Source organism: Schistocerca gregaria, chromosome 3 (genome assembly GCF_023897955.1).
Source record: "Schistocerca gregaria isolate iqSchGreg1 chromosome 3, iqSchGreg1.2, whole genome shotgun sequence".
In the NCBI taxonomy this organism is placed as follows: domain Eukaryota; kingdom Metazoa; phylum Arthropoda; class Insecta; order Orthoptera; family Acrididae; genus Schistocerca; species Schistocerca gregaria.
Window position 1 is genome coordinate 523,860,606 of NC_064922.1, and position 144,179 is coordinate 524,004,784.

General features: G+C 39.3%; 2 protein-coding genes across 2 annotated transcripts; one reads left to right on the forward strand and one right to left on the reverse strand.

The window, feature by feature from the left end:
• The first annotated feature begins 21,411 nt into the window (after window positions 1-21,411).
• On the forward strand, window positions 21,412-78,267 carry LOC126354470 (IQ domain-containing protein K-like). The gene is made up of 6 exons (XM_050004172.1): window positions 21,412-21,586; window positions 31,728-31,805; window positions 45,405-45,502; window positions 61,620-61,756; window positions 70,422-70,551; window positions 78,018-78,267. Exons 1-6 carry the CDS (start codon window positions 21,532-21,534, stop codon window positions 78,201-78,203), a joined length of 684 nt encoding a protein of 227 aa, XP_049860129.1. The 5' UTR covers window positions 21,412-21,531; the 3' UTR covers window positions 78,204-78,267.
• Window positions 78,268-79,649: 1,382 nt separating this feature from the next.
• On the reverse strand, window positions 79,650-103,381 carry LOC126354471 (28S ribosomal protein S34, mitochondrial). The gene is made up of 3 exons (XM_050004173.1): window positions 103,092-103,381; window positions 102,805-103,017; window positions 79,650-79,924 (listed from the first exon to the last, which is right to left on the reverse strand). The coding sequence occupies exons 1-3, from the start codon at window positions 103,263-103,265 to the stop codon at window positions 79,733-79,735; spliced, it is 579 nt and encodes a 192-aa protein (XP_049860130.1). The 5' UTR covers window positions 103,266-103,381; the 3' UTR covers window positions 79,650-79,732.
• Window positions 103,382-144,179: the final 40,798 nt, after the last annotated feature.

The window sequence follows — 144,179 nt, forward strand, 5'->3', positions numbered from 1 at the left end:
TTCCTGTCGATCTCATTTTTGAGTCGTTTGTATTCCTTTTTGCCTGCTTCATTTACTGCATTTTTATATTTTCTCCTTTCATCAATTAGATTCAATATTTCTTCTGTTACCCAAGGATTTCTAGCAGCCCTCGTCTTTGTACCTACTTTATCCTCTGCTGCCTTCACTACTACATCCCTCAGAGCTCCCCATTCTTCTTCTACTGTTTTTCTTTCCTCCATTCCTGTCAATTGTTCCCTTATGCTCTCCCTGAAACTCTCTACAACCTCTGGTTCTTTCAGTTTATCCAGGTCCCATCTCCTTAATTTCCCACATTTTTGCAGTTTCTTCAGTTTTAATCTACAGGTCATAACCAATAGATTGTGGTCAGAGTCCACATCTGCCCCTGGAAATGTCTTACAACTTAAAACCTGGTTCCTAAATCTCTGTCTTACCATTATATAATCTATCTGATACCTTTTAGTATCTCCAGGGTTCTTCCACGTATACAACCTTCTTTCATGATTCTTAAACCAAGTGTTAGCTATGATTAAGTTGTGCTCTGTGCAAAATTCTACTAGGCGGCTTCCTCTTTCATTTCTTAGCCCCAATCCATATTCACCTACTATGTTTCCTTCTCTCCCTTTTCCTACACTCGAATTCCAGTCACCCATTACTATTAAATTTTCGTCTCCCTTCACTATCTGAATAACTTCTTTTATTTCATCGTACATTTCTTCAATTTCTTCATCATCTGCAGAGCTATTTGGCATATAAACTTGTACTACTGTAGTAGGTGTGGGCTTCGTATCTATCTTGGCCACAATAATGCGTTCACTATGCTGTTTGTAGTAGCTTACCCGCATTCCTATTTTCCTATTCATTATTAAACCTACTCCTGCATTACCCCTATTTGATTTTGTGTTTATAACCCTGTAGTCACCTGACCAGAAGTCTTGTTCCTCCTGCCACCGAACTTCACTAATTCCCACTATATCTAACTTTAACCTATCCATTTCCCTTTTTAAATTTTCTAACCTACCTGCCCGATTAAGGGATCTGACATTCCACGCTCCGATCCATAGAACGCCAGTTTTCTTTCTCCTGATAACGACATCCTCCTGAGTAGTCCCCGCCCGGAGATCCGAATGGGGGACTATTTTACCTCCGGAATATTTTACCCAAGAGGATGCCATCATCATTTAATCATACAGTAAAGCTGCATGTCCTCGGGAAAAATTACGGCTGTAGTTTCCCCTTGCTTTCAGCCGTTCGCAGTACCAGCACAGCAAGGCCGTTTTGGTTAATGTTGCAAGGCCAGATCAGTCAATCATCCAGACTGTTGCCCCTGCAACTACTGAAAAGGCTGCTACCCCTCTTCAGGAACCACACGTTTGTCTGGCCTCTCAACAGATACCCCTCCGTTGTGGTTGCACCTACGGTACGGCCATCTGTATCGCTGAGGCACGCAAGCCTCCCCACCAACGGCAAGGTCCATGGTTCATGGGGGGAGGATATATATATATATATATATATATATATATATATATATATATATATATATATATATATATATATATAACTTGTAATCATAAAACTGTTAGTCTTTTCTTACAGAATAAAATGATTTTTAATCGTGTGAATTTACTTTCATTCTCATGCAAGAATTCGCTTCAGGTCAAGCAGTCGGCGTTGGAAAGCAACGATCTTAGAGACGAAAACAGTGTTATCTTTCATCGATAGTACAAACAGCTAATTACGCCACAGTCCAACACACATACTCGTGACACTCACTGCTGTGAAAATTGTTACCTTCTGACAGTTGGAACGACACTAGCACATCCAGCGGCGAGAAAGCAGCCGCAAGATTAACGTTTTCAGTTATTTTTCTACTTGAGTAACAAAATATTTGTCATATTTTTGCGTTCTAAGCTTTAATTAATTATTGGGAGCTATGAATGATGGTGATACAAACGTAGAAACGTACGAATCTGATTCCGTGGCAAAAGCTACAACTTATTCATGAAGAAATACTTTTTAATATGTGTATTATTGGAGCTTATATCGCTGAAATCGAGAAACTATAAACACATATTTCATCCACGAGGAGCATATATTTCTGTTTTGCCTGTTCTTACTATGATTAACGCTTTCATTGTCACGTAACAATATTCTGGTTGGAGTCTAATGATTCGTAATTTCTTACACTTCACTTGACTTTTGCTTCAAAACCAAATGTGTTGAAGTTTCTTACCATTTGTGGCTCAGATATAGCAACAATAGCGGAATTGGTTTCTTCTGTGTTCAGAAGCAGTTTCGTTGCTTTTGACATTTTGCTGTCAGGTCCGTGTAATTTTCCCTTCATCTACACTTGTGGTGGCTTATTAGATACGTTAAGTAATGTAGGTACTGCAGTTCCATACAAGTTTTCCATGTTCCACATTCACTGACTTAGCTGGACGTGTAGTGAACAAAGCTTCACGTTGTTGAGTAGAAATCCCATCTTTCCGCAAAAGGTCAGTCTTATGTTGTTTACCACCTATTTTTTGTTCTGTTCTGTAATGTACCGTTTCATGCCTCCCAGGCTCCTTAGGAAACTAAATAAACCCAAATCTGATACCATTTTCAGTGATTGCCGATTTTAATGGCACTACATACACGCACCATTGTAAAAACTTCACTGAAGATCCAAAGAAACTGGTACACCTGCCTAGTATCGTGTAGGGCCCCTGCGAGCACGTAGAAGTGCCGCAACACGACGTAGCATGGACTCGACTAATGTCTGAAGTAGTGCTGGAGGGAAATGAGACCATCAATCCTGCAGGGCTGTCCACAAATCCGTAAGAGTACGAGGGGGTGGAGATCTCTTCTGAACAGCGCGTTGCAAGGCATCCCAGATATGCTCAATAATGTTCGTGTCTGGAGAGTTTGACGGCCAGCGGAAGTGCTTAAACTCAGCAGAGTGTTCCTTCAGCCACTCTGTAGCAGTCGTATCTAAACGTATCAGGGGTCCCGTATCATCCATGTTTCATGTTTGGGGAGTCTGGTGGTCAGCGGAAGTGTGTAAGCTCAGAAGAGTGTTCCTGGAGCCACTCTGTAGCAATTCTGGACGTGTGGGGTGTCGCACTATTCTGCTGGAATCGCCCAAGTCCGACAGAATGTACAAGGGACACGAATGGATGCAAGCGATCAGACAGGATTCTTACGTGCATGTCACCTGTCAGAGTCGTATCTAGACGTATCAGGGGTCCAATATCACTCCAACTGCACACGCCCCACAACATTACAGAGCCTCCACCAGCTTGAACAGCCCCCTGCTGTCATGCAGGGTCCATGGATTCATGAGGTTGTCTCCATACCTGTACACGTCCGTCCACTCGATGCAATTTGAAACGAGACTCGTCTGACCAGGCAACATGTTTCCAGTCATCAACAGTCCAGTGTCGGTGTTGACGGGCCCAGACGAGGCGTAAAGCTTTGTGTTGTGCAGTCATCAAGGGTCACGAGTGAGCGTTCGGCTCTGAAAGCCCATATCGATGATGTTTCGTTGATTGGTTCGCACACTGACACTTGTTCATGGCCCACCACTGAAATCTGCAGCAATTTGCGAAAGGGTTGCACTTCTGTCGCGTTGAACGATTCGCTTCATTCCCATTTTTGCAGGATCTTTTTCCGCCTGCAGCGAGGTCGGAGATTGCATTGTGGATCGGTATTTTGAGGTGATTTGTATTGTTCGTGTGAGGGTCTCGGGGCCGGGAGAGCGGTGGGGCAGGGGTCTTCATAATCCAGGGCTACAATCACAGAAGAGGGAACATTATCCTGTAAGGCATAGAGGAGGGAGGATTTATTTTCCTACCCTGCAAGGCAAAATTGTAATGCAGCAAAAGCAGAAACTCAGTTGGTCACTTGACTAGGTATATAGAAGCTCCGGTTTAAATGGCGCCCGTTAGTATTGGAGTAAGGCCCGTTGTGGAGCAAAATACAATTATCCAAGATGATGGCGATGAGTCATCCAAGATGGCGGCGATGATGTCATCCAAGATGGCGGCGATGACGTCATCCAATATGACGGCTTTTGGTGGGAAAGTGTCACACCCTCCTCCTCTCCCCAAGAAAAACGGCAGGAAGTTCAAATTCCAACAGGATAATGCATCATACTACGGTTATATCTGTTAACCTAAGAAAATCGCAGGAAGATAGGTCACTTGGGCTAGCTCCACTAACCTACGTCACCCGACCACCACCTCCTCCTAGGAACCAGTGCCGAGTTTTAATTTTGGCGGTAAAGAAAGGTCACTTGCGTTTCTCTACAAACCTTAAAAAAATGGTTCAAATGGCTCTGAGCTCTATGGTACTTAACATCTGAGGTCATCAGTCTCCTAGAACTTAGAACTACTTAAACCTAACTAACCTAAGGACATCACACACATCCATGACAGCAGCAGGATTTGAACCTGCAACTGTAGGAGTCGTGCGGTTCTGGACTGAAGCACCTAGAAATGCTCGGCCACCGCGCCCGGCAAAGGTCACCTCTACTAACCTAAGAACCTAAGTCACCCGGCCGCCACCTCTTCCTATGGATTGGTGGGAAAAGGACTAAGCCTGCACTGGGCTGGAGGAGAGAGAAAGGAGTGTGCTTTATTTATTTTGGGACAATTTATTTAGAGATGGAGTATATTTATCACAGTGATACAAAACACACAGTCTGACATGCCACACAGCATACAGACCTGCAAACTACTCCTATAATACTCATGCATAAATCTCTACACATGCACTTGCTAATTGTGAACTGTCAAAATAACGCATTGCACAGCCTACAGATTTGCAAACTACTCGTAAATAATACAATACATTTACATCCAAAGAGCCAAACAACTCGTAAATTGTCAAAATAATAATCTATCTAAAAGACTCTGCAAACATGGATGCTAATCGTCCACTGTCAAAATCATGCACCAGTGTTTATTTAAATAGTTAGAGGCAGCACCACCATCCAGTGTGTTCACCATGAGGTCCGCATTCCAACTGTCCTAGTACACAGTACCACCACCAGAGGGCACTGTTTTTCTTTTCGTGATGTAATCCAAGTTTGTGGGCGGAAATGGCGTGAAAACGATACTGCCTGTGCTGGAAATGAGTCTTTATTTTGCAGGCATTGACTCCACCATGAGATCTAGGCTCCAACTGACCTAGTACACAGTACTGCCACCAGAGGCTGCTCACATCCATCCTATGATGTAATACGAGACGGTGGTCTGGAGGGGGAAAATGGCACGAAAATGACTCAGCCAGTGCTGAGTTGCTAAGGAGAGTGAGGAAGGAGTGTACTCTATTTATTTTGGAACATTTTATTTAGGGGTGGAGTATATTTTTATCACACTCACGCAAAACACCCGCCCTGATGTGCTTGGGGTCACAATACACAATCTGCAGACCTGTAAACTACTTCTAAATAACGCTCTGCAGACACACAAAGTACTCCTAATTTACCAAAATAATTTCAGTACAGACCTGCAAACTGCTCCTAAATAAATCAGTACACAAATGTGCAGACATGAAATCAACTAATAAACTATCCAAATAGCGCACAGCACAGCCTACAGGCCCACTCGTGAAATAATACAACAGACATGCAATCAACGAGAGCAAGTACCACCCCCCCCCCCCCCCCCGCCCACCCCCTATCCAGTAGAGCACACAGGAGGCTAGTGACAATCCCCAGAAAGTGACACAACCATCAACTGTCAAACCACACACAGACTCCTGTTAGGATCCCGCATCCATGAGGCAGCGGCATCCCTTTCATACTTGTCACCTAAGAAATACGTGTTCACCTAGGCGCTGGTGCTGACATGACTGGGCGGGAGCACAGACGTGCCAGGGGCGCGCTGTCACAGCCGCAAGCCACCACCAGATGCAGGTGAAAATTGCCTCTATTTTCGAGTATAAAGTCACTTTTATACTGACACACAGAACTCCAAGGCGCGATCACGCAGACGCCATTCACAAGACGCCTCCGGGCAGCACGTGTCTTTAACGTTGATGAGAGAGTAGCACAAGGCACATTGTTCCTAGTGTGACATGACACATGCTTCTAACCCTGCTTAACCACCCAGCGTGACTGACGCAACGCTGCGAAGTGCATGAATGTAGCTACAAACCTTCGCAAGTGCATCTAACAACGATCTCAATCTTATACTGATGTCACATGACTATGTAAAAAATAAGAACCAAGTCGACCTCAAGGAAATTGTATAGTGTCCCAGAAATAGTTAACGGTCGCTTTCTTGGTGTCCCAGCTTGTATGCACGAAAATTCTATCCCTACCAGAAGCTGTTTACGAAGATAACGCAGAATAAGATCGAATGCAGTCTTCCTCGCAGACCTAAAGTGGTACCTAATCCATCACGTGTTACCCTTCCTGCTTTCAACACACACACAAACGTTCCCTCCGCTATGTAGGGGCTCCTGTTTCCCAGCACAAAGGATGTGAATGAATTGAGCATTATGATTGGCTCTTATCGAATTTAACCACCAAATTACTGATGCCAAAGGTATCAAAGCACCATCCACCTGCTCTTTCTTTCTGGAGATGGGACTTTCAGTGGTAAAATTATTTTGCACAGACCGCTAAATTGCATTGACAGTCAAACCCACAAAGTCATCTACAGATCATCAATATGAGACTCACAAGAGTATTCGAATACAGGAAGATATTTGCCACTGTAACTACAATTAAAAATTATGATTGCTGCTACAGTCTGACACTGATCGATGTACAGGTAATGTCTCCTCTTGACGACTGTGCTTCTGGAATGAATCTCAGTATCTATAGCAGACATAATTTTCCATGTAAAAAATCTCTCATACCCTCGCGGTTATCGATGTGCTGAATCTATATGTCCCTCATGATAGGACACACAGCCATCCTCTCTAGTCAGGCAACAATATAAACCATAGTAACTTTACAATGCAATATGCACACATTTTACACAACATAAGCCACAGTAACTTTACAATACAACATATACACATTTTACACAAACAGTGCAGTTATCTTTTATATCTGTACAGCAGCCAGAAAAATTATGGTAGCCAACACTCACACCGGCTAAGGGTCACGATGCTCCTCAGTCCTAGGGAAGCACCATCAGTCTTTTCTTTCTTTCTACAGACGAGACATTCAGTGGCAATAAACTATTTTACACAAATCACCATATTTCACGGACAACTAAACCTTGCAAAGTGCCGTACATATCGTCAAATATGAAAAGACTCTTACTCAGTAACAATGCTCTCCCACTGAGGACAAGAGCTTGAATATTAGAGCGTGAAACCAATCTCCAACCCAGCAGTATATCACTGCATACCATGTTGATGTAGTAAACATACAAATTATATCCTTTGCCTTAGAAAATCTTCCCTTTTACATCAGAGCGTCCTCAGTGGAGCAAAATCGCGCTCAGAACTGTTCTACAAATTCGGGATCGTTTCCCCTCGGCACAAACGCGTTACTGTTTCTGCTCCAAACCTGCTTCCTTGCTTGCTTGCTTGTTTTCTACACACATCCCCAGACTCAGGGATTACAAGAACACACGTATTTTTGCATGGTTCACCATAATATTATACCATTTTCGCGTTACTTCTCGATATCAAGCACTAGGCAGCATACTACTGGTTGCTAGCGCAACATAATTCCCAAGATATAGACTGGAAATTATTTCTCTACAAACCCCAAACTTTAGGGAGGTGCAGCCTGCTGTAAAGCACTGAGTAACTAGAAACAAATAGAGGAAACTGATATTTCCACTCTCAAATACCGACATCGGTGATGTAACAGATTCCAAATCATACCTATAATTTACAAGCCAACTAAGGTCTTTCCCATGTCTAGAGAACAGGTAACGTGTCTTCCACATGACAGATGCACACACCACAATCGATCTTCTCTCAACTAAATAAAGGCGCGAAATGTGCAGAAGCAGTCAATCTAACAATTTACATGGGAGGGAATAACGGTCCAGTGCAAACGCATCTCCATACACAATTTTCTCAAAATGCCACTTGATCATGAAAGCTGGCCAACATATACTAAGTATTAGTTCGCTATTCGGTCGTCTAGACGATGGCAAAGTTAACTCATATACATTCCTACACTCCATCAGGCCTCTGCATTCAGATGGCTGCTGCCGTTAAAAGGAAAAGTGAATCACTCCCACCACAGGCCATGCATACACGGAATAATCCTAGAAAACTGGTCACATATATGTTTTATCATTATACTTACAATTAAATGTTACGATCATGGTCTCAATTGAACAGCATTCGACAATCTGCGAAGTATCGGAAATACACGCTGCTGAAGGCTGTGGCTCTGGAAATGGAAATATCTGTACCCTCCTTACGACTTTCTTACTGGACATAGTCATCTCCTTTACACATGTAGGAACACAAACACATATATATATAAGCCGCGTGCTCAAATGCGAACATCACTACTAAGTATAGTACTTGACTAATAAATGATTCCACACGACGCAAAATAATACTGACCGAAAATCATCGATGGTTGGGCATGTCTCTTAGGTTTTTCTTGGGAGTTCTACCACTGTCTCTGAGAAAGAGAGATGTAATCGGCTAGATTTAAAAAAAAATCAGATCGCAACAACTACTGTTGTTACTGTCAAACTGTCTTGGTTCTACAGATGCACACAAGTATCCATGTTAAAAGCTATACCCGCTTTACAGATCGAGGTACGACATTACCTCTGAATGAGGTGGTTTTTTCAGGACAAATATCGTGACAGTGAGCGTAGGAATGTGTATTATCAGACCAACACGTAGCCCAGAATGCAACCTCATGATAAAATTACCACATTTTGAAAGTGCTTCGTCTAAGGAACATGGTATGTAAGCGGTGTTTGAGACTCCCTCACACCGCCCCAGCTAGATAATTCTATATTATTTGTAATGCATTCTGCCTCAATACCATATCGGAGGTTCCGCAATATATCCACTGAGTTATAGGTGATGACTGATTGAGAAGGAACACAAACAGTAGTAGCATATAATGTGCTGATTGAGGTTGTAAGAAAACGCACACTAGCTTCTCAGATCTCTAGGGTTACGCTATCCGCTACAAATGACGTCTGGGATTTGGAGACAGGTCATTCCATTCAAGCACACACCTGCATTGGATCCTATTGACAATTCCTTTAATGATTACAACCACTACTCAAACATATTTCTGGCACCCCCATATCTCGAAACGAACCACCTTTCCTGAACCTAGCTGCTACAGTAAAATTCCAAAGTGGTTTTAGTAATCCCCTATACATCTTGCAACTGATCACATTTGTGCAGTTTTCCGCATGTGATCGTTCCAATTTAAGTCGGAACTCAGCAAAAATCGGAGAAAAACATATCCATCACCTTCTGCATCCTGTGTAGAAACAGAATGACCTGAGTTAGTACAACAGGACCATGTTTTGACCATTTGGCAGAAATGCCAGCAAAGTGGTATGCATCCAAATTAGATACAGATACTACAACCTGAAGCAGATCCACGTCCATTCAAATCAATCAGCCCAACTTGCTATCATCGTTATTCTCTACCCCCCAACAGAGAAAATTACGAACTAAGAAAGGTCCACTAACTTGATCCGATATATAAATCACATAAACACTGATGCTGGCGCAATGACGCAAAGCTGCAGTGCAGTCCGCAATGCCTCCCAGAATAGCGCAGCGTGCAGCCCTCCATGCATTCCTACCGGTATACTCAGTCCCTCACCGAATTTACACATCAAACTGCTGCTGCTACTGCTGCCTGTGTGGCACGATCTTATTAAATATACAGGCACTGCAGAGGCCACTTTAAAGTTTGATCACCTATACTCTAGGCGAATGATCGTATCACACAGACTGTACTAAGCCACAAAAGACTCTCCCTCTGGTACTGTTTAGTTGTTTGAAACAATGTTTTCTAACACGCTTTTGTACAATGCCACAAATTTCGTTTTTCTGCCACAACTTCGAGGCCTGTGCCAGGTTATAATATGACATTAAGAAATTCTGATCCAAGGCCTTTCACAGGAAACTAGATGTTGCACGATGTAAATCATGTTCTTACGGCTGATAGCATAACATGCCACAATTCGGCTGATTTTAAATAAAAGACAGTCTCAACATAAGCAAACTGGAAGAGTTCTACAACATTGGCATAGGTCTCCAAGCTATAGTCCAAAGGTGATTCACGAGTTCTACATTTAGACTCGTCTCTCACACTGACGGAATAGCTGATGGCTCTGCGACCCAGTCGACTGATTCCTCATATTGCACTCATGTACACGATCAGTGTTTCAGTGCCATCCACCCCAGAAGGTGCTGTCCATCCACCAAAACTCTTTCACCAACTCAACCAAGCTATATCAGTCAATCATTATGTGGTAAACAACAGTGTGCCAGTGCGTAGATGGAATGGAAAAGACACCATTGATGTACTCTAATAATAAACATCACAGTTGATAGCGTGAACAATTTTAGCAATTTCATAGTAACTTAACACCAGCCAGTGATGTGACAGCATGTTTCCCCAGTTTTAGTATAATGGCTAAACCACCCCTTCTTCACTTTGCGAGTATCATTGCAAACATGGATAGATGACTGTGCAGTGCGTCCATGCACTGTTTATTCTGGAACACATGATTCGTCAAAGTATACCAGACATCACACCACATATTTCTGTCACCTCGAGCACAGTGTTCAATTTACGATCTATCTCTCCTTGTATGGGAGTCACAGAGTATTCTCGCGGTCTTAGAGTAAAATTAGAGAGTGAAAGACCTTCCTCACACTGTCACTGACCAACCCGCCCTGCAGGACCATTAGCTAATTAATCTGCAACCGACCAGAAGAAGACCGCTACACTCCACGTCTCGTGAATGAATGGAGCTCTCCGAGTCCTCACCCATCTAGAGATGCGCCCATGTCGAGGAGGTTAGCACTCCTTATCGGTGTCTGCTGTAGAAGAAAGAAATAAAGAAAAATACACTCTGAAGAAGCTCTCAACGTTCATTGACGTTATTGGATTCTGCTATTAGTTGCTAAAAGCATATTATTTAGAAATTTGGCTGAGAATCATAGGCTACATGAATACTTTAAGTGGGCCACACGCAGCCTGCGGGTCACAGTTTGTCGACCACTGCTCTAGGGCATCATACAAAATACTTCAGCCTCCCTGTTTTGCTGGTGTACACCCCCTACCCCCAGAAAATTCGCGGCTCTTTCGTGAGTTCGTACATGGCGCCCATTTTTCCTTACCAGGCTGCATTTCCTTCCCCATGCCACCCCTCCCTATCATGGCTCCTTCCCCTCTGCCCCCTCCTTCCCCTTTCTCGGTGTTCTTACTTATGTCGGCCTGGCTATCCACCTGGTTTCTTGTATCCCTTGCGGTTTTTGTTCCCCTTAACTTTTCTTTTTCACCTCTCCTTTTTCGCGTTTTTGGTCCCACTTTGGGCTTTAACCACCAATTCTAAATTTTCTCTCTATAGTGTGAGCCATATGGAGAAGAACTCCCTCCCTGCCGTCTATGGCGCGAATTCCTCGCACCTTCTTTCCCCTCTTCCTTCCCTGCTGTAGCTCCATCGCCTGTCCTGCTAGGTCACCAGCACATTTAGCCAGTCCATGTCGTTGGGCTGTTATATACCCTTATGGCTGAGCCCCCTAACAACACAAGGATTACACTTTTGATACCTGAGCTATTGCCTCCCCATGTATGCCTAGGAGTGGTTGCTTGTCATTCTGGGGCATCAGAACTTTCAACAACAGCCGCCATGCCGGATGGCTCTTGCTGTGACTGGATGGCCCTCACAGGGAGATCCCTTGATTGGAGTGGGTGCTTTCAGCTCCAAAGAGCTGGCCATTCTTCTGCAGCCGTCTCTTCGGTTGGTAATGGAACTAGTACGACCCTTCGGCCTTCACTTCCCTGGATACTCTCTGGGAGAAGGGTCAAGCACCGCAGATTGAGGTAAAACACTTTCCTCACAACCTGGTCTGGACTAGGACTGACGGTGACACTTTCACCGCCACAAGGTCGTTACTCTCAGTGGAAAATATCGAAGACAACGGCATGAGGATGCAGAAGGCAATGGAAACAGCTGCATTAAAGACACATATCGTGTATCCACAGGACATGTGGCCTGCAACTGAAAAAAGTGTCATCATGACATTTTCATTGACAAAAGATTCCGTAATAATGCCCCGTTTGGATCTCCAGGAGGGGATTGCCAAGGGGGAGGCGACTATGAGAAAAAGATTGATAATCAACATAAGGATAACGTTCTACGAGTCGGGCGTGGAATGTCAGAAGCTTGAACGTGGTAGGAAAGCTAGAAAATCTGAAAAGGGAAATGCAGTGGCTCAATCTAGATATATTAGGAGTCAGTGAGGTGAAATGGAAAGAAGATAAGGATTTCGGGTCAGATGGTTATAGTGTAACATCAATATCAGTAGAAAATGGTATAAGGGAGTAGAAATCGTTATGAATATGAAGGTAGGACAGAGAGTGCGTTACTGTGAAGAGTAACGATAGTTCAAGTATAAATGCCGACGTCGCAAGCTAAAGATTAAGAGCTAGAGAAAGTATATGAGGATATTGGCGGGGTAATACAGCACTGATGGGGAGATGAAACTCTATTAATCATGGAGGACTGCAATGCAATTGTGGGGGAAGGAGTAGAAGAAAATGTTACAGTAGAATATGGGCTTGGGTCAAGGAAAGAGATAGGAAAAAGAATAAGTGAGTTCTGTTACAAATTTCAGCTTGTAATAGCGATTACTCTGTTCAAGAATCACAAGATGAGGAGGTATACTTGGAAAAGGGCGGGTGATACAGAAATATTTCAGTTAGATTACATCATGGTCGGACAGAGTTTCCTAAATCAGATACTGGATTGTAAGGCGTAACCAGCAGCAGACATAGATTCAGATCACAATGTAGCAGTGATGAAGAGTAGGCTGAAGTTTAAGAGATTAGTCAGGAATAATCAATACGCAAAGAAGTGGGATACGGAAGTACTAAGGAATTACGAGATACGTTTCAAGTTCTCTAAGGCTATAGATACAGCAATAAGGAATAGCTCAGTAGGCAGTACAGCTGAAGAGGAATGGACATCTCTAAAAAGGACAATCACAGAAATTGGAAAGAAAAACATAGGTACAAAGAAGGTAACTGCGAAGAAACCACGATTAACAGAAGAAATACTTCAGTTGATCGATGAAAGAAGGTAGTACAAAAATATTCAGAGAAATTCAGGAATACATAAATACAAGTCACTAAGGAATGAAATAAATAGGAAGTGCAGGGAAGCTAAGATAAAATGGCTTCGTGAAAAATGTGAAGAAATCGAAAAGGATATGATTGTCGGAAGGAGTGACTCAACATACAGGAAAGTGAAAACAACCTTCGGTGGTATTATAAAGCAAGGGTGGTAACGCTAAGAGCGCAACGGGAATTCCGCTGTTAAATACAGAGGGGAGAGCGGATAGGTAGAAAAAGTACAATGATGGCCTCTATGAAGGGGAATAGTTGTCTGGTGTGAAGAAACAAGATTCGATTTAGAGGGGATAGGGGATCCGGTATTGGAATCAGAATTTAAGAGTGCTTTGGAGGACTTAAGATCAAATAAGGCAGAACGGATAGATAACATTCCAACAGAATTTCTGAAATCATTGGGGGAAGTGGCAACAAAACGACTATTCACGTTAGTGTATAGAATGTATGAGCCTTGCGACATAGCATCTGACTTTCTGCAAAATATCATCCACACAATTCCGAAGATTGCAAGAACTGCCATGTGCGATAATTATCTCACAATCAGCTTAACTGCTCATGCATCCAACTTGCTGACAAGAATAATATACAGAAGAATGGAAAAGAAAATTGAAAATGTGTTATATGACTATCGATTTGGCTTTAGGAAAGGCACTAGACAAGCAATTCTGACGTTGCGGTTAATAATGGAAGCAAGACTAAAGAAAAATCAAGACACGTTCATAGGATTTGTCGACCTGGAAAAAGCGTTCGACATTGTAAAATGATGCAAGATGTTCGAAATTCTGAAAAATATAGGGGTAACTTATAGGGAGAGATGGGTCATATACAATATGTATAACAGGCTAGAGGGAATAATAAGAGCTGACGACCAAAAACGAAGTACTCGGACTAAAAAGTGTGTAAGAAATGGATGTAGTCTTTCGCCCCTTCTGTTCAATCTGTACACCGAAAAAGCAATGATGAAAATAAAATAAAAATTCAGGAGTGGAATTACAATTCAAGGTGAAAGGATATCAATTATACAATTCGCTGATGACATTGCTATCCAGAGTGAAAGTGAAGAAGAATTACATGATCTGCTGAATGGAATGAACAGTCTAACGAGTACAGAATATGGTAGAATGCTGAAAATCAGGTGGACTGACAGGATAAGGAATGAGGGGGTTCTGTGCAGACTCAGAGTGGAAAAGAAATGTGGAAAACACTGACAAGGAGAAGGAAAAAGATCATAGGACATCTGTTAAGACATCAGAGAATGACTTTCATGGTAGGATGTAGGTTTCAAGTGCTACTCTGCTCTAGAATTCGTGGCGGGCCGCATCAAACAAGTCAGAAGACTGATGGCTTAAACAAAAAATCAAAAAAATATGAAGACAAGTTTGACGAAATGGAGTTTCTCAGTAAGGTGCGGTCAGGATCGCTGTTGATCAAAACTTCTTCTTTCCCCCAATCGGCAGCCCTTCGTGCTTGTGATCATCTTGGTGATCTCATCCTTCATACCAAGAAGGAACTCCAGGCCAATCTGGAATGACAGGGCCTTCATTTCTTTTTTTCTGGCATTTGAGGGACATATCCTCCCAGAGAAGGTCAAGGTTATGGTTTATCAGTGTGACGTGAATTCGTACATCCCGGCACCCATGCGGTACTGTCGGGATTTGCGTTTCAGGCACATGTCTTCCAATTGCACGGAGGACCCTCTATGCAATGAATATGGACACACACTCCATGGCGGGAGCCCCTCTATTCCACACCTCACATGTTTTAATTGCCAGGACCATCACTCTTCACACTCGCCATATTACCTTCTTTGTAATAAAGTAAAGAAGATGCGGGAGTATAAGTTCCTTGATCGTTTATCCTACAGTAAGGCTCATGAGAAATATGATTGTCTTCACCCTGTGTCAATGTTTCCTAATTTTGCCTCTATTCTGTCCTTTCCTCCTCCTCCCTCTTCCTTACCTCAGTCCTGCCCCTCTCTCCTCTCCCCTTCCCCTGCAGTTTCCAAGCCCTCAGTTCCAGGTGCCACTCCCCCCCCCCCCCCCGGCTAGAGAAGTGTTTCCCTTCTTTGGTGCCTGCCAGTGATGAGGCTCCCTCCTGAGACCCCTCCCCAGATGTATCCGAGGCTGGAGGGCTGCTGACATAACTCGTTCATGGTACCACATGCACCCCAAGGTCTTTTAGAAGATTGCTATTTCTCTGCCCCCTGCTTTCCCCAACTTATGAAAGAGAAGAGGAAGAAACGTGAGTTCGAGGACAAGGCACCTCTGGTGACCCTGCAACCTGAATCTGACCTCTTATTTATGTATTCACCTCATCCTCTCTGGTAACGGATGGTTACTCAGCACCATGATTGGCTCCGGCCTGTTCGCCTCCCATTTGAATCCCTGTTCCATGCTTTTTACTACCTGGAGTTGCAGTGTGTTATTTCCTTTTGCTTGTGGCGTTCTGCAGGATTCACATTTTACTGGTGCTTACTCATCAAGCGTAAGTGGGTTCTGTGTTTTCTGCTGGAACCAGGTCAGCACTTTGAGGGCTTCCTGTGAAGTCTGCATGTTGGTCTGTATGGATATTGTACATAGATCGCCCTCCACACCACATTGGAAGCAGTTGCCTCCAGGTCCACTTGAACTCTACAGCCACAGCTTGCAATCTTCATGTCTCTCCTGACAGACCACCCTTATGGCTGCCCAAACTGCCCTCCTTGAGCAACTCTCACCTCCCTTCCATCTCCTTGGGGATTTTAATGCCCTTCACCCCTTGTGTGGCAGTGTTTTTTCGTCTAGCTAGGGCTCTTCATTGACCAGTTTTTGCCAATCGCAACCTGTGCCTTCTTAATGATGAGTCCCTTACTCATTTTAGTGCCACCTGTGGCACTTTCCCTGCCACCGATCTTTCTCTCACTTACCCTCCCTTTCTTCCTTCCTTACACTTGTTGTCACACAGTGACCTCTGGGATAGTGACTTATTTTGATTCTCTCATTGTCTTCCCACCTCTCAATGGCCAGGTTACCCCACTGGGCTTTCCAGCTTTCCATCGTACTGATTGGCCTCTGTATACCTCCCATATCGTGTTTACACCTTCTTTGTCAGTCTATACTGATGAAATCGTTCTTAATGTGTCTGGTAAGATAATTCGCGCCACTAACATTGCTGTTCCCCATTCAACAAGTCCCATTCATCACCAGCCAGTTCCATGATGGAGCATGGCCACTGCCACTGCCATCCTTGATTGTCATCGCACCTTGAAACGTCTTACGAGGCACCCGTCCTCCGCTGGTCTTATTACCTTTAAATGTCCTCTCACCAAAGGCCATTATTTAAGCAAAGATAGCAATTGGGCACCCACTTGTTGGGAATGCTTTGTCCCCTCCCTAGGTTCTTCTGTCACTTTGTTATAGGTGCGTGATACCCTTTGCACCCTCAAAGGTTGTCAGTGACAGTCTTCCCTTCCAGGCCTTTGTACAGGTCCATCAGTCCTCACAGAATGCATCGTGACCCATTTTGCGAGAGTGTTAGCATCAGCCTCCTATCCAGCCATATTCTTCCTCCAGAGAGAGTGGGCTAAAGCTTCCCATTTATATTTTATCTCGTGTTAGGCAGAATCCTACAATGAACCTTTAACTGAATGTGAACTTCTTCTGGGCCTGTCTTATTCCCACAATTCAGCCCCTGTCCCTGATTCCATCCATAACCAACTACTTCAACATCTCAGTCCTCCGCAACAAGAATGTCTTCTCCAGGTGTGTAATCATATGTGGCTCCAACGCATTCTCCTGTACTTAAGATGACTAGGATCCATCATCCCTCAACATGTACCAACCAGGCAGTATGGCCAATGTCCCCTGTAAATTTCTTGAATAGATGGTGGCTCATCAGCTCAATTGGGTCCTCAAATCTCAGGACCTTTTATCTCCTTACCAAAGCAGATTTTGGGAAGAACGATCTCTGATCGATCAACTGCTTTAGTTGGAAACCACAGTTTGGCAGGACTTTTCTCAACACTGCTATCTTGTTGTAGTTTTCTTCAATCTGCATAAGGGCTACAACACATCTTAGCGTCATAAATCATGCCTATGCTCCATTAGTGCGGTCTTCAGGTCCCCACGACGAGATTTATTCGCCAGTCCCTGTCCCACCATTCATTCAGAGTTCGGGTTGGCACTGTTCTCAGCTCTCCGCCAATCCACGACAATGCAATTCCAAAGTGTTCCATATTAGATCTCTTTCTCATCCCTATTAATGGGCATGGGACCTCTGCTCGGCAATTGGTCACCCTGCTCTCTACGTGGATCATGTCTGTATTTGGGATAACTCTCCTTTGTGGCCTCTGCAGAGTGTCAGGTCTAGTCCGCCACCCAACCCACTTCAGCGAGGGCACTTTTGTATAGTTTCAATTCTCTTCCCTTAAGTCAAGTGTGGTACATCCCTGCCGTCATAATATGGTTCATTCTGATGGGGAGCTGTAACTTGACGACCAACACTCGACCATGGTCCCCCAGTTCCTTTTGGTCTTCTTTTTGACAGCAAGCTTACTTGGTTGGCCTACATATGCCTTCTGAAGACTGGTTGTCTTCATAAATTCAACATCCTTTGGTGTTTTTTGATGTCCTTAGGTTAGTTAGGTTTAAGTAGTTGTAAGTTCTAGGGGACTGATGACCATAGATGTTAAGTACCATAGTGCTCAGAGCCATTTGAACCAATCAACATCCTTTGTGTTCTTGTCCACACATCTTGGGGCATGGCTCATTCGAGTCTTCCCCACCTTTATCGGGCATTAGTTCTGTCTCATCAGGACTATGGTTGTCAAGGAACAGCAGCCCCTTCCACACTGCTCCTCTTGGTCTGCTTTACCATCATGGTATCCATATGGCCAATGGTGCCTTTCACACTACCCTTGTGGATAGTCTTCTTGTTGACACTGGGACTCTCCTTTTGGGTTGATGGTTCCAGCTACTGGTTTCCTATGTCATCACTATCCATCTGCTCACACTTCCTATTCATTTGTTTTTGTTGCTTTGGTATGTTGTCTGCCCGCTGCCTGCCCTCAGGCAGCGGGCGCCAACGTCCCAAAGCTCCACCTCACTTCTATTTGCAGCACCTCCCCTCCTTGTCCTCATCCTCTATCTACATCTACATCCATACTCCGCAAGCCATCTGACCAACCAGCTCCGCTTGGTTAGTTCCTCAGACCCAGATTTGGATGGATCTCGTCTGGAGTCCAAAAGTCTCTATTGCTTGAATGATGTTTCATTCTTTGTTCCACCCACTCTTATGGAAGTTTCAGGATGTAACTGTTTTTTACAACTGAGGCTCTAAATCTGCTGATCACATGGGATATGTCTTCACATCTTCTGTTTGCGTGGAACACCAACATGTACCTGCCATGTGTGGGGTGCTTACTGTGGAACTGAGTGCCATCTATTGGATCCTCTGAATTATAAAATGGTCCTCCCTCACCGAAGTTTTGTTATGTATGGCCTCCATGAGTGGCGTTCAGGTTATTGCTCAGTGTTTTTTTCTCCACCCATTGGTCTCTGCCATCTGCACCCTTCTCGTCAATCTTGGCTATACTACTTGTGTGACTGATTTTCTTTGGGTTCCCAGGCAAGTGGATATACCAGATAATGAATTTGCCAATCACTTGGCTAGTGGCACTGTTACCACCCCTCATTCTCTGTGACCCCTCCAGGTGTATATTCGTGACTTTACATCAAATCCATTTTTGCTCAGTCATGGGCCGACCCTTGGGAGCTAACTCCCTGTCTAATGAAGAGAGACTTCACCACGTGGCATTCTTCCCTCTGTCTCTCCTGGTGGGGATCGACCATCATTGTATCACTCATAATAAGTTTACCCATGGTTTTTTACTCCACAGTGAGCCACCCGCTTCACCCCCCCCCCCCTTTGTAGTTGCAGGGCTCCCCTCACAGTGATCCATATTTTGCTAGCCTGTCCCAACCTTTTGCCCCTTCACACTAAATATGCCCTCTCACCTTCCTTTTCCTGGGTGAACTTCACATGGTTACCTCTGTCCGTGGTTTTCTGTGCAAAAGTGGCAAAAGTGGTTTGTCCTCCCATGTTTAGGTACCTCTGGAGTTGGAGTCCCTCTGTTGGTTATGGGGGTCTTCACCTTGCCTCCACATCATCCAGGTTCTCCCCCCCCCCCCCTCCCCCATCCTCTCCCTACGTTTCATCTGGTCTTTTGTGGCGTTCTGTTTCCCCTTCTCCTGTGTCTTCTTCCCCCAGCATAGACCCCCTTGTATCGCGATTATCATGTGGTATCGGGAAGGGTAGACGGTGATGCTTGTGTGCCAATGCACGTAGCATCTCTGGAGCACCCCTGTCCCCCCTTCCCCCTCCCATTCTTTACCCTTCCTGCTGGCCCAACGTTCCTTTTATCTCTTTGCCTGTTTTCCTTTCCCCTTAACTGGACTGTAATGTTTGTGTTGTTCCTCCCTTGGTTTCTCCCAACTTAGATCATGTGGCCGACAACGTCACTGTTTGGTCCCCTTTCCCAAATCAACCAACCAACCATCCGGCGCGTAATAATGAAGGTTCAGTCTTATACCAGAATGTAAACAAACGGTGTCATACATACGTCTCGTGTAAATTTCAGTTTGATGTTGGTGAAAAACGTGATATTACAGTTTAACATTAGATCCTGATACTGCAGTCTAATACATGTATGAATTAGACTGTACGGATCCTGTTCAGAAGTACCATCGATTTTGTACCCGCGTCTCGTAGGCGTCTTAATAATCTGCAATCGCTATCTGGAATAAACTTGCGTTAAATAAAATGTAAATATCGTGTGACTAGCGTCTCCCGTCGGGTAGACCGTTCGCCGGGTGCAAGTCTTTCGATTTGACGCCACTTTGGCGACATGCGCGTCGATGGGGACGAAATGATGATTGGGACAACACAACACCCAGTCCCTAAGCGGAGAAAATCTCCAACCCAGCCGGGAATCGAACCCGGGCCCTTAGGATTGTCATTCTGTCGCGCTGACCACTCAGCTACCGGTGGCAGACTTGCGTTAAAGCTATAAGGAAATAAATGCAAGGGTACTCCGCTTGTTTGCGACCAGTGTCACAGCTCAGATGTCGGAACTTGATTTTAATAGGAAAACAGGAAACAGACACCACTATTTTTAACGTTTTACTGAAATTTATAGCACTGCCGAATCTCTGTTTTTAACATGGGAACTCGCTGCGGAGGCATTGTGAAATGGCTTCCTACGCACTAATTTGAAAGTGTCCCGAATATTTAGCAATGACGTGCAGAAAATTATAGTTTTTATCATGCTTTGGGATATTTTTAAGAACTAAATTCTTCCGTGTTTGCTTTCTGGTACAATCTTTTAAATCGTCCTTAGGAAAATTAAAACATTAATCGCATATAATCATCCACCACGTCGGAGCAACTTCATGCCTACTCTAAAATAAGTGCAGTGTTTGTCGGAAACTGAATAATCTGAAGAAAATGACTTAGATTACCATATATAAACATTATCTGCACATGAACATTGCTCGAAATGTTTATACATTCAGCGGACTGATTGGCAGTACAGTCTCAAACTAGTGAATTCATCTAGCACTTGTCTAGTAAATATATGGTCATACAAGCACATAAAATACCCCTACGGTATTAACTTTATATTACACTACACGTAAATATTTGCAACAAATAGCAGCTCTTTGTGGTAAGACATTTAGTATTAGATCTTTGTGGTATTTACCTATGAAAAGTAACTTTCCTCCTCTGATGTACTTTGATCAGCATCCGTAGCAGCAACAAGTATTCATAATTACTTTTGCTCATAAATGAAATAGTGCAAATAAATGTAATATTAAAGATTCTGTCTTACACCAGAATGAAAACAAAAGGTGCCATACATATGTCACATGGAAATTTCAGTTTCATGTTAGTAACAAGGGTACCACAGTGTAACATTAGACTGTGATATCGCTTCTAATACATGTATGAATTACACTGTGATAGTACGCGTAACTCACTTCATAGATGACGTTTCTCTGTGATTACAATGTGTCCGTTTACTCCGTGAAAATTGTTCGTTGTCGGGATACGTAGTTAAGTTGTTTGCTCTAGTACATATAGTATCTGATCATGCGTTCGTTACTGATATAGGCTGATACATTTCAAAGACGAAGAGCATCCAGCTTGAATAAAACACACGTGTACGAAGGAAAGCAATGTTCAGCCACAGCGAGTATCGCGAGACAGTGACGTGGAGGGAGATTATTCAAGGTATGGTATTCTATGTTCTACGGTATTATATCTTCTACAAATCTATACTAACGTAGGCTTGCAAATTCCTCATATATGTGTGTGTTTGTGTGTGTGTGTGTGTGTGTGTGTGTGTGTGTGTGTGTGTGTGTGTTACAGTACACTGAAGAGAGAAATATTATACCTACTGACGACGAGATTATTAGAGCTTATTAGAGTAGTACAAGCTCAGAATCGACAAATATTGAGAAGGAAATCGACCCATGTCCTTTTCTGAAAAGGAACCATACCTGCATTGTGTCCGATTCCACTCCTCGGCTCATAGTAGTGAAGAGAGTAACACCAAATGTAGAAATCCTGTAACACTTCCGCGCACGCACAAGTTCTTAAAACGGTCTAAATAACGGACTGTGGAAGGTTGGAAACGGTAACTAGAATTTACCTATACAGGTCAATTCTAGTTACCGATTCCAACATTTGTCATTTTTTCTGCAGAACTTCAGAGAGCAATTACAAATGCAGAAATCCTATTACACTTCAGTGCACACACCTGCTGGGAAAACCGTAATGTACCATGGGACGGTTCGTATCGGTAACCAGAAATCATCTGTATAGCTTAATTCTAGTTACCGATTCCAATTTTCTTTAGACCCTACTTTTTGTGAATTTTCGTCACTTGTGTATTAGTCCCGTTAGACTCAATAATTGTTATTACAAATTAACATTATTTCACAGTGTTACCACTTCATCATGCGTCATACTGTCATGGATTTAAAGGTTTTCTATGCTTATTCAGACATGTATCCTTCTCTTTTTCAGTTCTTATTAATTTTCGTTACCTTCAGTTCTCTTCGATGTAATTTGTGGATAAGTAACTAATCACGTGAACTGTTATTGAAACTTTATCGTATGCTACATTCGTTTGTTACACAAATGATCGGTTGCTTTCAAAGATAGCCTCTATGTATCGTCTCTGCGTTAGGTATGACGTCATTCCTCAAAGGTAACGGGTGGAACCAGACATTGGGATTGACCCAGAATTAGTAAGGGTTCCACACTGACGAACAGTAATCTAGAACATACTGAGCAAGTATTTTTAGGCAATCTCCTTCGTTAATGAATTATAGCGTACTTGCTTAAGATTCTTGCAATGTACCTCGGAGTGTTCTCTTCCTCACTCACTAGGTGTAGTAGTGACTGTTTGTAGTATTGATAGGTGATTCCCCCACGAAACAATAAGAAAATGTTGCCTATTTAGCCGTAAAACGTTTGTTCATTTTGATGTTCATCCCTAGGCTATCCTAAATTTTGTCGCTGTTCTCAGAGTACTGAATCCACCTGATAGCCTTAATCCTTCGTTTTCGGGATGATATGTGAGAAAAGAGCGAGTTAAGTGTCCACTGCCCAATGTTTCAAAAACGCATGCTGGCTGGCGTTGATGAAGTCATTCTTCTGCCAAGTGAGTCACACATGTGGTTACACTAGTAAATACTGCTATTCTAAGGAAAAATAGATAAGATCTTGATACTATTTTTTATCTAGATCAACATCCATATTCTCCAACCACTTGAGCAGGAAGAAATGATATACAAAAATATTCGTAAACAATTCCCTTTACTTACGTACAAATGCGACATTCGTTTGTTTACCAATATGATCGGCTGCTTTCAAAGATTGCCTCATGTAGCTTCCCTGCGTTAGGTATGACGTCATTCCTCAAAGCTAGAAAGGTAGACTATACCTTGCGGCACTAAACACTCACTTGCATCGGGTTACACAAGATAACAGAAGAATGCAACAGATAACACAGTGTTGCCAGTTCTACGTGAAACAATAATACCATCAAAGATTCTGATTACAGTATTACGCTTTTCCAACACTGCAGTACAAAGTTTCAGATTGTTATTGTTGTAGTCTTCAGTCTGAAGACTGACTTGATGCGGCTCACCATGCTGCTCTGTCATGTGCGAGCCTTTTCATCTCTAAATAACTACTACATCCTACATCATTCTGAATCTGCTTACTGTACTCATCTCTTGATCTCCGTTTACGGTTTTACCCCTCCCCGCCCCCCAACCCCCACACTTCCCTCCAATACTAAGCTGCTGATCCCTTGATGTTGCAGAATGTGTCCTGTCAACCAATCCCTTCTTTTGGTGAAGTTGTGACATAAATTTCTTGTCTCCCTAGTTCTCTTGAGTTTCTGCTCATTAGTTACGCGATCAATTCATCTAATCTTCAACATGTATCTGTATCACCACATTTCAAAAGCTTCTGTTCTCTTCTTATCCAAACTGTTTACCGTCCATGTTTCACTTCCACTCCTGGTTACACTCCAGACAAATACCTTCAGAAAAGAGCTCTAACAGTCAGATGTACATTTGATGTTAAAATTTTCTCTTCTTATGAAATACTTTCGTTGCCTTTGCCAGTCTGCATTTTATGTCTTCTCTGCTTCGGCCGTCATCAGTTATATTGCTGCTCAGACAGCAAAACTCATCTCGTATCCTAATGCAATTCCCTTAGCATCACTTGATCTAATTCGACTGCATTGCTTTACTTTTGTTGATGTTCATATTATATTCTCCTTTCAAGACCCTGTCCATTCCATTCAGTTGCTCTTCCAAGTCCTCCATGTTTCAGATTAGGCAAAAGAAAATTCTCTTTGCTACGTTAACAATATCTCCTGTACAATTAAGCTTTCTAGTTGTCCGCACAACGCCGTAAGTCAGGAATGCAACCATGAATCACACATGTATTCGACAGTCGATAATTCGAAACTCAAGGGACTACAGAAGAAGTTCAAATTATCGAGAGTTCAAATACAAGAGGACCGAAAGGAAAAAATCAGGTAAATGAGAGTCTGACTGAAAGTACATACATGTTACAAACAAATGTACTTTCCCCTTTATTTTTAAGAAGGTGCAAAATAATAACACATACATACATTTCACAAACATGTACAATACATGAAAAACATACTAATAAAAGTGTTACACGTTCTTTTGAATAACAGCCGATGATTTTATTTTGAAAGAGCGACTTCCGTCTGGTATTGTCCAGAGCATTTTCGATGGTGTTGAGAGCTGAGAAGAAATAATCGTATCCGTTTTGTGAACGTAGTAGCGTAGGATATGCCCCACTCAATGTGATTGGATTCGGTCGTTGCTCTTCACTATGTTCTCCGTCCTCGAACTAAAAGCATTTTTTTCAGCATCGCTTAGAACACCGAAGTATTCGCCAACATAAAAAAAATCCTCCAATGTTACATCACCACAGCTGGGTAGAATTTCGCATCCTGCATCTGGCGGGGTTGAATTCGTTAAATCTCGCGGCTGTTCCTTGTTTTTCTCTTTGCATTACAAACCAGCAACTTCTGTAGCAGTGATAGGGCTGACATTTTTTTCAGGCTTTATCAATCATGGTTTTAACAGCCAAAACAATTTCTATGCGGTAGTGTGTTTTAAAATTTTGTATTGTGCCCTGGTTCAGGGGTTGCAATTTTGATTTCGTGTTGGGCGGGAAAAAATCAATTTTACATAATCTAATGGCGATGGGTTGTTATGTACAGTGTGGTGCCCAAAAACACTAAACTTTTCCATTTCTCTTTTTTCAGCCAACTATTAACCGAGGTCAGCCCTTCATTAAACAAATCTATCGTCACCCATCACTTTATGTTTGGCGTCAAGTTGTGGGAAGCGATTTTATTTCCTTCAAACAGTGTGGGTTCCCAGATTTCCCTACTCTGAATGGTTTCAACTTCTGAGATCCGTCCATGTTACAGGGTAGAAGGATAGTTACTGTGCCCTTACTCAGTCTTCCGCCATGAAACTTTTCGTCTTTGTATGTTAGGGTCCGATCAGGAAGGCATTTATATAAAAATAAAGTTTCGTCTGTGTTGAATGTGTTGCATTGGTCGTAGCCGTTCAAATGTTGCTATAGTTCATCAATCCATTCACTACAAAGGCAATGGTCTTCGCTGGCATTTTCTCCGCAATTATTTTTAACGTTATGGCTTTTTTTTTCATTACAAACGTTTTCGAATGTCGCGCAGCGTCTTACTTCCACCTAAATATAGCAATGTTCATTAACGAAATGATGTGCACGGCTTAATCAGCCTAACATACACTACTGGCCATTAAAATTGCTACACTACGAAGATGACGTGCTACAGGCGCGGAATTTAACCGACAGGAAGAAGATGCTGTGATATGCAAATGATTAGCTTTTCAGAGCATTCACACAAGGTTGGTGCCGTTGGCGACACCCACGACGAGCTGACATGAGGAAAGCTTCCAACCGATTTCTCATACACAAACAGCAGTTGACCGGCGTTGCCTGGTGAAACTTTGCTGTGATGCCTCGTGTAAGGAGGAGAAATGCGTACCCTCAAGTTTCCGACTTTGATAAAGGTCGGATTGTAGCCTATCTCGATTGCGGTTTATCGTATCGCGACATTGCTGCTCAGGTTGGTCGAGATCCAATGACTGTTTGCAGAATCTGGAATCGGTGGGTTCAGGAGGGTAATACGGAACGCCGTTCTGGATCCCAACGGCCTCGTATGACTAGCAGTCGAGATGACAGGCATCTTATGCGCATGGCTGTAACGGATCGTGCAGCCACGTCTCGATCCCTGAGGCAACAGATGGGGATGCTTGCAAGACAACAACCATCTGCACGAACAGTTCGACGACATTTGCAGCAGCAGGGACTATCAGCTCAGAGACCATGACTGCGGTTACCCTTGACGCTGCATCACAGACAGGAGCGCCTGCGATGATGTACTCAACGATGAACCTGGGTGCAGGAATGGCAAAACGTCATTTTTTCGGATGAATCCAGGTTCTGTTTACAGCATCATGATGGTCGCATCCGTGTTTGGCGTTATCGTGGTGAACGCACATTGGAAGCGTGTACTCGTCATCGCCATACTGGCGTATCACCCAGCGTGATCAAATGGGGTGCCATTCCTTATACGTCTCGGTCACCTCCTGTTCGCATTTACGGCACTTTGAACAGTGGACGCTACATTTCAGATGTGTTACGACCCGTGGCTCTACCCTTCATTCGCTCCCTGCGAAACCCTACATTTCAGCAGGATAATGCATGACCGCTTGTTGCAGGTCCTGTACGGGCCTTTCTGGATACAGAAAATGTTCGACTGCTGCCCTGGCCAGCACATTCTGCAGATCTCTCACCAACTGAAAACGTCTGGTCAATGGTGTCCGAGCAACTGGCTCGCCACAATACGCCAGTCACTATTCTTGATGAACTGTGGTATCGTGTTGAAGCTGCATGGGCAGCTGTACCTGTACCCGCCATCCAAGCTCTGTTTGACTCAATGCCCAGGCGTATCATGGCTGTTATTACGGCCAGAGGTGGTTGTTTTGGGTATTGGTTTCTCAGGATCTATGCACCCAAATTGCGTGAAAATGTAATCACATGTCAGTTCTAGTATAATATATTTGTCCAATGAATACCCGTTTATCATCTTCTTGGTGTAGCAATTTTAATGGCCAGTAGTGTATAAAGATATAAGTAAAGCAAAAATTATTTCTTTTTTTTTACCTAACAGTTTCTGTAAAATCGTTTGAGGAAGATTGCAGGGCGTGCGCCTCATTTCTGCCATCGCCGACCGGCTGATAAGTTTCAGACACTGTCAGCCTCCCCTGCCGAACAAACGAATGAACTCGCCCAGCGCCTTGAACGGAAACTGGTCACTGCGCATGGGCCACAGTATCCTGCGCGAGCTTTACCGAGTGTTTCAAAAGGAATGTCAAAGGTTTTAAGGTTTTTTGCATTTATTATATTCAGTTTACAATCATGGATAACCAGGTGACTACCCAGCAGTGCCCTGTTAGGTATTTATTTCAGTCCTCAGTTAGTCCATATCCACATTCACCCTTTCTCTGGCCATCTCCTCCTTTCTCTCCTCTCTGTCCACCTGTACCTACCTCTCTCTCTGAGTATTTCCTCCTACCCTTCCCTCTATCCATCTGCTCCCCCCCCCCCCCCTCTGTCCATCTGCTGCTTCCCTTCTGTTCATTACCTCTTCCCCCTCTCTATGCCCATCTCTTCCTTCCCCTGTCTCTCTACGACTCATCCTCTTCCATTTGTCTTTCCATCTCCACATCCCCCACCTCTCTGCCGATCTCCTCCTCTTCGCTTTCACTGTACTTTTCCCCCTCCCCTTCTCTGTCCTCCTTCTCTTCCTATCTGTGTCCATCTCCACCTTCCCCCTCTCTGCCTATCCATCCATAGGTTTAGGAGGAGCCTTCTACACGTGGCATTGCCTATGTAAGCACGTGATTACCATATTTCACCAGTATCTTTATCGAAATTCGTCCTACAGATGCGTTTTTACCCAGCTCATTATTTATGACATAATATCTCCTGAACTATCTGTTGTTCAATGAGGTATTTGTTGGTACTGTTCGAAATCTGTTGCTAATAAAGTCAGCAGTAAAGAAGTCATAAATTAAAATCTCATGCATGATTTGGCAATTTTTCACGCATCTTGCTGTTTATTACTCCATATCTCTTGAACTCTTTGTTGTACAATGATATGTTTTTATAGGCACATACAGCGGCATAAGTGGGTACTGTTTGCGAAATGTGTTGTGGATAGTGTTAGCAGTAAAGAAGAATTATCTGGTGATTTTTCATCCATCTCAGTATTTGACGTTACATTGCCTAGGGTCATACAGTGATATATTTTTGTATGAGTAGTTACATTTAGTGGCCTATGTGGATACTGTCTGCTAAATGTGCGGCGAACAGAGTTATTAGCAAAGAAGTAATCGATTTCAACGTCATATATGATGCTGCAGTTTTTCACGCTTCTCAGTGTTTATGACTAAATATCTCCTGACGGCTGGTGTGACCGAGCGTTCTAGGCGCTTCATTCTGGAAACGCGCTACCGCCACGGTCGCAGGTTCGAATCCTGCCCCGAGCATGGATGTGTGTGATGTCCTTAGGTTAGTTAGGTTTAAGTAGATCTAAGTTCTAGGGGACTGATGACCTCAGATGTTAAGTCCTATAGTGCTGAGAGCCATTTGAACCATATCGCCTGAACTATACATCATACAATTGTATAATTTTGCTGATAAATTCAGCAGTATATGTGAATGCTGTCTGCAAAATACGTCACGAATACTGCTAGTAGTAAAGAAATAATAAATTAAAACGGCATGCCTGTTGCGGCAGTTTTAACAACAAATATGTAGTGGGCGATAAACTTTTTTGCTTTACTCTTTTTGTGGTGGCTGTCAATGAGAAAAATTTTCGTAAAGGTTTGAAATTATGTGTAAAGTTTGTTGCAAGATGCTAAGTGCCCTCATTCTAAACTACTGGATGGCAATAGACTGGCTATTTGTGCTTCTTGAGCTAAGCTACTTTTTCACCTCTACCCCCATCCCTTTCATAAGGAGGTCGTTCTTACCCCCACAGCGTTTCTTTCTGGACAGTAAGTGATATGCTTACCTGTGTACCAAGTTTGGTTGAAACGGTCTAAGGATTTAGGAGGAGATGTGGAATATACGAGGCATCGTACATACAGAAATTGCACATCCATTTTTGTGATATGTATGGATTTATCAGATGAAAGATCAGCTAAAACAGATTTGTTTGTATACCTGTGCACATGCACAGGTTAGAAAGCGCTACTAGGTAGATGGCGACTATTGAACAGAATGCTTCATGTGTTTTGCAGTTTGAAATCACTAAATCCGTTGTTAATGTGCAACTTGTGTTCGGTGTTAAGTTCCTTTGTAAACTTTCGAGTGATAAGAACATCCGTGGACGGTTTTCTTTTACATACAGTCCTAACAACTCCGTTCGGAAAGCTAGTCGTGAGTTAGCAACTCTAATGAGTTCTGGTGTAGACTTTTAAGGAGACGCTTACAACAATTTGACTATAGTTTGCAGTCGTTACAAGCTCTAAAGCCTACAGAGCATGTTTTACGTACCAACTTTGCAAACGTGTAACCTGCAGTGATAGATCGACGTTGCAGCTATGGGGAAATGCGAACACACATAGTGTGTGCATCTGCGGGTCAGAAACCCTCCTCAAGATGGTACAGTTACAACGAGACTCCCCTAAACTGAATGTTTTTTTGCCATATCCCAGTGGAAGGTTTCTGTGTCTTTCTTTTTTGGTGAAACAACTATAATTGGTGTGTCTTTTCTTGATGCGCTAGAACTATGGCTCTTTCCTCAACTGGAAGAAGACGAACCGGAGAACTTTATCTGGCAGCAAGATGGTGCGCCGCCCACTGGCATAACTCAGTACAGATTGGTTAAATAACGTTATACCCCGATCACTGAATTAGCTAGCCGCAAGGGGCTGAATGACCGAGCTTGCTTCGCATGGCCTCTACGTTCTTCCAATCTGACGCTATGCGATTTTTACCTTCATATAAGATCATCTGTATGTGCTCCCTCTAGCAGCTGATCTACCCGAATTAAGAAATAGGACTGAAGCGTTTATTGCGACAATTACTCCACACACATTGATCAAGATTTGGGAAGAACTCGCTTACTAACGCAATGTGTGCCATGTGACGAACGCTGCTCACACTGAACATTTGTAAGAAAAACTGTTTGAGTTGCACTTTCATTTGAAGTATAATTTGTAATAGTAAGTTGACTGTAATGAATGCAACAACGCCTTAAAACTCCAGTATTCGTATTGAAACGCTTGGTATATCGCTAGGTCTTCCACTTAATACTTGACATTTCTAATTTATTACTTTCGCAGGAAGTGGGCATCTATATCCAAGCGTCAGCCACTCAATTTATCAGCATTTCCGCGACTCTCTTCCATGGCTCAAACAAACTTGTGACCATTCCTGAAACCCACCTTTCTATATGACCAATATCCCCTGTTAGTCCTATTTGGTATGTAGTCCTGTTTGGTATGTTCACTATTCTAGGATTGTTCACCAAGTGTTTCGTAAGCCATCTTGTTTGGAAACAGGTTGCATTTCCCAAGTATTCTGCCAATGAACCGAAGTCTGCCATCAGCCTTTCCCATGACTGAGGCCTATGTGATCATTTCATTTTATATCCCCACAAATTTTAACACCCATGCACTTGTGTGACTGATTCATTAATATTGTGTAGATCACAGTTTTGCGTTTCTGAACATTTTAAGTAAGTTGTACCATTTTGAAATCTATCTGCCTATTTTGCATCTCGTTTAGCACTTCGATATAGATAACTGCATGATCTGTGGTTGCTATTAATATTGATTGCCAGTACATTAACATAGTTCACAAACATAACGACCCTTCCTGAAATTTGTTCTACATCTGTTGATGACTCTCCACCCAAGATATCATGTTGTTACCACGCTACAAAGAAATCCTCAATCCAGTCACAAATTTTATATGATACCTCATATGAACGCATTAACGTTAATAAGCTTTGGTGTGGTACTGAATCAATTGCTTCTTGGTAGTGAAGAAATACTGTATGTATAATATAGCCTTGATCCACGGCTTGAGGATGTCATGCTAGAAAAGCGTGAGTTGGGTTTCAAATGACCGATGTTTCCGGAATCCATGCTGGTTGCGGTTGAGGAGGTCATTCTGCTCAAGATGCTTCGTTATGTTTTACTTCAGAATATGCTCTAAGATTCTATAACAGCTGGATGCCAATGATATTGTATGATAGTTTGGTGGAATGATAGTTTGGTGGATCGCTTTTGTTACCCTTTTTCTTTAGATACGCATGATCTGTGCTTCCTGCCAATTACGTGCACAGGTATTTGTTAGAGTTATGAACAGAACTAGATAGGGGTGCCATCGGGCCTTGGAGCTATGTTCAGTTTTTGTGATTTTAGTTATTTGTGAGATTTCTGCTGTCACGATTTCAAGAAAACAACTTCTTATGTCTTTGGAATTATATGCAGAGTAAGTGTAAATCAAATCTAGCCGAATACGTCCATCAAAGCAATGTCTAAGCCTTTCAAGAAAAATTGACCCCGAATTTAGTAAAGGCACTTCCGTACAAATAGCTGTACAGTGTAAATTATAATATTCTTTTTATTCACGAATGTTTAGTTTCGCTAATGTAACGGCATTCATTTAACTGAATGAGAAAGTATTTCCAAAAATTAATGGTGTATGAAATAAACATTTTAACGTTGTTCTTTGACAGAATCGGAAGAGAAGCGCAGCCTTCTTCAACACATGAAACAGGAAAATAAGCCATTCGTTCCGAGGATCCCTGACGATGGTACGTATCGAATATTTACACAAAAACGCTACGTTTTCCGTTATTTTCAGTTATGATTAGTGGAAGATCTGGGTCGGTAGAGGCCCCAGGCTTAAAAAAAAGTAACGCCCCCCACAAAAAGCAAAGAAAATAAGAATACATGTTAATCATTCTCTAAGTGGACAAAAATATTATGTAGTTTAATGTTTCATCACGAATAAAAACTGAATGTGATATGTGGATAATTTATTTTAGTTTCGTTGTATACTGATTATATGGTAGGATGCACTTTGGCTTCCCTCTCGGGCGATCTTCGTCTTCATAAGTGATAATACCCATCGTGGACATGTCATTCCGTTGTATGTAAGGCCAGCGTTCTATTAATTAATATAATTAGTGATAGCATAATAATAATCACAAAGTTTTGAAGTAATAGTTGATTATAAATACATAATGCTCCAGAATTCGTCAAAACCTATTTTTAACGAAACTTGAATTCTTAACTCACAGGTATAGTTTACGTGGTATACCATATCGTGTAAGAAAAGAATTGTTTCTAAGCGCATTTTATCCCCGTGCAGATTTAGTACAAAATCAGAATAAGTTTCTAAAAGCCGCCGAATCCATAAGTATGTTTTCAAAATCTGACTTTCCTATAAGGTGATAAAAGTCATGGGGTTGCGACATGTACACATACAGATGGTAATAGTATCGCATACACAGGATCTAGTGAAGCGCCGAAGAAATTGGTACAGGCACGCATATTCAAATACAGAGAAATGTAAACAGGCAGAATAAGGCGCTGCAGTCAGAAACGCCATTATAAGACAAGCGACCTGGTGCAGTTGTTACATCGGTTACTGCTACTACAGCGTCAAGTTATCAAGAAATATGTGAGTTTTAGTGGTGTTATAGTCGGCGCACGAGCGTTGGAACACAGCATCTCCAAGGTAGCGATGAAGTGGGAATTTTCCCAAACGACCATTTCATGAGTGTACCGTGAATATCAGGAATCCGGTAAAGCATTAGATCTCCGACATCGATGCGGCCGGGAAAAGATCCTGCAAGAACGGGACCAACGACGACTTAAGATAATCGTTCAACGCTGCAGAAGTGCAACCCTTCCGCAAATTGCTGCAGATTTCAGTGCTGGGCCATCAACAGGTGTCAGTGTGCGAACCATTCAACGAAACATCATCGATATGGGCTTTCGGAGCCGATAGTCCACTCGTGTACTCTTGATGACTGCACGACACAGCTTTACGTCTTGCCTGGGCCTGTCAACACCAACATTGGACTATTGATGACCGGAAACATGTTGCCTGGTCGGACGAGTCTCGTTTCAAATTGTATCGAGCGTATGGACGTGTTCGGGTATGGAGACAACCTCATGAATCCATGGACCGTGCATGTCAGCAGGGGACTGTTCAAGCTGGTGGAGGCTCTGTATGTTGTGGGGCGTGTGCAGTTGGAGTGATATTGGACCCCTGATACGTCTAGATACGACTCTGACAGGTGACATGCACGTAAGAATCCTGTCTGATCGCTTGCATCCATTCGTGTCCCTTGTACATTCTGTCGGACTTGGGCGATTCCAGCAGAATAGTGCGACACCCCACACGTCCAGAATTGCTACAGAGTGGCTCCAGGAACAATCTTCTGAGCTTAAACACTTCCGCTGACCACCAGACTCCCCAAACATGAACATTATTGAGCATATCTGGGATGCCTTGCAATGTTCTGTTCAGAAGAGATTTCCACCCCCTCTTACTCTCAGAGCTTTGTGGACAGCCCTGCAGGATTCAAGGTGTCAGCTCCCTCCAGCACTACTTCAGACGTTAGTGAGTCAATGTCGTATCGTGTTGCGGCACTTCTGCGAGATTGAGGGGGCCCTACACAATATTAGGCAGGTGTACCAGTTTCTTTGACTCTTTAGTATAGAAGGGCAGTGCAATGGCGGAGCAGTTATTTGTACTAATGTGATTCATGTGAAAAGTTTTCCGACGTGATTATGGCCGCCTGACAGGAGTTAACAGGCTTTGAACGCCGTAGTTGGAGCTGGCTGCATGGGACATTCCATTTCGGAAATCGTTAGGGAATTCAAAATTACGAAATCTACAGTGTCAAGAGTGGACCGAGACTACCAAATTTCAGGCATTATTTCTCACCACACTCAACGCAGTGACCTAGGGCCTTCACTTAACGACCGAGCGTAGCCGCATTTGCGTAGAGTTGTGAGTGCTAACATACAAGCAACACTGGGTGAAATAACCGCAGAAATCGATGTGTGATGTTCGGACATGCAACGAACGTATCCAGTAGGATTGTGCGGCGAAATTTCGCGTTAATCCGCTAAGGCAGCAGACAACCGACACGATTACCTTTGCTAACAGCGTGACATCGCCTGTAGCGCTTCTCCTGGGCTCGTGACCATATCGCTTGGACCCCAGACGACTGAAAAGGAATGGTCTGGTCAGATTAGTCCCGATTTCATTTGGTAAGAGCTGATGGTAGGGTTAGAGCGTGGCGCAGATCCCCCGAAGCCATGAACCCAAGTTGTCAACAAAGCACTGTGTAAGTTGGCGTTGAAACTGTAATGGTGTGGGCTGCGCTTACGTGGAATGGACTCGGTCCTCTGGTCCAAGCCAACCGATCATTGGCTATAAACGTTTATGGTCGGCTACTTGGAGACCATTTGCAGCTATTTATGGACTCCATGTTCCCTAACAACGATTGAATTTTTATGGATGTCCATTCGCCATTTAACCAGGCCACAATTGTTCGCGATTGGTTTGAATTGCCATCTGGGCAGTTCGATCGAATGATCTGACCACGCAGATCACCTGAGATGAATCACATCGAATATTTATGGAACGTAATCGAGAGATCAGTTCGTGCAAAACATCCTGCACTGGAAACTCTTCCGTAATTCTGGAGGCAGCGTGGCTCATTACTTCCGCAGGGGACTTCAACCGACTTGTTGAATCCATGCCACGTCGAGTTGCTCCACTGAGCAAAAGGAGGCCCGGCACAATATTAGGAACTATCCCATGACTTGTCACATCGACGCGTCTAAGCTTGTTTTCTTTCAATTGGAAGAGTTGTCAAACAATATTTTATGAAGAGAATACAATGTTTATGAAATTCTAAATCTCCTGTGAAATCTTTGGAATTCGTGGTAATGTGGTAGTAGTCCAGTCGCAAATCAACAGTAGCTGTACTGTATTTACAGCTCTTAGTTGACGGTATTCTTGCGTGTTGACTAATTAAACTGTAACTGTCTAATTTATCCTCATTGAGCAACTATTACTATTTTTTTCTAACTGTTTGGGTGTTTTGTCAGCGACACTATAGTGTAGTTTCATACTCGCCACAGTCGCTTGAACGAATCTGAATTAGCGTCCGTTCCAAATAGTCTATGGTGCTACAGTCGTTGACGAGAGAGTAACAGCCAGGAGCAGCGTAACAATAGTACATAGATTGTCTCCAGCGACTGCTTGGATTGGTTGTATATTTCTCGTTGTATAGTTGGACACAGATAAAGATGAGTAGGAACTTCACCTATTATGTACGGATGCAGCGGGAGTTGTCCATTGTCAGGAAATTTTTGGGAGATGGTCGGCTACAATCGGCGGACTTCAGACTGTCGGCCTGGGCTGCGATGGGGTTGAGACAACTTTGCCGAAATCTGTGATACCTCTGGTGTGTCTTCTCATATGCCTGAGGTGGCCAGTTCACTCACGTGTGGGCGTTAGGGTGAATGGCAAAGAGTAATACGCTCACTAATATCTGGACAAAAGGCGAAAGTGGGTCCTGGTGACATGGCTGTTCACTTACGTTTAACAGCAGATTTAGCTCTTGCACACAGCTGGACAGTATTTCTGAGCCAGCACGGGACGCCTTGTGTCGGAAGTGGGACCGATCTGTTTGGTTGGTACAGAAAAATGCAACAGGTTGGTTTGCTGTTCATATGGTGCTCCATTGTTAGGCAACTGAGGGCTGTCTTGGCCAGAGGATCTCATTCCAGATGTCGAGGAGTTCCTCCCGGTAGTTATTGAGTGCACTCGCTGCAACAGGCTGAAAATGGTGGCCCATATTGATATGAATATATTCAAAAACCATCCTTGGTTCCTACAGATGGGTGAGTGAATTGGTGAAGACAGCTAGGGTTCCAACCAGGAGGGAAGCTGAGCTAGCGTTTTGCAGATTCGTTCCCAGAACTGATCGCGATCCTTTAGCTGACCAGTGAACAGCTTAAACCGGACGCTTAGATGATCGTGGAAAGATCTTGGATGCGGTTTCATCAGTCTCCGCTACCTGGAGAAGAATTGTAGGATTCCTTTTTACAGGTCGGTCGTACACTACACGCAGGGAGTGGCTGCTAGGGTATCAAGGTATGTATGGTGTCGACATGTGGGGTTTTTATAGATAGAGAAACCCCTCCACAGGTCCATTAAAATTGCGCACTTATTTTTGAGATAATAGATTATCACTCATTAATTACAGAGAATAGTATTCCTCTTTGCGTATCGAAGAAAGAAAATGTTAATAGACCTGTAGTATTAGTAAACCGCTGAAGATTCTACGGGAAGGCTCAAATTAGCCTCACTTATAAACGGTAAAAGTGCCCACTTAGTGCCGAAGACAGAAAGTTGGCTGAAACTAGAATTTTAAATTCCGATTGCAATGTGTGATGCGAAAAAATACGAAGGAAGTTGGCGGTGGAGATGTGTTCATAGCCGTTAGTACAGATGTAGAATGCGAATTAATTTACTTGAAGACACAGTGTTACAGGTGAATCAGGAGCTTTTACATCTTCATCTGTCTCAAGAACTGTTGTGGCAGAACATTCCAGAAGATAATTTGCAGTAGGCCTTAGTGTAAACGTCCTGATCATGTCATAATATTAGGGGCGAGATTTCAGTTCAAAAGCTGTAGATTGGGAGACTCAGTAGATCAGGTCAGATGGCAGGGAAAGCGATTCGTGCGACATTGTTCAAGATACCGAACCTGAAAATTACGGTTCAAATGGCTCTGAGCACCATGGGACTTAACTTCTGAGGTCATCAGTCCCCTAGAACTTAGAACTACATAAACCTAACTAACCTAAAGACATCACACACATCCATGCCCGAGGCAGGATTCGAACCTGAGACCGTAGCAGTCGCGTTGTTCCAGACTGTAGCGTCTAGAACCGCTCGGCCACCCCGGCCGGCGAACATGAAAATTACTTTGAGTAGTTTGAAAACTGAACTCCTAGTTACAAACAGCCGCCAAACTTTTATAGCATCACTGACAGTGTATGTTGTTGTGCCTCTTAATTCCAAATTCCGAGACCGACGTAGTCTGACCTGGTAGGCGACCCTATCCTCCTTACTCTAACCCAAAGAGACCCAGTCCAATAGACAACTGCCGACAGGAGTATCCTTTCCCCCACCACCACGTGCGAAAACGTACGCTTCTGCCAGATTTTCCGCTAGCTGGAAACGATGCCATTCTTGTGTGTGTGCACGTGTGCAGAGCAGTAGCAACAGTAGCTACACATTCAGTGAATGTGTAGTGTTTCGTAATGAGGATCCGGGTACTGTACGAAGACTTGATTGCTGTAATCCGATGGCTTCCCAACGGCAGTGCATGGACATGTCTCGATGAGGTGGCCTTGCATCGTATTTTGCAAATAACTTGCAGGTGCCCCGTTTATCAAACAGGACCAGTGGCGTACCCACCGGCATGTCTTGAACGTGTAGCTACCTGTTTTAATGCAAACAACCTTGCCATTGTAGGCCTCCTTTCAGATACTGGTACTGTAAATTCCATGTCAACAAGGACAAGGACATGAATAATAGTAAACAGAGGACCTGGCGACGACCAGTCAACCGAGCAGAAATTCCACCCACCTCCCTGCCTGTGGTTTGCTCCACTGAGGTGATCTTCATCGGATCTGGAATTACGAGCAACACAATGAAGTTCGCCCTTACCAAAGCTCATTTCGGACCCACAATCGCAGCAGAACCTCGTGACATTATCACTAACTCCCCTCCGTCCGGCAGCGACGATAAATTGAAAAAGCGCCTAATCACACGCTTAGCGTCGTCAGAAACGCAGTGCCCCGGACCTTGTTTTCATTGCATGGTGTACTGACATGAGACCCACCACAGCTCCTGTAGCATCTTCGCACCTTAGCCGAACCCCAAGTCTTTAGGACAAACTCCTCTTCCACAGCTGCAGTTCTCGCTTGTTGGTTGCCACACATACACTATGTGATCAAAAGTATGTGGACACCTGGCTGAGAATGACAAGTTCGTGGCGCCCTCCATAGGTAATGCTGGAATTCAGTATGTTGTTGGCCCAACCTTAGCCTTGACGACAGCTTCCACTCTCGCAGGCATACATTTAATCAGGTTTCTTGATGAATGGCAGCCCTTTCTTCACGGAGTGCTGCAATGAGGAGATGTATCGATGTCTGTAGGTGAGGCCTGACATTCGGGTCAGGACTCTGTGCAGGCCAGTCCATTACAGGGATGTTATTGTCGTGTAACCACTCCGCCACAGGCCGTGCATTATGAACAGGTTCTCGATCGTGTTGAAAGATGCAGTCGCCATCCCCTAATTGCTCTTCAACAGTGGGAGGCAAGAAGGTGCTGAAAACATCAATGTAGGCCTGTGTTGTGATAGTGTCACGCAAAACAACAAGGAGTGCAAGCCCCCTCCATGGAAAACATGACCACACCATAACATCACCGCCTCTGAATTTTACTGTTGGCAGTACACACGCTGGCAGATGACGTTCACTGGGCATTCGTCATTCTCACACCCTGCCATCGGATCGCCACATTGTGTGCCGTGATTCGTCACTCCACACAACGTTTTTCCACTGTTCGGCCGTCCAATGTTTACGCTCCTTAACACCAATTGAGGCGTCGTTTGGCATTTAGCGGCGTGATGTGTGGCTTATGAGAACCCACTCGACCATGAAATCCAAGTTTTCTCACCGCCCACCTAACTGTACTTGCATTGGATCCTGAAGCAGTTTGGAATTCCTTTGTGATGGTCTTAATAAATGTCTGCCTATTACACATTACGACTCTCTTCAAACGTCAGCAGTCTCTGTCAGTCAGCAGACGAGGTCGGCCTGTACGCTTTTGTGCTGTACGTATCCCTTCACACTGATATGGAGTACCTGGCAGTAGGTGCTAGTACAACGCACCTAATATGAAAAACGTATGTTTTTGGGGCTTTCCGGATACTTTTGATTACATAGTGTACCGCGCTCACCGTGCAGGATTATACAGACATTGATGCGGCCACCATAATAGCAGATGTGGTGTTCGAATTCCTCGACCTCTCACTGGCAGCAGGTGCCGCCCATTCTCCTTACCCACCTCCCCTCGCCAGACCTGCCCCACGACCGCGGCAACAAGTCTCCCATCTGCTCCGAAGAACAGCTGGAGAGTATACCACCACCTGTGCCTCCAGAAACGCAGTCCAATTTACACACATCTTGCTGCACTTGGACAGTGAGATGGCCAACTTAATCGCTGCACTCGCACACCCACAGCTGCCCTCCTCATAGACTTGAGCAGTACTCAAAGATCAGCTGCATGAGTGTTTTGTAAGCCATCTCCTTTGTAGACTAATTCCCTAGTAGCCTGTCAACGAATTGTCTGTAACGTGCTTTACCTATGTCTGAGCCTATGTGATCCTTCCATTTCATATTACTGGAAATTATTACTTCCAGGTTTTTGTACGAGTTACCAATTCTAACTATGACTCATTGATATTCCAGTCATAGGATACTAGGTATTTTCGTTTTTTGAAGTGCAAAATATTACATTCCTGAACATTTAAAGCAAGTTACCAACACTAAACGACTTTGAAACCTTACAGGATGTGATTCACATGGATGTTTCCAATAAATTTACAGAGAACTCCCTCTGCGAAAAGTCTGGGGTTACTATTAATATGGTCTTCAGTGTAATTAACATTCAACAGGAATGTCAAGAGTCCCAACATACTTCCCTGGGGCACACCCAAGCTTATTTCTTCTGCCTTGAGCCATGGTTTTCAGGATTTCATGAGAGAAAAGTGTGAGTTGGGGATTGCACCTTTTGTGTGTTCACAAACCACACTAGTTGGCAGGGAGAAGATCATTCTGTTTGAGATACATCATTATATTTGCACTCATAAGTTCTGAGATTCTACAAGAAATATATCTCAAGGACACTGGATGGTAGTTTCGCAGATCATCTGTGCTAGCATTCTTGTAGACGGGTTATATCTGTGCTTTCTTCCAACTACTAGGCATGACTGTTTGTTTGAGGGATCTGCAGCAGTTTACAGTTAAAAGAGGAGCTAACTCAGCTGCAATTTTAATGTAGAATCTGATAGGAATTCCATCAGGCCCCTGAGCTTTATTTAGTTTTAACAATGTAAGTTGTTTCTCAATGCCACTGACACTGGTGTCTGTTTCACTTATTTTGCAGTGGTAAGAGACTAAAATTATTCCTAGATTTTTCTTTGTAAAAAGACATTTTAAAATGAAGTTCAGCATTTTTACTATTGCTTTGCTACCCTCAATTTTGTTTCCTGTCTATCCATGAGTGCCTGGACACTAATTTAGGTGCCACTAAGGACCTGAATTTCTTCTGGTTTTGTGAGTGATTTTCCATAATATTCCGCTGTTGTAGTCATTAAAGGATTCACAGATTTCCCTATTAATGCCAAATTCATTTCATTAAGCATATCTTTGTCTAAAGCCCTATGTTTTGTTTTACATCTACTATCCAGTAGTGTCTGTTTCTTCAGAAGTTTATTTACGGAGACTTCCTTCCATCAAGGATTATTCTACAATCTATCCAGTACAGATCAAATAATTGTGCCTCTGTAATCAAGTGCTAGTGTTGTTTATGTGTCTGTGTGTGTCACATCATCATTTGATCCTTAGCATTAGTTGTGTGTGTCCATTGGTAGTGGTGTACTTTGCCCACAGTGTCATCCATGGGTTCCACAATCCACATACATCAAGAGAAAAGGTGTCAGCTTCAGTTTGAACAATTCCACACATTCTCTGCAGCCCAGATCTTTGGAGAGTCATGACTGGCTTGTTGATGCTATTCATATAACATTTGCTCAGATTCATACTGCTCATTTTGATTCTGATAACTACATCTTTTTTGATAAATTTTTGAATCCACTAAGTAGATGGGTTGCTTTCACAACATGGTTCTGAAGTTCCCTTTAATCATCATCATGGTTCCATAATATGGTGCTTCTAGCTAATGTGGAACTGGATTATATAAATTTCCAAGTATTCAATCTCCTGCTGGGTGTTGACGATAGATTGCTTAAGAATGATTTGATCCCTCATGGTGATGTGAGGCGTATACAACGCAAACGCTGCTCCACTCGACATTGATACAGCAAAATTTCTTTCCATACACAGGTCTGTGATTACCACATTCATATAGTGTATCATGGGCAAGTGGGGATGTGTTTTCTATGCAATGAAAGTGGCCACTTTAGATTTAATTCCCTGCAGAGCATATTTGTATTGAAGGCCTCATATTAACAGCATTAGAAACTGATGTTAGCTGATCTCAGTTCTACTGCTACTGAGGCTGGAAATGTCTTCCCCAGGTGCAATGGAACAACAGAGGGACTTGCAGCTTACTGTTCCTGACTTTCCACCTTTACCTCACAGTGTGGTCCTGAAAGTGTTGTTGCCAAGCTAGCACTGTCTCCATAGCAAAATAAGATATTACGTACACAGGTTGCTAAGGATCTGGATACATCTGTTCCTCACCCACACCTCTCTGAAATAACTTTATTGCTTGATGTATCACGTAGTGTCGAGTCCGGCATTGGTAATGGGGTTGATGGTGTGAAAACACCTGCTGAGGTCTCTAGTGTTTAACCTAGTATTCCTCCTGTAGTTGAGGTAGCTCCTCTAGAACCACTCAAGTTTGGGGAAGTCATTGAACCTTCTAGCATTCCAAAGATTCAACAGCAGCAAATTGATGTGCCCCTAAATTTACCTGTGTCCTTGACATCACCCATTCAGGTGATGTCAGAATGACCAACTACTGTAACTGCTGTGGAGGCAATTGGTACCAGGGAAGTGCCATCTGTCAACCAAGATGTTGCAATGCCTGATACCTCTCTTGTACATCAATCTGAATTGCAGGGATCCCATCCTGCAGAGTGGGCCACGGAGGTTATTTGTTTGCTACCTACTTCAGTTAATGTTCAAGAATTGCCTACATCCCTGACTGCAGATGACATGTTGCCTCTTAATTTGCTATAAACAATGCATCCAACATGAGCATGCAATGGCTTGTGAAAAGAAGAAACATAAAGATTCCAGAGGTTGGGGTACAAGCTCCCCCCTCCCACCCCATGGGCTTGAAAATGGACCAGGACACACACTGATGATGTAATTAAGTTGGTCAGAAGGCTGAATTTTATTTCTTGCTGTTAAAGTATGGAAGCTTATGTACTACTCTCTTTGAAAGTGAACAGGGTGAAATCGGACTTGCAACTAGCTTCATAGTGTCTGTTTATGTATGATTCCTGTGCAGATGTTGTATTCCTACAAGAAGTTCAATTTACTCAGTTCTGTCCCTGGTTTTTGCACTGTGGGGAAAAAAGTGGTCGGTGCAACAGACCCTCACACACACAGGTTCGATTCCTGGTACTGCCAGGGATTTTTTCTCAGTGAGACGACTGCACCCGGGTGCACTCAGCCTCATGACGGCAACTGACTGAGAGATAGCGGCTCCATGCTCAGAATGTCGACAATAGCTGAGAGTGTGGTGTACTGACCCCATGACCCTCCATATCACATCTGATCATGAATAGCTGATTGACTGATTGACTGATTGAGAGGGGTATGGGACCAAATGGCGAAGTCATCATCCCGTGATTCCAAAGTGAGTTACAGAAGAAAGAGGGTCTGCTAAAAGTGGATGGATTCTGTCAGGGGAGTCAAATTATAAAATAATGAACGATAAACACACTCAGTAAAAGCATAAAAGCTGAGATGAAATCTAAAAACTGGAAGAAAAGGGGGGAGGGGGGGGCCGTCATGGGGTACAGACCATGAAGACTGCGAAAGAAGTCCCAACCACAATCAACCTGCCCATGCTCCAAAACTAAAGGAGAACCTTATATCTGAAACTAAAAATCACTTTCATGGAGGAAACTGAAGACCAGGTCAACCATCCATGGATCATTCCCTATTATTAAATTTAAGGAAACAGGAAGATTATACTTAACACAAAGGGCCGAAAGAAGGGGACATATCACCAATATGTGAGATGTCGTCAGCCTGGCACCACAACCACATTGTGGGAGTGGTTTGTTACATAGAAGGAAACAATGGGTGAGCCAGGTATGACCAATGAGTAAACAGCATAAAACAGTGGACTCCTTCCAAGAGGAGTGGAAAGAAGGGTGCCAAACTGCAGTAGACTCTGCACAATCATGCAGAATTTATTACTATGAACAGTAGTGCTCCAGATGGTGTTTCACTGTTGAGGAAAGAGAGATTTGACATAGATTTGACCTGTAGCTGGAATCATGAAAGGAAAGAAGGGTGGGGATATGTACCTGCTTCTCTGGGCAAACAGTCAGCCAGTTCATTCCCTAGGATGCCCACATAACTTGGGACCCAGAGAGACACAGACAGCATGCTCAAGGGCAGAGAGAAGGTCATGGATATCAGAAACCAAAGGGTGACGAGAGTAGCATCAATCAATAGCCTGCAGGCTGCTCATGGAGTCGGACCAAATTAAAACACTGTGGAGGGAGGCCTGAGAAACAAAAAGAAGGGCCCTGTGGATGGTTCTGGTGAGCTAACAGGGTTCCCCTACACCAAGATGGTGATCAAAGTATGGGTCACATATAACCATTTATGAAATAATGTGAATATTGGTCCCCCACTTGCCTAAACTGTATTAGAAACATACTGGTAAAGAGCCAGTTATTTGGTCTAGAATTGTAGTTAATTACTCCAAAAGTATCCAGCATAAAATAGTTTTAATGCTTAGCATGTAATTGACATGTTTATGACATTCTTGAGTACCCTTCACAATCACTTCTTGGAAATTTATTTGTAATTACAAATTTGCTTTTGCCTTTCCTTTTCATTCCTTTTATGAATATATTTATAAATATAGTGTATTGAGCATTACTTTGATTTATTTGCTGTGTAATGTAAAAATTGAAAATAAAAAAAAGTATCTAAATTGGACTCAACCCAACAACCTTCAGTTCACCAGACTGTACTTTTTCCACTGCATCAACGATTGCCTCTGAACTTGCCTGATCCATGCCAAAAATGCTATTTTTTAAAATACTTGGCCATATGAACCTCCCACTTCTGTCACTATAATTTCTGTCCAAACTCTGCACATACCATAGATATGGATGAAACCAATGATGATGAATAGATGTTGTCCCCTTGTAAGATACGTTTAGGTGCTTGGTTTTCAGCAAATTCTGTTTCTCATCTCCAAGTTCTGTGACTTTTTACCAGTTATCTTTTCTTTTGAAGTGTGATTATATTGTCCACTGAAGAAATCCACAAACCTTACAGCAGGAATAAGACAGTCAGGGGAAGTATACTTCCACATCCTAGAGTCAGAAACAGAAACACATGTAAAACAGACTCCTTAGCCCGCATTTCATTTTGTGTTAGTCAACAGTGTTGGTTTTGTGCACTTTATATCACTGCTTTTTGTATTTAGATGGTTTAGAGAAAGTTTACCACTAGCATTTTATCTTACTTTTTATTTTATTTATTTATTTACTTATTTAGCTAGAGGCATTTTAAGTTCACTATTCACTTCCATAGTAGAGAGTCCTGTCCTAGGATGGCTATGTCATTTACTTAGGTGGCAACCATCACATCATTAATATAAATGTTAAATGGTATGGACCATAGGATGCTTCCTTAAGGTACTTCTGCCTATATTTTATGTGGTGAAATATGTGTATGATACATATGAACCCATTAGGGAATCCAGCATCAGTCAGTTTTTGGTTGAAGACATCATGTCAGATGTCATCAAAGTACGAAAGGCCATCACAGTACCCATGTAATGCCCCCATGGCTTTTATTTGTGTTGTAGTTATGATTATATTTTTTGCTGTACAGAAGACTTTTGTGACAATGGACATCAGGCCAACTCAACTATCATAAATGTTCTGGCTGTTATTTCAGGTTCTTTTTAACATTGAGAAAATAAACAGCAACGATTACAGTTTACAGATACATAAAAACAAATTTCGGAAGTTTGACGCAACTTTAATTGTAGTTTGGTATAATGCATTTTTGTTACTGCATCCAGTTTGATATTAATATGTAGTATCAGTTTACAAATCTTAAACAATGAAGAAGAAATAGAACTTTTCATGAGCATGTGTGTACATATACATAATAATTTATAAATCTATTTGCCTGAATTATTTTATGGTAAATATGTGGCTAGAACTTGTTTTTCACTAAATTGTAAACATTCAAATAATTGTACATGAAATGTTCATACTAGAATGAGGATATTATCCTGTCAGTATTTTGTATATCATACTTTCACAAATTTCTTTCTTCTGTTGGAACAGATCTGGCCACTGATTACATGGAGAGAGAAATTTTTCCTCTGCTGCTTCCAGCACTAAAGGATATGCTGCACGAAGCACGTAGATGGGACTGCCTCTATGTAAGATTCCTCCAGCTTATGTAGTTTGACTGGATGAATGTTTCTAGCCTACTTGCAAAAATGAATACAAGTTAAAACTACTTACAGTCATACAAACAAGAGATTTTTTTGTATATTAAGCAGTAATATTTCATCTTGAGTGTGAATCACATATCATCTTGACATTATTTGCTCTTCTAGGATGTGATTTACATGACAATCAAGTTTATTCTCCAATACTACAAGGGTAAGTAAAAAATTATCCACAATGTAGCTATATCTTTTATTGCAGTACAAATAGAACATGTACATTGACATCATTTTTCAATATAGTTTCCTTGCTTTTCAACGTACTTGGTGCATTATTGCACAACCTTCCTGACGCCCTCAGAAAGCAGGTTTTCAGCTGAGCAGGCAAGCCATGCATACACTGTCACCTTCACTTCTAGGTCCAAGGTGAAATCAACACCCCCTTAATGTTTGTTGGAGTGCACCAAACAAGATGTGATCACAAGTGGCATGATCAGGACTATACAGAGGATGAGCCATTACTTCAAACTTGAGTTTCTGGAGTATTTCAGCTCTGTGGACACTGGTACATTGAGAGGCATCACCATGCAACAACGCAACGCCTTTTGACAGTAGTCCTCCGCATTTGCTTTGAATCGGAGGCTTTAGCCTGCCAGTAAGCATCTCACTGTAAAGTGTGCTGTTTATTGTCATGCCACTCTCCTGATAATGTTCCAGTAACGCACTCAGTGCATCCCAAGAAATGGTAAGCATCAGTTTTCCTGTGGATGGTTGGATTTTGAACTTCTTCCTGCTGGAAAATTGATGTTTCTATTCTGTATTCTGCTGTTTACTCTCTTCCTTGTAATAGTGGATCCGTGTTTCATTGCCAGTGATGATCCTGTTGAGGAAGCAGTCATGATGGTTACCATAGTAAACCAAATCTTTTTAGCAGATCTCCAAGAGCTTTTGTTTATGCAACACTGTGAGTTGTTTTGGTACCCATCTTGTACACATTTTATGAAACCTAAGTCTGTCATGGGTGATTTTGTGGGCAGAACCATGGATAATTTGCAGATAATGTGCAACTTCATCAATAGTTATTCATCTGCCAAACAGAGCCCTGCCATATGCATGCTCAATGGAAGTAGATGAGTCCTACTGTGACCTACCCCACTTACCATATCCCTGATGATGCAATACCAGTCAGGCAGCTCAGTGTTTCAAATATTTTTTTTTTATTTTGAAACACTTCCTAGGTTTCAGTTAGGGCTCTACCAAACTCATTTGTGAGGTCTGAACTGAGTCACATAGGTCTTGTTGTCATCATATGTGGCCGTGGATGGTTGTTCGGCTCCTTCCTCAGGCACATTCCCAGATTGTGGCCCCTTCTGACCAAAAAACCTGAATCACCACTCATTGTTCTTCTTTGTTGCAAATTTCAAAGGGAGCAACAAAAGTAAGACAAATGGAGGAATTAATATCAAGAATTCATAACAGGACCACAACAACAAAACAATAAAATAAATGAGAACAGAGGCCAGCATGAACAGTGTGAGAAGATTTACGTCAACATTGCGGATAATTTTTTACTTACCTTCAAAAAATAACATTTTAATGAAATGAAAGCAGTTGCCTTAGTAGCTGATTCCAATAGCAACAGAAATTGACAAGGAATATGCTTCCAGCATAGTCACTTCGTTTTATCTTTTGAGTGTCATAGAATTTCAGTTTATAGTTTTCATTCATTCATGCTTAGACAAGTGTTGTTATAAATCTTGTATCTGTGATCTTCCTGTATCCATTTTTACAAAATTCCTAATGCTGTTCGACCATCACTACAAGCAAACCTCTTTTATCTTCATTTTTATTTATTTTTGCCCACTTTTTTAAATAAAAAATCTGCTTTCAGAAGCAGAATTGATCAATATTTCTTATTTGTCCTTAATAAATTGTCCATCATGGAATAGGAAACTTACATTTAAAGCCATGAAGTAACGTATCAGCCAACCCAACTCTTCTCTTATTTCTGTATTGATCTTAGATCAATTTGCCATGACAATTTCTTCTTCTTGAGTTCAGTTTTTCCTTATAATTTGTGAGATTAGAGTTATAAAACAAACACAGATTCACACAAGTCTTGATAACCTTCTGTTATATTCCCCCTCAGTGAAAACAGAGAAGATTCCTTCTGCATCAGTAGTTCAGTAAACTTTGCTAATCTTATATCTTAATGCATTTTTCATCTTGTTAATAAAAAGCAATCCCTACATTGCTTATAACAAATTTTGGGATAGTTCCTTTGAAAAGGTCATGCTCTGTTCCCTTTCACACCCTATTCCCTTCCAAGGTTGTTCTCCACCTCTAATGTGCTCATCATTGATGGAACCCAATTTTTTCCTTTTAAAATAAAGATTATTGTAAATGACAATTATTGCTGTTGTTATAATTGTAAATCAGTGTTTTACAAACTATAACATACAGGAGGCTAGTAAAGTAAATACGAAACATAACTCACAAAGACTCTCTTCAGAAATAGGCAACATTAACTTTCTTCACAGTGGTTGAAGTATGCATTGGACAGTGGAGTTGATATCCAAACAGTAGATGAGTCCTACTGTGACCTACCTCACTTACCATATCCCTGATGATGCAATACCAGTCAGGCAGCTCAGTGTTTCAAATAATTTTATTTTGAAACACTTCCTAGGTTTCAGTTAGGGCTCTAACAAACTCATTTGTGAGGTCTGAACTGAGTCACATAGGTCTTGCATTCTGTCACAAAAGCAAGATGTTGCTCTCTTAGCTCAGTTGAAAGCTGATAATTAGTTGTTGGGTGATTTTATTTTAAGTTAGCACATTTTGTCCAGTTTTAATGAAGTTTTCCTTGTAAATAAACCCCTATTGAAGGTGACTCCTAGATACTAAGGAGTAAAGGATTACTCCAATTGCTCCCCACTTTATACCACATACAGCTGAGAATCAACCTCTCAGCTCTGAAAATGGAATGCACATATATGAATCTTTTTTGTATTTTGTACTGGATGGTTCTTCTAGCAATACATTAATAATTGCTCAGCACATTTGTAAGTACCTTTCAAGTGACCTGAGACACAATGATACACCACATTGAATTGCTTAAGCCAATAACACAAATGAAGTTTCTATTATGAGATGTTTTTGTCTGGCCATTTATGTAGATATTAAATAATAGTGGGACAAAGCACACTAACCTTTGGCTGTCACTTCTGCTGTTCTGTTGTTCTTATACTTAAAACGTTATGCAGAATCAGCAATTCCCTAGGAAAATTTCAATAATTTTAGTAAAATCATAATCCCTTTAGATGTCTTAAGGCTTCATCAGTGTCATTTTACTTTGAGCTGTATTGTATCATGTGACAAGGTAGTAACACTCCTACCTCTTTACCTCCCTAAAAATTAAATATTAATTCAATAGTGGTGATCAAGATGGAGGTAGAGAGGAAATTACAATACAGTGCACATACAATGTATTAAATCTCACCCTGTGCCCTGTTGTTGGAGTATGCCTGTTTAACATAACAAGCAATAGAAATCATTTTAATTCTAATTGATTTAACAAATGGGATCTTGAAATGAAAGAGGTAATTGCACAATAACAATGTGATTCTTTTATTGATAAGTAACTATTTATAAATGTTTACAGATCATGTCTATTTCTGCACTTTTGCTTGGAGCAAACAAAGATAACTAACAGAGAGTTAGTTCAAAGAAGTTGTTATGGATTTGCTGTATTGTGAAAAGACAGAACATTAAAGACATTATTCACTGAAGCTAATAAAAGAAACACTCCACCTTACTTGTTTTTCTTCTTAATTCTACAAACAATTTAGGAGTCAGTAGGTTAGTCAGTATATCAGCAAGCAGATTTGAACCCTCAATATGTTTTAAATTAATAGCACTCATGGAAGCCTAGGGGATTAATTCCAGAGTGAATTTTCACTCTGCAGTGGTGTCCACTGATTTAAAACTTCCTGGGAGATTAAAACTTTCTTGCAGGAGTCCTAGTCCTGCTAAGCATTCAGGAGAGCTTGTGTACAGTTTGGAAGGTAGGAGAAGGGGAACTGGTGGAAGTAAACCTGTGAAGGCAGGGTGTGAGTCATGACTGGATAGTTCAGCCAGTAGAGCACTTGCCCATGAAAGGCAAAGGTCCTTGGTTTGAGCCATCTGGCACACAGTTTTACGTTGCCAGAAAGTTTCCAATGTGCTGTTGAATAAACTTCTTTTCAGGTTCAATATGTTTGTGAAATGACCAATCCAAAATAAAATCCAGTCAATATTAGTGACACAAACTTTATTAATTTACCAAAAGCATACAAGCAATGCACCACTAACAGCCTTGCTGCAGTGGTAACAACGATTTCCATCAGATCACTGAAGTTAAGCAATGTCAGGATTGGCTAGCACTTGGATGGGTGACCATCTGGTCTGCCTGTTGAATCCTGTCTAGTCATCAAATATGCGGTGTCTAGGTAGACCGCTTTCTTGGATTGCTAGTAAATATTCAAACAAATCATATTAATGAGTTTTATTATGAAAGGTAATGATTACAATATTTAACTCTGTATATACACAGATGTGTCGCAAGCAAAGGGTGAGAGACAAAATAATCGAGTTTATTCAGTATAAAAATTCCAAGTTTGAGCTACATAGAATGTACAAGCAAAGTAATGAGCTTTGATGCTTCTATTCAGCTTGCTGGTCTTGAAGCTTCTCATAGAATTGGGCCGTGACCAGTCAGGCGCAGTGCTTATGTGCTCTTCGCATAGAGGCCGCTGCTACCTCGTTGTCATCTTGGAGAGGTGTCGATCAGCGTACAGTTGGCTGACATCATCTTCACAGCCCTCTCTGCTCTTTCATTCCCAACTGGCATTCCGGCACTTGACTTTACACCTTAACACTGCCAATCGCTGTTGGCAAGGGTGGTGCACTCAGCCCTTGTGAGGCAAAACTGAGGAGCAACTTGATTGAGAAGTAGTGGCTCCAGTCTCGTAAACTGACATACGGCTGAGAGAGTGGTCTGCTGACCACATGCCCCGCAATATCTGCATCCATTGATGCCTGTGGCCGAGGATGACACGGCGGCCAGTTGGTGCCATTGGGCCTTTGTGGCCTGTTCAGGCAGAGTTTAGTTTTATACAAGCAACCCATAATGATGATACACATTAAATGGAAACATAAAACATGCTGGAGGTAGAGCGAGCACATAAAGAACTCATGAGCTCAAAAAAAGAGATATTCCACACTACCATTTTTGGTCTTTGTCTATGGTCTCATCACACAGTCCCCCACCTCTGCCAGCCTGTAAATTGGACCTCTTGGAATGAATGGCTATTTAGGCCATATGATACCACCAGGCCTCATGCAGACTGGGAAGAAAATGGGTGAGTGTCCTGTGGAGATCAGTCTGGCAACAGCATAGGCTCACTGGCCATTTCATCAGTCAAATGGGTGTGCAGATTCATCTGGCAATGGTGTAGGCTGTTCGGACGCAGTGTGTTGCAACACAGGTGTTGGATCTGACCCACAGCACTGTCCACCTGCAGTAGATAGGCTGATTTGACATGTTTGACAGGAACCTTGGTGGGTTTCCCATTAACTAATATTGTCACCATGTGAGTGCTGTGTTCCAGTACTGGTTATGGATTCATGTAACATGCCTGTACAGGAGCTTTGATGGAGTCTGTACATAGCATAAGGAGAGGGCAAGTACTGAGATCTTTGTGAAAGAAAATATGTCTGAATGCTGTGGCTGGATATAAGATGAAAATGCATTTCTTGACTCTTTGTAATCCAAAGAGGACCTCTGCGTGGATAGACCTATTGTTGGCTGAAGAATTTTGAAGGGAGCCTGATGATTTTGCCGTACACAAACTCTGCCACTGAAGCACCAGCACTGGGTCTGAATGCAACATGCAGACCCAACAACACTAGGGACATGGCCAACAACCAAGATGAACCACAACACATTAGGGATGACTTAACAGTTCGGTAACAGCACTCTGCCATATCATTAATGGATGGGTTATAACTGATAGTTTGATGATTTTCATCAGTTAACAGAAAAAATAGTGGTCATGATCCATCAGTGCCTCAGTTGGACAGCCAAATCCACGCGATGAGAAAGATTTGTGCAATGGTTTCTGCCTAAATGTGCATGATAGGCACTGCTACTAGCTAGGGGGTAGACCTATCAACTACCAAAAAAATATACTCAAAGCCTTGCACAGAAGTGGGAGGTCTGAACGGGCATTATGAATATGAGAAAAATGCTGTGTAGGCTCTTTGAAAGAATCAATACTTACTTGGACGTGGCATCCCGCCTTAGCTGTTTGGCAAATCAAGCAAGTCTTTACCCACAACCAGCAGTCATGCTTGGTACCTGGTCACACAGATCTTTGTCACCATTGGTATAATACATTTGTCTCCAGAATGAGTGATTCCATGTATGCCATCAAAAACTTGTTTCCAATAAAGCAGAAGAATGAAAGGGAGTGGTCTGCTTTGAGAAGTACCACACCACACAAGAAAATTGTCCATTGGCAGCTTCCGTAGATGCAGTTCTGTATTTGGGTTCTTGATAAACTCCTACAGTTCCATGTCAGTGCCTTTGTCACAGTCAGCTGCATAAGTCAACACTCACAGAAATCCCATTAATTATATTATTCACGCTGAGTAAACTAATGTATAATAAATTCTTGTCTTGGTGAGGAGTCATGTGAAGTGTTGAAAGTCAAGGAAACAGTTTTCTGATCAGTAAAACCTGTGAAGTGGTGTGCTTCCACATATGCTTTGAAATGCTTAATGATGTAGTAGACCACCAAAAGGTCTCAGTCATAGATGCTCTATTTCTTTAGTGGCTCTGAAATTTTGTGGGAAAAGAATCTGTGTAGTTGCCACATACCTCTTACATGCTGTTGTACAACCATGGCTATCACTGTCTGGCTAACATTTAACTACAACAGCGAGGGGCATGGCGGGAATAGGATATGCTAATAGCACTGCATCCCTTAACCTGGACTTAACCTGGTTGAACACCAATAACACCTGTGGAGTTTTGTGATTGCAGCTAGATGACATCAGCTTCTTGCCTTGATATTTCAGCAGGCAACCAGCTGAATGCTTGTTAGCTGAAATATCATGGCAAGAAGTCAACGTCATCCGACTGCAAAACCAAAACTCCACGGAATAATCTTCACACTGGGAAAATTTCAAGAATAGCATCTCTGGTGTCCAAGTAACAGGGCACTGTTCCCTCTAAGTTGAGCCTGAGGGCACAGCAGTGGACGGCACCCATAAGGCCACAGTGTGGAGGAGATGGCATCTATAGAAGTTCTCCATATTCAGATTATGGTGTAACTGTTGGAAGATTTCTGGAAGAGGCCAAAGTTTGTCATGATCTGTGTTAATGTGGTGCAGAATAAATGACTAAAAGAAATATCCACTGTGTGCCCCCTCGTATCTATGCGTGCAGATGGTGTGGACAACATATGAACACACAGTGGTAAAAACTCGCAACAATACACACAAAAAAAGTCATTTGCTGTGGATGATAAGTGGTGCTTTGACAGTACATATGGAAGATTTGGTGAACTCCTCAGAGCAAGAGGGCCACCAACATTGTCAAGGGCCAGAAAAAATGAAGACTGTCTTTGATCTGACTCACTCTGATGGTAGAATTTGCTTGAAATGCTTCAGTGTATGTTGAGTTATGTGATTGTCATTATTCATAACGTTATTGAAAAATGGATCTGCTGTTTATTTGACTTGAGTTGTTCGAATACAGAAGAATATTGAATAAAGGAGTAAACCGAGTTTTTGAGTCGCGCTAAGAAGTGAAGAATTTTATCACACATCTATCTCACTCCAAATAGTGGTCATTTCCTCTGAGTTACACAATGTCTGTCTTGATGAGGTGGTGTCCATGGTATCTAGTGGAGTATTTTCACATTTGATGTGTTTGTCGTCGGCCATGGCCTTTGTTGGCGTTACTACTTGTGGGAACATTGGTCCACGATGAAGCACAAATGAATTAGTGACGCACAATTTATTAATTTATGAAAAGCATACAAGCAACACACATTGAGGTGGAGGTGACCAAAATGTGAGTGCGTGGTAGTGTCAGAAGTTATAGGGGTGACGGAGAGGTCACAGGACAAGATTGCACCAGTGTCGATGCATGATCCAAGTGCAACAGAAAGACTGCCCGTCTGCATGCTCCTCCTCCCTCACAGTACAGAGCATTGTGAGGAAAGATGCATGGAGTGCAGGGGTGACGAGACAATGTGGAGACGGAGAGGTCATCCAGTTGCCATGTGAATGCAATGGGCCTATCATCAGATGCTGCAGGCTCCACGCTGGGGAGCGATATATGCCTCATGTCATGCAGATGGTAGTCATGAAGGGGCACTGGCACACAGTGGTGGTGGCCAAACTGTGAGTGCATGCTGGTGTCAGAATTTGGAGGGGTGGTATAGATGTCACCAGGGATGGATTCCACTGGTGATGATGCAGGATCTAGGTGGTACAGATGTGGGGCCATGATGGTGATGATAATCAGTGGAGAAGCAATAGGTGAGAATAGTGGTATTGACATCATACATTATCTTAACTGTTTTTGAATAGTGATGGACAACAGATTGTCTGCAGCCTGAATGCTGCCCCTCTATGAGGAGGTTGTTGTTGACCAAGGCCTTCAGGAAGGGAGTCATGAACATCAAGGTGCTACTTGATCATTGGGGGCATGTCACCAGTTAGAGGAGGGTAATCTGGCAAAATAATGAGGGGAGCTTGGCAGGGATTTCTTCCAGTAAAGCTTCTTGCAGGGTCCATGATGGCTTGAGACAATTAACAGACACTGTTGCAGATTTGCCAAGGAACAATATGTCAAAGACACAGTCATCCAGTCGGAGTACCCTGAGAGGATATGGGGGTTACAAGGCTGGTCATACTGTGTCATCATGTAAGATCACTAACTCACAGTCTTTTAAAGTCTTGTGAACAAAAACTTTAGGTGCCAAGTGCAGGGGAGGTGGAGATACATTTCTCTCCACAGATCACCACTCTGCTGTCAGACAACATGTCAAAAACTTGTTTGAGATGCATGTTACATGATTCATCAACAGTGAGGAAATTAGGTATAGTCAAGTTAAGCATAACAAAATGGAAACTTGACTAGAATGCCATCAACAAAGTACTACTATGTTTGAGCAGCATATAGCATTAGCATAAACATAAACAAGCCAAAAGGCATGCTCATAACAATTTTGCTGAGTGCACCAGGATTTACAGATATGCTCCACTAAATACACTCCTGGAAATGGAAAAAAGAACACATTGACGCCGGTGTGTCAGACCCACCATACTTGCTCCGGACACTGCGAGAGGGCTGTACAAGCAATGATCACACGCACGGCACAGCGGACACACCAGGAACCGCGGTGTTGGCCGTCGGATGGCGCTAGCTGCGCAGCATTTGTGCACCACCGCCGTCAGTGTCAGCCAGTTTGCCGTGGTATATGGAGCTCCATCGCAGTCTTTAACACTGGTAGCATGCTGCGACAGCGTGGACGTGAACCGTATGTGCAGTTGACGGACTTTGAGCGAGGGCGTACAGTGGGCATGCGGGAGGCCGGGTGGACGTACCGCCGAATAGCTCAACACGTGGGGCGTGAGGTCTCCACAGTACATCGATGTTGTCGCCAGTGGTTGGCAGAAGGTGCACGTGCCCGTCGACATGGGACCGGACCGCAGCGACGCACGGATGCACGCCAAGACTTTAGGATCCTACGCAGTGCCGTAGGGGACCGCACCGCCACTTCCCAGCAAATTAGGGACACTGTTGCTCCTGGGGTATCGGCGAGCACCATTCGCAACCGTCTCCATGAAGCTGGGCTACGGTCCCGCACACCGTTAGGCCGTCTTCCGCTCACGCCCCAACATCGTGCAGCCCGCCTCCAGTGATGTCGCGACAGGCGAGAATGGAGGGACGAATGGAGACGTGTCGTCTTCAGCGATGAGAGTAGCTTCTGCCTTGGTGCCAATGATGGTCGTATGCGTGTTTGGCGCGGTGCAGGTGAGCGCCACAATCAGGACTGCATACGACCGAGGCACACAGGGCCAACACCCGGCATCATGGGGTGGGGAGCGATCTCCTACACTGGCCGTACACCTCTGGTGATCGTCAAGGGGACACTGAATAGTGCACGGTACATCCAAACCGTCATCGAACCCATCGTTCTACCATTCCTAGACCGGCAAGGGAACTTGCTGTTCCAACAGGACAATGCACGCTCGCATGTATCCCGTGCCACCCAACGTGCTCTAGAAGGTGTAAGTCAACTACCCTGGCCAGCAAGATCTCCGGATCTGTCCCCCATTGAGCATGTTTGGGACTGGATGAAGCGTCGTCTCACGCGGTCTGCACGTCCAGCACGAACGCTGGTCCAACTGAGGCGCCAGGTGGAAATGGCATGGCAAGCCGTTCCACAGGACTACATCCAGCATCTCTACGATCGTCTCCATGGGAGAATAGCAGCCTGCATTGCTGCGAAAGGTGGATATACACTGTACTAGTGCCGACATTGTGCATGCTCTGTTGCCTGTGTCTATGTGCCTGTGGTTCTGTCAGTGTGATCATGTGATGTATCTGACCCCAGGAATGTGTCAATAAAGTTTCCCCTTCCTGGGACAATGAATTCACGGTGTTCTTATTTCAGTTTCCAGGAGTGTATTTTATAAAGTCCTGAATGTTCAGAACTACATAGCTATCCAGTATAGTACGAGCATTGAGAACTCCATAATTAGCAGATATTCTGACAGAGTCATCTTTTTTGGAAACCAATTTGGTGGATGAAACCCAGGAATTGTCAGAGGGCCATGCAATGACAGGTTGTAAAAATTCAGCTATAGTACCTTAGCAACCTGAAGTAAATACGGTGGTAGTCTATGCAGTCTCTGATGCACCGTAGGGCAGGATGTAGTGATAATTTTATGAAACATTCAATTTCTAATGGTTCACTGCACAAACTGATCTTTCAGCAAAGAGCATGGAGACACATTAGAGGAAGGGGGGGGGGGGGGAGGAAGGGGGAAAGCCTTTGTGCCAGAAAATTAAGACAGTGCTGTAGGTGAATCCATAGATGGCAGAAGAGCTTCAGAGTCAACTCAGAGCAGCAAGGCAGAAGACATCAGAATCAGGCAGAGGCAGTCGACATAGCAGGTCAAAATAGTGCCACGCCATGACCAGTTCTTGCTCGCCTTAATGAATTCTGCACTGGATACAGGGTGTATATGTAGAGAAGGAAAAAAAATCCCTGATTTTTCCCAGATGTCCCGGTTAAAAATACACTTTTTCCAGGGCCAAAATACACTTTTTCCGTGTTAAGTGACAGTATACATTGCCTTGGAACTGTAAAATTTATCAATCCTTTGAGTGGTTTATATTTTATACACCAGTGCAGAACTTCCTGGCACCTTAGAAAATGAAATCGAGAAAAAAAAGTTTTGGAAAGCACTTTGATGTGCAGCAACATGTAAGCTGCATATTTTCATACTACAAAAGTATATATTCAAATTTCATCAAATATAGCACACTAGTTTCTGAAGCATTCAAATAGAGATTGTGATGTACTTTTGTACGCCAATAATAGCTCATGTCACATGATCTCGACATCCGTTGACAGCAGATATTCAGAGCCAATAGCAACATCACAGTCAAGTAGTGAAAACACACAGATAGGAAAAGCTAATGGTTTAAATTAATATGCATAGGGCAGCTATAATAAAAGCTAAGCTTATGCATATAATATTGGTCTCAAAGATTTATAAGCTACAAAAGAAGCTAAACTTTCACATGTAATAGTGGTCTTTTTTGCATGTGTTGTGCTTTAAGATATATCACACGAAGGTGGCAGTAAAATTTAAAATAATTACATAAATGTCTGGTCTTCTCAGCTCTAAATTCTTCTAAGTGGCTGGTCCTCAAAGTGTTAAGTTTTAAACAAGAGTCAAACACCCTGTGATTTAAGAAATTCTCACACAAAACATAATTCATCTTGTGTAAAAGGTAATTTACTTTGAAAGTAACGCTTTTCAAACCATTCGCAATAATTCCCTGGTGCTGTTGAAAATAGGTTCATTTCAGCAGTTGCCAGGGAGGGCCAAAAAACAGGTGTTACTGTACACATGCAGCTATGACAATGTAGGCAGCACGTATGTTCATACGTGAGATCTTATATTTAAAAAAGAAGGGAACTAGGACATCAGACGATACTCCATGAATGTTGGAATTTTGTAAGCCATACTAAAATGCATAATTCAGTTTGAAGTGTGCATTTTTATATCCAGATTCACAATGAAGTAGGTCCCAACCTGATATTAAGCTCTTTAGTGTGGTGTTTAGGATGTAGATTTTCTTGGAGTACCAGTACTGTACTCTCTCATGTTTGGTTCTTTATTATGGCTTAATGTCATATGTGCCAGAAGATGAAAATATGTTACTTGAAATTCAGTGAACATTTCTAATTAGCCAATACTACAGAATGAAACAACTAATTTTAAATAAATTGACTGCATCAGGCCAAATTTCCTTAGCAAACTGACAAATATAACTTCATTGTTCTGAAAAGTGATCAATGTTTGACTGCCAAAAACATGGAAATAAAATAAACTCAGAAAACAAATTAATAACATATTTTAGCCTTCCATAATTATGTGAATGTATTTTAATTCACTTGATAGCTCCCAGCCACCGAAATCCGTTTTGTGTTTATTTGATGTGGGAGCTGTAAACAAAGAGGAAACAGCAAAATCATTGAAGGAAGATGGGTCATATGGAATCTACCACTCTCCCCACAAAATCTCTGACTGCTTTGCAAAAGCGCGAATCTGGCAGCTTGGGAGCACCAGAAACATTTTTCCAGTTAGCACCATCCTTCAAATAGCCAGAAGTGAGGGAGGGTACTGCTCATACGTGACTCAATTGCGCATGTGCGTGAGCTCGCTGGCAACTGCTCAAATGAAACAATTTGTTGTTACAAAGTACTGCACAGTTTTCGTCCTAAGGTCTTTGACACATTTTGCTGTTGGCAGATGCTTATGTGTGCAAGGTGTTTTGTTGTTGTAAATGGCACATTTCCTTTGCAACTAAAGTTTTGTTTTGGTTTTTTTTGTCCCATTTATGTTTTATCACTGCAGTATTATTCTGCAGTAATGGATACAGTAATAGTCTTTGTTAGAGTATCAATTCTTACCAGTCAAAATTACCAAAATTTAACTGAAAACTAAAGTATACCTGGGTTTTTCCCAGTTTCCTCCTGGATGAAAAAACTGCCGGGCTTTTCCCAGATTTCCCAGTTGCCCCGGGGTGTATACAATCTGTGGATAGTATTGTCGTCATGTTGCTGGTGGATGACCATTAGATGCATGTTGAAATAGAGCTTTTGTACTTCCTGAATACAACTGATGGTATGAAGTCAGTCCTGAATGACCAATGGCCATCAACCATTACTGTGAGTCATGGAAGCTGTGGCGTAAAGTTGACAGTACTGGGCTGCTGAGGGGATGTGGCTGATGATACCTGTGGCAGAGCAACTACTGGCAGTGTGAGTCTAAACACCACCAGACAGGTCAGGAACCAGATGGAAGTGTCAGAGGAAGTCTGCTCTGAGTACTGATGCATCTACACCCAATGTCCAAGTGAAAATGTCATCAAAACCATGGTCTAATGTGCACATCTGAGATCCACAGACTCAGATTATTGAGTCATTTGCTGCACGGAGTTGGACGGCTGAGCAGGCAAGTGTTGGGGATACAGAAGAGGTTGGAGGACTAGTGGGCTGGAATCGACACGAGAGCATTGGTCACTGATGGGGTCGAGGATTGAGAGTCTGTCGTCATGATGAGAGCGAAGCAAGAGGACACTGACATCATTGTCCTAGGTGTCTACTTAGCTATATGAAAACAAACTAAAGACTTCTGTGTACCAACAATTTAAGTAATTTCCTGTTGCAACCATCCTGCTTCAAACTTGGACCTTGAATTTACAAGCCTTGTCCTCAATCATTTAATTAATTCTCTTTCCTGTCACTGCAAGAATAATTATGAATACACATCTTAATGCCTAACCACAACTGCTATTTGAAATGAACCCCTGCATTCCAACATTATGTTCTCAAAACCCATACACTGGTAAGTGAGCAAGCTGCAACAATGGTAACCTTACAAATACTGATGTTAGTCACAGTTCCTCCACTAACACCAGATTCCAAGTAATTTAATTCTATTTTAACAGTTTGCTTAAAATGAATTTTATGATAGAGCTGTGATCTGCATCTTCCTTTACAATAAGGCTAATTTGGTAGCCCCAGGACATGCAGCATGTGTTTCATTTGCGGTTTGACTGTTGATCTGTTACTTTTAGGGTTTCAGTGGAATATGAAATATGGTTGGTCAACAATTATAATGCATCTGACTGCTAAAACTGGATTCCTGATGCTGCCAAGGGAATTTTTTTTTTCTTTCTAAAGATCTGGAATGAGGCTCACTCAGTCTTGTGAGAATAACTGGAGAGCTGCTCAAAGCAAAAGACAACATTAATGGCCAGAAATGGCATGTGCAGGCCACATACCTGTTCTACATCTACATTTATACTCCGCAAGCCACCCAATGGTATGTGGCGGAGGGCACTTTACGTGCCACTGTCATTACCTCCCTTTTCTGGTCGGGACGCGTATGGTTCGCAGGAATAACGACTGCCGGAAGCCTCCATGCGCACTCGAATCTCTCTAATTTTACATTCATGATCTCCATGGGAGATATAAGTAGGGGGAAGCAATATATTCGAAACCTCATCCAGAAACGCACCCTCTCGAAACCTGGACAGCAAGCTAATCACAATGCAGAGCACCTCTCTTGCAGAGTCTGCCACTTGAGTTTGCTAAACATCTCCGTAACACTATCACGCTTACCAAATAACCCTGTGATGAAATGCGCTGCTCTTCTTTCAATCTTCTCTATCTCCTCTGTTACCCAATCTGGTACGGATCCCATACTGATGAGCAATACTCAAGTACAGTGGTCAATTGCCATTACACAGTCCTCTTCATCTGACTCCATAGTTTTCCCAAGACTTGCAGTAGCATTTTCCATTGCATAACAAGTGCCTTCTGGAGGCTGGCAGTATTCCACGGTGACAGTCTTATGACCACAGTCATTTGGTACAGAGCATTCCATACATGTTTTGTAAAAGTCATATCCAAAGAGTAGCCTCACCACTTTGGCTGCATTATTTTTAATACTGCAGGTGCAATGGCTCAGAACAATGCCAGCCTGCACAGTGTTTGTGATGCCACATATAGTGTTTCCACTTTGGCAGTCAAGTACTGCAGAGCTCCCAACTACTGCCAGGATACCTTGGTACTAACTGTGTAGTGTCCTAGACACTTGTGGGATGGGGTTGCAATTCCTTTGCTCCTTTGCACTGACAGTTTCAGAAAAAGGACCAATATTTATTGCACTCTGCACTATTTTCAACAGTAATTTTTTTGTGTGATGTGGCCTAGGCCCTAGAGTGTGTAATTTACCAGACCCTTCACGGAACACTGATACATAAAGGAAACAGACTGTTACAGGCAAAGTAAGTGGACTTGTGCTGATGCATGATGTGTGTTACATGTTTCCATGTAGTCCTACTGCAACTAGTCTGACCAGTGGCACTAAGACATAATGTTCTTTTTCTTTTATCTTGAAGATTCCTTAAGTTAGGCACATGAAACATGAGTGTACTATTTCTCCCTATGCATGCCTCATAACTGGAACTATAAAAAGCCCTAATATATAGTACAATAAAAAATAATTTGCACCTTGTAGTCATTTGCATGGTACAGATGTAGAGGACTGCAGAGTATTCAGCATTCCATGTTACAGTATATGTGCTATATACCACGGTACACAAATGACTACCATACTTTATGAACCAATTGGCTTTTTTAAGCAAACAAAGACAGCAAATTTACTTAAGCTTACTAAAAAAAACTTGTGATTTTGTGTCATAATGCATAATTAAAATAAAATTATTTCTTTTTTTTAGATACAAAAATGCCGTTTCAATGGAATTGATTATCTTGCTGAACTTTTATGGAATCGGAATCGTCGTCATCCTTATAGGAGCAAACAGTGGAGAGAGATCTTCAGCATACCATTTGTCAAAAGATACCTCAAAAAACAGTTAAGATCCTTTTCTTCTTTTTTAATTAAACCATTTCTACTCTATGAACTGAAGTTAAGAAGAAAATATTTGTACATGTCACTTCTGAAAATGTACAAGTAACAGTAAAAAAAAAACTGACTCATAGTTCCCACCAACAAATGCCATGCAGCAAAAGTTTTAAATACCTGTATATATTGTATTGCAGCAGTTGCTTTACAAAATTGCTGGCCATCTACCACAACCCCGTCTCCATACCTCTTTATCTATACAAGTATCTTCTATCTTGCATTGCCACTATAGTATTTGCATTTCAGTCCACTTTCCTGCATCACCACTATGGCCACCATTTCTGAAGTATTCCATTTTTATTCATATGTTTCACATGGACATACCATTTCTTGCTGTCCATTTTATCTATGTAGAATCTATTTACATCATTTTTTAAAAACATATTTCCATTCTTCACCCTGTCCATTATTGTAGTTCAATACATCTTGTCCATTGTGTGGAGTCACTCCTTCATTCTCTTTGACAATATTCACAGTGCTGCTCCATATGAGACAGTGCTTTTCATATAATTATTGTATAGTTATTCACTTGTAACTTTAGAGACAGTGTCATTCCATAATATTGGATTTAGTTACGTAATCATAATCTTCGCTTTCCTTATTTTATTCCGTACATTTGTATATTTCTCCCACCTGCTGCTGGTGTCCCTCCTAAATACTTATAAGAAGATGTGTTTTTAACAATTCTCTTCTTCATTTTTAAGTCCTGACCTCCAAGTCATATACAAAAAGTAATCCATGCAATGGACAATGACTTACACATTAGTAAATGGCATACCTTTAACTATTAATTTACATAAGAGGTAATCAATAAATTACAGTTACTGCCTGATGGTGTGTTTTCAATATCCTACTATGAACACTGCTGCACCCCATATAATCATTGAAAAACAAAGCCTGTAGATAGAGAGATGTGCGGAATGAAACAGGTTTGGCTATCAAGAGAACAGTGTGTGGAACCTTCAAAAACTATCATAGCAGAAAACTGTTGAAAGATGTTTCACAAAGCCCAAAGATATTCTGGCCGTACATAAAGGCTGTTGAAGGCACCAAAATTAGTGTTCAGTCACTCACAGATGAGATGAAAACTGAAATTGAAAGTAGCAAAGAAAAAGTAGTAATGATTAACTCTGTTTTCAAACCATTCTCTGCAAAGGAAAACTCAGAATTGGCCCAAATTAATTCTCATACCACTGAAAAGACGAGTGAAATAGATATTAGTGTCAGTGGAGTTAAGAAACAAATTGTTACAACTGAACAAAGCTATGTGGTGTAATGGAATCCCTATCAGATTCTGATCTAAATTTGTGGCTGAGTTAGCCCCTCTTTTAAATATAATGTACTGTAGATTCACTACAAAAAAAAAAAAAAAAAAAAAAAAACCTAGCCAACAGTTGGAAGAATGAGCAGGTAAGACCCATCTATAAAAGGGCAGCAGAAAAGATCGGCAAAACTACCATACAATATCTGTGACATCCATTTCGTGTAGAATTTTACAACATGTTCTGAGATCAAATCAAATGTAATGAGGTATCTCAAACAGAATGATCTCCTTCATGCCAACTTCAAAAATACCAGCCAACAGAAATCACATGCACGCCATTATCAGATGACATCCTGAAAACCAAGGACCAACACAAGTGGATGCAGCATTTTTTAAAGAACTAACTTCAGGCATGCTCCCAAGGAAGTGTGTTTGGATCCTTGCTGTTCACACTTTATATTAGAGGCCTGTCAAACAATACTAATAATCATCTTAGAATGTTTGTAAGTGATAAAGTTACCTATAATGAAGTACTATCTGAATAAAATTTCAGAAATATCCAGCCAGGTCTTGATAAGATTTCAAAACGGTGCAAAGATTGACAACTTACTTTAAATTCTCACACATGTGCAACTGTGCTCTTTACCAAGTGCAAAAGTAGTGTAGCCAAAGATAAGAATATTGACAAGTCACGATTGGAAACAAGTCAGGTTGTACAAATACTTGGGTGTAACAATTCATGGGGAATATGAAATGGAATGAAGTTGGAATTTTCACAGCTGCATGCTTCAAATTTAATTGATTGGTTAAAGGATTGTTTCACTCACAGAAGAGTGTCATGGAAATGCTCAAAAGGTAAGCAAGCAGGCATTCGAAGATTTGGTTTTAAGTGAGGAATCTAAGAATATACTGCAGTAAAGACAAGATTAGACTGATTGCAGAAAACACACACATTTAAATAGTCATTATTTCTGCACTCTGTAGTCAAAATAAATAGGGGAAAACCCTAATAATGACCCCAACTGAGTTAAAAGCTATATGCAAAAATCATTCTGGTACTTCTGACAGTTAAATACATGTACCAGTACCATTGTCACTAAGATTTTAGAATTACTTTCAGAGACGGTAAAAGGGAGCAGGACAAGAAAAAAAGTTCAGTAAACATGGGCTCTAAAATATATAATTTAAGAGCTGTGAACACTTGTTCATCTTCGATATTGTGAAACCTGTATCTTCTATTACAAGCACCTGGGTTCCATATTTTTGAAGGAGATAGTATGGACCAACGCAACAAAAAAGGTCCAGTAAATATGGGCTCTAAAATGCATACCTTAAGAGGTATGGGCACTTGTTTAGCAAAAGATATGTGCTTCACAGTAGTGAAGATGAGCATGTGCTCTTAGCTCGTGACAAATGCATTTTAGTGCCTATGTTTACCAGGCATTTATTTTTTGTTTTTCTCCATGCTATCACTTCTGAAAGTTGCATACCCTTCAATCATAGCAACAACAGTATCGGTACTTGTAGTCCACTATCACAGGTATCAGAATGAATTTCACCTATAGCTTTCAACTTGCTCATTTCTGGACCAGAGTTCCTCACTTCAAATTTGTACATTTACTCTTCTCCATCATTCGTAAAAGTCTGTAACATCAATATGGAATCATTCTGTAGATTTAGAAGTATATGTTACAAACTTAACTTCCAAGATTTTTCCTTTAGCAGAACTGTTTATCTGTGAAGTTTTTTTTACAGACCTTGAGTAAATGTAACCACCAGTCTTCTTGAACAGATTTCAAAAAAATTGTTTCACAAGTCTTTCAACCAGTTGCACCCAGCAGTTTTAGTTACTTCATTAAACCTGTGCTGCAAACCTTTGTTTTCAGTGAAACTGAAATTTGAATGTCATTCATTTGATTGACATCAGACAAAAAAGTCATGATTCTAGCACTTTCAAATACTTACCCACTACATGCTCTATTCCCCTGGCATATTTTTTAAAAGAGCTACCATCACTCTTTGATATTCCCCTGATTGTGTTGCTAAAATTTTATGTTTTTTCTATAGAGCAGTTTGTACAATCCATGCACTTTTTAACTATTTTGTCATTATTTATATCACTCTCATTACATCACTGCCACTTTTCCATGTGGGTATTGGCTTTGGCATTATCTGCAATTTATGATACTTAATCCTGTCATGATACACTTGCACTGTGCTAAGGTATCACACAGGGAGCTATTGGTTAATGCTCATTGCGTTCCTCAATAGAATCTGACAGGCTAAGTATTTTCCAACTCTTGGAAATATGCCACTTTAGGCAAGGACTATATATACAAAAAGTTTTTCAAAGCTATCACCCTCACTACCTATATAAAGAACAGAGCTGGACCAAGGTGATTCTGCATCCCTGCCAGAGTTGCTAATGTCCCCCCCCCCCCCCCCCCCCACCACCACCACCCTACATAAAAGTATATTTATATGCAGATGTAGCAAATTTGAAAATTTTGGAAGTAGCTTTAATAAAAATTAAGCATTCTTAAAAATATTATTTAAATGAACTATCAGGATTGAAAATATTGCATGCAACAAATTAAATGCATCACTTAGAAAATAAATTACTAATTGTACAAACTTTCTAAAAGACAGAATTTAAGACAATTATCTATATTTTATTAATTATATGAGCTACTGTACATTAATGTGGTACAGTTCTAGATGCAGATGTGTAAGAATTTCATTCGTACTAGAATAACAAGAAAATAACCTAATGCATAAGTGTCACCTATTTCTAGTAGTCCTGAGCACCAGATGCCTAAGCAATACTGCTGATAATCAATGGCAGAACGTGTACAAGAAAGTTCAACTCAGATGAACAGAATACAGCTGTCCACAGGCACACTGAAGAACAAGTTCCACAATATTATTAATCAACCACAGAAGGCTTAATCTTGAATTTATAGTTTTTTTACACAATAGATCAGATGAGCTGAAACTTGGGAGCAAATACTGGCTGGAGGGGAAAGTACTTTATAAATCCCCTCCACATCTTTTTTGCTTTCCTCCTCCATCATCGTATTTTGCTCATACTCAGTCAGCATAAATCAGCAAAAATCAGAAGCCCTCACTCAAATAGCATATGTATTTTAGCACTTGTTTGCCAAACCTCTGGGACCCTACAGTCAAACAATAGCAGCATGAACTCTACAGTTGAATGTGAGTGAGCTGTCTAGGTGGCAGATGTATGAACCAAGTCACTTAAACCATCTGTTCAGTAATAGTCATTTCTTTATTATGTCACTTGAACAAAATGATACTGTATCAACAGTTTGCATTTACAGTACTAGGCCGAGGGGAAGGCTTTGTTTTTTAGGCAGAATATATTATCATGAGGGGTAGGACAACTCATGTACCACTCCCAATAATTCTCAAACCACCTTTCAACATTTCTTTTTCTTTTGGTCAGTTTTTTGTGACCCCTCTGTGCCTGCACCATAGTCAGAGACCTGACTGCAATCTTCTTAGTGTTCTCAAAACAGTTTCGTAGTAATTTGCAGTACAGATTCAAGAGATACCAAACCACATTCAATAAACAGACCTTGCTGGAAGCAGCTACACAACAACAATGGGAAGACAACGAGATGCCAATAACATCACTACCATTCTGGGGCATTATATATTCAGACAAAAACTTCTATGGAGTTTCCATGGACATCTTCCCATCTTTATATGGCCCTTTATCTTACTGCACTACTTTAATCGATGGTTAAGGCATGTCAGACTGGTTTGAGTAGAAGAACAGAGCCCTTAAGGAAGCATCGTAACTTGATGTTATAACCAATAGTATAATCTTCATGGCAAGGGGTCCAATAAAGTGCTCCTTATTTATGGATAATTTTGCTTCTTCTTTGGTCTAGGAATAGCTGATCTTCAGTTGCAAGTGAATATCAGAAATTTAGTTGGATTTATAATATGAACAAGCTTTAAACCCCTTTTGAAAGATAAACACACATTAATGTCCAGATGAAAGTCCATCTCTACTCCTTTATATGACCCTGAAATTGATAATTAGTGTAAGTCTGTTGGGTTTTTGATAATTAGTGTAAGTCTGTTGGGTTTTTGACAATTAGTGTAAGTCTGTTGGGTTAGTGAGAACTGTATGTCTAAAGACCACTGACACTATCTTGAGGGGATCAAATTAGGCTCAGGCATCTAGACAATTAGCCCCATAGACATTTTCTGGGCAGAGACTGGCAAGCCACTACCATCCATCAAGTGACAACTACTCACAATGCCTCAGGCATACTGGTTCTTGCCTGAGTCAAAATCATCAGCATTTCATTTGGTTGACCACCCACAAACGCTAACAGTTTTTGCAAACTACTTGAAGTAGCAAAGCCATATGGGTTATACATGAAGCAAGCCCCTGTTATCCTTTGTGTTGACCAAGTCTCAGTTTTAAACCATGACTGGATTTGTCTGCCATTGTGCTAAAGATTACCAGAATTTTTTTAGAATTTCTGCATTACAAGTAGAAGAGTCCAAATGCTAATAAAAAAGGTAGTATAGTTCTCCAGTTTAAATTTTTAATTAAATCTGTGAGTATCTGTACCAAATAAATTCACTGTCTATGAATTGGATGTACATACAACCTTTAAGGCACTAAATAGGTGAGACTGATTCAAGTTACAAACTTCCTTGTGTTCATATTCCCAGAGAACAATTCAAACCATGCAGATCATGTACCCAGCGAAGTGGTCGAGTACAGTCCATCCAAGACACCCTTCTGTGCTGCTGCACCTTTGGAGGGAGATGATATTTTTCTGCGCGCAAGAACATATGGAAATCTGAGGCAACAAACTAGGGATGCAGCACCCATGTGGGTCTGTAACATCCCTACTGTGACCATTGATTGACTCCCCTTACATGCAATTGCAATGATTTCACTGTTGAAGTTAAGAGCCATACATCATTGGCAGCAAGAATGGATGTAAGGATAAGAAACTGTAGTTGATTATGCTAATTAACATGCTATATAATGGCTCATTCCAGTCACCAAGGTGTCACGTCTTGATTGGAACTGTCTCCTGATGTATGAACACACAATTTTATTAAGAAGTAGCAATCCTTAACGCAGTTCTTGCTCTCTGTTGACAGTGATGATATTCAAAGTGTCACATGGCTAACATGTTTTGTGTTGTCTTCTTAACTTCCTTCGGCTGATGTAGTTTATTTGATAACAACTTCTGTTTATGTTTAGGTACAAATTATTGTGTTGTCATTGGTCCTCACAATACAACAACAAAAACAACATCAGGAGATGTACAGTAGCTTGCAAATCAGCTCTTGAACTTTTCCTCCAATGAAGGAAGCTGGGTGGTAAGAATGAAATTTACTTCATATATGTTTCCCTGATACCGTCATCAATATCACACATTATTGGTGGTAATTAATGGAATGATACTTCATATTCACAATGCTTCAAAACTGGCACATCCAATTTGTACATTTCAAATATGTTTGAAGCTTAAACATAAATTATTTGTCTGAATGTATGTTTTCTATAACCTATGTTACTCATTTTCAGTTGGAACACGTTAAAAACACAACTTTTGTATCATCATTATTTTCATGATTTTCCCCCCTTGGTTTATGTAAATGTGTGTGTGAATGACAAATAGAAAACAAACTATAATTAAAGGTGCACAAGGTGAAAAAGTCTGAAAAAACTATAACAGTTATTTAAGTAGTGTCATAGTCAAGTTAGTCATTAGCCATGGGGCATTAGCCATGACATTAATGGATCTCAACACACTCATCAACAAGAGGCTAAAATTGTGATCTATACTATGAAAATGTGTTGTACTGACAGGCTGTTTTCACTACAGACTTTCAGTACAAGTTAGGAAACAAAAATTAATTATAAATTAACCAATAGCCAAGTAAAAATAAATATTATGCAGTTATATTAGTATATACTGATGATCCAAAAATTATGACCATCAAATTAAATGCATGTTGGTCCTCTACTGGAATACAATTCAGCAGTGATTCTGCAAGCCATGGATATGACAAGTACTTGATAGGTTTCCAGAGGTTTGTGGCACCAGATGCCTACACACACTTCTCATAATTTTCAGGCAGTTGGACTGTGGGCACAGAGCTGCCGCCTGATAGTGTCCCAGTTGGGTTTAATCAGATTCAGCTAAGCCGCATGACCAAGACATCAACATGAGTTTACTATCATGCTCTTCAAACCATTGTAGCGCGATTCTGACCTTGTGGCACTGACAGTTATCCTGCTGAAATATGCCATCGCTGTCGAGGAAGAAATCGACCATAAGCAGTTGCAGGTGTTCCCTAATATTGTTCACATAGTCCACAGCTGTCATGGTGCCCATGGAAGCCCAAGAGAATGTCATGCCTGTGTCCATAGCGAGCTGCATGTTAAGAGCAGCCGTTCGCCTGGATGACGGTGTATCTGGACATGACCATTGACCTGTTTTAGCAATAAATGGAAATCATCTGACAAGGTAACATGATTCAATTGATCTGTGGTGCAATCTCAATGATCCCGTGCCCACTGTAATCATAATTGATGATGTTGGGTGAAGTTGGGAACATGTACGGGTCCTCTGCTGCAGAACACAATGTTCAGCACTGTGCACTGAATGGCGTGCTCCAAAACACTTGTGCCTGGGCCAGCAGTGTACTCTTTCATCAGATATGCCATAAATCGCTGCCTATCCTGCTTTACAGCGTGGTCAAGCCTCCGATACCTATGTTCTGCGATGACATATGGACTTCCAACTCCTTATCACTCCCTGCTTCCACATTCTTCAACCACTTTCCAAAGATGTTCAAGACAGTATCACGTGAACAGTCGAGCAGCTTCGACATTTCCACGATACGCCCTTCCAGGCTCTGGGCCACAACAATCTGGCTTTTTTCAAAGTCGCATAAGTTGGCGGATTTCCTCATTCATGCCTCTTACTGTCACTAGATGATTCCCCATTCATCTCTTCTGTACTCATATATTTCTCTTACTGCACTACATGCACTCATTTCCACCAGGCAGCATACAGCCTCGTGGTGGACTGTGATCATAATGTTTTGGCTCATCAGTGTATATTATTACCATGGCATTTATTACTGTAGTTTGGAGCTAACTACAACAAAGAAATAAAATTCATAACATTCAGTATCATTTATACTTGATAACATATAAGCTGCAAAAAAACTGTGTGACTTAAGATTCTGCATCAAAAAGCTCTCCACAGTTAAGACTCTGCTTCTACATTTCTAGATATGCCATAAATAAATGCATAGAAAACTCAATTGTCTTTGCAGCCCAAGACCATATTTTCCTTTATCCTGGCTGTGGACACCAGAAGAAGCAGCACTTAGAATACAGGCTCAATTCCGTGGTTTTCTGGTGCGCAAGCAACCAGAAGTACAGGAGATGAGACAGTTCTGGAAGGTAAAATGTTTTCTACAGAACAAGTTTTATAGCACCTACAACTAATTTCACTTTTATGTCTTGGGCAGTGGTGAAAACACTCAAGTTGTGTATTATTCTGTCCAACTGAAACAAGAGGATTTAAACTGATGGACAGGGATATTTTGACTACAGCAAATTATCACTGCCTGTCATTTTGACTGATAGAATACTGGCTCATTCCTACATGAGTGATCAGTCAGCCAAGTGCACCTGTTTCAACCATATAAACACTTTTTATTTTTGAAGCACTTTTAATATTTCATTTCTTGACTTTATTCCACCGTCTTTGACCATTTTTCCCCCACCACTGCCATCTTGGATTTTTAAATTTCCTGCAAATGTCATCTCGCATTTTTTAAATTTCCCTCCACCACCACCTTTGATTTTTTAAATGTTCCAACTTGGACTTTTTTTTGGTGAGTGCTGCATTGCCTAGTGGCAGATGCTTGAATTGTACACCAGAGAGACTCTCCTTCTATACCAAATATGCACAGCAACAAAAAATTTGTTATTTGTTTTCCTCCTGGGGTAGCAATTTTAATAGCCAGCTGTGTATATCTGCAGAGAAACAGCTGCTTTCAAGAGAGACATTGTTTCTCCATTTACATTATAGCCCAATCCATGGACAATGATGCTTCACACAAGTTAAGACAAGGATGGGAACCGCATTATTGAAGGTTCCAGGTGGCAGTTGCGGTATGCACAAACAAAGCTTTGCACTTGATGAATGCATGTATCACAAAAAATATGTCTCTCACTTGCTAATGTAGAATTTGTCACTTACAACCACCATCAGCCATAACAACTTGCAACAAATGGAATAAAAATTCGCTAAGTAACTCACTATGATCACGTTTAATGCTCGCATTGCATACTATGTTCACAGCAGAATGCTCAGAACATTTCTGAATGCTTATTGCCTGTCAAAGAATGAGTGACATAGGTGCGCAGAACAAGCTTAAACTTGACTGTCATCATTTGTGACTCCAACTATAGTCATCTATTACCTCATACTATGCATTTATGCAACATTAAGAATTTCAGACATGTAGTCAGCTGTTTACATACTAGACAGCTCAGGAAACTATTAACCAGAACTTAAATCCTCAAGTAAAAATATTCTGATAAAGTATAGAAGAACTATCTAACAAAGGCAAGCACCCCTCCCCCCCCCCCCTCCCCATCCCACACTCACACGGAATGGAAAAATGTAATGTAGATGTAGTCAGGTGCTTTTCTTTCAAGAAAGTGATTTAAGAGTCCATGTTACACAGGTTTTTAGCAGGTTCCAAACTAGAACTATTTTTTGGCTATTTACAAGTCGCCATTCATATTCAAAATATTCAGTCCCCCCTGGTCTAGCCCCCCCTTCCTCCCCAAACAAACTATTGTATTGGTGTCATTGTACTAAGGTACTCTTCTACTTTGTTCTTGAATATCTGATGATTTATAATCTCCTGTGAAATATCTACTGGCTCTTTGTGATAGATTTTTGCACCAGAATACAAAATCCCATTTTGAACACTAGACAAGGATACTTTGAGCTACATTTTTTGTGTGTGCTTGCATTTTCTTCAAAGGAAATTGACTTACCATTTGGTGAGGAGTGTTTATAATTTATCAAAATCTCTGGCATTCTGTTATTGGCCACTCTCCTCATTTTTTGCTGCCATAATGTCCTGTTGTTCCATGAATTGAACTTTTATTAATTTTATTGGTAACCTCCATTCTACATCTACAGTAGGGTGGCCTAATTTTTCAGCTTTCTAAAATTTATTCCAATACCTGTATCTTGTTCTAGTCAACCAATATCAATGTGTGCAATATTTTAGCTCAATCACACAACTGCAAGGGAGCCTACAGTGACCACGTCATTCGGAAATTTACAACCGGAAGGTAATTTTTTCGGATTTTTTTATCTACTTCTTTTGCAATCACTTGAAGACACTCTATAGGAATTTATGCAAGACTTCCTTTATTTAATTATCACATAAAATGTATATATCTCTCCCCCCCCCCCCCCACACACACACACACACTCACACACACACACTCACACACACACACTCACACATCCAAAAGTAACTCACACCCACATGACTGCAGCCTCAGGAAACTGAAGCCACAGTTTCAGTTGCCTGAGACTGCAGTCATGTGAGTGTGAGTTGCTTTTGCATGTGTGTGTGTGTGTGTGTGTGTGTGTGTGTGTGTGTGTGTGTGTGTGTCATCTGTTTTTGATGAAGGCCTTACTGGCTGAAAGCAATATTTGTGACAATCTTTTCGTTGTGCCTGTCTGCAACTGAGCATCTCCGCTATATGGTGAGTGGCAACTTTCCTTTTCATAATATTGTTACATTCCATCCTGGATTTTCCACTGTTTGATTTTATATATATTTATTAGGCACACTTATACAATTTCACGAACCATGGACCTTTGCCCGGGTGGAGTGGCTTATGTGCCTCACCAATGAAGACTGTCCTACAATAAGTGAAACCACAGTGGAGGGATATCTGTGGAGATGTCAGACTAACCTGTTGTTCCTGAAGCAGGGCAGCAGCCTTTTAGTTGGAGGGACAACAGTCCGCATGATTTTCATTTTGAGTTTTCTGTGTTAAAGTGTTCTAACAAGGCATCCTGCTGTTTTACAGACACCACACAGGGTAAGGACCATGACAGTAGTGCCATATCTAAGCTTCAGACCCCGCTCCTCTGAAAACCAGCCCTAGGGATAAGAAAAACTGACCAGTTAAAACCGGTTTTGGTACTTTAGTTCTGAATAACTGGTATTGGTCTCTGTTACAACAGGTGTTTTTATTTTTTACTAATAACTGAGTAAAGTAACTGAAATATCAATTAGCCAAAGCAGCAGTGTTGAATTTTTCATTTCCAAATAAACATCTTTTTGTAAAATTTGCAGTGGTTTGAAATATTGTGTTGTTCTAGAAAAAGGGAAAAGTAATCAGTGCTGTTTTAATAAAATGCCAACAGAAATGAGCAAGAAACACAGTGCATAAGACTTTGCACAGCACTGCTGAGATAATGATGTCCCTATCATCATGAATTGTAGCTTAAGGCATGCGTGTATGTGCAGTGTGCAACACTTACTCTCACCTGGTCTAAGGTAGTTTCTCACTGTCGTCGTTAGACACCTGTTGAACTGCAGAATGGCACCAACCCTAGTCTGGAAATACCTTTACAAACTGGTGTACCAATGAAGTATAATGCTCCATTTGTTTAAAGGATTAAACATTTATTTGTCATAATAAAAGAGGAAGGAAATTACGGTAAGAGTAATAAATTAAAAACTTAAAATTTACTCATAGCATGTAATAAAAATAGATACCTGATCTGCTGCTCATGTTTACATAATATGCCTTTATCTGCTTTCAGCCTTCAAAAACAGACAAATCAACACAAAAATTGAGTTCTTCAACCTTAGTTTTCACTCTATAGCACTAACTATTCAAATACAAGCATGATGATACCTGAGTGTAATATGATTTTTGAGCAAAGTTTTAAAAAATTAGAAACAGTAGAATACTGCTAATTTTTTGTAGTGTTTTATCACTTATTACTTTTCAAGAAAAGTTGAGAGTTGTGGATGGATTAAGTTTTCTTTTATTTGCCTATTTAATTTAATATTTTTATTAAGGGTCTTGAAACTGAGAGTCAAAATTTTTTCAGTCTTTGTTCGATTTCTGTGTTTATTACAGGCAAAAATAGGGATAAAAAACTGAAAATTGGTTCTTTCAGAAACCAGTTATTTTGAGCAGTTTTAAGAGTGAGGTCACTTTGGCATGGAAAGGAAGTGATATAATTGAAAATCAGGTGTTTCAATGATAACTTCCACCCCTAACCAGCCCTACGGGAGGCCTGCTGCTGCTGCTCTTTGAAATACACAGTTGTAATCGGCTGGTCCCGTGTCAGCTCAGACGTCAGCTCACTGACTATTACTCTTTTCAGCATACCTCTGGCAAGTGGACAATGATACTAACAGCCAGGCCAGCACGATCACAGTTTTGTACAGGGCTGTTGCTCCTTCATCATTCCCCCTTTGATCTCGTTTGTGACAAGCAGAGCCTGTGTCTATAGTTATACAGCAGTTCTGTCTTTTGGAAACATTTACCCTAAAAGAGGCCTAGTGGAAAACATGGAATTTTGACAAGACAGTTTCCTGTTTACACTAAATGCTTCTGGAAATTAGTTGTGTAACCTTTTGTTGACTACATTCAAGTGTCGGCCATGACTAATGTTGTGACACCCATATATGACTGTCCCTTTAAGTTGTGTGAATCCTGAAGCTTTATGTTAATACTTTCACCAACACGCTTCATCCTGGACTTATAATACAAGTCAAAGAGTGACACAATCTTCATGTTAGTGTGCAGGGAATTACCAGTGATGTCCCTGCTGTCATCCTTAATGGTGTAGTTGATAATACGTTCTATTCTGCCAATACTCACTACTGTATGTGATTACCTTTACCAAGATCTTCCCCAGTGAGCCTAAATTACAGGTGACACTGCTGAGGCCTGAATTGACCTTAAAAGTATTAATTTTTGGTATTCTCATCACAGAGAGTTTTGTTCAGGTCGTCTTCATGAAATTCTTGTTATAATGTGTCCGTTAAATAGGTCCTCATGCAGTGTGATTGTAAATAGGATATGCATTGCATTCATTCAATGAGCCACGCAAGATAGTGCCTCAGATATAGACAACAACAAATGAAGACACCAATGTAACAGGTACAGGTTGCATTACGTTTTAAGTATTGTGCAGTTCATTCCTTGTTAAATACTGTTTTCCCAAGAGCAATGAGTTTTCATTATTAAACAGCAATTTGCCTGTAACTCAAATGCACGCATTGTAAACACATTTCATATGAAATATGCAGATGCCACAGTGCAAGACAGTTCAAAAATATCGAGATAATCACCCAGTTCTGGAAATCCAAATCAATTGCAGACAAGAACACAACTGGGAGACTGGACATAAATTATATGAGGTGAAGAATGTGATGATGTATCATTCCCCTTCAAAATTTTTGAAGAGGGTGTCTGTCCAATAAGATATTTCACAAGGTGGTGCTCAGAAAGCAGTGCAGAAGATAAAATCATTCATGTCATGTGCAGTGTGCAGGAACTGAAAGCACAGAAAAAAAAAAATGTGTCTAGCGAACTGTATATGGTTTTGGCCGGAATCGCAAAACTTGGCCATGTTTTATTCTGTGATAAGGTACTGCTTTACGTTAGTGAATAGTCAAAACACAAAAATTTTGTAAATCCAAAATCCATATGTCTTTCATAAAAAAGCACTGGACTGTCAGAAAATTGTAGTGTGGTGTGATATATCATGTCATCAAATAGTAGGTCCCATTTTATCTGAAACTACAGTGAATATTGTTGTGCGCCAAGACATCATTACATAGTTTATTTCACTTATTGAAGCAGGGTAACACTATTGCACGTTGCAGTAGCACAATGTCACTCATCATGTATCTAATGAAATAATTCATTTCTTAAGCAAAGTTTTTGGTGATCACATCATCTCTAAAGGATTATTGCCCCCATATTCTTTCAATTCAATGTCTCCAGACTTCTTCCTGTGAGTTCATAAAAACAGGCTTCACAATGTCAGCATGCTGTTCAAAGTAGCCTCAAACATGGTAAATACACCCCCAATCCTACCGTTATCCCCAAAAACAAGTTACAAAGGAGCATCCCCTTCATCACTAAATACCACGCAAGACTGGAACAACTAAACCACATTCTTCATCAGGGCTTTGATTATCTATCATGCCCTGAAATGAAGGAAATCCTTATCACCATTCCCACAGTGGTGTTCCATTGCCCATCCAACCTCCACAACATCCTCGTCCATTACTATGCCATTCCGAATCCCAGTCCCTTGCTGCAGGGATCATATCTATAAGGAACACTTAGAAGAGAGACCTGGACAATCCACCCACTCAGCACTTCTTATTCCGGTGCTGCCACAGGCTTATCCTACCCCATAAGAGGCCAGGCCACCCGTGAAAGCACCTATGTCATGTACTAGCTTTGCTGCTGTCATTGCACAGACTTTTTATATTTGTATGACTACCAACCAGCTGTCCACCAGGATGAATGGCCACTGCCAAACTATGACCAAGAGTAAAGTGAACCATCCTGTTCCACAACATGCAGCTAAACATAACATGCTTGATTTCAGCAGCTGCTTCACAATCTGGATCATTTGTATCCTCTCCTCCATGACCAACTTTTCTAAACTGTGCAGTTATTCTTACAAAACTTACGAAACATTCTCCACTCCCAAAATTATCCTGGCATCAACCGACAGTAGTGTACTGTCCCCCCCCCCCCCCCCCCCCCCCCCACCCACTCACCCACCCACCCAAAAGTTTCAGTCCCATCTGCCCTATCAGCTCCTCCCAATACACACCCCTCAACCTCACTGTGCACCCTCTCTGCAAATTCACCCACCAGACTTTTCTCCTTTTCTGCTCCCCATCCTCCCCTCCCTCCCCCCCCCCCCCACACACACCTCCTCTCCTCTCTCCCCTACAGGTTCCCAAAACTGCGGCTGGTAGCCTTGTCCTGTCAGCATCTAGTTCCTGCATGCTCCACCAGACAGCAATATTCTCCCCCCGTCACATGTACCCTTCTATCTCTTCACCTTCCCCGCCCCACTCTGGATTGCTGCTTTCATTCATTCATTTCTGTAGAAGTGCTTGACCAAAAGCTCAATGTGTAACAGTATTTTTGTCGTGCTTGTCTGGAACTAAATGCATCATCTTTATGGTGAATAACAATCAGTCCTTTCCAGAATATTGTTGTAAATCGAGTTTGTGCATGCATTACTGAACAGGGCAATCATTTACACCCTAGCTAATAAATACTGTATGAAAGGGTATGAAATAAAATATGTACATGCCCATGCCCACACCCACACCCACACAAATTCCCCCCACCCCAATTTCCCTCTCGTTCTCTCTCGCCCTCCCCTTCTTGATTATTTTTTGATGATTTGTGAATTTGCACCTTCAATTCATGTGCTCTCTCTATCCCTCTTCCACAATCTCTCAACAGAAGAATTTCTCTCATACTTTGTTTGGCACACAATGTTCTGTTCCAAAAGCTGTAGAACAGCAAATAATAAGTTCATTAGATCAACTGTCCCTGAAGCATAAAATGGAGTTGGCATCTGCTGTAACACTTCCTACAAACTAAAAGTATCAAGAACTTGAAATTAAAAGTAACTGTTTAATTATTCTACTGCACTTAGTACTTCTTAGTTTATTTATATAATAACTTACTGCCTAGTCATCTATATTCTTAATTACTGTGAGAGGATATTGCCACCACTGTCTGCTATAGAGAATAAACAAACAAAAAACATTAAAAAGCTATGTTAGTGCTTCAAATTAAAATCATGTTTCTTACAGGCACTGCAGGCAGAAAAAGAAGAGCAAATGAGGCAAAGAAGTGAGGAACTACGACTTGAAGCTACAGAAGCTGCAGCAGTAGCAACTAAGGAGGTGTATGAACATATTGAGACAGTCCATCAACAAATGGAAGAAGCACGTACCATGATACATGAATCTGCTGATGCAGCAATAAATACTGATTGATTTAAAACACATTGAAAAAGGAGTTGAGCAACATATTTCCAATCTACACGATTCCAATACTTGCAATTCTTTCTTATAACCTTTTTTATTCTTAACTTGTCGATCATTTTCATTTAAGGCATGGTGCAGCTGTTGTTATTTCTGTGTTAATCCTTGATCAGTTCAGGCCAGCAGAATGTCGTTCTTTCAGATTTTATGTACTACCCCCATTTTCATCAAATATCAGGAATCTAAGTTGTTATTGATGCAATATAATCTCAGAGTGGACAAGAGTAAAGGCCTAAGGTTCAGTAACGATACCAGTGTTTACCTCAAGTCATTTGGGAACCACAGAAAAGCTGAATCAACATAACTGTAAATAGTAAACCTATATCAGCATGGCTGTATGAGGATCTTCCAAAAACTAGATCAGTTTGAAGAGTAGATGCTGTCCTCCAGCAGTATGCCCTTTCCTCCCAGGATATGTTGTTTTAAAACCAAACCGTATATTTTGACCCCACAGCAACTAAGAGCAATAGGTAACCAAGAAGAAAGCGCTCAGCACCAGCACATCTGGGCAAGTCTAATACAACTGGAGAGTGACAGATTCTACAGAGTTAGCTAAGAAAGAAGTGTATCCTTCAAGAACCTATCACTCAGAAACATGCTATAATTTCCAAATACGTCAGGTTTTGGCAATGATTACTTTTCTGCAGCTGTTAGATATTACTCATGTATTTGATTCAAAAGCTACCACTGAAATGTTTCAAATGAACACTATGACAGAAATTATGTCCACATATAAAGGAAGATATTGCTTGAAACTTCATGGCAGCACATAATTTTAATCTGCCAGGAAGTTTCGTCAGTGCAGACTCTGCTACATAGTGAAAAAATACTTTTTAAAATTGAATTAATGTGTGGTGTAGCATACATAACAGTCAATATACACTTCTAACTTGTCAAAATTGCTCTTTTCCTTATTGAAATACAGCACTACCAAGAGATTTGACTATAAAATGGCTGGGTTAACTAAAGATGAATTGTTCAGACAGTCCCGAAGTTGACTGAGATATCTTCATGATGCTCTGGTAACAAATACATCATTACACTCAGGATCAAACAATGAGAAAGGTTATGCCCATGAACATCACTATACAAACCTAAAAAATGATTTTGGTAAAGACATGACTTTAGGAGAACTGAAAACTTGGTATGACTTATGTCAGAAAGCTATACAACAAAGCCCCAATATAGTAGTTTTAGCAACACAACACTTTCATAGATGAAGTCGCTACTGCTCACCTACACAGTAGCATTTGTTCAAATCACATCAAGGTTATCTATATCCTGCACATTCAATTTCACAACTTACACATATGACTTAATCATCACAAAAATGAAAGCAGAGAGAGCAACAATATATTTATCAAATAAAAAGGGTGTAAATACATTCCAAACAATAAGTAACATACATTACCAATTCTTTTTATTAATAAAATACAATACCTACAGTGTAACAACAAAAAATTACACACTGCTCCAACATATCACTTTTCAATATTACTATACAATGTTTGGCTCTTAGTAACACCAAAGAGTCTATCTATAGAGACAGTTGGCTTTTCACTTTCTTTTGCAACTACTGAGACGTTATCAACACCTTGGTTACATACAAGTGGCATCCTCGGTTCCCCTGTCACTTTTTCTCCCCTGGCTAGGCAATCACGGATTATCAGCTCCTGTAACAAAAGAAAGTATGTAATCTGTGACACATTTTGATAAATATTTTAACCTTGTCAATACCTTTCAAACAGGAGCACAGTGAAAGCTTGAATCAAAAAGAACTAATGAAAACAGGGCTATACAGAGCCACTAGTCAAGAGAGAGACGATATGTCAGAACGTATGAGAAATCAACAATGAAATACTACCAACAAACTACAACTTAAGACAAAGAGATTTTTGAATAGGTAGACAGAGCAGTTAGATTGGACATAAGTCGAAATGATACTAAAAATCAAAGTATCAATAAGACAAAATAAGAAAATATCAGAGGAGAAAAGAAGAGAAAGTAAGTGCAAGTAGTGGAGGGAAAACAACAACAGAAATGACAGCAATACAAGTAACAAAGATAAAAAAGGAACAAAAAATGACAAAGTAGTAAAGTAAGAACAATGACAGTAGAAATAGAAAGGAGGCGGGGAAGTTCAAGGAGTGAGAGTGGAAATGTTATGGCTTTGTTATTTTTTAACATATTGATTAGTGATGGATGTTTCACCACCAGGTCAGGCCAAGCACACAGCATCAAGCATGAGGTTCTGCTGTTGCCACTGTCAGCCAGTCAGTCAGTGTGTTCCAAGTAAGTCAACATTTCCAGGTAAGATGGCACACAGCCTGCTTCACACGAAAACCAGTACACGTCCCTGGAAAATACCAGGCATCTTGTGACAGTGGGTGTTAGTTGATATTTCCCTTTATTGTCAAACAACCATAATTCATATTTCATCTGAATTTGTGCATCAGCACGACATACACATTCTGTATATTTCACATAATGTGGAAAAGACTATGTTTCAGGCAGCAGAGTACTTCAAACAAACAAGATGCAGGATATCTCAGAATAATATTTGTATTTACAACTAGGCCTGTTAATCATATAAAAGAAAAATTCATTTGAGGTATCTATAAAATGTCCTTAGCAAGCCCCTTTATCTAGAACATATCATTATAGCAGTAATTTTTTTCAAAGAATAGAAAAGAAAGAGAATAATGAACCATTCAATAAAACTACAATACACATAGCAAAGTGCTGTTGATTTTTCAAGTAATCATGTAAATTTCTGTGTTACTCCATAGCAGTCAATAGGCATCTCACTGCTGATGTCATAAGCATGCATTTCAAATACATTGCATGAAAACTGGTCAGTTCATTAATTTATTACTTTCTTGGGAGATATCTGTGCATTATGAGACATAAGGCATTAAGTGTATATAAGAAACATGGAAGCAGTAAATTGAAACACAAATTGACATATTAATATGCCACAGACAAAGAAGGTAGTTAAGCTAACTTCAAAAGATGAAACAGTTTCTTAAGCTGTGCCTTCCTCAAAGAGCTAAAAAAAAGGGGGGGGGGGAGGAATCAGTGTAGCAGCACTTACTCCAAGGAGCTGCTGGCAAAGAGGTGTAAGGGAGGAGTTAAATCAAAGTCTAATAAATGGAATTACTGCAATAATCAGTTAATAAAAACTCTGCACAAAATATAAAGCAACCATCTTGAGCAGAAACTTACAGCTTGCAGAACTAGTGTGGCAAACTAGTATAAGCTGGACAAATTGGTGCAGAGGTCAGCAAACTGCAGCTCAAGAGCCACATGCAGCTCTTTGACCCCTTGAGAGTGGCTCTTCTACAAAATATGATGTGCGGGTCCTCATACACAATTCCAGAAAGGTATCAAATCATATCTTTGCACTATGTTCCACAATGTGTTACTACTGAGCAACTGTCCCCACTTGAATTACTAGAACTATAGTTAATACCAGCACCCTTGCAGTTTGCATTTCTGCCTGCCTCTTTCCAAAGTGTTTTGCCCCTACTCCATGGTTCCACAAAAAACAAAATAACAAAAAAAAAAAAAGTGGCACATTCTCCTCCAATTACTGCCGTTCTGTGCATTTGGATGCCACAAAGTTTCAATCACCTGCACATAAGGAGGACACACATGAGATTCAAGCACAAATTGGGTAAGTGAGTCAGTCAGCAGTCTCAACTGTCTACAAATCAGGTGTGGCTGATAAAAAGTAGCTACTTGACACATGAAGTTACCTGTATTTTTCCAACCAGCTACAAATTCTACAGATACTTTTGTCATAAATTTAAGAACTGTAATTATTTGGTGTTGGTCACTTTATTATTGTAAAACAAAACCTTTTTTAGAGGACTCGTTTAACATGCCCACAAAGAAATACAAGATGAGAACTGCGAATTTCTATTTGAACAAACCAAGACTTCTACACTTATTCAAACTTTAGGGCTTCCAATCTGTCAAGATTTTGAATATGGCTGCACTTCAGCAACTTTCACTCTGCTCTCAATCGTGCCATAGTAACGCCCCTGTCTCCTAGTAATCTACAAAATGAAATAAACGTAATAAAATCCTTTTAGTAGATCATATCCTGAGTAACAAAACTACCAAAATCAATTAACTCTACAAGGTAACTCATCCGCTAACAGTAAAGAGAATAATAATAAGCCTTTTGCTGAATAAATATAAATGCAGGGTGACTTTTTCTACTAATAATAACCTAAAAAAACATCTTGTGCATACTATCAAAAATGCTGAGGATCTGTTCTAAAATTCTGGCATTTGCAAAATAATCTGCAGTAACTGTCCCAGTTACTACATTGGGCAGACTGGTAGAGCAATCAAGGTGAGACGTAAAGAACATCTATTAGGAAAGAAATGTAGTAATGTACACAATTCCACCTTCGCAGAACATTTATTTATTGTTGGTCATACTCAAAAGGATATCGTGTTCTTACACAAAGAAGTAAAAGAGCATAGACTAGATTTATGGACGAGCTTGAAATTTTCAAACACTTAGAGAAAAACAACAGCTATATTTTAAATGATCAGCTTTAACTTGCAAGCGGCCATTTCCTGGAAGCCTTTAAGCCTCTACTTCTGGCTGAGTAGCCAAGTTGACTGTTCGGTGCTGGCCTCTGTGCTGTGTTTGTTTTCCTCAAAATTCTATGTTCAGTAAGAATAATCTCTTGTTATTTTATAACATTCTTTGTCATCCACAGTTACATTACACACTGTTACTTTAGTAATGTACCATTTTAGACGTGTATCCCCCCTTTTATTTTTTAGTGTCTTTTTATTCTACCTGCAATACATGATTTCTAAGCATATACACTGGTTAGTTTGGCTTCATGTAGCATTTTTCTGGTTATTTTATAACATCCCCTCTTTGTATAGCATGCTTTATCAGTATGACCACTCCTCTTAACATGATACTTTTAAGGTTGTGTATTCACACACAAGTGTTTATCATAAGAATTGCACATTTTTAAGGAGTCTGCTATATTTACCTGAGCCTGCAGGCCTTTTATAAGTCATTTGACTTTAATAACACTCTTTTTACCCCCTCTCCTTTTCCTCTTTTCAAGTTTTTGGTTAATATGTTAACCCTGTTAATATCATGTACTAGCAGCATCACACACACTGCTCATTGCAGCCACATGCATACAGGATGCACAGGTGTGCCGCTCATCACAGATAACTTCAGGTTAGTGCCTCCACCTTTGTCAGTCACTAGTCAGTGGCATAATGCTGCTGTATAGGATCTGATGCCACATATTATATTTAAATATCAGTTTTATACAAATCTTTTAAGTGGGATACTATATACTGTTGTATCCTGTGTCGAATATGAGATTTTTTTAAGGCAAATCCATGCAACAGACAGGTACTATTTTCTATTTTCGTAGACAGCCAACAACTTGCACTTTGACTACAGATAATGTGATTTTATGTGAGTATGTTTCATTAAAAAAAAATTTGAAACAGTCCTGTAATTCTGCTTATTGTAATGTTACTATCTTTGTTCCATACACAGTGTCATAATCTTATTAATAAGTCCTACATCTTCTGAAGAAGATGGTTTTAAAACTGTGGAAATGATTGTCAAGGTTTAATAAACCTGCATTTTGCAACCGGTTATTTGTCAAGAAAAACCGATCCACAGCAAGAAATCAGACTTGGAGAGACATTTTACAACTCCAAACATGAGCCTTTTGTATACTCAATATCATGACAATAATGCAAGGAACGAAGCAATTGATAAATTTCAGAAGAATCAAGTTCTGTATTTAATTATAGGATGCATTCATCCAACAATGTTAATACTGCAAGTTTTGTGGTTAGTCAAAAGATTGCTAAGAGAGGAAGATATACAAGAGGACTTCAAAAGGTAAGTTACACTTGTCATCCCACACTGAGACCATTGTGCAACAACAGTGGCTCACAGCTGGGAGAGAGTGCAAGTGCTGGGTTTCCTGCAGAGACAGTTCTCCTGTGGTACAGATAATAGATGTATCACAGTGTGTGAGTGGAATGGCATGGCAACAAGAAATGTACTCCAAAGCTCAAGTACATGTGACATTACAATTATTGTGGGAAAGTCTAAACTGCACGCAGACTCAACATGAAATTCTAGCAACATATCAACCACATGCAATTTCACGTCATGCCGTAGTGAAATGGTGTCAACAATTTGACCAACACCATACAGATGTGGGTAATGCTGATCGTGAAAAAAGGTCATCAACATTGACCACAGACAATGCCCAGGAAATCAAGAAACTTATTCGCAACAATCGCACATTTTCCAACAATGAGGGCTTTCACACTGTGATTCTCAAATTGCTCCACGACCAAGGAGTGGATTTCTATCAGCAAGGGAACTGAACAATGGGCAGAACATTCCTACTGTTGATTACTGAGATTTTGCGACTATGTTGAAATAAAGTGTCATGTATCTGTGTACACACTCAACAAAAGCTACTTGGCCTGCTATAATAATATGTAAGCAACCATCAAGTCGAAATCTTAAATTGTTTTCAGATTTATCGATAGCTGTAGATGAGTCTTGGGACATAAACAATGCAACACAACTTTTTGTACAATTAATTTTTATCTACATGTCCTAAAGGAGAAATTTTAGAATTACTGTGATTCAAAAATCAAATATTTGGAGAGGATACAGCAATTGCTGTAACTGAGTGCACTGAAAGACAACATATTCCACTCAACCAAACTGTCTCTGTTTCGACAGATGGAGTGGACTGTATAACTGGTTAAGAAGCTCGTTTGTTGATACTTTGAAAAACACAATCATAAGATACCTACTTACCATTTCATCATTCATAAAGAAGCACTTTGTGCACAGACATTCCCAGAAAAAAATTGCAAAGCTTTGGATTTCACGGTTACAATTATCAACTCCATTATAACTAAAATTGTTAATCATCACCAATTTAAAGAAATTGTATTTGAAACGGAGAGTGAGTACACAGATTTTCCACTGCATTACAAAAATCACTGGTTATCACGAAGAGACATTTTGCTTCCTTATTAAGGGAGATTTTAGCATTTCTCCTTGAGAGAAATGTTCCCTGGGAACTCACAGATGATCAATGGGTCCAAAAATTTTATTTCATTACATTTAAATCACATTTAAATCAGCTTAATCGAAACTACAAGGGAAAGGGAACTTTTTTTTCAATACTAGAAGAAGTTATTTCACTTAAAAATAAATTTTCTCTTTTTCCTCAATATTTTGAAGGAGAAACTTTGATTTACTTAACCCAAGCCCATTGAAACATCATCGAGAAAATAATTCTGATACTGACATTTTCTATTTCGAAACAACATTTTTAAATATGAAGTACAGTTTTCTCAACAGGGTTTACGTATTCATAACTGCAAAGCTATAGTTTAAAAAACTCCTTATGTCACTTTAACAGAATTAAAGTTATCTGTTTTTAATACAGACACCAGCAGCTTTGAACTGCAAAAAAAAAAAAAAAAAAAAAAAAAGAGTAGCTCGAAATTTGAATGTCTTTGCGGGGATATACACTGAAGGGCCAAAGAAACTGGTACACCTACCTAACATCACGTAAGGTCCCTGGAAGCCCACAGAAGTGCTGCAACATGGCATGGCATGGACTCGACTAATGTCTGAAGTTGTGCTGGAGGGAACTGACACCATGAATCCTGCAAGGTTGTCAATAAATCCATAAGATTAGTAGGTGGTGGAGATCTCCTCTGGACAGCACATTGCAAGGCATCCCAGATATGCTCAATAATGTTCATGTCTGGGGAGTTTGGTGGCCAGCAGAAGTGTTTAAACTCAGAAGAGTATTCCTGGAGCCACTCTCTAGCAATTCTGGACATGTAAGTGTAGCATTGTCCTGTTGGTGGCATTGCATAAGTCCACCGGAATGCACAATGGACCCAAATGGATGCGAGTGACCAGACAAGATGCTTATGTATGTGTCATCTGTCAGAGCCATATCTAGGCGTATCAAAGGACCCATATCACTCCACTGCACATGCCCCATACCATTTCAGAGCTTCAACCAGCTTGAACAGTCCCCTGCTGAGATGCAGGATCCATGGACTCATGAGGTTGTCTCCATACTTGTACACGTTCATCCGCAAGATTAAATCTGAAGCAAGTTTCGTCCAAGCAGGCAACATGTTTCAGACATCAAGTCCAATGTCAGTGTTGACAGGCCCAGGTGAGGCGTAAAGCTTTGTGTTGTGCAGCCATCAAGGGCACACCAGTGAGCCTTCGGCTCCAAAAGCCCATACTGATGATGTGTCGAATAATGGTTTGCACACTGACACTTGCTGATGGCCCAGCATTGGAATCTGCAGCAATTTATGGAAGGGTTCTGTCATGCTGAACAATTCTCTTCAGTTGTCGTTGGTCCTGTTCTTGCAGGATCTTACTCCGGCCGCAGCGATATCGAAAATTTGTTTTACCGGACTCCTGATAATTCCACTTCATTGCTACCTCAGAGATGCTATGTCCCAGCGCTAGTGGGTCGACTGTAACAACACGTTCAAACTCACTTAAATCTTGATAACTTGCCATTGTAGCAGCAGTAACCGATCTAACAACTGAGACAAACACTTGTCTTATATAGAGACTTTGCCAACTGCAGTGCTGTATTCTCAGTGTTTACATATCTCTGTTTTTGAATATGCAGGCCTATACCCGTTTCTTTAGCACCTCAGTGTAGAAATACTGGAGGAAAATATATGAACTTAGTTCACAGCACAACTGGTCTGCTCTGAAAGACCTAGAGAGGGAATGTACCTGTATGTTGAGTTTTAACACCTGGAATAGAATTCCTGACTGTTATAGCCAGCTGAAAAACTTGTGTTTACCATTCTTTCCTTGCTCAGGCTTACATATTCATGTGTGAACCTAATCAAGAGTGAATTTAGAGATCTTATTGACGAGACCCTAGAATCATGCAAAAAATTAGTCAACAACATAGAAACTTTCCAAGAGATGCACAACCACTGTCCACATTAGCGATAGTTATTGCCATTATTTTATTTTAATGGATGTCTTACAATTTAATTTTATCAATAAATAATATCATTTATGCATAACATCAAGTTCTATGCAACATTCCTACAATTTAACTGAGGGTTAAAGTTTTAAATAAAGTTTACTGAGTCAATATTATGGAGCATTGTGGAGTAAATGGATATGGAGTGTGAAGAACTGAGAAAGATATGGTGAGGCTGTTTGGACATAACAGGATGAACAAAATGAGGTGGGCAAAACATTTATTCTTTATGACTGCTGCCTAACATGGGCCATACAATTTATATTTTTGTGCACAGTAAAAAATGTATTTATTATTCATTCCAGATACATCTAGAAAAAAACTAGTACACAAGCCAAGTGTGTGGGAGAGTTCAAAGGAGTTGGCCTCAATCAACAGAAGATGTTTTCACCATCAGCCAACTTAGTAGTACCATAACACATTTTAATAACAATATACCTACCTACACAGTTCAAGTTGAAAAAATTTGGCTCTCAAAAGAAAATTTAGCTATTGTACTGTTGATATTTGGCTCTTTTGACTAATGAGTTTACCAACCACTGCACTAGTGGATAGAAACAGATTAAAATAAAACTATACATTATAAAAACGGCAGTGCAAAGCTAATGAAAATAATAGTTACAAAGTTTTAAGTCCTTAGAATATACAGTCCATGAGCAGCCAACGAACAACTACCAACAAACAACGCACTAGACTAATACTAATCAGGCTTCTGTAAACATCACAGCACAACATCTGCCTTAATAAAGGTAACGCATGACCTGAAGCTTACCATGGATGCACAAGAGGTAACAATCATGTGCTACTTAAACTTCAGCAAAGCGTTTGACACTGTCAGCTATGACATTTTACCTGCCCAACTTAGCAGCCTAAATTTCTCATCAAGAGAAGTGCAATGGTTTCAAATATACCTGACATCTCACCAGCAAGCATCATGTCTGGCAAAAAAGTCACCATGGAAGCAGGTAGTATCAGACATTCCCCATGGTTTGTTATTAGGTCCTACAACATCTTCACTGTATATAAATGATGTTTCATCAGTTTTGTCCTATTAGAAATACCACATGTATGGTGATGACCTTCAGTTATATCTAAGTGCAAAGCCAATAAATGTGAAAACAACGAATCTAAATACCGACCTGTACGCACTTAGTAGTCACAGGATACAGGCTTAAAGCTCAACCCAACAAAAACACAAGCAGTACTGTTTGGTCATTGGTCATTCTAGATTCATTAGCCCAAAATATTGAGAATCCCTGCCATCTTTAACTCTAAATGAGGAATATCAACTTCTCTCCTACAGCAAAGAGTTCAGGAGTAATAATAAGTAAAAAGCTACATTGGACTGAGCATGTACCTGCATTGTGCAAAGCTCTTCCCTCTTTACCTAAAGAAGAAACTTTCAACTACTGATAACAGCGATGTTATCCTAAAAGGACCCTCAGGATAGCTCACCACACTTGGAAGTGGTTATGAACGCCTCTGTTTACTATATCTGTGATGTTTGACACTCTGATCATATTCCACCATCACATGCACAGCTATTGTGACTGTGTGCAGACAAGTGCAGCTATTTTCATACCCTGTGTCTTCTCTAATATCTTTTCAGTGAACACTGTCCTTCATATCTATCCTCAACCTTAATGCTCTTGTCTGCGTAGCATGACTGAAACACCTGTTCCCATCACAAAATTCTTTCTGTCACACTCCATTGTTCAGCCGCTTTCTCGAAGTCCTTCTTGGTAGCAGGAACCTGACTGGAATAACCTCCTGCGTTATATTATAGAATTGAAAAACAATTCCAGCTTCAGAAGACAGTTAATGGCATTTCTACTAAAACAACAATAATGACTGCCATTGTCCCTCCAAGCTCTAGTTACCTTTGTACATATTTCTTTCCAGCCAGCTCTTCCTCATTTCCCAGTGTTCTTAACTGACACAGTCTCCTGAAATTTCCTTTTCTCAGAACTCACTATATCAGTGCGCCTATTTAATACTATTATCATTATTAGTGGCAGCAGCTGCAGTAGTACAAGTATTGCCAGTATTAACTTTATTAGTTCACAGTCAGAATAATTTACTCACACTGCCAATTCAAACACTCAAATCATTTTACTACTATTTGTCATACTGAAATTGTTATTTCTTGGGTATCTATGATATAAAAAAGGTACTGAACAAGTGAAACCCTGGTCCAATGTAAGAGAGGGCCTGATGGCCCTAATTAGATCAGGTTAAATAACCTAACCTAACCTAACCTAAAGTACATAAAAATTACAAAATTAAGGAAAAGTAACACACATTGGAGAAAGAATACTGCATCTTCATCTACATACACACTTTGCAAGCCCCTACAGAGTGTGTGACGGAGGGTACCCTGTTCCATTACCAGTCTTTTGCTTTCCTGTTCCACTTAAAAACAGAGCAAGGGAAAAATAACTGTCTATGTCCCCACATGAGCTCTAATTTCTCGTACCTTTTCTGTGTGGTCCTTTTGCGAAACATGTGGGCAGCAGTAGAATTGTTCTGTGGTCAGCTTCAAATGTCAGGTCTCTAAATTTTCTCAACAGGGTTCCTAAAAATCACCTTCCCTCCAGGAATTCCTATTTGAGTTCCTGAATTTTAATATTTGTGTACTGTTTGAATATACCAGTAACAAATCTAGCAGCCTGCCTCTGAATTTCTTCAATGTTTTCCTTTAATCAGACCTCATGCAGATCCCAAGCACTCTAGCAGGACTCCAGAATAGGTCAGGTTAGCATTCTATATGCAGTCTCCTTTACAGATGAACCACATTTCCCTAAAATTCTAACAACAACATAAAGTCTACCATTCGCCTTCCCTGCCAAGCATGCTTGTTCCACTTCATATCACTTTGCAAAGTTATGCCCAAATATTTAAATGCTGTGTCAAGCAGTACACTAATAATGCTGTATTTGAAAATTATGGGTTTCTTTTTCCTTCTCTTCTGCATTAATTTACATTTTTCTACATTTAGAGCTAGATGCCACTGACTAGAAATTTTGTCCAAGTCATCTTTTATCCTCCTACAGTCACTCAACTTCAACACCTTATCATACATCACAGCGTCATTAGCAAACAACTGCAGATTGCTGCCCACCCTGCCTGCCAGATCATTTAAGTATATAGAAAATAATAGCGGTACTATTACACTTCCCTGAACCACTGCTGATGACACTCATGTCCCTGATGAACACCTACCACCAAGGACAACATACTGGGTTTGAGGCACTCACATATCTAGGAACCTATTCCATATTCTTGTATCTTCATTGACAATCTGCAGTGGGGCACCATGTCAAATGCTTTTAGGACATCTAGAAATACGGAATCTACCTGTTCCCCTTTATCCATAGTTTTCAGTATGTAATGTGAGAAAAGAGCAAGTGGAGTTTTGAAGGGTGGTGCTTTTTTTAAAACTGGGCTGGTTCATGGACAGAAGCTTTTTGGTCTCAAGGAAATAAGGATATGTTCAAGGATTCTGTAGCAAACCAGATATTGGTCTGTAATTTTATGGGTCCATTTGTTTACCCTTCTTATATACAATATTACCGAACTATCCGTTTAATAAGTCACGGCTACAAAATACTAACACGAATTCTTTACAGACAACGGAAAAACTGGTAGAAGCCAATCTTGGGGAAGATCAGTTTGGATTCCATAAAAATGTAGGAACATGTGGGGCAATACTGACCCTATGACTTATCTTAGAAGATAGATTACGGGAAGTCAAACCTACATTTCCAGCATTTGTAGACATAGAGAAAGCTTTTGACAGTGTTGACTAGAATACACTCTTTCAAATTCTGAAGGTGGCAGGGGTAATATACAGGGAGCAAAAGGCTTTCTTGTACAGAAACCAGATGGCAGTTATAAGAGTCGAAGGTCACAAAAGGGAAGTAGTGATTGGGAAAGGAGTGAGACAGGATTGTAGCCTATCCACAACGTTATTCAATCTGTATATTGAGCAAGCAGGAAAGGAAACAAAAGAAAAAGATGGCGTAGGAATTAAAATCCATGGAGAAGAAATAAAAACTTTGAGGTTTCCTGATGACATTGTAATTCTGTCCGAGACAGCAAAGGACCTGGAAGAGCAGTTGAACAGAATGGACAGTGTCTTAAAATGAGGGTGCAAGATGAACATCAACAAAAGCAAAACGAGGGTAAGGGAATGTAGTCTAACTAAATCAGGTGATGCTGAGGGCATTTCATTAGGAAATGAGACACTTAAAGTAGTAGATGAGTTTTGCTATTTGGGGAGCAAAATAACTGATGATGGTCGAAGTAAGAAGGATATAAAATGTAGACTGGCAATCCCAAGAAGAGTGTTTCTGAACAAGAGAAATTTGTTAACATCAAGTATAGATTTAAGTGTCAGGAAGACTTTTCTCAAAGTATTTGTGTGGAGTGTAGCCACGTATGGATGTAAAACGTGGACAATAAATAGTTCAGACAAGAAGAGAGTGGTTCATAGTGTGGGTTCCTGTAGTCATGTCCTAGTTCATGAACCACGGGCAATGTATGGGTGGCCACGTAAGTGGTCCCGACAGCCGGGATACCAGTTACTTTGGAATAAGGCTGGGCATCTTGGACATATTCTGAGTCGTGGTCACCTTTGTGCTCATACGGCAAAGACTACCAAATCCACCGGTTAGTCCCTCAGCCATTAGTGGTAAAACCCAATGGGACTCGGGACAAGTAAGGCTAGCAACCTGCTTCCCTGGTACTTTAAATATGATGCTGGCAACAATCAGAGCAAAATGCCTCGGACCTTTGGAGGTGACGGAGTCCCACCTCTAACTGACAAACCGGGGACTCCTAAGATACGACTTGGCAAGCAAATGGTAATGAGATGGGAAGCTATTAATATCAATGGGGGCTACTCTGGGAAGAAGGTAGAGCTGGCAGAGGCTGCAAGTAAGATGGGGCTGGACGTTTTAGCTGTTAGTGAAATTCGGGTAAGGGGTGAGAAAGAAGAGGAAGTGGGAGAATACAAAGTCTACCTGTCAGGAGTCAAAGCAGGAATAGCACAATGGGGTGTAGGGCTTTACATCAGGAAAGAAATGGAACCCAGTGTAGTTGCAATAAGGTATGTAAACAAACGACTGATGTGGATAGATTTGACAGTGTCTAACAAGAAAATTAGGATTGTGTCAGTATATTCGCATTGTGAAGGGACAGATCAAGATAAGATGGATAGTTTTTATGAGGCACTCAGTGATGTAGTTGTTAGAGTAAAGGACAAGGACAGTGTTCTGCTCATGGGTGATTTTAACGCCAGGATTGGAAATCGAACAGAAGGGTATGAAAAGGTTATGGGTAAATTTGGAGAGGATATGGAGGCCAACAGGAACGGGAAACAACTCTTGGATTTCTGTGCCAGTATGGGCTTAGTAATCACAAACTCCTTTTTTAAACATAAGAAAATTCACCGGTATACTTGGGAAAGCAGAGGAACCAGATCTGTCATTGACTATATACTAACAGATCAGGAATTCAGGACGACTGTGAGGGACACACGTGTATTCAGGGGTTTCTTTGATGACACTGATCATTATTTAATCTGCAGTGAAATTGTGATTGTGAGGACGAAAGTGCAGGTGGTCAGGTCCATATGTAGGAGGATAAGAGTGGAGAAACTTCAGGATAAGGAAATCAGGCACAGGTACATAACAGCGATCTCAGAAATGTACCAGTTAGTTGAATGTAGTCAATTACAGTCATTGGAAAAGGAATGGACAAGGCACAGGGACACAGTGCTAGAAGTGGCTAAAGAATGTCTTGGAACAGTAGTGTGTAAAAGTAGGATGAAGCAAACAGCTTGGTGGAATGACACAGTCAAGGCAGCCTGTAAAACGAAAAAGAAGGCGTATCAAAAATGGATACATACTAGAACTCAGGTAGACAGAGAAAGTTATGTTGAAGAAAGAAACAAAGCCAAACAGATAATTGCAGCATCCAAGAAGAAATCTTGGGAAGACTTTGGAAACAGGTTGTGGACATTGGGTCAAGCTGCTGGAAAACCATTCTGGAGTGTAATTAGCAGTCTTTGAAAGGGAGGTAAGAAGGAAATGACAAGTATTTTGGACAGGTCAGGAAAACTGCTGGTGAATCCTGTGGATGCCTTGGGCAGATGGAGAGAATATTTTGAAGAGTTGCTCAATGTAGGTGAAAATACGGTCAGATTTCGAGGTAGAATGGGATAGGAATGATGATGGAAATAGGATCACATTTGAGGAAGTGGAGAAAATGGTCAATAGATTGCATTGCAATAAAGCAGCTGGGGTGGATGAAATTAAGTCGGAACTCATCAAATACAGTGGAATGTCACGTCTTAAATGGCTACACAGGATAATTGACATGGCCTGGGAGTCGGGACAGGTTCCATAAGACTGGACAAAAGCAGTAATCACACCAATCTTTAACCATGGAAACAGAAAAGATTGTAGCAACTACAGAGGTATCTCTCTTTAATCAGCGTTGTGGGTAAAATCTTCTCAGGTATTGTTGAAAGGAAAGTGCGAGTATTAGTTGAGGACCAATTGGATGAAAATCAGTGTGGGTTTAGGCCTCTTAGAGGTTGTCAGGACCAGATCTTTAGCTTACGACAAATAATGGAGAAGTGTTATGGGTGGAACAGGGAATTGTATCTATGCTTTATAGATCTAGAAAAGGCATATGTTGAAAACAATAGACTGGCTGGGTGAGATTAAGATATGTGAACACAAAATAAGCAGTCTTGCATATGAGGATGACTTAGTTGTGATGGCAGATTCGATTGAAAGTTTGCAGAGTAACATTTCAGAGCTAGATCAGAAATGTAAGGACTGTGGTATGAAGATTAGCACCTCCAAAACGAAAGTAATGTCAGTGGGAAAGAAATATAAACGGATTGAGTGCCAAATAGGAGGAACAAAGTTAGAACAGATGGACGGTTTCAAGTACTTAGGATGCATATTCTCACAGGATGGCAACATAGTGAAAGAACTGGAAGCGAGGTGTAGCAAAGCTAATGCAGTGAGTGCTCAGCTACGATCTACTCTCTTCTGCAAGAAGGAAGTCAGTACCAAGACTAAGTTATCCGTGCACTGTTCAATCTTTCAACCAACTTTGTTGTATGGGAGCGAAAGCTGGGTGGATTCAGGTTACCTTATCAACAAGGTTGAGGTTACGGATATGAAAGTAGCTAGGATGATTGCAGGTACTAGTAGATGGGAACAATGACAGGAGGGTGTCCACAATGAGGAAATCAAAGAAAAGCTGGGAATGAACTCTGTAGATGTAGAAGTCAGAGCGAACAGGCTTAGATGGTGGGGTCATGTTACACGCATGGGAGAAGCAAGGTTACCCAAGAGACTCATGGGTTCAGCAGTAGAGGGTAGGAGGAGTCGGGGCAGACCAAGGAGAAGGTACCTGGATTCGGTTAAGAATGATTTTGAAGTAACAGGTTTAACATCAGAAGAGGCACCAATGTTAGCACTGAATAGGGGATCATGGAGGAATTTTATAAGGGGGGCTATGGTGGTGGTTGTTGGGATGTTTAAGGGGGACTAAACAGCTAAGGTCATCAGTCCCCCATAAGGGGGGGCTATGCTCCAGACTGAATGCTGAAAGGCATAATCAGTCTTAGATGATGATGATGATGAAGAGAATAGAAGCTTTCAAAATGTGATGCTACAGAAGAATGCTAAGAGTAAATGGGTAGCTAATGTAACGAATGAGGAAGTGTTGAACAGAATTGGGGAGAGGAGGAATTTGTGGCACAACTTGGCTAGAAGAAGGAATCGGTTGGTAGGACATGTTCTGAGGCATCAAGGGATCACCAATTTAGTACTGGAGGGCAGCGTGGAGGTTAAATATCATAGGGGGAAACGGACAGCTTGGAGGGTAAAAATCGTAGAGGGAGACCAAGAGATGAATACACTAAGCAGATTCAGAAAGATGTAGGTTGCAGTAGTTACTTGGAGATGAAGAAGCTTGCACAGGAAAGAGTAGCATGGAGAACTGCATCAAACTAGTATCTGAATTGAAGACCACAACACAACATATACAACATGTTTTTTTCCAATCACTTGTGACTTTTTGTGATAAGAGATTCACAGTAAATGTAAACTTAGTAATGGGCCAATTCCATAGAGTACTCTTTGTAAAACTGAACTGGGAGTTCATCTGGACCTGCCAACTTGTTTTCTTTCAACTATTTCAATTGTTTCTCTATGCCAGGGATGCTTATTATCATGTTGTCCATACGGGAATCTGAGTGATGATCAAACGACAGTATTTCTATAAGATTCTCTCGTGTCAAAGATTTCTTAAACATGAAATTTAGAACTTAAGCTTTCATTTTGGTAACTTCTACTGCCACACCAAACTGGTCAATGAGTGACTGGATGGAAGCCTTAAACCCACTCACTAATTTTAAAAGGGACTAGAATTTTCTCAGGCTCTCAGCCAGACCTTTCACTAAGGTATGACTGTGTTGGTAGTTGCATGCTTCACACAAAGATCTTTTCAAATATGCACAAATGTCTACTAAACTTTGTCTGTCTTCATTTGTTTGTTCTCCTTTGAACCAAGAGTGCAACAGCCTTTGCTTCCTCAGCATTTTCCGAATTTCATTGTTAAGCTACAATGGGTCTTTTCTGTCCTTAATACAACCTGTTTAAACTTTACCCATAATTCCCCTATGTCATCATACTAGAACTAAGTGATGTCCATTCACTGTCTAAGTGAGATGCTAACAACTGTTTACCTGCTGTTTGTTTCTAGCAGAAACACCCTCTTAGCTTTCTTGACTGATTTATTAACTTTCATAATCATAGTCGCTATGATGACACCATGATCACTAATCCCCATCTCTATACTGATGTCAGCCTGACTGTAGTTACAAGGCCTAAGGTAGTTCCAGTGTGTGTGTTGCCGAACTAGCTGCTCAAGACAAAGGCTTTCTGTCTGTACCCCCCGCAATAAATCCATAGACATTCCAGCCTACATTCGGTATGTTAAAGGCACCTCCAGCCAATATTGCATGATAGGGTATTTATGCACTGACTGTGTGAGGTAAATGGGACTATAGCACACAAAATGACGATAGCCTAAAATACAACATAAGACCATATAAGCCCCCTTGTACTCTTTGTTACATGAACACACATGGCTCCCCTAAACAGTGCAATGGAGCAAGCAAGTCAAGGCAGAACATTACAAACAATGACATCTGATCTGGACAGCCACTAAGAGGCAAGTCCAGAAAAGAAGATCAGCGGGTTATAAAAACAGCAATGGGACAAGCCAGTTGTTCTCCAACATACTAAAAGTGGCGACGAAAGAGCTTGGGTAGAAGTGAAGACCAAACACAAAATCGTAAAATATGTGCCACATTGAGGACTGGTCTGTTGGTAAACCAACTTGAAGCCTCTTGTCATTATATCAAATACAGTTGGTTAAAATGTGGCAAACCATAACCAGTACACCACATGCAGGTGGTTCTTCGTGTCTGAGAAGGAAGTCATGGGTCAGAGAGCTGTGTCCTAAACCGACTTCATCAATTCAAACTGACCAGAGGGATGCACCATGGCCTCACAGTTGTTTTTATTGCTCGCAACTTATTTCCCATCATGCCCAGCCAGTCTTCCTCCCAAAGACGCATGGCACACCTTCACAACAATGACAGCACAGTGTGCAGAGGGATAGGGCAGGCAGTTATGTCGGGAAGAGTTCATGCCTCCTTAGGTGCAGTATCTCCTAACTCATTCACACAGATACCCATATATCCTGGAACCCAACAAAATGAGACCTTTCCTTGTCATTGCAAGTGCAGGATGGCATCTTGTATGTTCTGGACAGTTCTATCTGCTGGGTACATAGACTGGATTGTCTGCAGCATGCTAAGTGAATGGTAAGAAATTTATGCTTAAAAACGTAGTCTGGAGTGAACAATTTGTTGCTCTCTATCAAATCTAAAATCATTCCAGGTTTCAATAACAACCAGGGTGGAGCTTTGCACCAACACTCCTGCTGAATGTTTAGCGGAGACACTCCCAGATTCAAGAACAGCTGCTTTGCCCATATACCAGTTTCGACCCTCATGGATGAGTGCGATAGTCTTTCTGAGGATGTGAAGATATTAATAACTGCAGGGAAAGCCAGCAAAGTCAGAAATGACGTGAGCTTGAGCACCTGCTTAGCCACAAGAAACCGCCTAGCAGCTCATGGTGGCTCCCCTGCCTCTGCACTCAAGCTCGGTATAGGGCTCATCCAATAGGCTCCAGTGGCCAATCCAATGCCTTCATGGTGTATGGTGTCCAGCATCTTTAAATATGTTGGTCATGCTCAGCCACAGACCATACAACCACGATCACGACGTGATCGCGCAAAACTCTTAAAGAAAGGCAGCAAGCAGGATCTATTGGCAACCCAGTTCTTCTCATTCAAGCACTTCATAATATCCAGTACTTTAAGGGCTTGTGTTTTGAGCACCATGGTATGTGGCAGCCAAGTAATTTTGCTACAAATATGAGACCTGAACACCACACTGTCTCCTTAAAATGTAAAACAGTATCCCACAGCCTTAGTTGCGGAGGTGTAAAAAGAGAATGATCACAATTAAAGTCAATACATACTGTTTTCTCTGTGGAGAAATTAAAACCTGTCCATGCAGACCATTCTTCCAGTTGCTTAAGCGTCAACTGTAACTGATGAGACCAGAAGTGGAACAGAAAATAGAAATATCATCCACAAACAAAGAGCACTCCACAGGACTCCTCACTGCAGACGATACGTCATTGATCACAGCTGCAAACAAAGTCATGCTTAAAATGCTCCCCTCTGGGATATCATGAACTTGAGGAAATCTATCAGGAGTATTCCTCACTCTGTAACGAAAATGACATTCAGCAAGAAAGGAGCACAGGAAAATGGGGAGCCACGAAGACACCATTCATTAGCTGATCAAGTATCTTGTGTCGTCTCCAGGTAGTGTCGTATGCCTTTTCAATGTCAAAAAAGATGGACATTAAATGCTGTTTCTGTAGGAGTGCCTTCTTTATAGCTGTCTCCAGTAGGATGAGGTTATCAAGAGAGGAATGATACCTACTAAATCCACACTGGAAATGACTGAGGAGATTTCGAGATTCCAGGGTCCAAAATACGTGGTAGTCGATCATCTGCTCTAGCGTCTTTCCTATGCAGCTGACAAGAGCAACACTCCGATAGCTGCCTAAGAGGGTGAGGTACTTCCCTGGTTTAAGAATGGGGACCATTATGGATTCCCTCCAAAGGACAGGATATTCCCCATCTCTCCATATATTATTAAAGAGAGCAAGTGAGATATCTTTAGATGCAGCATTAAGGTTCCGTAGCATACCCTAAAGTATAAAATCTGGCTGCAGCTAATGCTTTGTCTAATTCCCACATAGAGAACAGGAGATTATTGGTATTGTCATTGTTGGAGGTGAAAGCAAGATGTCTCCTCTCCCAAACTTCGTGATAGGTGTGGAAACCTGGAAGATATGAAGTTACATCATAAAAGTATCGTGCCGTGGTGTTAGCGATATCCACACGTATTGCTTTGAGGACTCCATTCTCCTTTATGGCAGCTAATGGACAGGACATAATTTTCACAGATTTCTTCCTTACAGAATCCCGTTCTGCAGTGGTAGAAGTTGACCAATTAATGAACTTCAAAAACTCGTACCATGATTGCTTCTTGCTCTCCTTCACTGTCCGTTGGGATTTGACTCTTGCTAACCCAAAGGATCAAAGTTCTCTGCAGTTGGAATAAGCTGGAACATGTGCAGCACTGCCCGCCAGTCCCATACAGTGCAATGACACTGATTGTTCCACCAAGGAACAGGTTGCCTACTGTGACGGCCTGACGATTTAGGTACAGATGCATCAACGGCAGTGTGGATTACTTCGGTGATGTGACCCACCCAGCCGTGGATGCTGTCCACGTGCTCAAGCACAGCCAACTGACCATTAAGTATCCAGTTCGCCTTGGATAACAGCCACTTGGGTGGTATCCCCTCAGGCTCCATTCGTTGTAATAGCCAGAGAGTAATATGAAAGTGGTCATTGGAGTGGAGGTCATCTGCCACCTCCCACTGGATAGAGTATGCGAGTGCAAGAGAGCAAACTGTCAAATCAATGGCAGAGGGTGTTCCTGTTGCTGTTGCACAAATTTGTCATGGAGCGCATCTTCAGGAGAGGACACATGGTGTCAGATCATAATACACCTTCAACCACTCACCCTGTTGGGCAGGATGAGAGACTACCCCACAGAATATTATGAGTATTAAAATCTCTTAAGAGCACAAACAGTGGCGGAAGCTGGTTGATCAGCTCGGAAAGTGCCTCGCCATCCATTGGCACCTGTGGCCAGAGGTAGAGGGAACAGAAGGTTACCTGGAAGGACACAAAATGCACATTGACAGCAACTGCCTGTAGTGTGGTGATTAGAGTTACAGGGGAGGAGTAAAGTATGTCATGAAGGAACACCGCCACTCCTCCCTGAGCTCTGTCGCTGTGAAGATCATCTTTGCAATGTAGACGAAAACCCCTACACAGGGGCATCAGATCCCTTGAAATGTGTTTCCTGAAGACACACACACACTGATCCAGTCTGAGTGAGGAAGTTTAGTTCATCCACGTGAACTCTGAAGCCACTTACAATCCACTGCAGGATGTCCATTATCTATTGGGAAAGTTTTCCTTCCCTTTCTCTTTGCACCTTGGTGAGGAACGCAAGGTGGTGGGTTAGTAGGACTGGGTGGGAAGCTGATTGGATTCACATCCATTGCCAAATCATCAATAGCAGCAGTGGCCTGTTTCACTGCCAGTGCTTTAGTAACTGTTCCACTGGACTTTGACTTGGCCTCTGTGGTGGCTTTCCCTTGTTGAGCTAAATGAGTGTATCAGTCGGCACCGGTGGGATAGTTGCTGTTGGCTCCGCGTTGTCAATCTGAGATGTTTGTGTAAATAAGTCTCTGCCCAGCACAGTGTTACCAGAGCCCGGCTGTTGGTATGTGCAGCAACAGGAACACACGTTCTTACTGGTAATCACCACTTTCATTTGTGTCGCCACATTAACTTTAACTATGGGTTGTTTCACAGTTGATGCAAATGAGGTACCGAATGATGGGGGCTGCAATGGTTTAAACATTTTCTTTGCTTCGGCATATGACACGTGATGTGTAACTTTAATTTCTTGTATTTTCTTTTGTTCCCTATAGATGGGGCACTCTCTACTCCAGACTGGATGTGAGTTACAGCAATTAACACACACTGATGGAGATGAACATTCCACACCTGGTTCATGAGCTGCTTGACCACAGTGTCACAGGTAACAAGACCATTACATGCAATGGCTGTATGATGAAATCGTTGACACTTGAAACATCACATGAGATTTGGAAAAAGAGGGCAAACTGGTAAGCATAAGAAACCTGCCTTAATGTGACTGGGCAAGTCTTGTGTATTGAAAGTTCTGCCCATTCACTCTCTTCTTCAAATGGACTTTTATAACACCGTCGTCTGCCCATTCTCGTTGTAAGACACTGATGTCCTCACCCAAGAGGTCTTCACGCATTATTGCCCCATGGCTGGAATTTAAGGTTGTATACAGTCCAACAGTAACTGGGTAATAACCCAATGCAGTTGCTTTTAGAAGTATCTGTACTTGCCCAGAAGTGGCCGTCTCAATCGACAATGTACTATTACAAAGCCATTTAAACGTCTTCAGACCACTTGTAATACCATCTAAACCTTTCTGAATGCAGAATGGGGACACCTTAGCAAAAGTTCCCTCAGCTCTTTTTTAATGTTTGGACACATCTGTGCCCTGTTACTATAACTGATTCCACATTTATGAGGAGTATGCTCAGAAGAGGTATCCTCACAGCTTCTCTTATTGGGATGGGTAACATTGCTCACCAGAGGCCCACCCCACCTACTGGGAGCAGTTTTTGAAGAATTAAGAGGCTCCATCATTGTTTCAAGAGTAGCTAGGGAACAGATTCATTCATTCAGAGCCCTGCTTGCCTGGGTAAGCCTTGTACAACTGAGGTGTGGCAGGTGGCCTAGGGGCTTACAACTGTTCTGCCTCAACAGCCATGCATCCCACAAGCATAACTTAGGGTTTTTTTTACAGAGGGTTTTACCATACTCCTGATCTGGGCGATCAAGCCAAGGTCCCTGTTCCTTGCGAACACAACATTCCACTGCTGAGCCGAACGGTGGTCGCTGAAGCATTCCCAGAGCTTATGGTGGCAGAGGACTAGGGGCACCTACCAGGCCCCAAGCTCAGGGTCGCCAAGCCAATACTCACCAAATGAATGCTGAGCCCCTGAGGGCACTTTCTTTGAATTAATCTAGAACAGTCACAGTGGAATTGTGTCGTCACTAAAATTGTCCAATAATTAACTTGGTTTCATCTAGACCTGTTATACGCGACCAGATAACTTCACTGTCACATTCAGTTTTGAACTCAATAGAGACAATATTTTTGTCAACTGCAATGAGACTGCCCCCTCCTATGGCAACTAATATGTCTTTCCGATACTTTCTACTTTGGGTTTCACCTAGAACTTCATCCTCCAAGCATAATTTCAGTGCAAGAACTGCAAAAATGGTAGGGAAGAATGAGGGAGAGACAATCATTTTCGGGTGCCATTTATTTTATAATATCTCTGTGACAACGTAGTATTGTAATGTGCACTTGAAACTGTATCCCATGTGTTCCCTGCTACCATGGCAAACATTACCAAATTTATTAGTTGCTTGGAAGTAACTTGTGAAGTGCTGCAGTCTTCCCCAATCTGACCTCTAATTTGACTGACTTTCTATATGCATCAATATGAATATGAAAGAAACTACAGTAAACTGAAACAAAAATTACACAAAAATATTTTTTCCTTATGAGGAAATGGTTTTTAAGTTGACTATAGAGCCATTAGTGGTGATGGGAATCACGAGAGTATGGTATGAAAGGAGGGGGACCAAGAAGCTTCTACATTTCTCGTCCCTTGTATTAGAAGATACGTAATAGAAAAATTTGTCTTTTGGTGTACTGTGCTGCTTGGAGAAAACAACGGACTAATTATGGTTGCACAGTGGTGGATAGTATCAACTGGATTTAAGATAGCTTATTTCGCCCTAAACCTGTTGGTACAATAGAAATACATGCTCTGTTATGTTCATAATATGCCTTACCTATGAAACTGTTGACACACATTTTTGCTCATGAGTGAATGATTTCGTTGCAAAGTACTAATGTTTCTCTTAGTAAGAGTTGTTGACCTTAATTTTAGTAATCTGCCTTTTTTCTGGGTTATATTTCATGAAATTACGGTGAATCAATAAAAATTAAGTTGTGAGGACTTAAAGTTTAGGATTATAAAATAGCAAATAATAATAATAATAATAATAATAATAATATGTAGACTTACTTTTAGTAGAGGTGGAAAAGGAGCTGTTCTTGGGAGCAGTCTCGCCGGTTTCTCACTGGATTCTGCATTCTGGGCATGGGTATATGCATATTCCTCGTGTTTATGGATAAGCCTGTAGTCCGCTTTGTATGTGACGCTACTTATTTTCACCAAGTAGGGATACTTCCTGCCCCTGAATATCTTTTCCGCCCAGACGCAAACCTTGCGAGTTTCCTGCAGTTTGGAATAAGAACACAGTTTCAATATCTCACAGCATACCATCTGACGGACATACTTCATTAAATTACCTCATTCGGCATCGCTTCAACTTTTCGTATGACAAAGTAACATGGTTCGTCGTATCTTTCGAACATACTTCTCACCACAATTCTGCCCACACCAAAATTTTTCAGGTTGCCCAATATTTCCCACAGGGGTTTCCCCCTAAAATCGGTTGTCCTGCCTATATACTTTATGGGCATTGTAATATTTTTCACTAGCGCTTACTTGTTTATTTGTAAACACTAGATGAAATCCAAGGAAGTACGGTGGACATACGAGCCACTTCACTCACACGACCTTTAACAAGTGAGATCCTCTGCCAGTATTCGCCACTGCGTAGGATTGAGATCTCAAAACACCACATTATAAGAAGTGCGGAAACTCTGTTGCGATACGGTAACAGTTGTATGGGTATGATGAAATATCAACAAAGTTAATTAAAAAATGTGATTCTGAGTTAAGTAACATATTAAGCTATATGTGTAACCAGTAGTTTATCAGTGGAATATTTCCTTAATGGTTGTAATATGCTGAAGTTAAGCCACTGTTTAAGAAGTGAGATAAAGAAATAGCATCAAATTTTCATCCAATTTCACTTTTACCAGTATTCTCAAAAATTTTAGAAAAGGTAATGTACAATCGACTTTATAACCATTATCACAAATAGCCAGTGATCTCTGCAAATAGCATACTATTGTCGCAGTTCGGATTTCTAAAGGGCTCTGATACTGAGAAGGCTATCTACACTTACAATGAAAATGTCCTTAATTCAATAGACAAAAAATTTCTGGCTACTGGAATTTTTTGTGATCTGTGAAAGGCATTTGACAGTGTAAATAGCCTTTTCCTTTTAAGTAAATTAGAATATTATGGTGTAACAGGAAATGCTGCAAAATGGTTCAAATCTTATAACTCTGGCAGGAAACAAAGGGTGGTATCAGGAGAGAGCTACCAGGCATCGTGCAACTGGGAACTAATTACATGTTGGAGCCCACAAGGTTCCATCTTAGGGCCCTCAGTTTTTCTTGTGTACGTCAATGACGTTCCATCAGTGACATTACCAGACGCCACGTTTGTTTTGTTTGCCTATTATACAAATATTGCAATAAATAGCAAATCAAGTGTAGTCTCAGAAAGATCGTCTAATAAAATATTTGTGGAAATTAATCATTGGTTCCTTGCCAATTCTTTGTCACTAAACTTTGAAAAAACACATCACATGCACTTCAGAACTTGTAAGGGGTGTTCCACGAGTATATGCCTAATTATGGTGACAGATAGATAGAAGAAATTGACAGTGTTAAATTCTTGGGATTATAGCTTGATAATAAATTCAACTGGGAGGAGCACACCACAAAACTGCTAAAGCGTCTAAACAAATCTCTACTTCCAATGTGAATTCTGTCAGACATAGGAGATTAAAAAAAAGCTGACATACTATGCTTACTTTCACTCCATAATGTCATTTTGGGTTAATTTATCAAGCCAAGCTAAAGTTTTCCGGGCACAAAAATGTGCTATAAGAGTTATTTGTGGTGTGAACTCAAGAACATCCTTCAGAGGCCTGTTTAGGGAACTAGGGGTATTAACTACCGTTTGCCAATATATTTATTCCTTAATTAAATTTGTTATTAAAAATATATCACTTTTTCAAACCAACTGCTCAGTTCATGGATTCGCCACTAGAAATAAGAATAATCTTCACAATGACTCAAAGTCACTTACTGTTGTACAAAAAGGTGTGTTTTATTCAAGAACACACATTTTCAATAACTTGCCAGCGGCAATAAAAAGCTTAACAACCAATGAAATTCAGTTTAAAAGACTGCTGAAGGATTTATTGGTGGCCAACTCCTTCTACTTCACTGATGAATTTCTCAGTGGAACAACTGATTGTGTGTGTGTGTGTGTGTGTGTGTGTGTGTGTGTGTGTGTGTGTGTGTGTGTGTGTTTTTGTGTGTAAAGAACAATTTAACTTTAGCATTATTTCAGTACAGTAATATGTTCATTGTAAATAAGTATTGTAGTAGTTCTATTATATGTTTATTACCTTATAAATAAAAAACATTTTTTTAAAATTTTTAGTTGAGTGGATTAATGTGATCTCAGTAAATGAGTGTTGTAAAATAATCCTTTCATATAGTGTTCATTAATAAAATGACGATCATTTCACTTGGTACCTGTGGAAGGTACATTAGCTTATTTGTTTTAGTTGCAAATATTTATTGTTTTCTCTGACATGTTCTACATCCTGGAGGACTTCCTCACTATGGATCAATTGTAATGAGTTAAATCTAGTCTAATCTGATCTCATAAAGACATTAGCGCTCATAGTGTCCTGGCAGTGAATTCTGAATACGTTAAGATGTGGCGAAAAATCCGTATTCTTGTTTTGCGAAATACTTAGTTAATTGACAATATCTTTCTTTTTTATTTTTGGGTGGGTCTCAAAGTCAGACAGTAAAGTGCGTACCTGGAAACGTATTTGTGACCTTATAAAGTAATATGTTCGATAAATCACAATAAAAAGAAAACTAAGATTAACTTCTCATAGCTGGGGTTTGAGCCATGTAAAATTCTGTGAATGATATAATGGTAGCCTTTGACTGTTAGTTAGTTAGTTACTTACTTGTTCTATGGATCATTTTGAACGAGAGGTCGTAATGAAGTGGAATGAGTCATTTTACAGTCACACTGCAAATAAATTTGTACATTTCTAACGGTTTATTTCATTTATTTATTTGTAAAACCCATTAGTACTATTTCCATTATGTGGCCATTATCAAATGGAAATAATTGCATTTCAGCAATTGTCAAAACCTAAACATCATCTCACATGACATGACACAAAGCATTGCATACTGTTTATAATTATGAACTTCTTATTTGTATTCCACTTGTGAATTGCATTGTAAATAAGCTGCTTATACTCTGCTTCATTTTAGATCGCATTATAATGTAGGATTGGGTAGGTAAATAATTCCATGCCTGTGTTCCTTTCATGTAAAACAGAAGATGATTTCATTGCAGGTAGTTTTTGGACTCATGTCTATTTGATACTGTTTACGAACCATGTGTGAACTGATCGATTTAAATACTTAACAAGTATATTGCTCATATTACATGTCATTTTTGTAAATGAATCCAGAGCTGCCACTCATTTCCAATGGAGGTTGGTTTTATTTAGCAGTTTACCATGGTTTCGACAGATGGAGTCCCATTTTCTTCAGGGAAACTTGCGACGAAATTCCTAAATGGAAAAGCAACAAATAATGAATCGAAATGACATTTGTCCAATAAAAATATGCTGTCAGCGTGCATCATTGAAAACTTCACAAAATTTGCTGGCACCTATGACAAGGACTAGTCAAGCAAGAATATTTAAAATAAAGAAATAAAATGGATTTTAAGTATTTGTACTTGAAAGGTCCTGATCATAGAGACCAGGACATTTTATAACATACTGCAATGATATGTGCTGAGGCAAATTTTCATTCGAAAAATGTCTGATCGTTTCATTTTGTGGTCTCCTTCAAAAATGAAATTTTGTTACATGTTTTTCTGAAGAAGCCAATTTTACATCTGTCAAAATCTTGATGAAAGGCTGAATAAACCACCTTTCTTTGCAACTAGTTAGCTACTTTGGATTCATCTACTGATCTCTAATTGTTGAATGGCTGACATGCTCAAAATGCTATTTTTGTCCACAGTCTTTCTTCATACATTCTCACATTTAATGAATGTCTCTGAAATTTTCACTGGAGTGAGGGGATGATTCCAGTACAGTGATTTATGCTACAATGCTGTGCCAGTGGGTGGTACTGTTGCAATGTTACACACCTTCAGATAATTTTACACTTCATATGTCCCTTTTATGTTTAGGAAACCTAATATATACCATGAAATATTTTACAATCAGCTATCTTTCGTCGTCCAACGCCCTATTGTCTCATGACAGACCCAAAAACAGTGCTGGGCTCTAAGCCAACTGTGGGAGGTTTGGATTCTTACTCCAACTCCGTAGTGGACTCTACCTCGAACAAGGACGATTAGAGGCCTGTATGTAGCACCAGGTTGCGTGGCATTGCAGGGAGTTGCAGTCGGCATGGAAACTCCCACACTAAGAACAATTCCAAATATCCTGGTAGGAAGCGTTACTCTTTGGAGAACATTCTCCAAGCTTTCTCTCATCTCACTACGTTAATTTGTTATACACACTGCTACGGTATGCCATTCTGCCACCCACAATATAATCAATGTCAATATTTTGACAGCAGTCCTAATAATTTTGTTTCATTCTCATATTTGCTTTGAGTGTAGAAATTTGGAGGAACTGTTTTCTCATCAACATAATTGCATGTAATATTTCTGACAATAGTAAATGAAGCTTAGATTTAATGCTAACATAGCGATATTTTGGAAAGTGGATGGAATATTGCGATTATTGGTGTTAATGCAACTGTAACACGTTTGTTTATCAAGTGTCTTGTGTATAGATTTCGTGGCGTTTCAAAGTGATTGAGTATTCTGGTTCTTGACACAGCAGTTTTTTATGCAGTACTATATCTGATACATCCTGCAGAGGGAGAACTAGGTTATCACATAGTTTCTGGTTTGTGTAGTGAGAATGAAAATGAAAAGCGTAAATAATTCTCAAGCTATAGACTTTCGCCACCTTTCTGATGAGGAGAAGCATGCTGTAAAGGGCTAGGCCAACTATCACCACCTTTAAATCCTGTGCGCAACACTGACACTGGAAACTGACAATTTAAAAGAGCATTTAAACTGGATATTTGCAAAATCAGTCATTGATTATGAGTCTGTGAGATTAAAATTTCATTATTCTACTTCCCATTTGGGTTGTTTTGGTTGGGAACCCTCATGTAGCTATGGACATACGTCATTTGAGCAGCAAAGTGAAGTAGCATGACAATTCAGCTGTTATTTCAGACTGTCATTTGTTGGAACTGAACAATAGTTTATCAGTTGGGTAGTGCGCGTAAATGGAAAATTGGGGAGTATATCAAAGAAGATAGGCATAATAAGTAGATGTTAAAAATTTTAATAAATTGCAATCGTTTCTGTGGTTCCTCTTAATTGGTATTAAGGGTTCATAATCAAACTGAATCGTCATCAAACACTTGTGTTTTCAGGGGACTGATTAATTTTTAGTGCTGAGCTGAATGCAGCACTAAAAGATCACTTTGATAGGCACTCATTTCAAAGGAACATCCAAAAGAATCAGGATTTTTGTCCGTTATAGGAGATGAAAGCTATCTAAAAAGATTCTCTGATAACAGAGTTATACAAACAAATAAATTAAGTAGAGTAAATCGTGTATTATCAATCACGGGGTAGGTTCCTCTGAATGGAATGAGATACCGCCAACTTCTTTGGGTTTAAAGACCTTAACTAATAGTACCCTGATAAATGTAATTAACATTTAAAATAATAGGGTATCTAACCCTAGTTTATTATTTAAATTGCACAGATTCATAAAAAGGGCTGCAAATAAATTTTAACATTTCACCTTAAAAATTTATATTTTAACCCAAATAATATAAACAACTGTCTTAACCAATAATATTCACTTGTATCAATCGTCTAACCGCGGATGCTGGCACGAATTATGCTGATACTAAATCAAATGCTATATATAAAATCACTTGATAATTAAATCATATTACTGCAATAAGAACATTTAGTTTAACAAAACTTACATATAATACAAAGAAAAAGTGAATAAACAAGCAAGAATAAAACTTTTAAGAACAAAAAATAAGAAATTTAAAAATTAATAAAATCAAGAAAAAACAAATAATTCAAATATTTAAATAATAAAAGAAAACAAACACAAGCACTAACCATAAAAACAAAGAAATTCACCCCCATATGACAACAAAAACTTCTCTATTGTATATAAATAATGATTAATATGAAATGTATATACCGATAAATATATTATATTCTTTCTTATTTAACCTTTCTTTTCACTAATAATAAAGAAAGATTAAACAATATAATAAATATGTTTCATACAATTATGTAAATTAATATATTATGTTATTAATATAAAATTAACTATATATTAAGTAAACTTAAATATTTAGTATTTAAATAATCTAATTATAGTTAATTAAATAATTATATTGTTATACTTAAAATAATTATTTACATTAATATAATATTTCATATTTAAAGTTATTAATATTATTTATTATATACAATTATAATAATATTTAATATTAGTTTACATATTATTTTATATATATTATAGAATAATATCCTATTTGAAGCTAAAAACATAAGTAGCAATAATCCTCAGTAAATAAATGTATTAAAGTAATCACTCAATAATAATAAAATAAACTTATAGGGATTTAAAAGTAATTAAATATAATATATATATGTAATATATATATATATATATATATATATATATATATATATAAATGTAATATATATATATATATATATATATAACCTAAAGGAGATAAATTAATTCGGAATACCCAAAATAATAAATAATAAAATTTCAGAAAAAACTTTTAATTTGTATATTAAATAAATGAAGTTCCTGAGTAAAGGGTTACCCTGATAGATTAAATTAAATAAATTACCTTCATGAAACAAATACTAATGTGCATCATACACCTTAATGTAAAAAGGTAAGCTAAACAAGCTAATTGATTCATACCCCATTTATAGATGTATCAATCCTGTCCTTTTTAATGACCAACAACTCTACAAAACTACTCCTCCTATCAACATTAATGATAGGAACGATCCTGTCCATTTCATCAAATTCCTGATTTGGAGTTTGAATAGGACTTGAGATCAACTTACTTTCTTTTATTCTGCCCCTAAAAGAAATAAGAATATAATAATAAATGAGTCGTCAATTAAATATTTTATTGTCCAAGCAATAGCATTGACAATACTATTATTTTCAATTTTGTTGATTCAAATAAAATATCCAATGGGATGAGAAACAGAATTTATTCTATCAATAATAATCAGATAAGATTATTATTAAAGATTGGAGCTGCAGCTTTTCATTTCTGATTTCCAGAAGTAATAGGAGCTTCGAGATGAAAGAACTGTTTAACATTAATAACATGAGAAAAATTGCCCAATAATGGTATTATCATATTGTATTCAATAAAGAACTTTCATTTCAACAATTATCATTTTAAGAATCATTATTGGAGCAATAGAAGGTTTAAATCAAACATCTCTATGTCAACTTCTAACATATTCTTCAATTAGACCTTTAGGGTGAATAATTAGATCCCTTACAGACAGAGAAAATATCTAAGAACTATATTTTATTATTTACTCACTACTAAGATTAATCATGGTTTTACTATTTAAGCAAATAAACCTATTTTTCATGAACCAAATTTATTCAGCCAGAAATATAAAAACTGAAATTAAATTCATAATATTCTTATCTCTAGGTTGCTTACCACCATTTCTTGGATTTCTACCAAAATGAATTGTAATACAATCATTAATAGAAAACAACATAACAACTATTATAACTATTATAGTTGTATTAATTACAATTACACTTTATTATTCATGATCCATAAAGATAAAGTCTCAAAAATCAAAAATTATTCTTCCTATAACGGTAATAATTTCAACCATGGGATTGATTTCAACATCAACTCTAATCTCATTATACTAAGGACTTAAGTTAATTATACTAATAACCTTCAAAGTTATAATTAAAAGAATGATCTTGTAGGCCTTAGTAAAATTTTACACCTGTAGAATTGCAGTCTAGAATCATAATTGAATATAAGACCAAAATATTGTAAGAGAGAAAATATCTCATAAGTAGATTTACAGTCTACCACTTAAAATTCAGCCATCTTACCCAAAAATGATTATTCTCAACAAACCATAAGGACATTGGTACTTTATAATTCCTATTTGGAGCATGAGCAGAAATAGTAGGAACATAAATAAGAATACTTATTCGTGATGAACTTGGTCAACCAGGACCTGTAATTGGAGATGCCCAGATTTATAATGTTATTATTACAGTCCACAGATTTGTCTAATTTTCTTTATAGTAATACCTATTATAATTGGTGGATTTGGTAATTGACTTGTACCATTAATAATTGGTGCACCAGATATAGCATTCTCACGAATAAATAATATGAGTTTTTGATTACTACCACCTTCATTAACCCTTCTTCTTACATCTTCTATAGTAGATAACGGTGCTGGCAAAGGATGAGCAGGTAACCCACCTCTAGCAGGAGCTATTGCACACAGGGGTGCATCTGTAGATCTAGCTGATTTCTCACTCCACTTAGCAGGTGTATCATCTATTCTTGGTGCAGTAAACTTCATTACAACAGCAATTAATATACGATCAGAAAGTGTAACTTTAAATCAAACAACTTTATTTGTTTGATCTGTAGCTATTACAGTCCTACATCTCCTTCTTTCACTTCCAGTTTTAGCAGGAGCTATTACCATACTATGAACAGATCTAAATTTAAATACATCATTCTTTGACCCTGCAGGAGGAGGAGACTCAAATTTATACCAACACCTATTGTAATTCTTTGGCCACCCAGAAGTTTATATTCCAATTCTACCCAGATTTGGTATTATTTCACACATTGTATGTCAAGAAAGAGGAAAAATTGAATCATTTGGAACATTAGGTATAATTTACGCCATGTTATCAATTGGATTAATACAATTTATTGTATGAAAACACATCATATATTTACAGTAGGAATGGACATTGACACACAGGCATACATCACACCAGCGACAATAATTATTGCCATACCTACAGGAATTAAGGTATTCAGATGACTAGCTACACTATATGGAACTAAATTCAAGTTCAATCCACCATAATTATGAGCTTTAGGATTTATTTTCCTATTCACAACCGGTGGATTAAGAGGTTTAGTATTAGCAAATTCATCACTTGATATTGTATTACATGATACATATTATGTAGTAGCCCACTTCCATTATGTATTATCTATAGGGGCAGTATTCGCAATTATAGGAGGTGTTATTCAATGATACCCACTATTCACAGGATTAACCATAAACAACGCATGATTAAAAATCCAATTTACAATTATATTTATTGGAGTAAACTTAACATTCTTCCCTCGACACTTCTTAGGGTTAGCAGGAATACCACTACGATATTCAGACTATCCAGACGCATATACATCATGAAATGTAGTATCAAGAATTGGATCTACAATTTCTATTGTACGAATTATTATATTCATTGTAATTATATGAGAAAGAATGGTAAGAAACCGAGCAAATTATATTTAGAGCTAATATAAGAAGATCAACAGAATGGCTACAAAATAACCCACCTGCAGAACACAGTAACTCAGAATTACCATTAATTTCTAGATTCTAATATGGAAGATTACTGCAGTACATTTAAGCTCTACAAATAAAGGTTTGAACTTTTATTAGAAAAATATTCAAATGGCAACATGATCAAATTTGTCCCTTCAAAATGGAGCTTCTCCATTAATAGAGCAACTATCATTCTTTCATGATCTTACTATGGTCGTATTATGATGGATTTCGACTTCTAGACATAGATAACCGAACAATTCTCCCAATAAATGCAGAAGTACGAGTATTAACAAGGGCATCAGATGTTCTCCACTCATGAGCAGTTCCTGCAGTAGGAGTTAAAATCGATGCAACACCAGGTCTACTAAATCAAGGAACATTTACAATAAATCGACTTGGAATATTTTTCGAACAATGCCCAGAAATCTGTGGAGCAAACCACAGATTTATACCAATTGTAATTGAATGAAGTTCAGTAAATTTATTTATCAAGAGATTATCTAAGACTATATAAGGAGTTAGTTAAATATTAGAGTGTCAATCTAAAATAACTAAACAATTAGTACACCTTGAAACATCAGATGACTGAAAGTAAGTAATGGTCTCTTACACCAAACAATAGTAAATTAACGACTACTTCTGATGGGGAAATTAAATCTAAATCCCTCAAACATCTCCTCTCATATGATTCTCCCTATTCATTATATTTTCAGCTACCTCAGTCCTATTTAATGAAATAAACGTTTCCTCATTCAAACCCAACCTTATTAAAAGAGCAGAAAAAAGAACAACTGAAATAAAAAACTAAAATTGAAAATGATAACGAACTTATTCTCAACATTTGACCCATCAACTAACATCTTCAATTTATCATTAAATTGAACTAGAACATTTTAGGACTATTATTAAGCCCATCAGTGTTTTGATTTACACCATCACGAATTAAAATTATCTGAAATAAACTAAACCTAACCTAACACAACGAATTCAAAATACTACTAGGAACAACATTCATCATTATCTCAATTTTTATAATAATACTATTTAATAATTTTATAAGATTATTCCCTTACATCTTTACTAGAACAAGACATTTAGCATTAACATTTGCAATCGCCCTACCTACATGATGAAGATTTATATTATTTGGATGAATCATACTAATCATATATTTACACACCTTATTCCACAAGGACACCACCTGCATTAATATCATTTGTAATATTAATTGAAACAATTAGAAATGTCATTCAACCAGGTACAATAGCAGTATGAGTAGCAGCAAATATAATTGTAGGACATTTACTATTAACCTTACTAGGAAACACAGGACCATCTATAGCAGTATACTTAATCTCACTACTAATTATTGGACAAATACTTCTACTAATTCTGGAATCTGCAGTGGCAATAATTCAAGCTTATATTTTCTGAATTTTAAGAACTTTATATTCTAGAGAAGTATATTAAACCTGTGTTAACAATGCACTCAAATCACCAATTTCCACTTAGTAGACTATAGACCTTGACCACTAACAGGAGAAATTAGAGCAATAGTCCTAGTATCAGGATTAGCAAAATGATTTCACCTATTTAACATTAACTTATTTATAATTGGATTCAGAATTACCTTACTAACTACAATTCAATGATGACAAGATGTAGTACGAGAAGGGACATATCAAGGATTAGATACAGGGTTTGTATCTATTGAATTACGATGAGGAATAATCCTATTTATTGCATCAGAAGTATTATTCTTCGTTTCATTCTTCTGAGCCTTCTTTAGAAGAAGACTAGCACCAACAATTGAACTAGGAATATTATGACTTCCAATAGGAATTCAAATTTTAATTCTATACAAATTCAATTACTTAATACAGCTATTCTTTTAGCCTCAGGATTAACCATAACATGATCACATCATAGTTTAATAGAATCTAACCATAGATTACAAGGATTATTTTTACAGTATTATTAGGACTATATTTCACAATACTTCAAGAATATAAATATTGAGAAGCACCTTTCACTATTGCAGATTCAGTTTATGGATCAACATTCTTTGTTGCAATAGGGTTCCATGGTCTCCACGTAATTATTGGAACAATCTTCTTAACAACATGTCTACTTCAACACTCAATAAATCAATTCTCACCAAGATACCACTTTGGATTTGAAGCAGCAGCATGATACTGACAGTTCGTAGACGTAGTATGATTATTCTTATACATCTCTATTTATTGATGAGGTCGATAATTGTTTTTCTAGTATAAATAGTACATTTGACTGCCAATCAGAAAGCATGATATAAATCAAGAAAAAAAATCCTAATTCTAACTACAAAAGTTTTTATTAGATTTATTATTCCAATCATTGCTATAATCCTTGCAACAACATTATCAAAGAAATTAATCAATGATCTAGTCCTATTAGGTGGACTATACCATGTATGAAATCAAGGAGCCTTACAATGAGCAGGATACAGGGCTGTAGTTAACTATTACATTTGGGTTGCATTCAAAAAGTATTGATATAATCAATCAACCATAAATAGAATAAGAAGCGAAATATTGCAGTCAGTTTCGACCTGGAAGACTGGCAAATAAAATAACCTTATTCTTATTAACTGAAGCCAAAAAGAGGCGTATCACTGTTAATAATATATTGGACTATAAAGTCCCAGTTAAGGAAATGTAAAGCCAATATTAAGGCTGCTAACTTTTTATATTAGCGCTTAAAAACGAGTAACATTTCTAAAATATATATAGTTTAAATAAAACATTACATTTTCACTGTAAAAATAATATATCTATATTTATAAATACCTAAAAGTAAAAATACTTCCTTAACTCCTTCGGTGTAATGCTCTAATTATAAGCTATTTAAGTACACGAAAATCACAAATAGAAATATTAAAAAAATAAAAGTTAAAAGATAAATCTTGAAATTAGAATCATATCAACCCTGAATATATCCAATTAAATAAAAAAACAATCTATATAAACCTTGGTGCCAAATAATTCACCTCAACCATAATCAAATGATTTCTACGAATAATAATCTAACTTTAAAGGAATATATCTAACAAACATAGTTCAAAGAAAAGGTATAAACCATAGAGAACCAGCAAATCTAACAAAAGAAACCATACTTAAAGAAAACAAATTAAAAGAAAAATAAAAAACTTAGAAATAACATAAACCAAATAAGCACCTAAAACAACAACTGTAATAGTTAAGAACTTTAAATAATAAGGTAAAGTAATCATACAAGGAAGAGGAAAAATTAACCAAGAAAACAGACTACCACCAAAAACAGCAACAAACAATAAACCAATTATACCAAACGAAATATAATAACCCTTATCATCAAAAGAAAATCTAGAATAAAAACTATTATCCTCAGATATTGAATAATAAAATAAACGAAAAGAATAAGAAGCAGTTAAACCAGCAGAAAAAAAGAAAAAAATTAAACTATTAATGCATCTTAAACAAACAATTTCAAGAATCAAGTCCTTTGAATAAAAACCTGCCAAAAAGAGATATGTCACACAAAGACAAATTAGAAACATTAAAATAAACAGAAGATAAAGGTATAATAGTAACAATTGAGCCTATAAAACGAATGACCTGAGAATCCTTTAAATTATGAATTATTGAACCTGCACACATAAATAACAATGCCTTAAATAAAACAAGGGCAAATAAGTTAAAAGAGAAATAATCTTCTTCAAATCAAATTCAAAATTAGCCCCCAATCCAGTCATAAATATAGTTATACAACCAATTAAAAGTAAAAATCTACCACAAGTATCTAATATTGGTCTGACACGATTTAATAAATAAACTCCAGCAGTAAAAAGAGTAGAAGTATGAACTAAAGCAGAAACAGGAGTAGGAGCAGCCATAGCAGCTGGAAGTCAAGAAGAAAAGGAAATCTGAGCTCTCTTAGTTATAGCTGCCAATACAATTAATATAGTAATAAGCTTTATTTCAAAAGATTTAGAAATAAAATCATAATAATAAATATAATTCCAACTACCAAAATTTTATATTCAAGCAATAGAAATTAAAATAGCAACATCATCAATACGAATAGAAAGTGCAGTTAATAAACCAGTACTATAAGATTTTACATGTTGATAATACATAACTAAACAATAAGAAACCAAACCTAAACCATCTCATCCCGCACAAAATTCAAATCAAATTAGGACTAATAAATAAAAAACCTATAGAAAAAATAAATATTAAAACAATATTAAATAACGATTTATATTCTTTTTGCCCAATATATAATCCTCTCTATAATAAATCACCAAAGAAGAAATATATATAACAAAACACATAAAACTAAGAGACATTAAATCCAAAATTAAAGTTAAAACAACCATAGAACCATTTAAATAAAAAAGTTCTCACTCAAAGAAAACTGTATAATCAATTATTAAATAATTAATACCTAAAAAAATATAGTTCTAGAAAAGATTAAAGAAAAAACTCAAAGAACGAATAGTAAATAAATTCATGGCATATGATGAAAAACTTCATATAATTAATTCCACAAAACAATATTTTAAATTAAAATACTTAAACAGCTTAAACAAATAGATATTCACCCTTTAAACAGAGGATATTTCAAGGCAATCAATGCAAAAGTAAAAGATGATATTCATGAAAATAACCAAGAGAACAAGCATAAACCCCAGACTAATAATTACCATGCTGAGAATAAGAATATATATATAAAGTATAAACAGCTCTAAAGAAAGATAAAAAATTAAACCAAAAAATCTAAAAGAAGATCAAGACATAATTCTAGTTAATAATCAAAGTTCACCTATGATGAAGGAGCAGCTATATTTAATGATGTAAAAAGAAACCACCATACAACCATTCTAGGTATCAAATTAATTATAACCTTGTTAATTAATAATCTTCATCTACCTAAACGTTCATAAATATTACTAGATAAACATAACAATCCAGAAGAACATAAACCATGACCAACCATTAAAGAAAGAGAACCCATACAACCAATTTATAGTTATCAATCCACCAATAACCATTCTTATATGAGCATCAGAAGAATATGCAATTAAAGACTTTAAATCAACCTGACGAAAACAAATAAATCTAACAACAGCCCCACCAGATAAACCTAATTATAATAAAAAAATTAAACTTTAAACCCAAATAAAAAATAAACTTTATAACACGAAAAATACCATAACCACCTAACTTCAATAAAACACCAGCAAGAATATTCTACCTGAAATAGTGGCCTCCACATGAGCCTTAGGAAGCCATAAATGAACCAAAAATATTGGCATCTTAACTAAAAAAGCCAAAATTATAAATACATAAAACATAAAATAATAAGAACCAAAGTCAACCAATAAACGGTAATATAAAGTGTTAGAAAAATTATTAACCTTAAATAAAACCAATAATAAAGGTAATCTAGCAACAAAAGTATAAAAAATTAAAAAAAACCAGCCTGTAAACGTTCAGGCTGGTAACCTCAACCCAAAATCAAAAGTAAAGTAGGAACTATTCTAGCCTCAAAAAAAATATAAAAAGAAAGAAGACTTAATCTAGCAAATGAACATTAAAGCATAATCATTAAAATTAAAACCATAAAGACAAAAAATTAGAATGATAAGAACTTAACTAAACTGAACCTCTAGCAGTAATTATTAAAGAATCAATTCAGAAACTCAGCTAAATCAAACTAAAAGAAAAATAATCAATACAAAACTAATATCTAATTATATTCAAATCTGCATATGAATAAACACAAATTATAAAAACAAAACTTGACAGAAACATTAAAGAATGAACCACCATGAACAATTATTCAGCAATCAAAGAGGGATCAAAAAATAGTTATAAATACTTTAATATAAAGATAAACCAAAAGAATTAAAAAATCATTACTATGAGGACGAATTATTGAAACTAAAATAGAAAGACGTAAAGCACCTTCACATATAGAAAAAATTAAAAAAATAACAGGAAAGAAATAATTATAATCAAACTCAATCAGAAAAACAATAATTAATTTAAACAAAGAAAGAACAATATACTCTAATGTCTGAAGAACCATCAACAAATGTTTACATTTAGAAGAAAAAACATAAACACCAGCAAAATAATCCAACAAAAAAGTACAAACAGAGGATATAAACATTAGTTTTAATAGTTTAAAAAACACTAGTCTTGTAAACTGGAAATAAGTCTAGCCCCCACTTTAAAACTACAGAGGTGGAAAAGCTTCCATCATCAGTCCCGAAACCGATATTTTAAATAAACTAACCCCTGAAATGATTAAAATAATAACTATATCACCATCAAACGCAATGAATATTAATTTTATTAAATTAAGACATCTAATATCAATAATGCTTTTCATTATCCTACAAACTTTTTTATTTGGTTTAATAACAGGAACAATAATGGAAAGATATTGATTATCATATATTTTATTTTTAACGTTTCTTGGTGGTATATTAGTTCTATTTATTTATATTACAAGAATTGCAACAAACGAAATATTTCAACCTAAATCAATTACCATAATTATTACCTTAACAATATGGATATTCATTGTATTGGCATTAAGTATCCTAGATATAACAATATTTATAGACTTTTTCAAAAATACTGAAACTATAAATATTGATAATTCAATCAATTACCAAGAAATAACAATATCTTTAGATAAATTATGTAACAGACCAACATTCATTTGTAAGGTGTCAGGCAAATCCAACACCTTACATGAAAACCCTGACATGATAAGCAAATCCAGTAGTATGTCACATAGCTCCGAATAAATCGTGACATTAAATTAACCAAAGTAATACGAGTAACGAGTGAGCAAATGGAATACCACAGACTAACACAAGAATGCCTAAATGCATGTCGTACCTTCCCACCGTGAGGCAGACGCAGTTCCGAGGGGAGAAACGAGGACAGAAGCCGAGAGCAGAACCGTGTTAAGCTAGGAAAGAGAGGGGCTGGGCACCCACGCTGCGAGCCTACCTGTACAACTATACAACCCGCACGTTTTAGCGTCAGGCTTTTTCGCGTCTCAGGTATGTCAAGGACAACCCCCAGCCCATGTTAAAAGCTAGAGCCCTGCAGAAAAGCAGTATAGATCTTACGATAACACAAAAAGGGCCACTACCACCCGCAAGTTTTAGCGTGAGACTTTTTCGCGTGTCTGTTACATTAGGATCACTCCCCAGCCCATGTTAAAAGATAGAGCCCTCCAGAAGAGCAGTATAGATCTCACGATAACGCTAAAAGGACCACACTAGCTGCAGGTTTTACCGTGAGACTTTTTAGCGTCTCTGTTACGTTGCAAACTTTAAAAACATTGCCCCACCACGAAAAGTATAACGTTTTCCATTGGATAGACAGAATTTTTGTAGGCGGAGCGTAAGGTTAACACTGAGACCCTGATTGGTCAGATGAAAACACAGCCAGATAGCTTTTTTAAACTAACTTCGGTAAATTGTAGTAAGGAGAAGTTGAGAGTTAGTTCCGAGACGGCTAGCTGGATGGCTGCTGCGCCGGCCGCTGCCGCCCTGACGCTACCTAAACACCGACAAGGTAATGAACGCACGCGATGCCGCATTTTTGAGCGCATAAGGCTTCACTCAGAACTGCAGAAGACTCATCTGTTACACCCCTTTTTGCTTAATACTAGTGCCGATCGTTAATTAAAACTCATGGTGTTCACATTTGCCACTTGAAGAAAAGATCTGAAACGCGATGATTTTTCTTTTATATAGTTATTGAGAAGCCACATCAGCCACTGTAATTTACGACAAGTTAGATAAGTAACTGAAGATAATTGAGGGTCACTGTATACCATTTTAATAGTTTTCTCTTTTGTGAAACTTAATTTAAACCTAGATTATAGATGTGATATGGCATAGGTCATCCTTCGATCGATTGTAGAACTTGGAAACCCATTTAGGGAATATTCGTTCACATTTTTGTTGAACACAGTTGGTTTCTACCATCCTGTATTAAAACATTTCCTTTTATCAATAGTGCAATTTATAAACGATGTTTTGTGAGTATAATAAAATTTCCAATGGTAAACTTAACTGCTTTTTCGACATTATTTTACCAGCTAGCTAAAAATAGGAAAGCCTTGAACCCTTTCCACTAAATTTAGTTAGTATTAAGATTCTTTTACAGGGAGTGCAGTGGAGCTGACGCTGAGATCATTAAGTATTTGGTTATATCATCGCTAGTCTCACTGAACTCTTCTGAATTCTACATGTCATGTGTGGTCTGGCGTCTCCTTACCAGCAACAGGTCCCAGGTTCAAACTAGTTAATTCCCTAAAAAACACGCTCAGAGCGTCGTTGCGCGAAAGTGGTAGGGATTCAAGATATAGTACAATCAGACACCACCATGAATGTTTAGACATTATTACAATAATAATAATTATTTATTTATTTTTAGGAGTATTAGCAGTAGTTAAAATCACTAATATTAACCTGGGGCCTATCCGTATAATACGATAATTTACTAATAAATAAACCCATAGAATTAAGACAATCTTTAATTAAAATTATTAATAACTCTTTAGTTGATTTACCTGCACCAACAAATTTTTTATATTGATGAAATTTTGGGTCACTGCTGTGATTATGCTTGGCAATTCAAATTGTAACTGGACTATTTTTAGCTATACATTATACATCAAATATTGAAATACCATTTAGTAGTGTAGTACACATCTGCCGAGACGTAAATAATGGTTGAGTTATTCGAACCTTATATCCAAATGGAGCATCTATATTTTTTATTTGTATTTATTTGCATGTAGGGCGAGGAATTTACTATGGATCTTATATATACATACACACCTGAATAATTGGTACAGTAATTCTATTCTTAGTTATAGCAACTGCATTTATAGGATACGTTTTACCTTGAGGTCAAATATCATTTTGAGGTGCAACAGTAATTACTAATTTATTATCATCAATTCCTTACTTATTAACAGATTTAGTTCAATGGGTGTGAGGAGGATTTGCCGTTGATAACGCAACATTAAATTGATTTTTCACATTTCATTTTGTATTAGCATATATTATTGCAGCTATGACAGCAATACATTTATTCTTTGTTCGCCAAACAGGATCTAATAACCCGTTAGGACTAAATGGAGATATCGAAAAAATTCCTTTTTATCCATACTGTACTTTCAAGGATTCTATTAGATTTGTATTAATAACATCATTATTAATTATACTATGCTTAATCAATCCTTACCTCGTAGGAGATCCAGATAATTTTCTACCTGCTAATCCATTAGTTACACCAGTTCATATTCAACCAGAATGATGTTTCTTATTTGCATATGCAATTCTACGATCAATTCCTAATAAGTTAGGAGGTGTTATTGCATTATTCTTATCAATCTTAATAATTTTTCCATTTTATAATAAAACACCATTCCGAGGTATCCAATTAATCAGATTTTATTCTGTATCACAGTAGTTGTTGTATATTTATTAACATGAATAGGTAAACGACCTGATGAAGAAACCTTATTTATAACAGGACAAATCTTAACAATTAAGTACTTTACATACTCGTTAATTAATGTCCATGTTGCAAATGCATGAGATAAGCTAATTAAGGAATAATAAGATAATTAGCTTAAGAAAAGCGTATGTTCTGAAAACATAAAACTAGAAGTTTAACTCTTCAATTAACTTTTCTTAAAAAGTTTCACTAAATAAATGAGTTAAATAAAATCTTTAAACCAACAAAGAAAATAAAAAAATTCAAAAATAAAGGTAAAAAACTTTTTCAAGCTGGGTATATTAACTTATCATAACGGAACTGTGGTAATGTACCCTGAACTCAAATAAAGCCAAACGATATAATAGCAAACTTAATAAAATATATAAAAGAATAAAAATCACCAACTAAAAAATTAAAACTAATAATATTCTTATAAAAACAATTCTAGTATACTCAGCTAAAAAAAGTTAAAGGTAAACCACCTGCACCATATTCAATATTAAAACCTGAAACTAACTCAAATTCACCTTCACCAAAGTCAAAAGGAGTATGGTTAGTTTTGGTTAAACAAGAAGCAAAACGAGCTAAAGCTAAAGAAAAAGAAATAATAATAAATCACCAATAAAGCTGATAATTTATAAAATCAAACATGTTAAAACTACCAACTAAAATAATTAAAGATACTTAAATCAAAGCCAAACTAACTTCATATGAAATTGTTTGAGCAACACCTAATCTAGTGCAACATAAAAAACAAAAACCCATAAGAAGAAGAACATATATAAGTTAAGTAAGGGGAAATTTCTCCAACAGCCAAAGAAATCAATAAATTAAAAACAGGACAAAAATAATAAAGTAAATAATTAAATATAATACGAATTTGCTGCTCCTTACAAATCAACTTAATAACATCAGTAAAGGGCTGTGAGATTCCTACAAATCCTACTTTATTTGGACCCTTACGAATCTGAATATAACCTAAAACCTTAGAAAAGCCACACTAATTAAAACACAAAGAACTAATAAAAGGAAATTTTTATTATATATAAATAAATCATAAAGTATCAATGCTATTTGTAGGAAAAATCTACATAAATGAATTCTAAATTCAACACATTAATCTGTCAAAATAGTAAATTAATTAATATTAATATTAATCAATATAATAAAAAATATTTTAACCATATGGTCCTTTCATACTAATATGGATTAATAATCTTAGGATAGAAACCGACCTGGCTCACGCAGGTCTGAACTCAGATCATGTAAGTACTTAAAGGTCGAACAGACCTAATCACTGGGCTCCTGCACCCAAAATTTTTCTTAATCCAACATCGAGGTCGCAATCTACTTTGGTCATATGAACTCTCAAAAACAATTACGATGTTATCCCCAAGGTAGCTGAATCTTATGATCATAAATTATGGATCAAAACAACAAATAATAAATAAATGATATAATATCCCAGCGATTATGAATTTCAATTGGTTGTTGTGTTCTATTACATATCAAGAGATAAACCAATAGAAATATGTCTTTCTAAACTTGATGCACAGACTTTAGCTGCAAGTTTGTTAGAAGAATTAGACAAGGAAAAAGTAAATGAGGCTCCCCAAAAAGTAATGATGAAGCATACGATAGACAACTGCAATGTGAAAATATTTTGTTTGAGTATTTGCATTTTTTTCAAAATAGCTCATTGTGGACAGTAATCCTTCATGAGGTGGTAGCGAAGCGTTTGCCTCGGTCTCGTTCTACTAGATGGAATTTTCAATCTCGATCTGTAAACACAGTTCATGACTGCAAGAAAGACATTATTGAGCATATGAATCGCATATTAGAGGTGGCTTTATAAGGAATGAAACTACAATTTTCCAGCTCTTAGTCATAAAAAAATTCTTACCAGTGGTAGCTTTGATTATTGGTTATAATTCTTCAGCCAAGTTATGCAATTAATCGAAGCTCCCTTTTTTCAGCTACAACATGGAGACACTAATGTATGCTCTACCCATCAGGTCATTTCACCATTTCAAATAGATGTTATCAGGATCAGAAAGAAATTGACATCAATAATGAATCTTGAAGTGATTGCTCTCTGAACAAAAAGGAAGTTGGACAAGACTGAATGGAAAAAAGAAGCAATGGAATGTGCGATATGATAGTTTATGAGACAGGTCATGTTGTAGCTATATCACGGTTTCTTCCAGAGAAATTCTGTCTGTTCAGTTCTGTTTCTTGAAGATATCTTAAAGGAAACATACTAAGTGTGTTCGTTTTTGGATCAACTGAAACTACGCCTTGAACAGGCGCTGCGCATGGTTTACATGCTCGGGAAGGCTGCAGAACTAACCTAGGGCTTGGGCCTTGGGCTATGCTACAGATCAGTCTGTCACCAGACCCAAAAAATCAGCAGATGGTCGGGGCAATATCACATACTGCACCTTCTTCCCATTTCATAAGCAACCACAAATTATCATCAAAAGCCAATTCCAAGATAAGATCTATAGGAAGGGAATTTATCCTCCAATGTTACGTTTCCCAGCAGTTCAGCACAACAAATCGTACCAAAAGATGCGTTTCAGAGAGATCTTCAATCCTACGTGGGTTATCTTTGCTGCATGCTTAATGTTTTTTTGTAATTTCATTTCTAAACTTCAGACTCCAACGTTTTGTGCACTCAAATCAAATCGTTTTGACTTCGGGTGACGAAACAGTTATGTTTCCATGATATCACAGATCTTCTGCTGTGGCTAGCTGATATGAGCTTCTGAAGCAACCGTCACTGTTATTTACACACCGATTTGTCGTATGTATACTTGTGTATTAGAAAAATATGTATTTTAATTGTTATAGCACTTATAACTACACAGCTGCATTGTTCATTACTCTGTTAAATTTGGGTGTACACCTCTGCCTGGATTTACACTGTTTTGGTTCTTGATTCATGTTTACACCAGGTATGGGCACATGAAGTTGTGATATGCTACTGTTATTAGCAATAAATCAAAACTTGCTATTAACACATATTATCCGCAATCAGCTAGGAAGGAAACTAAAGTAACAGGAGACAGGGAGACATTTCACCCCTTTTTTTTCTCCTAATCCTTCATGAAACTCTCGTTAAGTTGTGAGGTTTATGTTACTGTACTCTAGTGCAGCCTGGCGAGAGATTTGTAAACTAACTCCAACAGTGGATATAACAGCCAATGGCACAGAAAATCTCTCTAAAAACTATCAAAAGAGTAGCACTAAACATCTATTAATGAAGCATCAAAGCATAACAGAGATATAGACAGACAGGGATTCGAAAGTGAAGTTTCAGCATCTTTGTTTATTTCATTTTCTTGTAAAAAAAATACCACGAAAATTGTGTGCAGATTTTGGTAGGACATCCTTTGGCTGAAACACTAGAGCCTTTAGGACGCCCATAAGACCTATTCTGACGAAGCCAGGCCCAACACCTCTGCTATACAGAGCTAAATGGCGTTTCTAGGCGCAGCGTGAAAACTGGCTACTACCTGTTCGAAAAATATCGCGTGATATCACATATCAACTGCCATTATTTAAATCCGCTTGAGAAATATGCAAAATGCGTTCTGATAATTTGAATTTTGTAATACATTATTGAGAAATTTATTTTAGTATATATTTTGTGGTGGCTCCACCTCAGAGCTTTTGGTATTCTACTAAATGAAAAGTCCAATGAACCTAAATATTTCACATGCACACACATGCCACTTTCTTAGTCTCTATAATAAAAATTATTTTTTCTCCGAAAATGCACACGATATTATCGAGTAGGTAAAAAAAATTATTTCACTCCTTAGTTAATTATACTCTTTTTTATCTATTTCATTGTTTGAAGTGAAGATTGGTAGACTTGTGGCATGCTGAAAAACGTTTAATTTAGGTTTCTATAATCTCAGGTAAATTGCTAACTGTCTTCTCACCTCGCGAGAAAATTCAGAATAGTTTAATTTAATTTCATGGGTATTGTGTTGGCAATGTAAGAAAAAATGTAATAAAGCAAAATCTGTAACATTTATAAATTTGGGACTGATGATTGTCAATAAGAAATGAAAGAAAAAATACCAAATTAAACAATTTTTTTAGGAAAGAAGCTTTTTATACAGACATCTGACATCTCGTGCATTAATCTCACAGTTTTGGACATAACAAAGAATTTTTGCTGTTTTCCAGAGACATACATAAAAATAACAATAATCTTAGCCCAACTCTGGAGCGAAAGAAAAAAGAATTCCTAGTAAAGTCTTATCAGTAACTGTAATTGGCGATAATAATAGCACAATTAATTAAATTCCTAACAAGAATACAATTTCAGTTCATTTGAACAAAATGGAAGGAAATAAGAGTCTGATAGAGTAAGATGCTGTCAGAAAAGCACATGACTAAAGAAGAGAAAGAAAAGACCAGCGTGCATTGTTATATGGAACAAAATACAGATGATAATACTATGCCACTCTAATTTTCTTGGGCATACACATTTGCTGACTTGCAGAGCAGTTCATTGACTCAGTGGTTAAATTATATCTTCAACTCTTGATATTTTGACAGGAAAGGAAAATAGTATGCTATTACGTTGTGGGCAGGGCACAATATTACAACGCAATCGGGACGGGAATTTAAAAACTATTTACAATATTTTGAAATTACTGTCTAGTTTAGGTAACAATAGATCCTCTGATTAGTCATAGACAGGTAAGAGTTATTTCAATTGATCATAGAGTTTACATTCCCTTCACAATGTTCATGGTTTAGCTACCAGTTACTTTCTATCAGTGACTTGTGCACTCTCACATTTGGATTACGGTTTTGTTTAATTTCGATGGGTTCACCCATTTGGCAGTGGAGGGTCCAGGAAAAACAAAACCATTTTTAAAAAACCGCTCCCATGAGCCTAGGGTTGCGCATATCTATTATTATATTAAAATCAGGTCTTTATTATGTTTTGAAATGGTAGTTATATATATTATTGAGTTTTTAGTAAAATTCATTTATCATTGACATTCGCTACGTGCTAGGTTGCACTATTTGGAAGTTATGCTTTTATAGAATATTACCAGGTAGTAGATATTTAAAGTCATTTCATTGAACGGGTGTTCGACTATGCTGATATCTTATATATCAACTCAAATCTCAATTGACTACATCTTCGCAGAACAATAAAAATACTTCTTTTGCTATTAACGTCATTTTGGCACAGAAAAGGATATTACTCTGGATTATGATTACACAACACATCATAAATTGTAACAGGAATAATCTGAAGTATTTTACAATACAGTTGCCTTAAAATTTGTGTTACTGTGAATTAACCAGATTTGAATGGAAGTATACTTCAGAACGTTACTGTGTGTGTAGTGTATGTTTTGTGGTTATGTTTCATAATAGCTTTCTATTTAAATATTCACGAGGTGGCATGACAAATGACTTGATGGAAGTGTGGGTTAAGGGAACAAAACAAAAAAAATTCGTTGCAATGGAACAGTGGATGGCAGGGATTGCTAGGTACAGTTCTCGTACTCCTGTGTGTAAGTATTAGGTCCAGATGTATCTGCAGTGGTTCACCAATGGCTGCTGGCTGCAACTTTCATCCTTCCTTCCTCTTGGACACGAGCACTTGCACTTCTCTTATGGAAGGTGGCAGCTCGTTGCCGGTGGTAAAAAAAAACTAAGTACATGTTATAATAGATGTCTTTGTAGACACTGTCTTATGGCCCTGCAAGGTAAGATGTGTTATAAGACAGGTACTGAGTCCTGAATTTTGCTGCTCATCCATAACATTTCACAGAGTGCGGAGCGTGATTGATAGCCATTTCGCGCAAAGTCTCTCTACAGATGGTTTGGCAAACATTTGTTGGCTGTGCACAGCACTGCATAAACCTTTTCAGCAATATTTCAGACGATGCTAGCGGCGGCTGGCGAGGAAATGTTAATTCCAAAGCAAGAACATTGATTGAATGTTCTGACTACACACACGAAACATAGCCTTTAAGAAGTTGATCAAATTTGCAGTTCCCGAGTGGATACTGTCCTATTCACCACAAGGTTTTGCGGCAGTAAAGCACAAAATTCAGAGATCACTTTCTGTCTGGTAGCAGTTTATGGTCACTGACTGAAGCACTTCACACATTTCGCATGTGGAAATGTCACCAATTGTCATATCTTGCTGAAAAATCGCCACACAAAACTTGATGTACTACCACTGTTCATTAAATAAGATTATTTTTATACAAAGTTCGTTGTGACAACTTTTGCTTTTATATATTGTACAGTAAGTTGCAACACTGTTCAGTGTAAAATACCATGACACTTTACTTTAAAAGTCTCCATCAACATTTTCATTTTGAGTAAATTTTATAGTTACAATATCTAAGTATTCTTTAAAACACAAATCCATGAGAGTTCACTACTGTGTACATTTAGCTATACTCGCCTTGGAGGTTCATATACAGGATATACAATAACAATCACTGACCAGAAGATCATCAATAATCATCATTACTGTCCATAAAGAATTACAAAGAAATTAGAAATATATGTTACTCAAATTTCAGTTATTTGTATCCATTTGTATGTTCACAGGAAAGAAAGCATATTCGTTGCTCAGTCAAGTAGAGAAAATCTCTCAGTTTTACTTTCTGCTTACGAAATTAAAATTGCAACGAAAATTAGAGAAAAGGCTACCACATATACATAAGAAGGATGTATAATCTACTGATTTAAGCACGGTAACACCTTTGATTCTCTAGAGATTGACTATCTTAGTGTTCTATACACACACTGCAAATAACACATTATTTCATAAATAATGAAAAAATGGAATTTACTATTCATCAAGTGATTTCAAAGGTTGAATTTACTTATTGACTTTGCAAAGAAAGTTTAAAAGGTTTCTTTAACTTCATTCCTGTCATGACTAATTATTCATATCCATTAAAGGAATAACATTTGAAAGAGTTCTTTTTGAAAAAGTTATCTTTGATTATGGAATGAAGTTATTTACTTAACTAATTCAAAAGGAAAAAACTTACGAGGTAAATACTGAAAGAAAGAGATTCACATTAGTTATGCATACATCACGAAATCTATATACACAGTACAGTTGTTTACATAGAAATATTGGTACGCGTGTAACAAACATCTTTACTTCAAGTGGGTAAGTATCACTTCATCTACTAACATTTGATCATTCATAATACTTGTTTTAAATCTATCTGTTTGTAAAGTCCATTCACTTTGTCACTGGACAGTATCTTCAGTAGACAGCTTCCATTTTTACTCCACAGCACGGCATATGATGTCCTACAGATTGTTTCATGTGAACAACCTCCCTTTTATACACAAAGTTCTTTATGATGCCCAGTTAACTATCAAATATATGCATATAATCTTCAATGAGCTATACGAGTGTTTGGTTCAGATAGGGCGACTCTGATACTTTTGCTACAATTGATGCTGAATTGTTAGGTACTGCTTCATCATTAATTTTCGAGTACAGAGATTCTGAGGTTTCGAAATCCTTAGAAATGTGAAGTATTCTTGGGCCTACCAATATAATGATAACATTACAACAGTATTGGTTATGTGCATTTGGAGTCCTGATTAACTGTAGCGTAATTCTTTTGCCTTTGTTTGTAACCATGCATTTTCCTACAGGTGGATCAATCTTCGCATTTCTACCACATAGAAAATTCCTTCCCAGGAAGAAAGGAAACGATAAATTTTTAATTATTAATAAGTGGCACATAAGTTGCTCGAATTCTACATAGAGATCGGCCTGTACCTGTTGTTTGCCAATTTTGCAGGGGAATACTGGTAATCTCTTTATGTGGTTAATTTGGTCGAACAAGGTCTATTTATGACACTTGTATTGGCACCAGTATCAATTCTTGCTTCCACACTAATACCATTAATAGTGACCATAATTGCCACTTGCACCATCTATTTAACGTCATGTTTCCAGACATTAGGTTCTTCTAACAATTCGTCCCTAATGTCGGAACCGTCGTTGTAACATAGTGCTTTCAGGTGGATTGTGGAGTTGCCTCCACTTATACACTCCTGGAAATTGAAATAAGAACACCGTGAATTCATTGTGCCAGGAAGGGGAAACTTTATTGACACATTCCTGGGGTCAGATACATCACAAGATGACACTGACAGAACCACTGGCAGATAGACACAGGCAACAGAGCATGCACAATGTCGGCACTAGTACAGTGTATATCCACCTTTCGCAGCAATGCAGGCTGCTATTCTCCCATGGAGACGATCGTAGAGACGCTGGATGTAGTCCTGTGGAACGGCTTGCCATGCCATTTCCACCTGGCGCCTCAGTTGGACCAGCGTTCGTGCTGGACGTGCAGACCGCGTGAGACGACGCTTCATCCAGTCCCAAACATGCTCAATGGGGGACAGATCAAGAGATCTTGCTGGCCAGGGTAGTTGACTTACACCTTCTAGAGCACGTTGGGTGGCACGGGATACATGCGGACGTGCATTGTCCTGTTGGAACAGCAAGTTCCCTTGCCGGTCTAGGAATGGTAGAACGATGACGGTTTGGATGTACCTTGCACTATTCAGTGTCCCCTCGACGATCACCAGAGGTGTACGGCCAGTGTAGGAGATCGCTCCCCACTCCATGGTGCCGGGTGTTGCCCCTGTGTGCCTCGGTCGTATGCAGTCCTCATTGTGGCGCTCACCTGCACGGCGCCAAACCACGCATACGACCATTATTGGCACCAAGGCAGAAGCGACTCTCATCGCTGAAGACGACACGTCTACATTCGTCCCTCCATTCACGCCTGTCGCGACACCACTGGAGGCAGGCTGCACGATGTTGGGGCGTGAGCGGAAGACGGCCTAACGGTGTGCGGGACCGTAGCCCAGCTTCATGGAGACGGTTGCGAATGGTCCTCACCGATACCCCAGGAACAACAGTGTCCCTAATTTGCTGGGAAGTGGCGGTGCGGTCCCCTACGGCGTGCGTAGGATCCTACGGTCTTGGCGTGCATCCGTGCGTCGCTGCGGTCCGGTCCCAGGTCGACGGGCACGTGCACCTTCCGCCGACCACTGGCGACAACATCGATGTACTGTGGAGACCTCACGCCCCACGTGTTGAGCAATTCGGCGGTACGTCCACCCGGCCTCCCGCATGCCCACTATACGCCCTCGCTCAAAGTCCGTCAACTGCACATACGGTTCACGTCCACGCTGTCGCGGCATGCTACAAGTGTTGAAGACTGCGATGGAGCTCCGTATGCCACGGCAAACTGGCTGACACTGACGGCGGCGGTGCACAAATGCTGCGCAGCTAGCGCCATTCGACGGCCAACACCGCGGTTCCTGGTGTGTCCGCTGTGCCGTGCGTGTGATCATTGCTTGTACAGCCCTCTCGCAGTGTCCGGAGCAAGTATGGTAGGTCTGACACACCGGTGTCAATGTGTTCTTTTTTCCATTTCCAGGAGTGTAGATCCGACCATGCTTGGGAGGCTGTACAGAACGGTCGGCTCTATTTCCACTGTTTCTGCTGGCCATATTGTTCTACTACTTCACATACTCGCACTGTAGTAGGACGATTACTGTCAACGTGACCTTGACCGTTTGGTTTGGAATGATGGGGACCACTTGCATTATTTTCGGCCTCTGGTTACCAAACCATAGAATTGGTTGCTCGTTTGGCCATTGATTGCCGTTATTACTATTCGTTATCGATTCTTGTTCCGATTATTTGTGTTTGGCTGTTGGTGTTAGCCCATTGATTGCCATTTGGCTTTTTTCACGGTGTCCTTTTATGGTCGTAAGCGTCATGGAAATTATTTCCATCTCCGAATTCGCGCTTATGGCTTGTGCTGTTTCCCGATTTACCATTGCCATTATTCCGTTTATTGGCTACATAACCGGTATTCGCGTCATTCGAAGCATGGTTCTGATTATTTTTGTAACCAGGCACATTCACTTTGTCGTATTGGCTACGTTTATTCTGTTCATTACTGTTGGGATTATCAATACTGTGACAGCCATTGCAGTTATTTGTGAACGCTTGGTAGGACTTTGCGTCTTCTTGAATTAGATCTAAGGAGTCGATCACCGAAAGGAAATGCTCCAAATCTTCGTCTGGTACATTTATTAATTTTTCCCTAAGTTGGATCGGTAATTTTGTCTTTAATATTCGTAGTACTCTTTGTGTGAGATAGGCTCAGACCAATATCTCGTTTAAGCAATGTATAGTTCAAAATATTTGTGCAGGGACCAATATTTTGCCAGGAAAGCTTTCTCGAATTCAGCAAAAGTACTGCATAATTCAGCGGCTTTGGTAGCCCATAACGCTGAGTAACCGATGATGTGTGACATCAAGAAACAATTTTTTTTATCTTCTGACCAGTATATGGGAAAGATATTTTTGGAAGTGCGTATAAATACCATTGGACGGATGGACTTCTTGTCCTCGGAAAATTTTTGAAAATGGCGATGTGTGAGAAAAATTTGCTCAATCTTCGCTGAACTCGCTACACGTTCATCTTTGTGATTACATTTTGCTGGCGACAAGTTGGGTGTTTGAAATAACTTTTCATTCCCGAATGTCGTTTTTCTTGCACTGTCATAGGAAAATTCATTTCCTTTCTGCTGTCCGTCAAAGTGGCTTTCTCTAGATTGACGCGTGCGTTTATTTCCCATGTCCACATAGGCACTTCTTTGTTTGGATCTTTTGGTAAGCCTCACGTATTGTGCATGACGTCTGAATCGCTTGCACGCCAGAATGTATTTCTTTCAGTACGCTTTTCACAACGTTGTCGATGGCAACACTGATCTTGGTATCAAGTTCTGTCTCTCTTTAGTGGCTATCCAATTGGATATTCCAATATTTATTTGCCTTTTGTGAGATTCTAGCTGTTTGTCTAAGATCTTTTGATTATTTATTTTGAGATTTATAACATTAGATGTTAATTCTTCCACATCCTATTTAATTGCGGAATGTGAAGTTTTTAATTTTTCAACATCACTGTCCAGTTTATTGACTCTTCCAAAATTGGTGCATAAGCTTGCTTCATATTCATTAACTCGGACCTGTTGTTGGCTAATTCGGTTTTTATTTCATTTTTAATTCTTTGTCTCTTTGTTCCTGTTTCTTTTCCCGCTGATCGCGAAGTTCCAACTTTTTCAGGAAAGCAGCTTTGACCATAATATGAAATTTTGAAAAATTGGGAAAAATTCGTTACACGAATGTTAATATTTAACTGTAACATAAATATACAAATAACAGTAAATCATGTTAATAAAATAAATAATTCCGCCGGCCGGGGTGGCCGAGCGGTTCTAGGCGCTACAGTCTGGAACCGCGAGACTGCTACGGTCGCAGGTTCGTATCCTGCCTAGGGCATGGATGTGTATGATGTCCTTAGGTTAGTTAGGTTTAAGTAGTTCGAAGTTCTAGGCGACTGATGACCTTAGAAGTTAAGTCTCATAGCGCTCAGAGCCATTTGAACCATTTGAACCAATAAATAATTTCCCTGACTAAGATGTTCTTTTATAATTGAGCGGGCAAATCGGCCATTTTGTGTTCTCTGTCTTCACACACAAAAACAATCTTATGTCGATTTTTGTAAAATTTATTTTTTCTTAACACACCCATCGAAAATCACTGAGCTAAAATACTACGATTTTACTTCTGTAGAGAATCAAAGGAAAAAATGCTATAGAAGAAAGCTACTGTCTAGACAGAGCAGAAAAATTAATTTGACTGAGTTTTTAGCTTCCAGATGTACAATTTGCAGTAAACTGGATTGCTTGACCTTTTCCACATCGTGGTACAGTACATTGGATGGTTATACGGAAAAGAAATACAAATTTTATATTAGAAATTGGAATTTAAATTTTTACGTAAAGTTATTCTTACATTGCAGCCACTCGTTTTGAGCGCCAAATACAATAATAATGCGAATCTTCAAGTTTTCGCGGCGCAAAGATTGCTCCATTAAGTTTCGGGAATGCAGCCGCATGAATTCTGCTTCTTCTAATATTTCGGCTGTATACCTTTCAGCCATCTTCAGAGAGAGCCTTACGACTGACGCTCCAGCGCTCGCTCCATCCTTTTAAACTCGCGGACAGCGCCACTGCGCATGCGGCCACAGATAAACAAAGCGCCAGTGATGTTAATTGGCGGCAAAGACGTACAATATGCATGAGTTACGTCTGTGGCTGCGCATTCGATCCATGCTGGGAGGTCGATGTATTACTGGGAGCTGAACTGTAGCGACGTCTTTGTAAGTTCAATATTGAAAGTGCCGGATTCCATGATTTATCTAATGTGAAACCGCTGTCTCAATTAATTAAATTCTTCGTCAAGCGGATTTCAATGGCCTCTTTTACTACAGAGTCCCAGAAAGATGAAACAGAAGACAGAATTTCGACATTTTCATATACCATAGAGTGACCAGAATCAATACAATGCTCTGCCACAGCCGATTTACTGGGTTGTAAGAGCCGAATGTACCTGTGATGTTCCATACACCTCTCTTGGACTGTATGATTCGTTTGTCCGATATATGAAAGGCCACATTCACATGGTATCTTGTAAACTCCATGCTTGCGGAGTAGTAAGTCATCTTTAATGGAACCCAGGAGTGCAGCCGTCTTCGCCGGTGGACGAAAAATCACTTTTACTTTATGTTTAGTGAGGATCCTTCCTATTTTGGATGAAAGGCTTCCCACATACGGAAGGAAAGCCATGGATTTAAATGTTTCCTCGTCATCTTCTGCATTCCTTATGGACACCTTAGGTTTTATTTGCAGTGCCTTACGTATCTGTTGTGGAGAATACCCATTGTCCTCAAAAAAGACGAGCGCATATTCTTATACAGAACAAAATACAGATGATAATGCTACACTGCTGTCATTATACTGCTCATACATATTCGCTGACTTGCAGTGCAGTTCAGTGACTCAGTGGTTATTTTATATCTGTAACTCTTGATATTTAGATAGAAAAGGAAAATAGTATGTTATTACGTTGGAGGCAGGGCACAATGTTACACGCGCCTTGTCTTGAATTATCTTTTATCTACCTCCTGTAAAAATTTAGATCACTGTCTGGTGCCATTACCCTTCACTGAGTACCCTAAACTGTTCAGGCTAATTCTCACAATTCTCATAACACCAGTATAAGTGAAAAGGTGCTTTCTAACTTTGAAAATAATAAAATCATTCTTAGGCAATTCTATAAGTCAGGAATGATTGTTACTCTTGGTGATGCTTTTCACTGAAAGAGATCTCGTGTTGGAGATAGCAGAATTCAGTCAACAGGTAGTTGATGGCAAATTTTCAATATAAGAAAGTTAAGGATTAGTGTATAATTTCTCTTATTTCCAGTCTTTAAGTGATGAATGCGTTTCAGTTCTGATAGGAATGTAGTTCATTATGTAACAATAACAGTATTTCTTGCTAGTCGGTTAATTGTAGCATTCGCTTTGTCTCAGATATTTTTCTGTCATAGGTATATCTCTAACTTTTCATGGGATTGTGGACTTAACAAAAATAACTTTGTGATCTTCAAACACCATTAATTCTAAGAGTGTTTACATCATATCTCTCGTGAGCCAGCCAGGTGCAGAGATAAAGAATTTTCCCCCTTTTAAGTGTCTTATATAAAAATACAATGTTGAAACTTCGGTGCAACTACTGCACAATTTTTAAAATTTACAAGGTAGAATGTTCAAGCCACTAAGATTACAAAATACGGGGTGGATCACCTAATGTTATCACTGGAATCACCTCCCAACCAACAGCAAACACTGAATAACCAATTCTGCAGACCGCAAGTGAGGAGGGGACCAGTTCTAACTGGTTAATAAAACCATTGAGAAATTCACAGAAGTCTGATTTTCTACACATACTTACGTGTTTTTCTTAAATGGAAATATGTTATTATCTTTAGCACAACTAAAAATAGAAACAAATACTTAATCAATGCCATTTGTTACATTGAAAACTGTTACATACATCCAGAGTAATTTGTAACGTAAAGTTGACGCTTGAAACCTCAGACGTTCAGTTGCATGTCGTAACAAACAAGATCTGTAAAGGTATGTTTACGACGACTACGATATTTACGAGTTTGGCTGTCTCTGTATCTGCAATTAGTCTTTGTACACAGAATAACTGTATTACACTGTGTTACCGGAAGTCTGTGATAGTGTACTGTACACAAGTAAGAACAGAAGTATACACAGTAAGAACGTGAGAAGGTCGCAGGTACAACAGTGTGTACACTGCTGTAAGAACTGTGAAAATGGTTTATTGTAACTCTGAAAAGGGAGAGACGATACTCATCTATATGAGCGTAGACAAAATGCAGCTGCGGCCTGCAGTTTGTATGCAGAAATGTACCTGGACAGAGATTTTAAAAAAATGGTTCAAATGGCTCTGGGCACTATGGGACTTAACTTCAGAGATCGTCAATCCCCTAGAACTTAGAACTACTTAAACCTAACTAACCTATGGGCATCACACATATCTATTCCTGAGGAAAGATTCGAACCTACGACCGTAGCGGTCGCGAGGTTCCAGATTCTAGCACATAGAACCGCTCGGCCACATTTGAAAACATCTACAAACAATTGTATGCAAAAGGTATGGTCGTAGCACGCAATTGGGTCCCTAACAAACCCATCACAGGATAAGCAGGTTCTGCTGGTGTGTTACCTGCTGTTCCCATGAAACCGTGCATGAGTTCACGTGACATCGCTAAAGGCGGTGCAATGAGTCAAAGTAGTGTAATGTACATACTTCACTGTCACAAATTTCACCCATATTATGTGTCACTGCATCAGCAATTACAGGGAGTTGACTTAAATAATCGAGTGAATTTCTGTCAATGGGCGTTAACCAAGAATGCGTTGCAGCTATACCTGTTTAATGTTTAAGCAGGTTCACAAACCACGGTGCAGTGAATTTACGAAAAATGCATTACTGGTCCGTAGACAATCCTTGATGGCTTCGACAGGTAGAGCGACAACGACCGCAGAAAAATTGGCGACAATCTCATTGGTCCTTACTTCATTGAAGATACCCAAACAGCTGCAATATACATGAAATTTCTACAAAATGACCTGCCAACATTGCTAGAAAATGTCCCACTGGAAATGCGTAGACATATGTGGTATCAACGTGATGGTGCTCCTGCACATTCTGCAGTGCACACTATGCTGACTCCTGGCAGAATGTTCGACAGGCGTTTCATAGGACGTGCCGGAGGTATAAGTTGGCCACCCTATTCTCCTGATCTTACACCTTTAGACTTCTTTCTGTGGGGTATGTTCAAGGAGAATGTATACCATGATGTGCCTACAACCCCAGAGAATGTGAAACATCGTATTGAGGCAGCCTGTGGCAACATTACACCAGATGTACTGAGTCGTGTAAGATATTCATTGTGTGTTAGATTGCAAAGGTGTGCAGCAAATGATGGGCATAAATTTGAACGTATATTGACCTGAAATATCAGGACACAATCTTCTAAATTCTGTAATTGAAAACGAAAAACAAATTTATAAGTTTAATTAAATTCTTGTGTTAATGTACATTTTCTTCTAAAAATCAGTGCTGTTCGGTAGTCCTCAGAGAAAAAGACTAATAAAAATATTATTATGTGGATGTACAGTGCTGCTCAAGTCTCTTCCGTACCTATGTTACATCACTGTTCTTTTAGTATCCCTAATTAATACAGTTCTCTCTGATACACATGATTGACCTGCTGAGGAGTTACTCAAGCATCATCTTTATGTCACAAATTTCTCTGGATGCAATTAACATTTTACAGTATGAGAAATGGCTTTAAGTTTTTTTTTACATTTTCAATTGTGCTAAAGATAATAACAGGTTTCCAATCAAAAAAATATAAGTATTTGTTGAAAATCATACTTCCATGCAATTCTCAGTGGTTGAATTACCCAATTAGACCAGCCTCTCTACTCACTTTCAGTCTGCAGAATAGGTTATTCAGTGTTTGTTGTGGTTTGGGAAGTGTTTCAGTGGCAATGTTAGGTAACTTTACCTGTATACTCATTTACATCTACTACCGTATGCAGCGATTCACTATGAAAGGAATGACACTAATGACAAAAAGCAACATCAATCAAACCAGAATTGCAAATACTCGTTTCATGACAAGATGTAATAAAGTTGAATATCAGTTCTGTCAAAAGCTGCTTACATTGAGGTTTTCCTTTATATGTGAGAAAGTACAGAAAATCAATGTAAAGAAAATTAACTAGAATAAAAGCTATGTATTCATTCATCTAGAGATAATTTTCTTTGTATGGATGTCATCATTACACATATACACTTATGGAAAAAATCGCAGTACCAAAAAATAATTAATGTAGAGTAATGAAATTACAGATATAGATTTGTTTAGGTAATGTATTTAATTTATATAGTAAGATCACAGGTTGATCTAAGTGCGAGACTGTCCATTGTAAATGTGAAATGCTGGTACATTAATAATTGGAGTAACCGCCACAATGTTGAATACAAGCCCCAAACATGCATGCACTGTGTTGTGCAAATGTTGGATGTCAGTTTGTGGGATAGGGTTCCATGTCTGTTCCAATTGATTGGTCAATATAGGGATGGTTAATGCTGTTTGTGAATGATACTGGAGTTAATGTCTGATGATGTCCAATATGTTCTTCAATGGAAACAGATGTGCTGATCGAGCACACCAAGGTAACATGTCAACTCCCTGTAGAGCATGCTGAGTTACTATAGCGGCATAAGGACGCGCATTATCCTATTGGTAAACATCCTTTGGAATGTTGTTCATGAATGGCAGCACAACCGGTCAAATCACCAGACTCACGTACAAATTTTCAATCAGAATGTGTGGGATACCCAGCAGAGTCCCCCTGCTGTCATACAAAATTGCACCCCAGACCATAACTCCCCATATAGGTCCAGACTGTCTAGTGCACAGACAAGTTGGTTGCATGCACTCAACTGGCCTTCTTCTAATCAACACACACCTATCACTGGCACTGAGGTAGAACTAGCTTTGTCAGGAAAAACAACAGTCCTCCACCCTACCCTCCAATGAGCTCTCACTTGACAATAGCAAACAGCAATGGTTTGGAATATGTAGAATTAATGTAACAGAGTATCTGGCTCTGAGCTGGCCTTGAAGTAGATGATTTATAACAGTTCGTTGTGTCACTACGGTGATAACTGCTGCTCGAATCGGAGCCGCAGATGCAGTATGATGCACCGAACAGGATGGTCTTCTCTGTTGGTAGTGCCACATTGCCGTCTGGAGAATGGTCTTCTTGGAACCATACTTCTCACACCACCACTGCCAGCAATTGTACTGTAGCTACATTTCTGCCAATATCACAGAAGGAACTTCAAGCTCCTCATAGCCCTATTACACGATCTCATTGAAACTCAGTCAGGTGTTGATAATGACATTTTTATTGACTTAAAGGCATTCATGACTAACATCAACTCACCACATCCAGTCTCAACGCTAACTAACGTTCACAACCGTTATAATGCGTATTTAAAACAAATCTGATTTGCATCCTCATAGTGTCACTACTAAGTCACTCTTACAGGATTGGCGCGAAATCTGAAAATATATCATCTTTCAGGTGTAGAAACATGCCTACCAAATATCATTTATGTCGCACAGCTCATTTTTGTTGCGATTTTTTCTCATATTTGTTTACAGATATGGATAATTCATAATAGCGATACATAAGGTGATGGAAAAAACAGGACATACATAAGTAAGTCACTGTAAGGGCAGATATTACATCAAAAGTATTACAATTCCAGAGTATAAAAACAGGATAAGCAAGTATTAGCTAATTACCAGGGAATTACCCTCCAAGGTAACCACCTTAAAACTGTTAACATCAGTAATTAGAGGCAGAATGCAGAACTACATATAAATAACAGACGAATAGCAAGGATACAGGAAAAGCAGGAGCACAACAAATGCCATTTTCGCTTTAAGAAAGATTGTGGACAAATACATAGAATTTAATAACAATACTTCTGCAACTTCCCCCCTTAATTGACAAGAGAGAACCAATAGGTTTAGTGAAAATTACTGTAAGAGATATATGTGCAGGCAATAAAGAGAGATTTAAAACACATGAAGGATTCACACATGACATTATAGTAAGCAACAGACAAGGAGACTTTTTAAGCACAATCCTGTTCAATATAATAATGGACCACATCATTGATGACATAAGAATGGAACTGGGCTATAAAAAGAGAAAGAAACTGGTAAATATCATATGTTATGCTGATGATTCTGTACTGATAATAATAATGAGGATGGTTTACAAAGGTTACTTCATCAATTTATTAAAACAACTAACAATTTTAACATGGAAAATCTTATCTAAAAAACTAAGAGTATGGTAATTTTAAAAGCACCTGTATGATGTAAATTAGAAGTAGGTGGTGTGTCAATTGGATAAGTGATGAGCTTTATCTATCTAGGGACAGTTATCACCAGCTATAAAGACGTGAAATGGAACTGAAAAATAGACTGGCAAAGTAGTAAGGGTAGCTGGGCGCCAGCAAAAATTGTATCATCATCAACATCATCATAAACTAAAGGCTATGCCTTGTCAATTTTGCCACATCCGCCACTCCACTCTCATCCTCTTTAATTCTTTGTACGATTTTATCCCCATATCTTCTTTGATGTTATTAAAATACGATGCTCTTGGCCTGCCTCTTGGTTTCTTCCCTAAAACTTTTCCTTCAACTACATTCTTTAGGAACTGGTTGTGTCTCATTATGTGCCCTATCATTTTTTTATTTTCTTCTCCTATATAAATTAGCAGTGTTCGGTTCTCATTCACTTCTCTTAAGACCTGTTCATCACTTTTCTATCTACCCAGCTTGTTTTCGTCATTCTTCTCCATATCCACATTTACAGTGCTTCTAGTCTCTTTTTCTCTGCCTTTGCCAGATCCACACTTCACATCCGTATCTTAAGACACTCCAGACAAAAGTTATGGCTAACTTTTTCTTACTTTCTAGGCTTATGTGATTGTCTGTTAGTAAATTCCTTTTATTTTGGAAAGCTTGCTTCGACAAGGCTATTCTTCTCTTCATATCTGTGATATATGTATTGTTGTCAGTGATTGTGCTTGGAAAGGATTCCTTCACATTGGGGTAGTGGCCATTATTAAACATGAATGACATATATTAATGTGAGAGTGATGGCTAACTACCACTACCGCTAAATCAAAAGCGATATTGTAAATAACTTGTATTTATTGTAAATTATCTCTCCATAGAAATTAGATCATATTGAAGAAGTCATGAATGAAAACAAATTAGACAAATTGTATACTGTTCTTAGATATACTACACTGGTAAGATTGGATCTCAGCTTTTAATGTTAAGTTGGTGTGAAGCTAGGTTTAATTATGCCCCTGGATAAGCAAATGGTAAATGCGATCTTACTGCATTCCTATAATCTCTTTTGTGTCTGAAATAATACGTACTTCGGACACCACCACCAAGAAATAAACCAAACAACATGCAAAAAGACAAATAACCAATAATGAATCATGAGTAAAACTGCACGGATGCTCAGTGGATGGCAAGAACACGATCAAACAACTACTTCTGAACTTTACTGCCGCTGCTGCAAGTTTTACGATACCATCTACCAGCGTGTTGGCTCCATCGATACTGCTCGGGCTGCGACTGCAGCTGTGAAGTCGCTGAATTAAGATAAGTCTCTCAAATATCTTGAGCAGAATAAACTACTCAGAAACTTCTAGTACCACAATCCCTATATTTCCTCTAAATGGTATACAATGCCTTCAAGACTGGCTCAACAACCTTTGAGGTGCAACCCAGTGTGTCTTGTACTAATGTGCAATACCAGTATGATAGCTCTGTGCACTGGTTGACTACGTTCAATGGTGACTGCCAGCCTACAAGGCGGAATCATCTGCAATTATACTAGTAGTCAATGCAATGCCTATCGTGGACGCTGATGTGCTACTGTAGCTACAGACTCTAGATCATACACAGCATAGAATTCAGAATCTAAGTCCCTATCTCAGGGCTACCGAACTTTGCGATTGTCCGCTTTCATGGCACAAGGCGCTCTCCCTTCTGCCCCGCTCTCCCCGATGCTCTTGCGACCATCTTGCCCCCAAACTCAAATCAGCCAATCACGACGCTGCAAAGGCGTCCCACATCTCCCTCACAGAGTGATACAATTTCTCCACCTACCCAAAAATTTCTCTGTTCAAAAAGCGGGCATTGACCCTCAGCGTTTCGCGCACTTTCTTATGAACTGCCCAATCAGAGCTCAGCCCATTTGCCGGTAAAACAGCGTGTGACCGGGCGGCGCCAGCGTGTACGTTGGACGCTCTCTGTTTGCTCGACATTTCCCCTCTCTCTCTCTCTCACCTGGCACCCGGTGGTGTACTTTTTGATGCTTGCCGGTCAGTGGGCGCATCTGCTGGAACCCCCGGCCCCTGCACAATGTTCTCCCGGCGCTCCCCGGCCTTCGCCTCCCCGGCTGCCCATCCACTCTTTGCATCCACTGGCAAATTCACTCTGCTTACACCTACAGCATGCAACTAAATATTATCATTACCAATGCTCATATTATTTCAGACATGTGTTTAATCATCACGTTTCTCTCTTTCTAATCCACCTCATAAGACTAATTAAACATTATATGGGTTTATTTAGTTCAAACATGCAGAATAATCTGCAAAATGAACGTCACAAATGAAAGCCACCTTTCATGCTCACCAAATAACAGAAGTTCTCAACCTGATCTAGAACATCATCTTCTAGTTTAATATTAGCTTTAACATTTTCTTTTGTCTTCCCTACTACCATAGTTTTTGTTTTCTTTTTATTTATTTTTAGATTAAATTCTCTTTTGATTTTGGCAGATTTTAGCAACATAATTTCAATTTCCTTTTCTGAGTCAGCAAGTCTACTATATCATCTGCAAAACAGATACTGTGTATTCATTCCCCATTAATTTTAATTCCTTTGGTTATTCTTTTCAATTTTTCAATGATTTTTTCAATAAATAAGTTGAACAAATGTAGTGATAATGTGCATCTTTGCCTTACTCCCCTCATAATATTTGCGTTCTTCTTCACACCATTCACTTCTATTTCTGGTTCCTGCCTTTTATACAGGTTCTGTCCCCCCAATCAAGATTTATTTCCTTCATTGTTCAGAATAACAATTTCCAATTAACTGTGTCAAATGCTTTTTGTAAATCTATAACAGTCAAATAGGTTTTGCTATTAACTCCAATTCGTCTTTCTAATACCATCCTCAGAGCTAGTATTGCCTCTCTAGTTCCTTTTCCGGATCTGAAACCAATTTGGTCTTCTCCTTCTTTTTTATTCGATTTTTTACTATATTTAACATTATTCTGGAAGTGTGGGATAGTAATTGCATGGAGTATAAAATATATGACAGCTGAGGGGAAAATAAAATTATATAGAAAAATGATGCATCCTGTTTTGACATATGCAGCACAAACTAGAGTAGAAACGAAAAAGATAAAATATAAGTTAATGGCCGTGAAAATGAAGGTACTACCACACATCAAGAAGTAACCATGTGGCACAAAAGAACAAATGTTTCGATAAAGGAGCAATGTGGGATACAAAATATAAATAAATGGATGAGGGCAAGAAAAAAGACTGGAAGAATCGTGTGGAAAGTATGGTCCCTTCAAGACTAGCTAAAATTTGTAAACATAGATGACTGAAAGGAAATGACTACCCAGATGATCGTCCAAGAATGGGACAGTAGTTAGTCCAGTACACCTTTGGAATGAGGCAGACAAACAGAGAGAACCCTAGTCAGCTGCAGTAGCAGCAGAAGAAGAAGAAGAAGAAGCCTGCTTCAAACAAGAGAAATGATTCGTTAGACTCCTCCATTAATATACCTTGGTTTTGGATTGCATGGAGTAAATTACAAACTACAATGTAGTATTTTGCTTACAAGTATATTCCATCCTATTTCTCCATATTATTATTTGTTAACTTGATTATTTATTTACAATAATTTTATGTTGTGTGAACTTTTTAATGGAGTGAAAACAATTTCTTAGTAAATATACCCTCAGATACATTCCAA

Coding starts and splice junctions, on each gene's coding strand:
- LOC126354470 (XM_050004172.1), top strand. CDS start 21,532: ATGTTCAGCCACAGCGAGTATCGCGAGACAGTGACGTGGAGGGAGATT. Junction 21,587..31,727: donor GTGGAGGGAGATTATTCAAG/GTATGGTATTCT, acceptor GTTCTTTGACAG/AATCGGAAGAGAAGCGCAGC. Junction 61,757..70,421: donor AAAAGATACCTCAAAAAACA/GTTAAGATCCTT, acceptor TTGTCTTTGCAG/CCCAAGACCATATTTTCCTT.
- LOC126354471 (XM_050004173.1), bottom strand. CDS start 103,265: ATGCCCATAAAGTATATAGGCAGGACAACCGATTTTAGGGGGAAACCC. Junction 103,018..103,091: donor TTGAAGCGATGCCGAATGAG/GTAATTTAATGA, acceptor TCCAAACTGCAG/GAAACTCGCAAGGTTTGCGT. Junction 79,925..102,804: donor CTTTTCCACCTCTACTAAAA/GTAAGTCTACAT, acceptor CTTTTGTTACAG/GAGCTGATAATCCGTGATTG.